We start from the raw sequence: 144179 nt of genomic DNA, 5'->3' as shown, positions 1-144179 counted from the left end.
AAACCACAGCTGGCTGCTCACAGGCAACCTCTGGAAGCCCCATCTCCCACTTCCTCTGAAATAGATAATAGCAGCAATCTTAGTCTAAAATGCTTCTGGCATAAACACATGGAGAGTAATAAAACTGGAATGATAAAGACTTGTGAAGTAGCATTGAGGGTATTACATTATAAACTCCTGTACCACACTAGGATCAGCCAAGGACTCCCACTCTTAAGATTCCAGCCAAAAAAGGGAAGAGAAGAAAAGGGGGAGATTGAAGGAAGACAGGTATCCTATATGGTAGAAGGGTCAGCAGAACTTTCAGTGCCCAAAACTAAACAGAGGTTTAAGACCAAGAATGCCTAATTGAATATTTTGAATTGTTTTCAACAGGACACACACTCTCATATCTCTCTGTGAAGCCCAAATTTTCAATTGAAGTCTAATATACATATGCATATTAACACTTTCAGTGACTTATAATAAGCCAGGAACTGGCTAGAAATTTCTACAAATTAACCCAGTATGTGTGAAGAACTAGACAGGAAACTTTCTTGATCCATTTAATCCTTATAGCAAGTTAACTCTGACTCCAGCTGAGGAAACTGAGGCCCAGAAAAGTAAGGTGAGTAGCACAAGATCCCTGTTTCAGTCACCGTTCTCACTGCTGTAACAAAGAAACCTGACAACAACTTAAAAGGAGATTCATTTGCTCACAGTTCTGGAGAATTCAGGGGTTCAGTCCATATTGAGCTAGGTGAAGTCTGGCTTCAACAGGAAAGAGCACAAGGGCTCTGCTTTCACATCGTGGAAGCTAGAAGCAAAAGAGAGAGGTCATGAAGGGGGTTCATGGACATATTTATGAAGGCCACACCTGTGATGATGAAAGTTTCCTATATCTGTGCTGTTCAATAGGTGATTACAAGCTGCATGGGCTACTGGAGCACTTGAAATGGGGGTGTGGGCCACCCAGGAAGCAAATCTTAAGTTTGTGTTTAATTGATATTAAATTGAATTTATTTTCATTTAGATACCTCCATGTGGCTCATGGCCACTGTACTGGATAATACAAGTCTAAACCCTGGAGCGCACCCCCTGAAGAAGAGCCAGATGCCACAGCTGCAAAAATATAAATCACTGCCACAGCCTAACCATCCCCTATTGTTGTATTAGTCTCCTATTGTTGCTGCAACCAATAACTACAACCTTAGTGGTTTAAAGAAACCCAGTTATTATCTTCCAATTCTAGGTTCAGAAACCCAACACAAATTTTGCTAGGTTAAAACCACAGTGTTATGGCAATGTCCCTCCTGGAGGCTCTAGGGGAGAGTGATTCCTGCATCCTTGACTTAGAGTCCTTCTTCCATCTTCAAAGCCAGAGCCTAGCATCTTCTAATCTCTCTGCTTTTCTCATCTCATCACATTCCCTCATATAAAGACCCCACAGTTATACCAGCCCCACCAAGATAATTCAGGACGAACTTCCCATCCTAAGACTCTTAATCACATCTGTCTGAGAAGTCCTTTTTGTCATATAAGGAAACATATTCAGAAGTCCCAAGGTTTAGGATACGGACACCTTGGAGGGGTAGAAGGTTGTCAATATTCTGTCTACCACACAACTGTATACTAAGACAGCAAGAGATATACTTCTAGATCTGCCTCCAAAGCCTCTCCCTGGCCCCTGACCCCAAAGCATTTACCAGCAAAAGACTGCAGTTGGAGTGTAATTCCAGTTATGTACCCTGCTCAACCCTAGGGATTACCATTTACTATCTGTATTCAAATGAAATTCTGGAATTTTGCAGTGTACAGCCTAAGCAGTTATCTATGGGGGCTCTGGGAGAAAGCCTGTATTTTCAGACAGGCTATCATGAAAGAAGAGAGAAGAATGAGCATATATATTCAATCCCTTCTCCTAATTTGGACAGATTAAACCCAATCCCTTGTGGGATGATTCAATGAGCAAAGCATTGGAAGTGCATTACTCCCAAATACTCTCACCTCCTGGAAAATAGGATCAATTTTCTTCAAGGAAACACAAAAATAGGGGAAGAAGTTTCTCCTAGAGGACTGTCTAGTCCAAGCACCCAGCTTTGACTTGGCAAGAATTAAGATTCCTCCCACACCACACGTGCCCTACACACCAGATTCTCTCAGGACTGACGCAGCTGGAAGACTGATAAGACCAAAGTGTCTCACTGGCTAAGGTCCGCTTGCAACCAGCCCACAAATATGTCCAGGGAGCAGGCTGTGGAGGACAGAGTGGAAACAGCATTCTTCACATCTCCCTCTGCCTTAGTGCAGTTAACTGTACCCACTTCCTTTGAAGAAAGGATTCGGAACTTTCACCACAATTTTCCCCACTACCCAGTACCAGTAACAGAGGGAATCTCTCTGGCTCCACCCCCACATAGCCCTACAAGCTCCATCTTTCTTCCAATGAGGTCTGGGAGTCCTGGGGGGAAGAAGGAAGGCTCAAGTGAGCTCCCAATATGCCCGGTCCTGCCCCAGAAATGACAGGGTGGGACTCTGGCATCTCACTCAGCTTCTCGGATCCTATTGCAGGTCAGCTCACAGTTCTACTCACTCTACATCCTAGGCCCTCTCTTAAAGCTACAGAGCTGTGCTGTCTTCAGTCACCAGAGTCTGACAAGGGTCCATAAGATTCTCCTTTAATCTTTCCCCTACTATGTGTTCATAGCCTTCTTCTGGGGCACCATCTTGGGAAATTAGGAGTATCAGGCCAATAGTGAAATAGAGATAACACCCATGAGACTTGAGAACAACTTTAGTGGGTCGGCATGATGTGTTCTTGAAAACTAAGATACTGAGACTTAAATGATGAGAAAAGGCAGCCGTGCATGGGGGGCTAAGGCAATAGTGTTCTGGACAGAAGGAAAGATTATGCAAAGACGACCCTGGGGCCAGGGCAGACTGCATTTTGTCCAAGAATAAGAAAAGAGACCAGTGTATCTAGAGTTAGTAAGGACAAGAATATAAGGAGATAAAAAATAAGAAAGTAGGGAAATGGACAGATCTAGGGCTTTGTCCACTTGGTAAGACACTTGCATGACTCCTGTTTGGGAGTCGTGGATGAGGTGCCATTTACTCAAATGGAGTAATGGATGGGTAAGGAGCAGGCTTGGAAAAGGTTGTCAGGTGCAATCAAAAGTTCTGTCCAAGGAGATAGTCAAGAATGACTGTCAGAAGGCTTTCTGTTTCTGCCCAAGAAAAAAATCTTTTTGAGCAGAATCACCTCCTGTCTGTGTGACATGCCCCTCATCCCCTTGTCCTTGTCTGCCTGACATCCAGAGATCTGCTGACTGACATTCTGGCTGCAAATTAGAATGAAACTCATGACAAATGAAACTCATGATGAATGCAGTTCTTACTGGCTTCATTAGCCTCACCCCCTCACTAAGCCAGCTAACAAATTATATCAGAATCATTTAAACAACCACAACATCTGCTAAAACTCTATAAATGGCTTCCATTGTACTTGAAAAAAATTATATCTCTTACCCAGGTGTCAAAGGAACACCGGCTGCAATATCAAACCCATTCCAAAATCTCAGTGACCAAACCCAATGGAAGTTTTTTTTTTTCTTTTTTCTCTTGCATATCTGAATCCACATGAGCACTCCTGACCAAGGGGTAACTTAGGTCCAAGTAGTGATACAAGCACTTAGGCTCCTTCCAGATGCTTAGGGATCTATTGTCTCAAGCACGTGGCTTCTAATGGTACCCTACTGAAGCAAGCACAAAGAGTTCAAAGCTTAGGAGGTTACCATTGGCTAGAACTCAATCATGTGGCCACACCTGCTCCACAAGAAAGGCTGGGAAAGGTAGTCGAGTTATGAGTCCAGGAGGCTAAGGAGAGCAACACCTAACAGGCTCTTCCCCTCTAAGCCCTCTTGTTTATGAATCCCCTAGTATGGCCTTGTCTACATCTCCAACCTCATCTCCCATCATTCCTTCACTCAATAAGCCTCAGCCTTCTTTCTGTTTCTTGAACACTCAAACTCAAGCTTTCTAAGTTTGTCTTACCTTAGAACCTTTTTTACCAACTCTTCCTTTGCCCAGGAGCCTCTCTTCTCCTCATCTCTCAGGACCTCACCCAACCCCTATCATTTCTACCCCTCTACCTAACTGTATTTTTCTTTAAACTAATTGGTGCCATCCAAAATTATATTATTTGTTTGCTCATTTATTGTCTTTCTATTCAAATGCAAACACCAAGAATTCGGGGAACTCTGGAGTGGCATTCTCAGCTGTATTCTCTACCAGCACACACAGAAGAGCCTTTACAAAGAAGTGTTGGACAAAAGGATGACTATCCCCAGGAATATATCCCCTATAAAAGGCTCATGTTAGATTTCCAAGGCAGCAGGGAAAAGGAACCAGGGTCGGAGTTTTAAAATCAAGCATCTTGAAGTCAAGTTTCACTCCCAGTGTTTTGGGCTGGTAAGTTAATGCACCTCCCAACTCTCAGCTACCATAGCTATAAAATGCAATCATACTGTTGTTGGTGGTTATAAAGATTAGGGATGGTAACCAGGTGTGGTGGCACATGACTGTAAGCCCAGTACTTGGGAGACTGAGACAGGAAAATTGCAAGTTGGAGGCCAGCCTCAGCAACTTAGCAAGATCCTCAAACCTTAGCAACAACCTACTTCAAAATAAAAAAAAAAAAAATAAGAAAATTTTTTGAGGGCTGCAGTATTTCACATGTTGATGCATGCCTATTATCCCAGTACGTGGGAGACTGAGACAATAGGTTCTAAGACAGCCTCAGCAATACAGTGAGACTCTCACCAACTTATAAAGATCCTGTCTCAAAAGCAAATAAATAAATAAATAAATGGGGGGGGAAGGCTAGGGATGTAGCTTAAAGTTATAATGCCCCTGTATTCAATTCCCAATACCAAAAATAGGGAAGGAAGATTTGGAGTATAGCTTAGACAGAATGCTCTTGGGTTCAATCTTCAGTACCAAAAAGTAATAAGAAAGAAAGAAAGAAAGAAAGAAAGAAAGAAAGAAAGAAAGAAAGAAAGATTATGATTCTAAACTGCTTGAGACTTTCCAGGTTGTCAAATGCTTGGTAGCTGACTGTGATGGCAAGTGTAGACAGCAATAAATAAATGGTTATTTTAAGTAACTTTGGAAGAAAGCCTACTCTACACCAGCCCCTGAACCAGTGATCAGAGTGATGCTCCCCAGTAATCGTGGGGATCACATTGTGGTCATGAGAGAAGGACTGTCATTATTCCCTTACTACAGATGAATAGGGCCACCACCTTGAGCAAATAAAAACATAAGGTGCCCACTTTGATTTGAATTTCAGCCCCCACAAAAAGAATAAATTTTCTATTGAAATACATACAATGCAATATTTGACCTGTGCTTTATGTAGTCATTCACAATACAATAAAGTAACTGTGTTTCACATCAAACTACCTGTTACACAACTAATAAATACCAGCTATGGCATAGTAAATGACTATAATAAGGTATAATCCCAGCCTTGAAGAACAGCTACTGTTACCTTCACTGAGAATGTGACAGGTTAGTGTTTCTGGAGGAAATTTTGCAATGACTGTCAAAGATCTTAAAAATACTCTTATTCTTTCTGGGCATGGTGGAACACACTTGTAATCCTAGTATTTGGGAGGCTGAGACAGGAGGATCACAGGTTCACAGCCAGCCTCAGCTACTTAGTGAGCCCTTCTGAAAATTAGTGAGACCCTGTTTCAAAATAAAGAATTAAAAATTGGGCTGGGAGTAAAGCTCAGAGGTAGAATGTCCCTGGCTTCAATCCCCAGCACCACACACACACACACACACACACACACACACACACACACACTTATTCTTTAACCTAGAAATTCCACTGTGTATGGCTTTGCTGATTTTGAAATTCCTTAACATATATAATTACAAGTAGTAGTATTAATAATAACAGCAGTAGTAGTATCAATACAAATATAAAGAAATCACATGGACTGATGTCCTCATGGTGGTAACTGGCAGCTGTTGTGGACTGAATTGCCCTCCACCCCCACCCCATAACGAGTGCAGAACCCTCAGGGATGGAAGGCCGACTGCTCACACCACACACCAAGTGCTGGGTTAAGGGTAGAAGAAGGGGTTCAATCAATCATTTATCAACCTCCACATGGGAGAAAGAACACGTGGTCTTGTCTTTCTGTGTCTGTCTTGTTTCACTTACCGTAATGTCTTCCGGTTCCATCTATTTGGCTGCAAATGACAGGATTTCATTCTTCTTTATAGCAGAATAATATTATATTGCGCATATAAAACACATTTTCTCTAGTCCTGTCTAACTGGATATAGAGTAGCAGTTGCTAAATGTCAGGAAACAGGAGAGAATCGTAGATAGAGGGCACACTGTACACATTTATGGAAATATCACACCGAACCCCATTTATGTATATAATTAATACATATTCATCAGAAAGTTTAGAAAGATGTTTGAGATGCCGTCCCTGCAATTAAAAACGTCATAGTGCAACACTAAAGTTAGATGACAGACGACATGCCGGGAGTGGTGATTACTCCCAGAGCCGAAGCAGGGACACAGGCCGGAAGCTGTGGCCAGAACTCTCAGCCAACCCTCTCTGTCCCCAGCACGGGGGTCAAAGGTCACCCTGACATTTTGTTCTTGGATAGTCATACAGCCAACTGGGGAGATGGACTCAGGCAGAGAGAATGAAGATCATTCCAGTCTTACAAAATGCAAAAGTTTCCTTTTCCTTTTCCTTTGTTTTTGATGTGGTTCTGGGGATTGAACCAAGAGACATTTTAAATTGCTGAGATTCTCACTAAGTTTCTGAGGTTGGTCCTGAACCTGCAATCCTCCTGTTTGAACCTCCCAAGTACTGGGATTTCAGGTGTGTACTACTATGCCCAGCTAAAAGATTTTTTTTCTGACATAACCACCCCAACCAGGTTAATAACAAAGAGCTAATTTAACAGATTTGTAAAGCTCTTTATAAATTTGATTTGAAAAAGGGTTTGCAAAAGATGCTGGACAGTCAGACGTGGTGGTGCACACCTGTAATCCCAGTACGTGGGAAGCCAAGACAGGAGGATCACAGATTCAAGACCAGCCTCAGCAACTTGGTGAGACTCTGTTTTAACATAAAAGATAAAAATTGGTCTGGGAGTATAGCTCAGAGGTAGAATGTTCCTGGGTTGAATTAGTAACAACAGCAACAAAAAATCCCAGAGAATGTTCAGTATCAAGCAATAATGACAGGATAGCATTCTGCAAACTCACCTAGAGTCTCAGGCTTCAACCCAATAAAACCCCAGGGCTTTAGGTTGCTGTATCTCACAGGCCCTGCCTCCTCCCAGATGCCAGATTGTCTTTTTATAAATGCATCGGTTGTGTGCTTTGCAACCTGCCCCACTTGTTACCTACAAAACTCCTGGGAGATGCAGGAAGAAGCTCAGAAGTTGAGACAAGTCAAAAAAAAGGATAACAATTTCTGAAGCCCAGCAGGGAGATTGTACAATCTCCTTGTACAGATGTGTACAAGGAGATTGTACACCTCAACTGTCATTTCCACCATCATCACTGTCACACTCTCCTTCTGGAAGTTTTATTGACTATCTACTACCTGCCGGACACAGGTAGCACAGAATAAGCAACAGAGATTTCTGCCCTTGTGGGAGAACTTCCACCCTGGTGAGAGAGAGAATAGGGAGAACTCCATCCTGGTGAGAGATAAATTAGGGAAAACTCTTCCTTTGATAATGATGAGTATAAAAGAGATCAGACAGGGTGTGTGTTTGAGGGATCTGGGAGAATTAAGAAGCCAAGAGATGAGAGGAAGTATCCCTGTAAGCCAGAGCCAGGTGATAAGAAAGCGCCATGAGGCTGAAGGTTTGTGAAGAAGATTCTGCAGGCAGAGGGAATAGCACTTGTACAGGATCTGATTGGTTGGCCAACATTTCTAGATATGAAAACACTCCCAACATGAGACTGTGACCTGGAGAAGGACAAAGAGAAAAACCACTGCCCTCCTTCATCCTGCACAGACGCGGCCAAGAGTGAGGAGCAAGGAGCAAGGCGGGCATGGCTGTCATGCGGCACATGCACTTTTGCAGACAGAAACATGCAAGGCTTGACTGTTACCATTTTCTTGTTCACTCATCTCCCCCAGCCCATACCTCAAGACCATGGCCTCCTCCTTCTGTCTCCAGTGCCCAGCACCTGTCTTGTCAGGCAGTGAGTTCTCCATAAACACTTGCTGAGTCTGTACATTTTCATAGTCTAAGGCATTAGTCAACAAACAGGAAAGGTCTTAAAAGACCAGGGTTCAAATGCTGGCTAACGTTGTAACCCATCAAGGCTTCATTATAGAATAAATAAATTCAAAGCAAAAACCTCTATTCTGTGTCGGTCAAAAGACAAATGAGCTGGGTGTGGTGGCACACGCTTCTAATCCACGTGCTTGGGAGGCGGAAGTTTTGTGCAGGTTCGAAGCTAGCCGTGCTGGCTTGAGACCCTGCTTCCAAATAAAAAGTATAAAATAGGTCTATAGGTCTGGGAGTGTAGCCCAGAGGTAGAAGGGTTTCCAGGAACCCCAGTACCACACACACACACACACAAAAAAGAAAAAGACAAATGATTACAGGCTTTTCCAAAACTCTGCACAGACTTCCAGGAAGATAGTGACACAGACCAGTCCTGCTGGCACCTGATCTCCATTGACTCAAAAACAGCATTCTACGAAGCCAGAAAGTACTATCAGTAGAGGGAAAAAAAAATGATAAATACAAGGGACAGGGAAAAAGAAGATTAGAAAACCAACCAGAGAGTAGAAAAGAAATCTGCCCACCTTGAGGCGGCGGGTGCCATAGCAGTGCCATCTTGCCTCACAGCACTGGACACCAGAAAAAAAAAAGAAAAACAAGGACCTGAAGTGAGCAGCTGCAGACCATTGGGGTTGGAAGCCTTCAATTCTTCCAGTGCAAACACCAGCTACAATTACCAGCAGTGGCGGCTGAGTTCACCACTCCCTTCGGGGATCCAGAAGAGAGCTCAACACCAGAAAAGAAACCCACTCACCTTGCAGCCGAGGATGCTGTAGAGCGCCATCTTGCCTCACTGTATCCAACTCCAGGGATTATCAGGAAAACATCCAAGGACCTGAAGGAAGCAGCTGCAGATTATCGGAACTGTAAGTCATCAGTTCCTCCTGCACAAAAACTGGCTACAACTTGCAGCAGCTGCAGGCAGCCGAGCTCACCACGCCCTCCAGAGATCCCGACCGGCATGCACCAAAACTATAAGTGAAGCTGTGGTCCCCGCAGGAAAACTCTCAGCATGACGCCCTCAGGGACTCGCACAGCCGTGATAAACTCCCTGGGTCGGCCAGGCGTGGTGGCGCACGCTTGTAATCCCCTCGCTTGGGAGGCGGAGATAGGAGGATCGCACAGGTTCGAAGCCAGCCACTCTGGCTTAAGAGATCCTGTTTCCACATTGAAAAAAAAAGTACAAAATAGGTCTGGGAGTGTAGGCCAGAGGTAGAAGGGCAGTACCACCACAAAAACAAACAAACAACAACAAAAAATCTCCCTGGGTCTGAGACTTGCGGTTCAACCTGGAGAAGGTGGGAATGGGGTCTGCTATTGGACATAGCAGAAGCTCAGACAGACTCGGGCTCTGATCAGTGAAAAGCATGGGGGGAGACCTATGCTGAACACTAGACCCAACTAGTATGATCTCCAAGATCACCACAGACCACCCAGTCATGATGAATGGGGAGAAGTCAGACCAGACCAGTTCTAGCTGTGGAGAACACAGACTCTTACATTGAGTTTGGTCTCAGAGGCATCTGCCACCAGTGGAGGCAGGGAGAGACCGAGACTCCTAATCTGTGGAAGCATGGAGGGTGACCTGTACTTAACACTAGATCCAGCCCCATTGATACTGACCATCTGCATAGACTGAGAAAGACTCAGACTCCCAGCAGGAAAGCTGCCAGTGGCACTCGGTATCTGCACAGAGAGGGACTGCAGAGGCCCTGTCTGTTTGTAGAGTTGCATTCATTTGTTGTTGAGGTTATTTTGGCTTTTTGTTCTTTTATTGTGTGTGTGAGTATGTATGCCTGTTTTTTTAACCCTCTTCCAAAACCCTCTCCCAAGCTTCTTCCCTTCTACATACCCACTTTCTCCTCTCTATCCCTTTTCTATCTTTTTTCTTCTTTTTCTCTCTCCTTTGCCGTGTATTAAATCTACTTCATATCACTATACCAGAACTCTACGTTGGTTACTAGAACACTACTACATGTTCACTGTCTCTAATCTCTAGTATATACTACCTTACCAAACTCATACTCTCACCCTATTTGACCCTACCTGAGGCTTTACCCTATTCTTCCATTTACAACTTCACTTCCCTCCTCACTTAACCTTTACTGCTGAATACAATACAACTTGCCCTTAGATATGCCAACTGACACCTAGAGACTGAAAGAAATCTATCAAAAGCAACAGATACAAACTTCTGAAATCATGAGAAGGAGGGATACCAAGGAAGCAATGAACTCCCACAACCCCACAATTACAAAAACTGATAACACAGAATTGCAAAGATCTCCAGAAGGTCAAATCAGGAATATAACTTTAGAAATAATACAGGACTTCTGAAAAGAATTTAGAGAGAGTCTGAAAGAAATAAAGAATGCAATCATTGAAATGAAGGCATCAATTCAAACTATAAACAATCGATTAGACCACAGAGAGGACAGAATCTCACTCCTAGAAGATGATCACTCCAAAAATGAATGCATAGTATATAACTTAGAAAAAAACATTTGACAGCATGAATTGAACATTGAAGAAATATGGGACATTTTAAAAGAGCTAACCTAAGAATAATTGGCATAAAGGAGGGAAAAGAAGGTGAAACCAAAGGGATCAACAATCTTTTCAAAAAAGTAATATCAGAAAATTTTTCAAACATAGAGCAAAAGGTCAATATACATATACAGGAAACGTGAGAACCCCCTTTAGATAAGATCAGAGAAAAGGTTCCCCATGCCATACAATAGTCAAATTGACCAATGTAGAAGCCAAGGAGAGAACCTTAAAGGCTACAAAAACAAAATGCCAAGTGACATTCAGAGACAAACCAATTAGAATCATTCCAGACTTCCCAAACCAAGTCATGAAAGTCAGAAGGGCCTGAAGTAGCATATTCCAAATTCTTAAAAAAAAAAAAAAAAAAAAAAACCTGCAGCCCAAAGTTTCCTACCCAGCAATTCTCTCTATATCTATATCTCTCAAATTAGATGGGGAAATAAAAATCTTCCATGATAAACAGAAGCTGAAGGAACTTATGTCTTCAAAACCAGCACTGGAGAAAATACTCAAAGAGATTAACTGCAAAGAAGAAACAAGCAATACACACCAGAACCAGAGAAACAAGAATTTCCATCCAGAAGACAACTAAGCAAAGAAGAACAAGTAGTATTTTAAACAGACGTTAAAATCTCAACATGTTAGAAATTAAAAATCATCTCTCAATAATCACACTAAATGTAAATAGCCTCAACTCCCCCAATAAAAAGACATAATGTGGCAAAATGGGTTAAAAACCAGAATCTATCTATATGTTGCCTTCAAGAAATACACCTTACAAGTAAAGTAGTAACAAACTTAAGGTAAAGGGCTAGAGCAAGGTAATCCATCCCAACAGAGCTCTTTTATCCCATTAAGATGTATAACTACAATGCACCAACAAAAAATTTAAAAAAACTCTGCACTCTGAGTGAAATTAGATGTGCATCTGTCCTCTTTTTACATGTCCCAGAGATATTATCTCTCCCCATATTTATGGGAATGGTTTGTGAAAATTGAAGATGCTAAAAGAAATAGCAAAGTTGAACATAATGAGTGAACACTGTGGAATGCAGCATAACAAAAATAAATGACAAACTCTATATCCATAGAGCAACATGAATAGATTTTGAAGATACTGTGTTAACACGCAAAATAAGCAAGCATACCCAAAATACACGAAAAGATGTACAATCTCACAATAAGAAATAAATACCAGCCAGGTGAGTTACGGCATGTGTGCAATCTCAGTATTTGGGAGGCTAAGACAGGAGGATCAAAGGTTTGAGACCAGCCTTAGAAACTTGGTGAGACCCTCAACAACATAGCAAGACGCTGTTTTGAAATAAAAAATAAAATAGGGCTGGGGTGGGGTGGGAGAAAGAAGAAAGAATGAAAGATTAAGTTTGTACTAAGATGTTATTTTTACTTATCATCAGGTTGTTAAAAGTGTAAAAGTTGACTTCAGTGTGATGGCAGGACTATGGATTAACAGGCAGCTCATACATTGTGGGGGAAACACAAATTCCTCACCTCTTAAGGACAAGGATTTTGGAAGAGTGCACAAAATGATGTTGCAGTTGTCCTTTGACCCTGCCACTCCATATCTAGGAGTCTGCCTTGAAAATGCACCCCCCAAAATACAATATATATCCGTAGTCTGGATTATGATACGTGCATATTAAATGTTTACAGAACAGGTCGGTTATGAATTGCATTTGCTTCTAACACAGACCTAACGTGAATAAAAAATGTCTAGAATTAGGCAGTCCAGGAAATGTGGAGTTGACCCCTGGTAAGTAGAAGAATAGGCATCAATCTTTCTGCTCTACCTACCTCTCCCTATAGCTTCTGTCTTTGCAGTCACTTCACAAAACAAACTAATTGCCAGAATATCTGTCATTTCATCTATATGACAGACCAGATAAAGAGGGGAAAATGTGAAAGGCCAAAGGGAAAGAGGAACAGTTTGTCTTCTCCCTTTTAAGGAAAATTTTCATAAGCACCAAACAACACTCAGATTATATTTTACTTACTATCACTTGGTCACTTGGTCCTGTCTAGTTATAAGGCAGCAGTAAAGGTGGTGAGGAAACAGAACTGCGCAGGAGTTGGCCAGACAGCCGGTAGTCTGCCATAGGATTAGGAAGCTAGGCTTTTGGGGCACCAGCCACATGCCAGGTATTTAACGGACTACACAAATGATAACGTGGTCATATTTCATGGGACACACATATACTAAAAACATCATTTGTCATGTATCTGAAATTCAGATTTAATTTGGCATCCGATATTTTTGCTAACAAGCACAATCTGTCCATCTTAAGCCCTGGAGACACGACCAAGCTGAACGTGGAGCGGGAGGCTGCCTGGCTTAGCGGCACAGTAAGCAAGACCAAGTTTAGGGTCTGGCGGCCAGGGCGCAAGTCTCATTGATTAAATGAACTTAGTCACATGCTTAGTCCCTTTCTATGCAGCAGTTTCTTCAGTTGTAAAAGAATAATTGTCTCTACCCCTTAGGCAGTCTGTTAGCATCAAATGAGTCGTGTGAGCAAAATACCTACGATCGAGTGTGTTTAAATAGGTCCAGAAAACAAATTTTGGAATAAAGTACCCTGTGATTCATCTTGTAGTCCCTCCTGACTGACACCCCAACAGGCTGTGGCCCAGATAACATTAATATTGTGAAGGCTCTATATTTTAGTCATTGCTAATATTAATAACAACAATTACTCATAATAGCAGTAATTATCAGCATCCATCCTACCATACTTTATAATGTATGAAAACAATTTCCCTCATATTATCTCTGCTCTTGATCTCCATTTATCATCTGCAAAATAGCAGAGATCTTCACAACAATGCCTATCCCAGAGGACGATGTGCATATTAAATAAGGTTGTGTGTGTGTTCGATGCCTAGTAGGCAGTAGCTGTTCAACAATCCATGTGTTTTTTTTTCTGTACTCTACTGCATAGCCTTGATTGTATGTGTGTGTGTGTGTGTGTGTGTGTGTGTGTGTGTGTGTGTGTGTGTGAGAAATATTAAAGATTTATCCCTTGAACATTTGCTTTCATATTTAAAGATTATATGTCTATGCTGGACATGTATGTTGCATACTTATCATATACAATGCTCAAACCAATTCTTGCTGGTGCTACTAAGTCACACCCATTAATAGATTTTATGGAAGGTCATTCCAAAGATCTTTTGAGTTGGGATTTCCTTGCACTGGGGTGTGGGTCTGGCTGGATTCCATTCAGCCCAGTCCTCATTTGAGTCCAGTAATGCACTTCTCTTCTAATCACTGAACTGTGACAGGACCCACTCCAGAAATTCCAAGTCAGAAAATAGACACCAAATGAAAACTGTCCTTGTCCTCCTACATATTCCTCCTCCTCCTCTTCCTCCTCCTCCTCCTCCTCTTCCTTCTCCTCCTCTTCTTCTTCTTTCCCTTCTCCATATCCTTCTCCTTCTTCTCCTTCTCCTCCTTCTTCTTCTCCTCCTCCTCCTCTTCTCCTTTTCCTTCTCCTTCCTCTCCTCCTTCTCCTTCTCTTTCTCCTTCTCCTTCTCCTTCTCCTTCTTCTTCGCCTGTCCCAGAACTGGAGGAAGATGAGTAGGAGAAGAAAACTACCCAGAGCACTGAGTGCACTATGCAGATCCTCTGGCCCATCGATGGCTATGAGCCAAGTCCAGTGTGTCAAATTGTTTCCTTTGCAATGGATGGTGGGGAAGCGGAGCAAAAGGGAGAGCAAGGCCAGGGTGGAGGGAAGGGCGAGCCCCAGCAGTCCTACATGCAGAGTCTCAGCATCCTTTTGCCCTATTTCCACTCACACAAGGCTGGCCATCACACAATATACAGAAACAAAAAGTGAACTACTCAGAACAGACATTAGAAGGCACATTGTACTAAATAAGAAAACAGAAGATGGGTCTTCCATGTCTGGGCCTCATGAACAAATGGGTGGGAACTGTGCCTGACTTCTGCCCCGTTCAACCGGTCTTTCAGAGTCCTCTCAACCAAGGACCAAATAAGAACCACCACCTGCCTCTTCTTTCCTCTCAAGGGATGTGAACCTTGACTTTCACCCAGAGGAAGTCACAGTGGGGAGAGACCTTGTGATGCATCAAGACTTAGATGACCTGGGTTTAAGTTTCAGCTCTGCCCTGAATGAGCTCAGGATCTGTGGGAAGTACTTCCTTTCCTTGGGGCCTCGGTTTCCTCATCTGTTCAATGGGGGTAAGAGCAGCCCTTGTTGAGTTGTTCTGTGAATTAAATGAGCAGGTGCAGGATAACTTGTCATTTGTGGTGGGTCATCTTTTTTTTTTTTTTTTTTTTTTTTACCAGAGTGACAAAATGTACATGCTCAGGATTTTTAGTCTGAAAATAATGAACCACAGAAGCAGAGTCAAGGAAGACTCCATTTTTGGTGATTCCAACTGGGATCTCCTATTTTCAAGGACAGCAGTATTCCTAGAAGTGCCTGGTGGCCAGAACTGGCCATTGCAGCGAGTGCCAGTTCTGAGTCAGGGTCCCTGTGATCAACTCAACAGAATGGCTCTGTGGTCCAACTTTGGCTGAGTTCTGAGCACCTCGCTCCCTTTATACTCCTAAGGATGTCCCAAGCCTCATTTTCCAGCCTTCCTTAGAGATTTTGGCTTCTCCCTGTATTCTTTCATGAATTTCTTTTTTGTTTAGACCAGTCAACATTTACTTCTGTGGCCTCATTTTCCAGCCTTCCTTAGAGATTTTGGCTTCTCCCTGTATTCTTTCATGAATTTCTCTTTTGTTTAGATCAGTCAACATTTACTTCTGTGGCATACCTCTTGGAGGCCTGCCTGGCCCAGCAGCCAAAGGGGCTTTTCTCAGATTCTGGGCAACAGCATATATCCTGTGTGTGATAATTCCCCCGTGTTCCCATTCCCATCAGTTTGCATGAGGGCTGGTGTAACAAAGCTCCACAAATTCAGGGATTTATTTATTTATTTATTTATTTATGGTGGTACTGGGGTTCCTGGAAACCCTTCTATCTTCGGGCTACAGTCCCAGACCTATATTTTTATACTTTTTATTTTGGAAATAAAGTCTCTTAAGCCAGCGCGACTGGCTTTGAACCTGCGCCATCCTCCTGTCTCTGCCTCCCAAGCACGGGGATTACAAGCAGGTGCCACCACCCCCGGCTTAATTCAGGGGTTTAAAATTAACACATCTCCTGTACCGACTAAAATAAATAACACCCAGCACAGGTGTGTGATGACACACACCTGTAATCCTGGTACTTGGGAGGCTGAGACAAAAGGACGGCAGGCTCAAGGCCAGCCTCAGCCACTTAGTGAGACCCCTTTTAAAAATAATAATAAAACTGGGCTAGGAGTATAGTTCAGAGGTAGACTTGCCCTTGAGTTCATTTTTTAATGCCACAAAAGATAAAGTTAAAACAGTTTTTTAAAAACACTAATTTATTATCTCACAGTTATATAGTTCAGAAGTCTAGCCCAACATGACTGAATTATCTGTTCAGCTTCTCACTAGGCCAAAGTCAAGGTGTGGCCAGAGCTGTTTTCCCTTTGGGCAACTCTGAGGCAGAACACACTCCAGCTTGTGGGAATCGTTGACTGAGTTCAGTTCATTGTAGCCATAGGACTGGGGTCTCCATTTCCCTGACTTGTGGACCCTTTTCAATTTTTTGTTTGTTTGTTTTTGGTACTTGGGTTGAACCCAGGGACATTCTACCTCTGATCTATACCCCCAGCCCTATTTTTTTATTCCTTAATTTGAAACAGAGTCTCACTGAGTTGCAAAGGACCTCACTAAGTAGCTGAGCGTGTCCACCAACCACGATCCTCCTGTCTCAGCCTTCCAAATGCTGGAATTACAGGCATGCTTCACCACTCCCGGCTGTCCCCTTCCATTTTTAAGAAACCAACAGAGCACTGGGTCCTTCTCATACTTCAGATCTCCCTGATTTGAAGTAAGGACTTAAGTAATTACTCAGGCCGGGCCAGGGAATTCAGGATAATCCCCCTATCTTAGAGCCAACTGATACCAATCTAAATTGCATCTGCAAAATCCGTGGAGCCCTGGAAGGAACATTCATAGCCCTGGGGATTAGGGCTGGAAACCTGTGGGAACTGGGGACCTGCCCACCACCCCCTTGTTCCTAAAGGCACCCCAGGATGCTTCAGTGCTCTCCCCTTGCTAAGACTGTGATCCTGCTGATTTGAATTGAGATCTGATCCATGCGGCTGTGCCTGAGAAAGCAGAGAAGTCAAATGGATTCAGGATCCTCGGCTCAGAATAGCATTCTGACGATAGGAGCCAAACCAGGCAGGGAAGCTCAGAAGGCACTGAGAGGAATGGAGAAGATGGGCAGGAACAGAGGGAAGGGAGGAGAGGGGAGCAAGCTGCCTTTTCCCCGCTGTCCACCCCAGGCATCCAGGCATCTGGTGGCAGTAAGCAAAGTGAGAAACCAAAGGGGAGGAAAGGAGAATCACATTTATTGGATGGAGGAGAGACATTATTTTGATTTGATCACATTGAATGTAAGAAGCTCAAAGAACTCTGGGGTGAGGATGTAACCCGGTGCTCAGCAAGGAGGCAGAGGAGACTTGAGAAAATGCAAGCAGCGAAAGCTAGGGCAGAGGAGGAGGAAGCAAGAAAGGGACCGCACACCAGGGAGGAAGCAAGAGAGGGACCCGCACAGCAGGGAGGAAGGAGAAGCAGACTCTCTTGGCGGTGGGAGACCGCGTCCCACACCACGCATGACTTCAGGCTCCATCTGCTGCAGGATCATGCCCGCCAGCTTATGCCTCCCAAAGCATGAGATCGATCCTCCCTGTGAGGCCGCAGCCCAGCCCAGTCTGCTCTCCTGATTTTGCAAAGATAAAAGCTGCTCTGTGAGTTATGGAACTCCAGATGGCACCCTGGGCTTCCTGCCCTCCTGCCTTATGCTTTCTGGACTCAAGGAGGTGGCTGCCACCCAACTTATCCTCTTCCATTCCTGTCTACCATCTCCAATCACACCCAGCACAGCCTCTTCCTTCTCTCCCTCTCATGCCTTTCTTGGGCCCTTTTCCTGGAATACACTGGAAAAATCATGGGCTCTGGAAGCTGATAGACCTAGGCTAGTTTCTTAACCAGCTGTGTGGCTTCATGCAGGTTATTTGGCTTCTGGAAAGCTCAGATTATTCACATATAAAATGGAATTGGTGATACCTGTCTCAGACCTCTTGTGAGTAAAATGCTTACCACCATGCCTGGCACAAAGCAAACGGTCAAACAACATTGGTCACCATCTTCCAGCTGGGTACACAGGCCTATGGATCTCTTTTCAGAGGCAAACAAGTCTAGCCAAAGTCTCCAGGGCCAGAGCTTTTTATAAGTCAAAGGGCTGCCATCTGACCTTGCCGCTTATTGACATAATCTTGGGTGCATTAACTCCATGGCCTGTCTGAGCCCTGTTTTCCTTTATCTACCCAATAGGGATACACTTATCTGAAATGTTTGGGACCAGAAGTGTTTCAAATTTCAGAACTTTTCTTTTCAGAACTTTAACAGACATATAATGAGATATCTTGAGGGAAGAGACCTGCAAGATCATTGATGTTTTATATTTATTTTATACATATAGCCCAAAGGTAATTCTTTACAATATTTTTCCTGTGCCAACATCCTGACTGTGACCCATCAGGGGTGGAATTCTCCACTTGTGGCATCAGGTGCTCACAAAGTTTTGGGCTTTGGAGCATTTTGGATTTTGCACTTTCTGATCAGAGCAGCTTGCTCTGCAGTAAGGGCGCCATGGTCAAGTATCGCCCTGCACTTCTCCAGCTGCCCCGCATCTCCTGCCTGCTTGGACCTCCGAAGCTGATTCATGTCAACTGTGCCGACAGATACCCTGCCCTCAGGCTCTGGTGGAAGCTTAGATAGCAGGGCTTATTTGAGGGAGGGGAAGACCTGGGTCCCAGGCAGTTATTTCCCAGGCTCCCCTGCTACCACGAGGCCCCTGGCTAGCTGTTTCCCTTGGGAACAGCGAGGGTCTGGGAGGCCGACTGGACACAGAACTCTCCTAGAGTCCAGCGGCTGCTCCCTCGTTATTCACACTTCCTTACTATCCCAAGGCACTACAGGTTCCCTGCAGCTGCCCTTCTCCCAGCACACATCTTCCCAAATTGTCCTCTTATTAAAACCTTCTCGAATTATCCCATTTCATGCCAAGAGCTTGACAAAAGCTGGTAAGGAATGAGGGAAAGGATGCATGCCAAGATATGTTTAGAAATGTTTCTGGCATTGAAGACACACTAAGTATTACCTCTTCTATTATTTCATAGACTTGTCATAAAAATGGCCTGAGATTATTTGAGTAAAGCACTGAGCACCTCTTTGGACACAGGCTGAGACTTCAGTGCACTCCACAGTCAGAAGCATGCTGGCTCCTCCTGTTCTGACCAGGGATGGGGACGCCTTTGCCCCAGCCAACAGCTAGGTGAGGTCAAGCAAAGGACACAGAGCAAGCTCACTTGACAGCATTTTAGCCACACTTTGCTCACCACCTGCCCAGAAGAGCCCTGAATTCTACCCATGACCCAGGTGAGAGGCCCCATATCAGGGAAACTGTAATTATCCGCTTTCTCTGTTACTGCTAGACAACTTCACTTGAAAAGAGAAGGAAAAAGCCCATTTGGACCCCATGTCCAAGCCATCTTCTCTGACTTTGTTTTTATTAACAACAAAGCTAATAATAAGGTGAATACCTATATCAGTTTCTCAATAGATGAAGAGTCTGGAGCAGAGTGAGATTCTGCATGAATCTATCAATCCCAAACTATAAGTTGATCTTGTATCTTTTTTTTATTGTTATTTTACTCTAAGGTAACCTGCAAACAAAGGAGAAGCAGCATTTGTTTCTTGGCTCCATGAGGAAACACACCATGACCTCCTTCTTCGTAGAGCCTGTCCAGTCTGGGCCTCCCCATGCAGCACGCTCCAGAGTTCTCATCTTGAGGGAGGCCCCATGATGCTGTAGTTTCAAACCTGACCTTCCACAATATGGTCATCATTGCGGATATTTGTTATCCTATCATGCTGCCTAACTTCTTCGAATGACCTTCCTGTGTCTGAAGAGATACTATCTTAGGAAGTGTGTGCAAGGTGGAGGTTACTATGGAAACAGGGCATTCACTTCCCCCACCACTGGGGTCCCTGCATGTGATCCAGTCTCCTTCTATCAGACAAGTGCAGGCCTGACTTGGAGCCAGATGCAGACCCCACATGAAGTCCACTCTGGAAAGGGCAATGGCACATCTCTTCAGTGTTCAGAGGCAGCCATGACAAATGTATCATTAATGTTATATCTTCAGTATCACCCTGTCACATTTTGGGACAATGACCATGGGGCTCCCAGTGAGGTTTCTACCTAACCAGTTCTGCAACAGAATTTTGTTCCTGCCCATGTAGTTTCAAAGTCTGACCCTCCGAAAGGTTCCGCATTGGCTATTTGGCCTTAGATAATTTCCATTTTTTACTTGAAAGGACTAGAATTTGCTTTAAATGCTTGAAGCTGAGAACTCTGACAAATACAGCCATAGAAATGGCATCCCCCAATCAGGCATGGTGGCGCACGCTTGTAATTCCAGCGCTTGGGAGGCTGAGACAGGAGGATTGTGCAGGTTTTAAACCAGCCTCAGCTACTTAGTGAGGCTCTCAGCAACTTAGTGAGACCCTATTTCCAAATAAAATAGAAAATAGGTCTGGGAGTGTAGCCTGAATGTAGAAAGCCCCTGGGTTCCATCCCCAGCATCACACACACACAAAAAAAATGACATCCCCCTTGGGCTGTGAATGATGGGAAAGCAAAATCCAGGTTTGTGTGTTTAATTATCACTAACAGGTTCCTTGTCTTGTATTCCATATTATACACAGAAACTGTAGCAATCAAGAATTCTTCAGTTTCGAGTCACAGAAATTCAAATTGAACAAATTAAGCCCCTAAAAAGGGAATAACTCTCAGCACCATAAAGTCTCATGTCGGTGTTTTCTATAGAGACTGCTGGGCACACAGACCCAGTGATGCCACAGTGCACAGCGTGCTTGCTTTCTTAGTCTTTCTTCTCTCTCTCTCTCTCTCTCTCTCTCTCTCTCTCTCTCTCTCTCTCTCCCCTCCCTCCCTCCCTCCCTTTCTCTCTTCATTATTTTGTTACTTGGTAATAAAATAAAATTTGCCACCAGTAGTATCTCTAGGTTTACATCATTTTCATGGCAACTCAAAAATGAAATAGAGAGAAAAAGAGAGGGAGGAAGAAATAGAGGGAAAGAAAAAAGATGATGATTACCACAAATCTCTCTTCCCCAACATTCATACTAGACCAGACAAATATCACTAAATAGCCCTGTTTTCATTTTGGAATAAACCCTGAGCCAATCTTCCATATGGAAAAAGAGAAGTCTAAGTAGTAAGGGGGAGTGAAGAGAGTGCCCCTGTAGTGCGCAAGTTAAGTGTGGCCAAGTGGTACCCCACTAGATTCTCACTGCACTGCGAAAGGCAATAAATCAAAGGAAATGACAGCATTAATAAAAACATCAGGTGTCTACTACAGAGCGATGATTACTACAGAATATATATTCAATAAATATGATTAGTATAGAAACTGGGAGTCCTTCTTTGGATATTAATACCTCTTCTCTCTCTCCCCAACCCCACCTAACACACACACACACACACACACACACACACACACACACACACACGTTTTGTATAGTCCCTGGGGCCCTAACAGAGAAAAATGGCCATGAGTATTAATCCCAGCATTGCATTACTGGGGGTTGGGGGGAAAGAAGAAATAAAGTCTCCTGTTACATCAAGAGGAAAAGAGAAACCATTAACAGAGGCGTAAGCTTCCTAGTTGTGAAGACCCTGATTGGCAGGCAGTGAAAACCTCATCATTCTCAAATAGACCCTAGGTTTCAGGAAGCCTCCAGTAAAAAACCTATTAAGTTGACATGATCAGAGTTGAGATGGAGCAGGCTGTGCTCACCCTCATCCCGACATGAAACTGAACCACCATAATGAGCCAAGTATCCTATTCCAAAAAAAAAAAAAATCAGCCAGACATTCCTGCCATTTCAGCTTTATTGAATTACTATGTAGTGCAGCCTTGAAAACAGAGATCATGGGGAGGCAGGAAATGCACTTATTTCATTAACCCATCAAGCCTTCACTCCAGGCCTCACTTAAGAATAGCCTGACAACATCACCCTGCAAATACATGGTGCTTTGTTTTCCAGCAGCAGTAGACCTAGCAATTGACTATCGTTTAATGCCTGCTTCTCCTGCTCAAGCTGGGCAGCTCAGTTGCTGACCATCTTTGTGTCCTGCTGTTGGTCCTTTCTGGGTCTTGAAGGCAGTAACTGGCCCGGCTTGCTTTCTCACTTCCATTCCAGTCAACCAACAACAAAGGGGAAGAAGAAATTAATCCCCAACTTGGCAACAAACATTTGGACTACACGCAAGGAACCCAAATGACCCTGGATGCAAAGCCTGGTGCTCTGTGGAGGGACTGCACATGGGAAAATGCTGAATTGATGGCAGCAGTAATGAAGACAGAAACGATTTGGTCATAGCAAGCAACTTTGCATGCTTGGATGACAGGACAGAATTGGGACCAGAAGCTCCAGCGTTGGATGGCCTGGGTTCAAACTTAGACCATACACACACCAGCTGGACAACTCAAGCCTGTGATTTTTCTTCTTCCAGCCTCCATTTCATTAACAATATTAATTTATATCTAAAAGTTCTATTAGGAGGTGGCTTCAAGAAAAAAAATAAATACAGAGGCAATCTATAGAGTATCACCCAGCTTTGTTATTACTGTGCCACCCTGACCAAAGGAGAAGAAGGGACATAAATGGCTCAGAAAGAGGCAATATTTGAGAGACTAAAAGAACTCCTTTGTTTTCCTATTTTCTCCCCTAACTTGAGAGACCTGTGTTGTTCTTCATTCTTTCTTGCCATTAACACTTGTAGGAATGATGTGACCACAGCTGTCTTAGTCATAGCTGCCTCTTGCCCACCAGGTGATACTGGCACATATTCCAAGCCTTAGAGGACACAACCCTTAAGACTGTCAAATGGATGTATTGTGCTATCACTGATGCTTAAACAGTGTCAAAACTAATGTTGGACCTGTTAGTAGTTTTTGAGGAAGGCCAGATGCATTCCAGTTGGCCATAGCCCACCATTGTCTAGCTGAGCCTATAACCCCTTCTTCCTGCTTTGGGTGCAGGGATCCCCCCGTCTTGCTGCCTCCCAAGAGAAGCATTTGTCCATAAGTCTCTAACATGTTATGGTTTGTGCAATTCTGGATTTGTCCATCTCCTTCTTTGATCTCAGCACCCTCCACCTTTGGCCGTCAGGTTTTATACCCTGTTTTTTTTTTTTTTCCAACCAACACTTAATGGATCTCTCTTGAAACATTAATAGCTGGCAAAGGCTCATTTGATTCTTCCTAGGTTTCATATGATTCTTCCTAGGACAATGGAATTGACTTTAATTGAGAAGGAGACTCTAACTGCTCTAACCACCCAGAACCTCTAAACCAGGGCCCAGGGCACATACCTTGTATGTCACCATCAGGGCCCTTCCCACGTGCTCATATTGAAGGTTTGGAACAGTGAACCAAGAGAGGAGGCGGAAGAAAACAAAGGAAAGCCTAATCCCTGGAACACAGTAGTTGACCCGTAAATATTAAAAAGACAAATAAAAGAAAGCCCAGAGCCTGGAAAAGCACAAGACAGAAGAGCCAAGTGCATAGGACACAGTAGGTGTTCCATAAATCATCTTAAATGCATTAACAAACGATAGAATTAATGAACCAGTGAACAAATAAATGAAGAGCTGGCCCATACTTTTTCCATTCACTCACAAGGAAGAAAATAAATGAAATCTATTTTTAGCAGAGCACTTCGGAGAAGTAGCCAACTACAGCTGGAACTCCCTGGCTAATCCCTTTTACCGGAACTGCCAAAGAACAGAATAACCAATTTGCTTTTCACTAACTATATCCTCCTTACCTGCCTTCTTTCTAGAATGTAATCTAGAAAGGGGAAGGAGAATACAATTTCATAATGATATTGAAGGGGGCACAGGCTTAGAAGTCAGTCATATCTAGGTTTCTGCCACTGGCTATTTCTGTCAATGGACAAAAGAACCACAAGTTTTGCTTCTACCCATGAAATACCCTTGCCTACTGGAAAAAAAAAAAAACCGAACAAAATATATTAAACCACTGTTTCCAGATATCTAAATAATAGGCAACATAGGACCATGATTTCCCAGGAGAAAGGGATAAAGCAAAACAAAACAAGGGAAACCCACAATTGACCCAACTTAACCTAGGAGCAGTTTCTGGACTAAACCACCAGCAGGATGACTCCAAACAGAGCAGGCAACAGGAATCACAGATGCCAGGGCAGCTAAGTTTGAAAGCACATGGTATAAAAGAAAGGGTTTTGGAAATCTGCATGGGGTGTTTTGAGTCTTTAGGTAAACACTAACCAGCACATGCATGAAGCTAGACAAAGAAAAATAACAGAAAAAATCTCCAGGAAGCTCCAAGCCAAAGAATTCTGAGCTGACCTAAAACTAGAGTCAGAGTCCCACAAGACAGAGTAAAGAGACATTTCTGAATGCACAGGGGGTTTAGTAACACCTAAGATTGTTTACACCTTAAGAGGAAGGCTAAATCCAAGCTTGAGTAAAGAGGTTAAATTAGCCATTTAAAAATATCAAAATTGAGTATCAAAAGAATCAAACCAAACTTCAAGTAACTTAACTACCTAGCAATACAAAGCCTAACAATTTAAAGAGATATGACCAAATACAAGGACTAATATAAAAAACACAGTTTCCCACATCCAACTGAAAAATTAGTAGATATGACAAGAAAATCTGGTTCATAAAAGAAGAAAAATCAACCACTAGTAATATATATATATATATATATATATATATATATATTTTTTTTTTTTTTTTTTTTTTTTTTTTTGCAGGTCTAGAGATAAAACCCAGGGGCATTCGGCCTCTGAGCCACACCCCCTGCCCTATTTTTTATTCTTTATTTTGAAACAGGGTCTCACTAAGTTGTGGAGGGCCTCACTAAGTAGCTGAGGCTGTCCACGAACAGCGATCCTCTGGTCTAGCCTTCTGAATGCTGAGATTACATACATGTGCCACCACACCTGGCTATATATACATTTTAAAGATGAATAAATTATCAGCTAAGATTCCAAAAAATCTAATATACATATATTCCATACATACATAGTGTATATATATTTTTTTCAAGAATTTAAATGAAAATATTTCTAAAATGAAAATATTTATTTGTATATATGCCAAATGGAACTTTTAGGGATAAAAATATAATACCTAAAATAAACTTCACTGAATGGAATTAAAAACATTAACACCACCAAAGAAAAAATTAGTGAAAAATTACAAATGACCCACAGAGGGTAAAATAAATAAATAAATAAATAACACATGAATAGAGACTCAATGAGCTGTGGAACAAAATCATCTGGCATGACATTATACAGAAAAAATGGAATTTATAATGACAATTTTGATAAAAATCTATGAACTGACAGTTGCACAAAGGCCAATGAAGACAAGAAGGAATGAACACAGTGAAAACCATACCAAGAGAAATCACAACCAAATTGCTAAAATAAATAAAAGATACACAGTCCTTCACAGAACAAGAGGCCTGTTAAACAGAGAACAAAAGACAAAAATTAACCCTGACTTCTCATCAGAAACCATGCAAACCAGTAGCAAGCAGTGTTATATACCTGTAACCCCAACTACTGAGGAGGCTGAGGTAGGAGGTCACAAGTTTGGGTTCAGTCTGAGCAACTTGGTGAAACCCTATCTCAAAAATAAAGAATAAGAATGGCTGTAAAAGTAGCTCAGTAGTAGAGTACCCCTGGGTTTAATAGAGAGGAAAGAAAAAGGAGAAGGAAGAAAGGAAGGAAGGGAGGGAGGGAGGAAGGAAGGAAGGAAGGAAGGAAGGAAGGAAGGAAGGAAGGAAGGAAGGAAACCATGCAAATTGGAAAAAGGTCTTGGGAGCAGATAAAACTCTAATCTAAAATTTGATAACCAGATGGCAACCAAGGGGAGCAGCATAACTCAGTCGTGCTAATACTCTTATCATCGTGAAAGCAGAATCTTGACAAGGAGAAAAAAACAGCAAAAAAAAAAAAATGAAAAAAGTAACAAAAAATTAAAAGGTGACAAAAACAAAGCCAAAAGATACAGCAGAAAAGAGCAAAGTACCCCAACTGCCTTTCCTGGGGAACGGCTATAGCCACAGGGGCCAAGCTGGTGCCATCTTGCCTAACAGCACCAAGACTGCTGGCACTGCAGCCTCCAAAGACCTCCAGCAAAAAAGCCAATAACTTGATGCAGAGTAGATGGCTGCAGCAGAATTGTAATCAGTTGGTACCTTGCTGCATGCTCCACAGAGATCTTATTGCCCAATGGCTGGCTAGAACTTATAGCAGCAGCACCTTGTTCTCCAGAGATCCAGAGTGGTGCTCAAAAACACCAAAAGTGAACTAGCCTGCCCCACAAGAGACTTCCCAGTGTGGCCGCAAAGACTCATGCAGCAAGCTAAAGACTCCCAATGTCTGAGACTTTGTGGTTCAGTCTGGTGAAGGTGGGGATAGAGTCTGTTGTCAGACTCAGCAGAGGCATTAATTAGAAAACCCTCAGGGCCAAACGGGCAAAGAGACCTACAGTCCACAGAGCACAATGCCCTAGTAGGCCTCTAGAAATCACCACAGACCACCCAATCATGATGAGCAGGTAGAAGTTAAAACCCAGCCCTATCTGTAGAGAATGCAGACCCCTACAAATACACTAGGTCTGGTCCCAGCAGTACCCACCACCTATGTAAGTGGGGAGAGATGTATGCTCAGAGTCTGTGGAAAGCATGGAGACCTGTGCTTATGCTGGATCCGGGCCCAGTGATACTGGCCCCGAGTAGACAGAGAGAGACTCAGGGACAGGCCCTGTGGAGAGTTCAGAGACCCTGCCTTGCAGCATAAGAGGCATCAGTGGCACTTGGCACCTACAAAGACAGAGCGAGACCTCAGGCCAGGGTCCCAAACATTGAAGGAAACCGAAAAGTAGGGCTACAAACTGACATTATTGCTAAAGGTTAAAGAGCAAATGAGAGCAACTGAAACATGCTCAAGAATCTAATATAGAAATTGAACCTCCTTAAATGGCTGAAAAAATATATGCAGACCCAGGAGGACTGCAAGGCCAAGTCTTCTCTGTACTCATATTTGTAAGATTGTTTGGTATTTTTATTGTTGTTGTTTGGTTTTTTTTGGTGTGTGTGTGTGTGTGTGTGTGTGTGTGTGTGTGTGTATGTGTGTGTGCTCGTTTTTTTGCTCTCTCTCTCTCATCCCCTTTTCAAGCTTGTTTTCTATTTCATATCTACTCACTTCTGTCCATTCTTTTTTTTCTTTTCTTTGTCTTGTATTAAATCTACTTCATATCACTATACCTAAATAATCTACACTGCTCACTAGAATCCTCCTATATACTCACTATCTCTAATCTCTACTATGTAGTATCTTACTACACTCAAACCCTCATTCTACTTGATCCTATCAGCTACTTTACTCTATTCTTGCATTTACTTTTTCAGCACCTTCCTCCTCACTCAACCTTCACCACTGACTACAAAACAATTTGCCCTTGTATATACCAGCCGACACCAACAGAGTGAGGGAAAGCTATCAGAATCAACAAAGATACAAACTTAAGAAACCTGAAATCATGAGAAGGAAGAATAGCAAGGAAGTAATGAGCTACTACCACCCCATAATAACAGAATGTGCCAACACAGAATTGCAGAGATCACCAGAAGGACAAATCAGAACTTTAACAGTAAAAATGATACAGAATTTAAAAGAATTTAGAGAGAGACTGAAAAAAATAAAGGAATAAATAAAGAATCTGACACCCTGAACAGGAATCAGAAAGAAGTTCTGAAGGAAATGAGGAATGCAATCATTAAAGTGAAAGCATCAATACAAACTATAAACAGTAGAATAGGCCACATGGAAAGTAGAATCTCAATGTTAGAAGATAACCACTCCAAAAATGAACAAATAATATATAATTTAGAAAAAAAAAGGAAATCTTAAAAAAGGAGGAAATCTTAAAGGCAACAGAAGCAAAAAACCAAGTGACATTCAGAGGCAAGTCAATTAGAATCACTCCAGTATTCCCAAACTAAGTCATCAAAGCCAGGATGGCCTGGAGTAACATCTTCCAAACTCTGAAATAAAATAACTTGCAGCCAAAATTTCCTACCCGTCAAAAATATCTCTCAAAATTGACAGGAAAATACAAATCTTCTACAATAAATAGAACCTGAAAGAATTTTTGTTTTCCAAACCAGCACTAGAGAAAATATTCTAAGAGATTAATTATAAAGGAAAAATAATTACTAAATGCCAGAACCAGAGAAATAATTTCTGTCAACTAAGCAAAGAAGAACAAACACTACCTCAAACAGAAGTTAAAACTCAAAATGTTAGAAATTAAAAATCATCTCACAATAATTACACAATATAAATGGCCTCAACTCCCAATAAAAAGTCTAAGGTGGCAAAATGGACTAAAAGCCAGAATCCATCTATATGACACCTTCAAGAAACACCTTACAAGTAAAGATATTCACAAACTAAAGGTAAAGGGCTGGAGGAAGGTAATCCTTGTCAGTGGAACTCAAAGACAAGCAGGAGTAGCATCTATGATATCAGACAAATTAGACTCCAAGCCTAAGCTAATAAGAATAGACAAAGCAGATCATTTCCTACTGGTAAAAGGAACAATGTCATTTCTCACAGACATAGAAAAATCAGTCCTTAACTTCATTTGGAACAACAACAAAAAACCCAGAGTAGACATAGAAGTTCTCAGCAACAAGAACCATGCAGGAGGCATCATATTACCTGATTTCAAACTATACTACAAAGCCATAATTTTTAAAAAGCATGGTATTGGCACAAAAACAGACACATAACCAGGCGTGGTGGCACACGCTTGTCATCCCAGCATTCGGGAGGCTGAGACCTGAGGATCGCGGTTTGCGGACAGCCTCAGCTACTTAGTGAGGCCCTCTGCAACTCAGTGAGACCCGGTTTCAAAATAAAGAATAAAAAATAGGGCAGGAGGGCAGGAGGTATAGCTCGGAGGTCAAATGCCCCTGGGTTCCACACCCAGACCCGCAAAAAAAAAAAAAAAAAAAAAAAAAACAGACACATAGAGAAGTGGAGCAGAATAGAAGACTCAAAAGCAAATCTTCACACCAACAGACAATTGATTTTTGACAAAGGGGCAAAAACATACACTGGAAAAAAGAGAGCCTGTTCAACAAATGTGGTAGCAAAACTGGTTAACCGTATGAAGAAAAATGAAAATAAACTCCACTTTCATACTCTGTACAAGAGTCAATTCAAGATGGATCAAAGACTTAGAAATCAGACCAGAGATCTTGCAGCTCCTTGAAGAGGACATAGGTCCAACACTTCAACACATAGGCACAGGCAAAAACTTTCTCATCAAGACCCCAAAGGCACAAGAAACTAAAAGGTGAATCAATACAGGGGATTGCATTAAACTGAAGAGCGAACTGCAGAGGAAACTATCAAGAACCTCAGTCAAGAGCCAACAGAATCAGAGAAGATTTTTGCCACCTACTCCTCTGATAGAAGACTAATATCTAGAATATACAAAGAACTCAAGAAACTCAGCACTAAGAAAACAAATAACCTAACAGGACGTGGTGGCGCATGCTTGTAATCCCAGCATTTGGGAGGTTGAGACAGGAGGATTGTGGTTCTAGGACAGCCTCCGCAACTTAATGAGGCCCTTTGCAACTCAGTGAGACCCTGTTTCAAAAATAAAAAATAAAAAATAGGGCTGAGGGTGTCACTCAGAGGTAAAATGTTCCATCCCCAGTACCACGAAAATAAATAACCCAATTTTAAAAATGGGCTAGTGAACTAAATAGACACTTCACAAAAGAAGAAATTCAAATGGCCAATAAATGCATGAAAAAATGCTCAACATCATTTGCAGTCAGAGAGATGCAAACCAAAATTACCCTGAAATTTCATCTAACTCCAATTAGAATGACAATCATTCAAAACACAAAGAACAACAAATGCTGGCGAGGATGTGAAGAAGTGAGAACTCTAATACATTGTTGGTAAGATTGCAAATTAGTGCAACCACTTTAGAAAACAGTACAGAGGATCCTCAGAAGAACGGAAATGAACCTATCATATGACCCAGCAATACCATTTCTGATTATCTACCCAAAAAAATGGAACCTAAACTACCAAACTAATGCATGCATATCTGTGTCCATAGCTGCACAATTTGCAATTGCCAAACTATGAAACCAACCCAAGATGTCCATCAACAGATGAATGGATTACAAAGCTATGAGATATGTACACCAAGAAATTTTTTTCTGTCATAAGGAACAAAATTACTTCATTTACAATGAAATGAATGGAACTGGAGAACATTGTGTTAAGGGAGATTAGTCAGTCAAAAAAAATGTAAAAAATAAGATGCTCTCCCTAGTGAGTGGGAGTTAGAGTGATAAAGGGTCGTAGAAGGAAGTCTAGATGAAAAAGAAGAAACTATAGATGAGCAAATAAGGTGGCCTAATTAAAGGTGATGGGAGAGGGTAAGAGGGAAAATTCCCTAATGCCCATGATGTACATGCACAAATTTATCAAAGTCAATCACTAAGCCAAATATGAGGAGGGAGTGGGGAGGGAATGGGGTGATAAGTGAGAAAGGGCTAATTGAGTGATGTGTGTGTGTATACTTCTATCATCTTGTACCCATTAAGATATATGACTACAATGCTCCAATGAAAAATAAATAAACAAAATTTGATAACCAGAAAAACATCTTTCAACATAAAGGTGAAACGAAAATTTTTTTAAAAAAGGACAAAACTTCACCTGAAGAAGAAAAACGATACTAGAGTAATTCTGAATGTAAAAAAGTGAAAACATAGCAAATGTGAAATTATGAGTGAGCATAATAAAGTCTGCAAATAAAGACTTTTCAAGAGGCATGATACACACATAAAACAGAATAGTCCAGGTTGACCATGAGCAAGTTTTCTAGATCACACCAAGGGTTTCTTCTCCCACTCTTCTTTGTCTTATGTAGTTATCCTTTAAGAGGACCCTGAGAGCAGTGTTTGAACATCACTGTTCCAATCCCTTTGTAGATGAGGAAAATGGAGGCCAGATTGGGAAAAAACAATGGCACACACTTGTAATCACAGTACTTGGGAGCTGAGACAAGACTATCACAGGTTCACAGCCAGCCTCGGCAACTGGTGAGACCTTCTGAAACTTAGTGAGACCTTGTTTCTAAATAAAGAATAAAATAGGGCTGGGAATGTAGCTCAGAGGTAGAATGCCCCTGAGTTAAATCCCCAGTAACAAACACACACACATACACACACACACACACACACACACACACACACACACACACACACACATATTCCAGGCAACAGAACTGAGATCCCAATTCCCAGTGCAATATGAGCAACTGCTGGACCAGACTCCCCATACTTCTTGTGGCTTGAAAAGATGATTCTTGATCATGTATTTCACATTGGGCCAGACAAGCAGGTGATCCAGCGCAGGTAGAGGGTAGAGGCTGAGTGTCCATGCTAAGGCAGACACAGCAGTGGTCACATTTAAGGAATGAGTGTGAGGCTAAAATCAAAGGTGAAGCAAGAGTACAAGGTGCAAGAGAAGACAGAAATGGTTTGATGTGTGAGGGGAAGGAAGGAACAGGCCATGAAGCCCAGGACCTTGCCTGTGAGCAACGTGGTTGTCATGGAATGTGGCAGCAGGATCCTGAAGAGATCACTCAGGATGGAAAGCCCTCGAATAGGATAGGATTCAAAACACCTATGTTGGACTGCACGGGAGCCCTGAAGGAAGACTTACCTCTTCCAATCTGTCCCCTCCATTTGGAATCCTCCTCCTCCTTCAACAAGAAGCTTCAACTTAGCCTCATGAACATTAAGATCCCACCATTCTGAATTCTAAACTTGGAGCGTGTGGCTATGGGAGGCAATTTTTCCCTAGCCCTCTGTGTCTCTTTCCTTCGGCATCATGCAACCCAGCTCTCCGTGTTTATGAGCAGCCGGGCCAGACAGGGCCTACTTCCAGGGACCATCTGCACTCACAGAGACTGAACCCACCACCAGGGCCTCTCTGGAGCCAAGGCAAGGCTAGTTCTGAGGTCTGCATCTGGCTTTTGTCTGGGCTCTAAAGGCTGAGGGCGGACACTTCTGGAATGCCCTAGGTTCTGCTGAATCAGATGATTTTCAGCTTCAGTGATTCACAGATTCCAATTTGCAGAACTTTTCGGACTGGCTAGTCTAAGAAGTTCCTTTTTTTCATCTGCCTCTGAAGAAAACTGTCCCTCGGCCTCAGTTTTAAGAGCAGTGAGGCATTCCTCAAGAGGTCTGATGGGCATGAGGCTTGTATTATCACCCTGCTCTAGGCTGGCTAGGAAGACACAGTGCTGTCCTGCTTTTTGCAGGATGGAAGATGCCGATGAGGTGCCTGGCCCCAGGCAAGTCCATGTGGCCACTCTGCCATCCTGTCTCCACACAGCTCCAAGCTGTGAGCTCTCAGCCCTCCGGGAGCAGGGGCAGCTGAGGCCCCCCAGCATAGAAAAGAGCACATGGAGCCCTGCTGAAATGAGGGGTACCCAACCTTGAACAGTGTGCCTCTTGTCCCTGAAGGCCTCCAGTCCCTACTGAATCCCAAGTGAATACAGGCACTCAGGAGAAAAATGTCATCCACCCCACTCCACTCTATAGTGGTTAAGAAACCTGAATTACGCCACTAATTCTAAATATTGAGATAGGATCTTCTAGAACCTGATATCAATGGGGAGCTGGGATGACTGCTCTCTTCTATTTCTTTGGAGAATGTAGTGCTTCAGGCAGATATCTTCCTTCCTAATGATACCTGTCCAGATCCTGCAGGAAAATATTGTTTTCATGAACAGGGGTGGTGACAGGCTGGGGCTTATGATCAAGGAGACAGTTATAGAAAGATCATCACAGATGCCCAACAGAGCAATTAACAGCTTGAGCTCTGTGGACCAGGCCCATGTTCAATCCAGCTCCATATTTAACACTTGGGTGACTTGAGCAAGCCACTGCACTTTTCCATAACTGTTTCTTCATATGTAAAAATGGAGATAAGAGAATTCAAGCTGCATAAAGAGATGCTATATGAGAAGGGGGCTGCTCCATAGCACTTGGCTAATATTAAGAGTAATTATTTTCTTTCTCATTGGGAGTTCCCCATGGAAAGCAAAAATAAAATATGGCAGAAACATAGGTCAGTATTCCTCTGGTTCTATCTTATTATCTACTCACTTTTTAAGTACTATAGATGCAAAGACTATCCATGAAGTTAAGGTCAGGTGACTGAGTTCTGGCCAATGGACTGTGGGCACAGATGATGAAGCTGTATATTTCTGCACAACAAATCCAGGCCTGATCTTTAAAGAACTGTTCTTTCTGAGACTCTCAGCTGCACAGCCTGAAATGTAGAACCATGAGATGGCAGAGCTGTAGGTTGGAAGAAGCCTAGCTCCCCAAGTTCTTGCTTGTGGGCAATATGAAGAAAGCTTCCCAACCTGGATGAACTTAGTTAAAGGTAAGAGATAGTGTTTCTTACATTGGCCCACTGACATTCTAGGGCTTGTTACTATAGCACAACAGAACCTATCTAGACTAACTCATAAATAAAAACTAGTGCAAAAAGTAGAGAGCTATTTCTGATACTGAGCCACTGTCACTTTGGGGCCTATTTGTTACTTCAGCATAATAGAACCTATCCAGACTAATTCACAAAACAAAAACTAGCATAGAGAGTGAACCAAGGAACCAGCTGGTCAAGATATAATGAATTTTCCCAGCCAGGTAGACATAAGCAATATAAATGTTTCATCCGGAGTAAAAATAATTGTCACAGTTTTAAAATAAAATTAATTGCTAATTTCTCATACAATTTCCTAATGGAACCAGACAGTTGTGCTAGTATGGTACAGGTCTAGTAACATGAAAACATTCATCTTCACATAGCATCACTGCTGTTTCACATCCACACTCCAAGCTTTGCATGAGTCTGTGGATTAAAAACATCCTTTCTACAAATTTCAATAAATTGGCAATGATGTTTTTTTGCAGTGGAAACATATTCTCATTTGAAATTGCACATCGTGGCATGTGTCTCGTCTGGGGACCACCTGTTGAAGGAAACAGCCATTTCTAATTAAGGTCACACAAAGTCATAAACAATCACAGCCTGTCCATGTTAGTCAATGTCTAACAAAATACCATACTCCATGGACCATGTTTGTCCTATGCCAATGGACTAGAAATTAACCCTGCAAAGCTCTGTTTTGAAGATGCCAGGGCCTTTGAATACACTATTCCCTTTGCCTGGAATTCTTGCTTGCTCTTTCTGTGGCTAGTTTTTAAATTTTCAGATCCATGACCTGTAGAGCCACCTTCTTTGATTACTCTTTCCTGGAGATACCCCCTCCCTTCACTATCTGGATCCTATCCACTTCCTTCATAGCACTTATTACAATGTAGAATTGGTTTTATTTATTTACTTGTTTGCTGTACACTTTTTCCAGAAAGATCTGAAATCTGCCACTACCTTTAGAATTCCAGATATATGAGCTAATAAAGCCCCTGCAAAGTTCAAGCCAGTTTCAGATGAATTTTCTGATTTTATAGCTGATTTTACAGCTCAAATCTTGCAAATATATCTCCTCTGTAGAGTATTACTACTGCTGAGATTATCTGGCTAAATTAAAAGTCTGTGTGCCAGGTACTGTTAGGTACTTTATCTCATATATAATCGCCACAGTAACTTTAAATGTTAGAGATTATTTAATGCTGTTTTATAGTTGAGAAAAATGAGGCAAAAAGGATGTAATTAAGATTGGTTATTTTTTTTCTGCTCTGCATCCCCTTCTTTGGCAGATCTGTACTCCCACACTGTGATTCTAAAGAAGCCATCGTTCAAGTATACAGCAAGAGTGGACACATGACCCAGACTGGCCAATCAGAGCATTTCTCCAAGAGGACTCCACGACTGAACCCGAAGGAGCCCATTTAAACCCAAGCATGACCCAAACAAAGCCAATCAAAGTTCCTCCTTGTTACATAACTGACAGGACAGCAAGAACTCCTGATTCTGGGATGACATTCTAAGAGGACCTCATAACCCTGCTATTGCCAGGAGCTATCTTACTTTTCTGTGAAGACATTCTGCCTAAGAAAGAAGCTCACGTGCAATGAGATGAGTGACTAAGAGGCCAACAACCTCCCTTGCACCCCTGAATCCAGCTGTGCCAGAGACATACTCCTTGGAGTTCTCAGATCCATGAAGCAAAAACTCGTATTCTTACTTGATATCATCTGAGTGGGCTTTTGCCCATCTTGGATAAAGGCGAAGTGAGCATCATGTAGAAATTCTATAAATGTTAACTCAGTTTTCCTCCTTAAAATGACCACTGTCCATTAACCTCACCAACAGCTGACGATCAGTCAACTGTTGTCACCACGGTCACACCTATTTTCTCATTAGCCTTTGTAAGTCACAGTTGGTCTAGCGCTAAGCTATGCCAGAGAGGGGACGCAGAAGTACATCCTTCCAAAGAAAATGGGTAATTTATTTCACTCTCAAATAAACCTTATTAAAGTGTATTTGAGAGTGAACATTTATTTTACTCTCCAGCTTCCACTTGACAGTCTCTCCCTCTGCCAGTAACTGCCTACTTGTTATGATTGAATCCAGGGAATGCAGCAAGAATTAAGAGACTACAGGACATGTATATTGCTTTAAATATCTTATTTAAAAAGTCAATTAATATTGCCTTGTTTTCTTAAAAGAACTATTGTTTCCCATTCATATTTTATTATACTTAGGGTAACTTCAGAGAAATTCTCTCATTCTTTCTTAAAACCCCTGTTAGAGATAAGTAGGGCATCAATTAATAAAGCCATTAGACAGTTAAGAAAACTGAGGCCCAGCTGGGTGTGGTGGCGCATGCTTGTAATCCCAGTACTTGGGAGGCTGAGACAAGAGTGTCCAGGTTCATGGCCATCCTCAGCTACTTAGTGAGGCCATCCGACACTTAGTGAGACCCTGCTTCGAAATAAAGAATAAAAAATCAGGCTGAGGTTATAGCTCAGAGGTAGAATGCCCCTGGGTTCAATTCCCACCACCACAAAAAAAGAAAAAGAAAAAAGAAAACTGAGGTTCAAAAAATTATAGCAACCTGACTCAGTAACAATCATCAAGCCCAGATTGGAATTAGAGTTTTTTTGTACCACAGCCCAGCTTAAGCTCTTAAGAGGCACCAACACATTCTAATCTGGCAGGCCACAATTATAAGCATCTATTCTTCAATGCTTTATGAAACCCAACTCATTTATCCAGTTAAGCCCCGTTATATTAGAATATAGGATGCCTATTTAAATGTAAATTCAGGTAATAATTTTTTAATATAAACATGCTCTAAGCCAGGTGTGGTGGCACATGCCTGTAATCCCGTACTTGGGAGGCTGAGGAGGATCACAGATATAAAACCAACCTCAGCAATTTAGTGAGACTGTCAGCAATCTAGAGGAGACCCTTTCAAAATAAAAAATAATATAGGGCTGGGGATGTAGCGCAGAGGTAGAAAACCCCAGGGTATAATCCTCATTAATAAAAAAGGAAAAAAACGTGATCCAAATATTGCATCAGACATACCTATACTAAAAATTATTCATTATTTATCTAGAGTTCAAATTTAACTGGGCATCCTGGAGTTTTGTTTGCTAAATGTGACAGTGTTACATTTGAGATCCTTCCAATACATCAGAAAAAGGGTGCAAGTTGTGATTTCTTTGGAAAGTCAGACTTTTTTTACATGGACCTCATAACACTACTATTAGGTGCAGAGCACAACTCTCTTGATGTTTGGTACTACGGTAGGGTTTGATGTCATTTGATATGACACCCAGTATTCAGGAACTCCTCAGTCTTAGCTTGTTATTCATCCTTCTGGTCCTAGAACTTTCCAGGGGGTCTGTTCAAATAAGTAATGATGGAAAAGTAGGACTCAGGGTGCTATTTTATTATAATAACATTGGCCTTCCCCACCAACAAGTAATGGTCCATTGCAGCCTTTTGTACTTTGAAACAGGGTCTCACTAAGTTGTGGAGGCTGTCCTTAAATCTGCAACCCTCCTGTCTCAGCAAGTACAAGTACTGAAATTACAGGCATGCACCACCATGCCCAACAGGGCTGGCTGATCTAGGCCCTGACCCATCAGAGAGGCAATTCGTCTGTCCTTGGGACAGAGGAGAATGCCTATGAATGGGATTGGCAGAGGAAGCTGACATATGGCTGATTAGCTTTGATGATCTCTCTAGCCCCAACTGAAGGAGCCTGGTCATTGGTCTCTTAGGAACTACATCTGAGAATGTATAAATTTGGAAGATATGGGGCAAGTCAAGGGGGATCACAGAACCTGGGAGGAAAAATGTAACAAATGTGACCTGATGCATGCGATCTTCCTTCAGTACAGAGAAGGGGTACAGGTTGTCATTTCTTTGGAACGTCAGACTTGCAAAGATCATGTTACGGGGCAGTGGGTTTCCCTCAGTTCTTATCAAAAGAAAGATTTCAGCCGGGCGTGGTGGCGCACGCTTCTAATACCAGCATTCGGGAGGCTGAGACCTGGAGGATCGTGGTTCACGGACAGCCTCAGCTACTTAGTGAGGCCCTCTGCAACTCAGTGAGACCCGGTTTCAAAATAAAGAATAAAAAATAGGGCAGGGGTTGTAGCTCGGAAGTCGAATGCCCCTGGGTTCCATCCCCAGATCCGCAAAAAAAAAAAAAAAAAAAAAAAAAAAAGAAAGAAAGAAAGATTTCGTTGGAGGGGGATGCAGATAGGGTAGGCATGAAAGGCTCTATTGGGTAGGTTCCACGGGAGGGTCACAGAGCTGGCTAGTTGGGTTTCACACTATGGCTTGGTGTGACTGCACACAAATATGTCATGGGGAAAATCTAAAGTTGTAATGTGATAGGCTGGAAGTCTCTGGCCACAGCTGGTTGAGACAATCAATGTCCCATTTCTCCCCTGCCCTGCTCATAGCTAGCCAGTTATCTAACATTACCACGATACTATTAGGTATACAGCAGGACTTCCTAATGTTCGGTACTAGGGTAGGGTTTGATGTCATTTCGTACTAAAAGAGAAGCACATATTTCTCCTGAATCCCACTTCTCCAAGGTGTTGTTTCAGGAGTTTGGAAGCTCCAATCCCTCTTCTGAGAACTTAATAGACTCCCCTTTGGTAGTTAGACCAGCTTAGGTGATTTTTTGTTATTTATACCCATTCTGACATTTACCCCACTAAGAAAAACAACAAAATGTAATGGTTTGGAAATAGAAGCCCTCCCCACCCCAGGCCCTCACAAAGATGATGGAGAAGGTAGCAGTGTTGGAAACCCAGCTGGATTGTAATCTTAGCAGTGGATAAAACCATTGTAGTGACTTATCTGGGTAGAGTCCCAGGCCAGCAGGTGGGGTGTGGCTGGAGGTGGATCCCTAAGGTGTGTCCTTGGGGATTATATGTTCCTCCTCCTAATAGCTCGCATGCTCTTGCGTTGTCTCTCTCTCTCTCTCTCTCTCTCTCTCTCTCTCTCTCTCTCTCTCTCTCTCACACACACACACACACACACACACACACACACACACACACTTCCTTCCAGCTTCCATGATGTGAGGACCACAGCCCATGTGCTCGCCCCCTTTCCCTGCTTCCTGCCACCATGCTGAGATCTGCAGTCCCCGGCCTCATTTGGTCTAAAGCATGAGCCAATAGATCTTCCTCTAGTTACATGACCAAGTCTTTTAGAGTATGGCTGTGAGAATGCTAATACACCAAATAAAGAAGCAAAATCCCAGTTCAGTATATTGCAATTTATTTAATTTAAAAATAATAAAAACAGAAACAAAACACAAAACAAAAATCAGTTTCCAATGAAAATACAAATACTTTGGGTGGTTACCCAGCATTTCTTTTTATCCCCCCACCCTTGTAGGCTATTCTCAAAGTAATCCAATGAGTGAAAACCAATTTTGACTGAAGCCATAAAGCATGTTGCACCAATTAAATTACACCAATATATTATTATAATACCTTTGAAATGCCTTTCAGACCAATAAATAAAAAAGACAAATTCAAATTAAAAAGTCAACTTTTTATTACCAAAAAATAGAAATTAAATAAAAGTCACAACATGAATTAAAAAAAAATGTGCAGTCAAGTTTTTCTCTTTTTTTCTTTTTTCTTTTCTTTTTTTTTTCCCCCCTCTCTTAGGAATGATACCATGCCAGTAAATCCCTATAGAACATTTCCAGTTTGGCAATAAGCAGTCAGTCAGTCATTCACATTTGTACTCAAGACAGCAGGCCTGGGGCAAAAACGCCTGAATTTCACCCTGAAAGTGCTCCCCGTCATCCGAAGCAGCAGCATATGGTAACAGGATGGAAATTCAGAGGACCCTTAGCATTTTTATGTTGCCTGGGGTCTTGAAGCACTTCCTGAAAACTGATCTTGCCTTGAAATTTACCTGTTAAAAAAAAAGAAGTATAATTCTACCCCTTTGGCAGATGTGTAAACTAAAACGCCGAAAAGCCCACAGAAGCAAGGCAAAGACCAGGAGAGCTGACGTGGACTCTCCTGCTTCGCCCACCGGGTCACTGAATCATCTCACCATCATCCCACGGAAATGAATGAAGCATAACTTCTTTGGCTGGGCACTGGCTAACAGGGATGATAGGACTTAAGTAGGAAGCAGGAGGGAAGCTGTTTTGAAGGCTTCCGCTGCTCTTCCAGGTTTTTCCTTGAAAGGACAGACAACATCAGATCTTGAAGTAGAGGGTATCAGCAAAATGTCAGAACTGAGCAAGGCCTGAGAGACCAAGGCATCCACCCTCCAGAACTCACCGAGGAGAAATAAAACCCAGACTCTGTTGGTGCCTACAACCACCAGCGGCCCTCAGCAGACCAGGACTCAACTCGTAGTCCCCACCTCTGACATAGAACCTTCTTTGCCACAACCCACTGAGTTCACTGGCCCAAAAGGGAGCATGCTGGAGTTTGGGAAGAGAAAGACGGCAGTAGAATGGTCCTCCTTAATAGTGTCATTTTCACCTAAAGATTACAATATGGAAAATACTAAGCAGATGGAATCACTTGGCAAAATGGGAAAACACATCAACAAGGAGGTGGGTATTACATCTAAGTTATACCGGCAGCTAGTGACCAAGGAGGCTGGCCGCATGGCCTATGGCCAGCAGTGTGGCAGTTTCAGCTGGTCTGAAAAGGCTGCAGACAAGGATACAAAAGAGAGGGAGCTCAGAGGTTGCAGGTTACCCCCCCATGCATCCCCACACCCCCACACGCAATTTGCTATCTACAGACTTTTCTCCCTTTTAACGTCTATTGGGGACGTTGAAAGGGAAGGAAGGAGGTGGGATTGAGTGAAAGGAAACTGAAAAGTTTCCCATAACACACTGCTCAGCTCAGGCTGGAGCTGGTGGCAAGGGGACAGACGGGACCCTCTCCTTAAGGAAGGGGCAGTGTCCTCCTAACTGATGTTCTTACTGCTGCAAGGTGACTTTGGTTTTTCCAAAAATATTCCCAATACCAGACCTCCTGGATCTCCAAATGGCCGTGAAGTTGGCCCCCATGAAATAAGGATATGGACTTGCCTGAGCCAGTAGAATCTTAAGTCAAACCAAAGAGACCATTCATTTCAAACTCAGTAGCCCCAAGACATCCCAGAATGGGAGTGATGTTTTGTCATCTATAATCTGGATGTTTAGGAATTATATAACTAGTTTCAACATTTTTTTTAAGAGTACACCTTTTTTCTGTTCCCTCCAGACCTCTTGGATGACTTCTAAGGAAATGTTCCTCTCTTCTTTGCTGCCTCCCAACCCACCCTGCTCTTTCAACACCCTGTTCATTGAAGTGGATGGAACTTCCTTCCTCTCCAAGCTCAGAGGTCCATGTCAAAGTTCAAAACCATGATACAGCTTACTTAGATTTGGGGAACAAAGTACTTTCTGTCTCACTTTCCTGCCCTCACCACACCTACGTGCTAATTCCAAAGAAGTAAACTCATTTGGCTCTAAGGATCCCATCCTTGGTAAATGGGGAAACTGTTCACTAGTAATGGACAGAGCCAGTGGTTGAGCCCGGTCACCATCCTTTGGACATACAGACAGTGTCACATCCCATTGAAAGTATTCATACAGGGGAGATGCCAAGAGGCAGCATTCCAGTTAACATGGAGACATTAAAAAAGAGTAACAAGCTGCCCCTTGCTGGCATGCATCAGCTTCTGTTCAACCATGCAGAGAGCAGAGGGTCTTGTGCTCTAGTGTATGGGAGGATTTTGGCCTCTGACACTGCTGTCTTTCTCCCTGTCCATCCTCAGGGGTTGAGCTGATAAGCAAGGCAGGTGATAAGGAAGAGAAGGTGGACGGACAGCAAGGAGCAGGAAAAACCATCACGAGCTGACTGTGGGTCCTTAATAGAGTTCAGATTATTCTCTCTCTGACCAAGTCCCTGTTTTCCATTCAAGGGAGAGTAGCAAATTAACAAATTCCACACTAGTGGCATGAAAGTGTTAACGGAGATCCCATAGCATTAAGCTAATTCCCAGGGTGTGGCCAAGACAAGGATGACAATAACAGGGCGTGAGTGCTACTGCCTCCCTTCCCATTGCCACGGCAGCCATTACTATTCAATCACAGCACTCTCTGATGTGCCTAGGCTCCTCAAACCAGCATCCCTAGTAGACATTATCAATCGATTACCAATTCAAGCTCAGAGTTGCTGAAATCTTCTTGCCAGCCCATGCAATCAGACCAAGCTTGCTAACGTGAGAAAGAAAAGGAGCAAGCTCTTTGGACTCACCCAAAACAGAGGGTTCCAGTCTCTCCTGCCCCTCCTCCAAGAAGCATTTGAATGGCTTCTAGGGAAATGCCTCCCCCCTTATTCTCTCCCCCTAACCAAGTGCTGGCCAACACCATCTTTCCTGGACAGCTGGTCCTTTAGGACGTGCCATATGCAAATGCCAGTTAAGACCCAAATTCTGACTGGCAGTTGGTGAAACTGGCAGAGCCAGATGGCACCAATCCTTTTCCAATCTTCTGTCATGGCCGGCATGGAGGTAGCCAGCCAATTAGCACAAGTCTTGCTCCCCTTCCTCCCTCGTACCCACCCGCCCCATGCCCTGTGCCCTGGAGGGCTAGTTGAGCTTGCTGCAAATTTCCAGAGCTTTCTTATAGACCTGAGTCACATCATCCATGTCCGCCAAGAGGGAGAAGCTGCTGTCTGCCAGCCGGTTCCGGTACCGCTTCAGGTACTGGGGCCGGGGCCGGTTGTGGAGCCCCTCAAAGTCCTGGATCTGGAGGAAGTTTTCGGCGGAGACGCAGCTGCGGATGCGCTGGCGAGCCGGGCGGTTTTCCTGCACATCCAGCAGGTCGAAAGAGTCGCTGGACAGGACGCTATCATCACTGATAACGCTGGAGGGACGGCTGTAGCTCCGGGAGAGGCCCTCGGCGGGGACTCCAGGCTCTGACATGGATTCCAGTGTGGGCATTTCGGGAGTGACGAGGGCCGGGTCCATGGCAGCTGCGGAATACTTGCTGCTGTGTTTCAGTATGCCCTTCCTGCGGCAGGACAGGCTGAGGGAGGTCACCCTGGTGGGGTCCGGAGGGCTGGGGGAGGAGAGGCCGCTACCCATCACCTCGTTACTATCCAGCAGCTCCGAAGACTCGCTGCGCTCTGGTGAGGAGTAGTAACCGGATTCTCTCTGCTGTGTTTTTTTTAAGATGCCTTTCTTGGGCATCGTGGCTGATTGCTTGGGGCTTAGTTTTGTTGGCATGTCTGCCTCAGGGGAGTTCGGGAGGGGCACGCCAGTTAGACACAAATCCTGCTCCATCTTAAAAGCTGATGGCAAGGCAGGGCCTACGACACCTTCGATGAAGCTATGAGAACGGTGCTCACTGTTACTCCGCTTCTTCAGGATGCCCTTGGGCCTCTTGGAACTCAGCTTGGAGGGGCTTTCAGGCACCGAGTCCTGGCTAGACTGGACAAAGTCATTTTCTTTCTTGGACTTCTTCAGCGACCGCTGTCGCTCCAGCAAGACCTCGGAGGCCCCGGGTTTGTTCAGGCCCTTCATCTTGGCTTCAGCCTCTGTCTGCAACCCAGTGGACCGGTGGTGCCAGTCAATGATTCGTGCCAAGAACGGGGACTCAGAGTCATGAAGGGCATCACAGTCACACACGCTGCTCTTGTAGCCCCAGTTCACCCACCAGTGGTTAGCGATGTCCTCCACGGTGGCCCGGCGATCGGGGTTCACCATCAGCATCCACCGGATGAGTCCTCGAGCATCTAGGGACCCACAGACAAAAGAAGTCAGGCATTGCACAGGGGCTTCTGACTCTGCAACAGGGGTGACTCTCCAGGAATGGCTACAGAGATGCTCATTTTAGGAAAAACCCATTTAGAGATCTGGTGCAGCTACCCTAGGGAGCAGGGAGCCAAAGCCTTTCAGACTGCCCATCAAAAGCATAATGAAGACTCAGAACCACAGCCCATTTTATCCTAACCTGTTTCTGAGTGGAGAAATATCGTGGAGATACTGACTTTCCCTATCATCTCAGATCTCCCTAAAGTGCAGAAGGCCAGGTAATCAGGGAAGAATTCAGACCCGACCCCAAGCAGGGGTCCCCAGTCTTTCGGTGAATACAAGCTTACTAAAAGGAAAAGCGGGGGGTCGATCATAATGGCTTTCTGAATGCCTCTAAAGATAGGCTCCTATATACACATGGTGTTTGCCGTCACTGGAAAAAGGTGCTGGAGGCAGAGAACAGAGAGGAGCTCACCTGTGCCAGGTGTGGCATTTACCTGACACACCTGGGCAGTGACAGCAGCCATCTCCCAAACTGGCCTCACCCTGAGGTCTTGGCCAGGTTCCGAGAGCCACACCCAGTGAGCTCACCTCCTTTCCCTGGCTGACATAAGTGGTGTCTATCCACCAAGTTGTCAGAGCAGAGAGCTGATCTGTATCTGCCACTCGGGTGTTCATAGCCTGTCTGAAAAAAAATCCCCCTTACAAATTTCTGCTGCCAGAGAATTAAGAAAAAGGCCCAGAGGGATATTAAAGAGGCTATGGAATCAAGTGATTCTCATAGCTAAGAAGCAGACCTTTAATGATCAAACTGCACCTCCCTTCATTTGGGGTTGAATTATATCCTGCCACCTCCCCTGAGCCACTTAAGAAGGCTAATGAGTAGCTCGCAAGGACCTGGCAATGGGGAACAGGGTAATTGCACCCCTGAAAAGCAACAGGATGATCATTCAGTCACTCAGTAGGCATTTCCTGAACCCCTACAATGTGCTGGGAATTTCGTTGGCACCAGTTAGCTAGCGAAGCAAATAAGACCACCAGAGAAGTCACCCTGAAATTTCCTGAAAGGAACGGACTGGCTTTAATAAAAACAAAACCGTGTATCTATAGATACATACATGCATATCTATGTATACAACAGTTGGTCCTCATTATTCACGGATTCCATATCTGAAAATTCACCTACTCACCAAAACGTATTTGCAGTCCCCAAATCAATACTCCCAGCTCGGTAGCAGTCATGTTTGTACACGCACAGAGCAGGAAATATTTTGAGTCACCCCTATGCACACATGTGCCGGCCGTCTCGTTTTAGCTCTCATACTGTAAACAATGGTCCCTTTCTCAGTCTACTAAGTGCCATGTTTTCATATTTTTATTCTTTCTGTTGTGATTCCACTATTTAAAATGGCACCAAACTCAGTGCTCACGTATTTTCTAGTGTTCTGAAGTCCAAGAAGGTTGTAATGTAGCCGGACGTGGTGGTGCATGCCTGTCATGCCGATACTAGGGAGGCTAAGACAAGAGGATTGCAGGTCCGAGGCCAGCCTCAGCAACTTAGTGAGAACCGTTTCAAAATAAAACATAAAATAGGGCTGGGGGCATAGCTCAGAGGTAGAACACCCCTGGGTTCAATCCCCAGTACTACACACACACACACACACACACACACACACACACACAAAGAAGGTTGTAATGTAATGTATTCTATAGAAAAAAATTCCCTCAGGCATGGACTGTAGTATTGTTGGTCACTGAGTTTGATGTTGATGAAACAATAATATATGTTAAAAAAGATGACTTTAAACATAAATATATAAAAATAAAGTTAAGTATTTATAGGTAAGCAAAAATATTTAGACCAGAGGTTCACAGGAACCTAACCCTGCATTTCTCCTAGAAGTAGCAGTTAGGTATTCAACTAATTCAGTGTTTGCAGCAACTTTATAATGCATGTACTATGAGTGTTGAGAATCAACTGTGTGCATGTATATAATAAATTGCCCGAGTCAGCTATATTCCAAGATGTCTACCTGAACACCTCTCACCTCTCACTGTACACAAAGAACACTCTCCCATAAAGAGATGGGGCGTATGCTCCTGGTTGCTTTAACCAACAGAATATGCTAGAAGTGATAGTACCCAGCTTCCAAGCATAGTCATTAAGAGCATCTGGCGGCTTCTGCTTCCTCCTTCTTAAAGCCCTGAGCTGCTGTGTAAGGAATCCAGGTCTGTTCTGGAAATCAAGGCTGTAGGGAGACACCCTGAAGAGAAAGAGCCAGTGTAGACCAGCACTTAAGTGCCCGGCACTCTCCCCAGGAGCAGCCCCAGCTGCCAACTCCAACGCAGGAGAAAGCCGCAGCAGAGCCAGGGAGCGCTTTCAGCCCAGAGAACAGAGGGCTACGGATACATGGTGGCTTTTTAAACCACTGAGTTTGTTTTGGAAAGACAGGATGGTCGTTATGTAGCCCATGAGCCAGACCCCAGGCTGGGGGCACCACTGTGACAGAGCAGCCATCAACTCTCATGGCATTCATGGTCTAGGGAGAGTAGTTTATATATCTACATGGCCTAGAAGGCACTTCATATAATGCTTTTCCAAAACTGTAATTCTTAGTAGAGAATTTGAATCCAAAGAGGCTAGCACAACAAGCAAACAGGACTCCCAGGCTGCTGTGTGGGCCATCTCTTCTAACAATTTCAATCGGACAGATCTGGATAAAGCAGACTAACAAACCGGTTTTACCAAGGATGACTCTTCCAGAAAGATAAAGGAGGAAAAAAGCAGGAGACTCCTTGCAGACGAATAAAGCAGAGTGTGTGAGTGATCGGGGCAGGTGAGCGACCATGCCCGCCAGCCCCTGACCCTCACAGGGCACGCACCTGAGGGCTGGGTGGGCTCCCGGTACTCTCCACTGCTGATCTGCCGGATGAGGTTCTTGTGATCGAAACCATCAAAGGGCATCGTTCCATAAACGAGGGTGTAAAGCAACACGCCCAGGGCCCAGCTGTCCACCTGAAGCAGAGAGACAGGACATATAGGAGCTGAGAAGCGGCTTCCTGGGACACCTTCCAGACCATTAGCATCGCTGCCTGTGAGCAGCCACCCCCAACGCCCCCAGGAACTGAATTCATCACCTGGCAGACAGGTTCCCACCACAGCCTGAAAACTGACCGCAGTGCAGCTGGGGCCTGCGGCAGGCCCAGCCTATCTCAGAACTTTGTTAAGTAGGTTAACTTCTTTGATTCTTGCTGTACTACTGAGAAGCAGGTAAAGATGGGTTATTCTCAGCCCCATTTGACAGATGAGAATGTGGTGGCATACAGGAGCTAAAGGGTTTCTCCGACAGCACCCTCCAGGTGACAGAGATATAAGGCTCTTCCTTCCTGAGGCAGGAATCAATTCTAATGGTTCAGGGGTTGCCAATGTAAATCTTACAAGAGCCAGGCAGACAACAAACATGAACAAAGCAAGAAAGAATCAGGGGTACAACGTGGAATCTTGGGGACAAAGATAACCTGTAGGGAGCATTTACCCACTGTTATGGTCTGTATCTGGAATGTTCCCCCAAAATCCTGTGTTGAAGTGTGGTCTCCAATGTAGTGAGGCTCAGAGGCGGGGCATGGCTAAAGGAGGTGGCTGATGGGGACACAGCCTTGGAGACTACATCTAGCCATATCCCTGCTGTGAGCCAGGCGGCCGTTCTCTCCCACCATGACGTTTCTGTCCTGGAGCCAGCCAACTATGGACTGAACCTCTGAAACTGTGAGCCGAATAAACTTTTCCTAAGCTGTTCTTGTCAGATATTTTGGTCACAGCAATGAAAAGCTGACACACATATTGAGCAGAAAACCTCTCCTTGGCTGGCAGCTGTCGTGTAGAAATGCGGGCTCAACCCTGCTGGAGTCTTCAGTTTTTAAAGAGAAGTCAGAAAGCAGACTCTTCTGTGAAGTCACCCAATAATTAAATGTCTGTTCAATTTTTTTATAAAGATAAATGTAGCCAAATAAAGCATGTTTCCAGGCTAGGTCACAGACTGCCAGCTTGTAACCTCAGATACTGATGATCAAAGACCAAAGAAACATTTGTTACCTACCATGAATTTAGTGTTGAGTTTCTGCAGTTTTGTAAATTGTATTCTATGTTCCTCCCTTATATTCTTATTTTAAAAAGTCTGTCTCTTCAGGGCAACTAGCAAAGGCTTTTAGCATCACCCTCTAAGACTCCCCCCAAACACTCTCAGACAGATAAATATTTGTAAGAAAACATTTCCACACACTGAGCAGCTGCTATTTAAAGGAGACTGAATGGATGAACCTCTCTGTAAAGAAAATTGTCTTCTTCAAAGAGAATAATCCATCACTAGCAACTCGCCCACTTCCAAAATAACAATTCCATATGTACATATAGTAGCCCTGAAAGCTTTAGGCAGATAGGGGAATACATTTCTCATGAAAGAGGGCAATGCAACTAAGATGTATTTCTTTGGTTACATATGCATGCTAACAAAAATGTGTGTAAAAAATATTAACTTGAAGTGCCAGAAGTTTCCTTCTTTGTTCATTTGCTTTATTTGTTTTGTTACAATAGGGAAAAACTGAACATACAAATCTAGGAACATTATGATGGTACATCTTCACACAGACATTATACTGTCACTACAAATCATGTTTTTAATAAGAATAAATTGGGAAGATATCATGATATAATCTTAAGTTAGTAAAAGGCAGTGTGTGTGTGTGTGTGTGTGTGTGTGTGTGTGTGTGTGTGATAGTATGGCATCTTGCCCTTTAACTTGGTCTCAACTATTTTTAGATGATCCCAATTATTCTGAGATTCCAACTATTTTTGAAATGCAGAGATCTACATTGGAAAAGTCTAAGAGTCACAAAAATGTTAACTGGCTTTCTCTCGATGAGGGACTGTAAGTAACTATTTTCTACCTAGATTTTTCCATATTCCTTCCCAGGTATAATCCTATGAGGACACAAAGTTTTCTTTGCTTCTTTTTTTGGATTTTCTCAGAATTTTCCAGATCCAGTTCTCTCTTTCCCTCACTCTTCTCTCCCCAAGCAGCCCTGCTCACCTCTGGCCCTCGGTAAGGCCTCCCATTGACAATTTCAGGAGAAGCGTAGAGTGGGCTCCCACAAAACGTCTGCAAAAACTTGTCCTTCTGGTACAGGTTGGAAAGCCCAAAGTCAGCAATCTATAAAGAAAAGCAAGACCCAAGAGGACCTGTTAGCCTTGACTTGTTAGTGTCAGCAGTGAACCAGTTCGAAGTACATAGAGTGGATAGAGACACCCAGGTCATCATCTTCAGTCCCAAGCCTTCATCCCAGGACCACTCAGCACATCTGGGCCAGGGGGTTCCCACAACAGTCCAAATCACCCACCTCCAGTTCTGCCGCATCTGCAGGCTGCACGCTCTGCATCTTTAAGTTACGGTACATGGACTCTCCATTTCAACTCTAATATAGACTTGCCCCGAGAAATAACTCCCACAACATCACCAACCTGATATGTCTAATGAACATTAAAGTAGGCAGTAGCCCCCCCCCTCATCTGTGGAGGATACGGTTCTAGTGGGTCCTGAAACTTCAGATAGCACCAAACCCTGTACATTCCTATGCTTTTCTATATATACATCTATGGTCATGTTTGTTTACAAACAGGCACAAAGAGATTAACAATAACATCTCAGATTAAAATGGGACGATTTTGATAATATACTGCAATATAATTTGCCAGCATCACTTTTACTGCATTTGGGGGCCATGAATAAGTAAAATAAGAGTCCCTTGAACACAAAACACCGCAGCACTGCAATGGGCAATGTGATACATGAGGTGGCTACTAAGTGAGTGATGGGTGAGTAGCATATACAGGGTGGACACGCTGAGCACAGGGATGAGCCACTTCCCCAGCAGGATGGAAATGGATGGTACCAGATTCCATCAAACTACTCCGAACAGTGCTCAACTTGAAATACATTAAGTTTGTTTCTAGAATTTCCCATGTAATATTTTTGGACCATGAGTCTCTGTCTGTACCTAAAACTATAATACGTGAAACCTCAATAAGGGGGGACTATTAGATAGCTCTTAATCTAAAAAGTGTCCCTCTGTGTCCTACCCCCAGATCACACCCCTCCATAGTGGAATGTGTATCACAGTGTGGAAAATCCTGACCTGGGCAATTCACACCCTTGCCTCTACATCCACCCACACTCTGTTTAGAACCGAGATGAAAAGCACACAAGAGCACTGGGTTTTGAGTCTTCATCTTTGCCACCAGCCATTTGTGTGACAGTGAACAGGTCATTCAGCAACTCAAAGCCTCTGTTTATCCATCAGAAAACTGGAAGCCCTTGGGAACCTACCTATTTCACTACAGTCTATGAACAGAGCTCTGTGGGCATCTGCCATTTTCCAAGCTGATTTCCATTCAAGGTTTATAAATAGGCTGAGTGATTCGGATGACCAGAGAGCAGCCCAGCCTGAACACCACTGAGGCTATGTGCTGAAAGAAGCCCCTAGAATAAGCCCATTTTGTAAAAAAAAAAAAAAAAAAAAAAAAAGTCATCTTTGAATGAAAGGAATGTCACTAAACGCAGCCGGTGTACAACCGCCCCCAGAAAACGCATTCTCAAGCTCAGATTGCACTTAATTGCCCTGAATTCCGCTCTCTTATCAAGGCCCCTTACTCGCTTGCAGGAAGTTGGTTGAAAGCTTTATGAAGTGTGTCCCGTCAATCAGAAGCAGGATGGAATGGCTGCAGCCCTGAGGATCCCAAGAAGTCCCCAGGCTTCAGCCTTCTCCTGCCTAAGAGAAGCTAGGAGAGCCTATCCCGCAGCCTCTGCAGCATCTGGGGCACCTAGGAGCTCCCACACACCTATGTGTGTGAGAGCCACCCGCTGTGCAAAGGCACACTCTCACACTGGGAGTTTTTACCCAGTCTGGGCATCCTCGCTTGCTGTGTAGCCATTCTGGAGAAGCGTGTTTATGTCGTGGCCAGCTCCCATCCACACAGACCGATGCTTATCAGCCTCTTCCTGTAAAACTGTCATTACTGCTGACGCAAGATTAATAGAAATCTAGATTAGCCCATATTCTTGGCACTTGAATGGAAAAGCAATATTAAACACACACACACACACACACACACACACACATACACACACACACAGAGTCTCAAATCCTAGACCATTCAAACTTGGGCTCCAGCTATAAGATTATAGTCCTATGGCACTACACCAACTTTTGATGAGAGGGAAATGACCACAGGGTATAGAATCTCTTGGGAGCCTCAGTTTTCACACCTGGAAAAATGGCCATGGAACAATGTCTACCCCTACAGTGACATGGCGACATAAAATTCACACAGCGCTTACAGCAGTAACGGGCACAGGGACTAATGAAGTGTGTCCCGTCAATCAGAAGCAGGATGGAATGGCTGCAGCTCTGAGGATCCCAAGAAGTCCCCAGGCTTCAGCCTTCTCCTTTACACAGTAAAGGGACTAATAAATATTGGCCTCCCATCTTTAAATCCAGGTAGACTGAATATATTCCATGATAACTTGTAGGATGTGAACTTTGAGAACACACTCCAGGAATAGACACATTTTTAGGTGCCGGCCACAGAATTACATAACTTTGAATCACAAAGTGAAAAACACAACCCATTTTGGTTCTCCTTGTCCTTTGAATTGCGTGAAGGAGAAGGTTTCGGCTGGGCCACGGTGGGTCTTAAGCATCTCCATGCTCATCAGAGAGAGAATACTGTGGGGTCACAGCCCGTGCCAGGAACCAGCCTCACGCCCAAACGGAAGGATGCTATTCGATTCCCATCATACTTATTTTTCAGCTTATCTTCTATTCAGGGCAAGTGATACTGGCTTTCCATTCAAGGTAATTATCTAGGGTTAATCATGTTGGTGCTTACTTGAGATCTTTCTCAAGTAAGTACCACTTTAGCAAGTGGCTTACACTGTGTAAAAAGAACGAGTTGAATAGCAGAGAGGTTGCCAAGAAAAGGCAAAAGCCATTCAGAGTGAAGAAAAAATGAAATTCGGGAAACATTAAACACAATAAAAGAGAAATAATCTCATCCTAGATGGGCTTTCACACCAAAGAGCCAAAGAGATGTTATCCCTACCTTTTGCTCTGGAAATGAAGCAACTCGAGGATGGGGATCTGAGAAACTTTGCTGAAGGTCACAAGTAAAAGCAACAGGCACAAAAATACATGGGTCTTCCCCAGCTGTTCAGTTTCTCTGTAACAGGATACCAGTCGTGTGTCAAGGTGCTTCCCAGCCAGGAGGCCACCAGGCTGTGCTGTTAGGGTAGGTAACACTTTGCTGACACACTGGTAACCTTGGAAATGGTACTTAGCTGGTCCTCTGCTCGTGCCAATTGTTTCCCTGGCCCTTATGGGTCCAGAACCTCCCTCCATCCCTGCACTGACTATCCAGCTCAGCCCTGATTCTGAACAGGAATCCAAGAAGCCAAGTTTTGAAGTTTTTGTTATCATCAATCTTTCTGGGGGGGAGAAGGGTCCCTTGCTAAAGAGGTCAGAGTTTAAATGATAATTAGAAAGCAGTTATTCACCTTTCAAAAGGATTAACCTCACACTGAAACGGATGAACCCCGAAGAGGATGCGCTAAGTGATGTAAGCCAGACGTAAAAAGACATGGATTGTCTGACTCCATTTACAGGAGGTCCCTAGAGTAGACAAATTCGTGAAGACAGAAGATGGCAGAATCGTGGCTGCCAGGGCTGGGGTGGGAGGAACAAAGGGTTGATGCTTAATGGGTGTGGAGATCATGCAGGGAAGATGGAAATGTTACAGAGCTGGGTGGTGAGATAGCTGCTCAACAGCGAAGCGGCTGAGCGCCTTGTGCTGGGCGTCTACCTGCACTAAGTTTTATGCTACGCCACATATATTTTAGCATCATTTAAAAAAAAATAGGATTGACCTCAGGTCACTGCGAATAACCAGCTTCCCTGGGGAAAACACATCATCAGCTTGTTGAAATTAATGGTGAAAAGGAAGCTGGTTGTGGTGGTGGTGGTGGTGGTGGTGGTGGTAATAAGAGCAGCGGCGTTGCAATGAGCCTGGCAGATCTATGAGCACTACGTGGATGAACACACAGTTCTCACGGCTACCCTAGGCACAGGGTTCCATCGTGATCCCCACTGTGCAGATGAGGAAACTGAGGCACGTGGTCCAGTTGCTAGCATGAGGTGACAGTGCCGTGCCGCTGTGGCTCTACATCAAGGGAATGATTGCTCTCAGGTGGCTGACAAGGAAATTGGCTCTCTTGGTAGCTCTGGGGAAGATGGAAATTCCGCCCTGGAAGGCACACTCGTCACTCCTTTCCCTGGGACTTAATTGCTATGGCTTTACTGGTTTCGAAGTGACAGCCGCGCCCCTGAGCTCTCAGGAAGTGAAGGTCAGGGCATGCAGAATGAGCATTAATGACGTTAATGAGAATGAGTCGGGGTCAGTTCTGGCTTTCATCCTCAGATCTACACTCGCACCACCTCTCTCCAGGGACAAGAAATGACCAAGCGGAGCATTCTGGGAGGTTTTTAAGGGAGGGCGCGGCCACAAGGCCACTCTGGGGACTCTAGGGATGGCAGTGAGCAGCTGGAGTAGCTCGCTTTGTACACGGCCCCAGCATGCCAACACCGTGGCTCTCGCCCCTGCAACAGGCAGCCTGGCTACTGTTTGCAAGCCTTTTACAGACAACAGCAGACTAAAGGACCAAAAGGTGCCCTCGTGTGATACTCACTGGGGCCAAGGGCAAATTTGGGTGGTAACAGAGGGTGGAATTTAGAGCCAAGTAGCCGGAGGGTTGTAGCTAGATCATTACCTATTGGCTGTAGGAGCCTCCTCACCTGCAAAGTGTTGGTAATCAGACCTACCCTAGTGGGGCACTGAGGCCCAAACAAAATAAGGTACGGCTTCTAACAAGGGCTCAAAACATGTTCACGTTCCTTTTCTAGTCTCCACACCCTGTTCTTGTGCTTGCTGATACGTTCCCTTGAAAGGCTGTCATTGCCTTCCTTCCTGTCAAACTCCTACCCATCCTTGAAAACCCAGTTCTATCACCATTTCCTTGTTGAAGGCTTTTTGGTCCTTCCAGCTGGACAGACCCACTAGTTCCTGTGCAGCGTTTCCCCTCCATGTGACACAGTGTCCCATGGATCTGCCAAGAGGGTGAGGCTCAGAGAAGGCTGCCTGGAAGAAGAGGCATTCCAGCAGAGCAGGCAAAGAGGAGTATAAGGGGTATTCCAGACAGAGGGCACCACATGTGCCAAGGTCAGGCAGCCAGGGAGCTCGGTGGATTCAAGTTCATGCCCCACGCAAGGGGCCTTCCGTGAACACCTGCACTAAAGCACTACCTCCACACTGCACCCTCACTCAGAGTGGATTTTCTTCATGAATTACAACACGTATTTTTTTTTATTGCTTATATACCCAACTGGGAATGCAAGTCCCCTAGGGGGAGTCCCTTACCATCTTCATTTACCACTGAATCCTCCTGGCTCACTACTACTGCTGGTTTAACAAAAGATAGATTCTGAGTTCCCAGAGTGCAGAGATGTGGCCCCCTGATTCACTATTAAATCCCGGACACCCAGGACAGGTCCAAATACAAAGTAGAGACTTCCTAAATATTTTGCAATCGAAAAAATATTGCCTGTAGTAGATGTTCCATTGCTAAGCAAATAAATGCAGGCATGCATGGACCTGGGAGAAACACACACACACACACACACACACACACACACACACGAATGAGCAAATGAATTGATTACTGTACAGATGCAAAGTTCTCTCATATCATCAAAGCCCAGAGGCCCATGATCCCAAGCCTCGCCTCGTTAAGCCTCAGAGGCTTCTAGCTCATCTCCTCCCCGGCCGCACAGAGCTGCCTTTCTTCTCCGCAGCAGCCATGTTTCCATTGTCACTGGGGCAGTGAGCGGGCCATCTCCCCTCTGCCCCTCTACCCCAAGCCCTGGAAGCTCACCAGATTCCCAGCCCGCTCTGAGGCCAGCTGACCCTGGTGCCTGGCCCTCCTCTCCCTGTGAGGCGTTTTTACAGGAGCCTTCTATGGGAATTGCCAGCATTCCATTCTCCCAGAGAGTGGGATGCGAATCTGGCCCGTTTTTATTAATTGCAAATTAATGCGACGCTGGGTGCTATTTTAGTCCCGGCCTTCCACCGAGTGCGGAATGCGACCCAAAGCGGCACATTGCTCTCATTCTTTCTGCCGACCGACTGTGTGGATATTTTTAGAAACCACACCCTCTCGCAGTGGCCAGATAAATAATTTCCAATGCCAGATGTCCGCTATGCTGATCAACATCAGGCAGGGAAGGAGGGAGGAGCAGGCTGGGGGGCTCACACAACTGCAGCAACATGAGACACGGTTAAGCTAACAGAGGCTGCCCGGGCCAAAATCCCTCACCCTCTCAGAGGCAGAAGGTGGACCCACACTTAGAGAGGCACCTGCAGGCAGGGCCCACGTCACCTCAGCTGGCAGCTCACCTGGGCCTCTGGTGCCCAGGCCCAGGCAGGGGATAGCCCGGGTGCTCATGAGCACAGAGGCCACCTTGCTGCCATGTGTCTGGCGGCTTTTGTCATCGACAGCCCTTTCTAAATATGCTCTGGCAAAGTGCTGAGTCAGGAAGAGCTGAGCGCGCACACAGCCAGCAGACCAAAGGAGGCCAGCTGAAGCCTTGGAAGTGGGTGCATGGTGAGAAGAGAATTTGCCTGGAAGCCACACACGTGAGGTCTAATCCCAGTCACCATTCCTTCACTCCGCAGTCAGACAGCTCTGAAGGACCTACTGTGTGCCGAGCGCTATTCCAGGCTCCAGGGAAACTCAGACACCCATGACCTACTGGTTAGCTGTGTGAGCGCAGTCAGTTCACTCTGAGTCAGATCATCGAGACAAGGGGCTGGAAATTGAGCCTGGCAGTACTTTCAAGCTCTAGGATTCTCAGATCTCAAATAGCATTCCTTGAATGAGCAGAGAAAAGAAGATAAATTATTTTTAACCATTTAAATGACTTTGGAAGTGGGCGTGTGTGTGTGTGTGTGTGTGTGTGTGTGTGTGCGCGCGTGTGTGTGTATGTGTGTGTTCCATCTATTTTGGAAAATGCAGGAGTAGAAATAACTTAAAAAAAAAAAAAAGACAAGTAAAGAGATAGGTCCAAACCTGAACTGTAGCGTGTCCTGTGCTATTTGCCTACATAGGGCAGAAGAGCCCAGGCTGAAGGAGCTGCCAAGCCCGACCCCATGCCATACTGCTGATACAAAGGAGTCATTCCTCCAGGCTCCTGCCCCATTGTCCCCTGCACAATCGCTTTCAGAATTCTGACTATTCTTCTCCTCTGCTGGGGAATTCTATGACTCTGCAGGAAGCTATGCGCCTTATCACTTCTGGGACTACATCATGGGACCAAGAGGTCACACTGTACCACAGAACCCAATCCCCAGGCACAGCTCACATTCCAGGCCTTGTAAAGACTACATTTAGTTCTGAGGGCTCTGGGGGCAGGTGGCAGGAAGAAACTAAGAAAGTCAGCAAGGTCAATGACACAAGCCCTTTGAAGGCCAGCACCCAATCTACCAGCCAGGGCCTGACCTCTCCTCCCCAGAACCTGGCACCTTGGACCAGCTGGCTGCTAGGCCAGTGCCCGCTCCAGAGGATGGCCACTTTAGGTGGGTCCTGGTCTAGTAAGAGTTAAGCACTAATTGCTTTCAATTATAGTATCATCTAAAATCTTCATGTTTGTTATCGATGCCCCGGGACTAGGCACAGAGCACTGTGCACAGTAATAACTCAGAAAATATTCATTTAAAAAAAATGAGCTAGACCTGTTGGTGCACACCTGTAAATACCAGTACTTGGGAGGCTGAGACAGGAGGATTGCAGGTTCAAGGCCAGCCTCAGCTACTTAGCAAGACACTCAACAATTTAGTGAGATCCTGTTTCAAAATAAGGAAGTGTAGCTTGGAGCTAGAATGCCCGAGTTTGATCCTCAGTACCAGAAAAATAAAAAGAAGAACAAACAGTGATCCCCAGAGATAGGAACTAGCATCCCTACTTGACGGATAAGGAAACAAAGGCGTAAATCAGCGAGCGATTTACCAAAACCATGCAATTAGTAAGGGGCAGGGTTGCAATGCAAATCCAGCCTATCTAACCCCAAAGCCACGACTCTGAACCTGGACTCAATTGTACACAGTGCTTGGCAGTTTGTAAAACTGAACCCAGAGACCTCTGGGGTCTCATTTAGACCACAAAGCAAGCACTGTTGCTCCATTTTACAGCTGAGGAAACAGGGTTACGTGACTTTGCCCAGTATCACAGCTAGTGGGCCGTACAGGCCAGAATTTTCTAACTCTATATCCAGTGATCCTTCTCGAATAATCCAACCATGCTGTCTAAAATGGAAAGGCCCTGAGATTTCACTTCCTGTTCCTAGCAAGAACCACTTTGGCCAAGTGTTTCCTTCTCCCTCTACGGACTCCACAGAGATATGTGACTAAGTTCAGCTACCCCAAGAGAGCGAAAGGTCACTGCTATATGGCGTCCAGAGGCGTCTCAAAGGACAGTGGTGACTACTGGTCACCTCCATGATCTACAAGCAGAATCCAGACACCAAAGCAACTCCATCCTTCCAAGCAAGGAAATGGTCTCAGGGTGCACCCCTCTACTGATAGCAACGACAACCAGGAAGGTGCAAAGCTGTTCCCATGCTTTGTCTGGGGACCAGGAATAAGACACTCACGTCATAAGTGGCCAAATAGAGGGCTCCCACCGGAGCCGGGAGTGCTGAGGCCATTTCATACTGAAACCCATGCGGCGAGCCCTGTTTATTTTGAAACCGTATTTGCTTATGTTGTGGACGTGATCAAAAGGACATTCAGAGTGCTCCCCAGGAGGCACTTGAACCCCATGGGCCAGAAGAGCTTTCTCCAGCTCCAACAGCAGTCAGCAATGACACTCTCCACAAAAGTAAATGCCATCGCTCACTCCTTCCCAACAGCCAACACCACCATCATTTTGGCCGGGCAGTCTCCCAGTGCCTGGCAGGTTTCAGGGATGAGGGGCTCGGAGGGAGAAGTAGAAGGCTGAGGGTCAGGAGTGACAGAGGTGGTCTTGGGGAAAGAGGTCCCATTACAATAATTTGGCCCGGCTGAAGTTAGCTACTTAACTTTCCTGCACCTCCATTTTCCTGCCTGAAATGATGTAAATAACACAAGCTATCTCATCTGGCCATTGTGAAGACTGGATTCAAGGGAATATCAGACAAACCAGATACAAAATGCATGTGAAGTACGTTAGTCAGTGCAAGTTCTTTCATGGAGATGATTTTACACTATGCACCCTTCTGAGGAGAGAAACTGTAGCTCGGCCATCTCTTTTGATGCCACCAGGAAGAACCATACTTGGCACATAGTAGGAGCTCAATTCATACATAAGGTATATAATTATTTGAACTGATCTGAGAGCTCGTGCAAAGAGACTCTCCCAGAAGCTGGCCGAGGCAAGGCAAGGCGGTAGCTGCCTGCCTCCAGACACAGCTGGGAGCTCGGGAGGCGCCCACCTGCTGTCCGGCCCAGGCCTTGCAGATCAATCAGCCTGGCAAGAGCTTTACCTTAATATTGCAGTTGTCATCCAGCAGTATATTTTCCAGCTTCAAGTCCCGGTGGACCACACCGTTCTGAAATGAGAAGACAGACTGAACTGAATAGAAGTGGCTGGGATGAGGGAGAGAAAGAGGAAGGAGGAGGAGGAGCAACGGGAAGTGCCTGGCGGATGAAGGACCGGCAAGCACGGTGGTCCCCACCTTCACCCTTCAGAAGGGCTCTCGACTTGCTGTCACGCCGAGACCAGAGACAGGAGCACATTAGTCACTAGCTGTGTGGTTAAGGGAAAAATGACTGGAATCCATTCTCCCCCGAGCCTGTAAACCAGCAGGGGGATTCTTTGTCAGAATGTAATTCTACTGTGTGAAAACAATATAATCCCAGGCAGCACAAACCACGTCTGTCTGAGATGGGGTTCCCAGGGAAGGAGCTGATTCCTCAGCTGGTGACTCGAGTGTGGTGCTCGGAGGCCTTGCCTGCCTGTCTGTCTGCTTGTCTGAATGCCCCCCCGCCCCCCCCCCCTGTGCTGGAAAGGAGCCTGGTCCAATATACTTTAACCCATGAACCAGATCCACATCTGTCCTGAGGATAAGGGGGTACTTCCTCCACAGCAGGGAATGAGGGAAGATCCTAAAAGTCCCTCTGCCTCAGCAGGACTCGGGCCAAGTCAACAGTTAGAGGTAGAAACAGACCCATGAGACAGAGGCCACTAGCCTGATCACAGCAGATGACTACGGGACGGACCAACAGATTCTGCAGTCAGGCAAACTCTAGCAAGGCTGGAGGCTGAACCTCAGGGACCAGCACCCACTCAGCTGAAAGGTGAGCAGGAGCCACTCACCAACAGCTGCCGTCCTGTCTGTAGGGGCTGGGTGGGCCTGCTGTGTGCATAAACAGCAGGGAGCAGGCTCCAACATCATTCCATCATCTGGCATAAAGGACATCTGCAACCCAAGCTGCTCTTTTGAGCAAACTGACTGGCATGTTTATCGTTGGTTCTTTATTGTTTATTTTCCTTTCCATCTGACAGTTCCTAATATCTTGAAAAGCACCGACTGGGGAGAAATGACAGCATGCATTTCTAGAACTCTTTTGCTAATGCAAGCCTTCCGGGAGGTATGTTGAAAACACAAAAACAAGTCTCCTGGAGGAGAGGTACGGAATACAAGGTACCCAATTTTGTCTGATTTTTAAACAATTAGTTTGGTCTACAATTGTTAGATTCCGGGATTTCCTGGTAAAGATGTAAGAAAGGCCCATTCATACAGAATCCAAGTGTTCACACGTTTATTTGTATGTGTGTGTGTCAGAGTGGAGGCTTGGGGTACTGGGAACTCACCCCAGGGGCATTCTACCTCTAAGCTACACCCCTAGCCTTTTTTATTTTTTATTTTTGAAGCAGAGTCTCACCATGTTGCTTAGGCTGGCTTTGAACCTGTGCTCCTCCGACTTCAGTCTCCCAAGCATTGGGATTATAGGCATGCGCCATCCCACCTGGATGTCACATTTTTCCCCCCACCATACTGAGGATTAAACCCAAGGGCATTCTACCTCCGAGCTACACTCCCAGCCTTATTTTATTTTTTATTTTGAAACAGGGTCTCAATAAGTTGCAAAGGGCCTCACTAAGTAGCTGAGGCTGACCGAGAACCTGTGTTCCTCCTGTCTCCGCCTCCCAAGTACTGGGATTGCGAGTGTGCACCACCACACCTGGCAGTTCACATATTTTGAATAATGAAAGTTTGGGCTGTGGGGCTTTCCAATGACACCTGAGGATAAAAATGCAAAAATTGTAGAACCTAAATCCCTAGTGCCTCTCGGAGGAGCAAAGAGAAGTCAAATACTGTTCCTGGGGGTTAAGAGTCCGAGACCTGAGTGATGGCGATTGTCTTTTTTTCAGTTTATAAATTCTCCAATAACATTACAATGAAGCCAGGTGGGATACTACAAGCCAGTATTCCAGTATTTGAGAGGCTGAGATGGCAGGAGCACAGGTTTGAGGTCAGCTTCAGCAATTTAGTGAGGCCCTCAGCAACTTATGCCCTGTTTCAAGATAAAAAATAAAATGGGGCTGGGGATTTAGCTTAGAGCTAGAATACTACTGGGTTCAATACCAGAAACACAAACAAAAACAAAACATTACAATGAGCAGACATCATATTTTATTTATTTTGCCCTGGAGGTTGAACCCAGGGGCTTTACACCCCCAGCCTTTTTTATTTTTTAGTTTGAAGCAAGGTCTTGCTAAGTGGCTGAGGCTAGCCTCGAACCTGCAATCCTCCTACTACGTCAGTGTCCCAAGTACTGGAATTATAGGTGTGTACCACCATGCCCGGCTCAGATATCACTTTTTAAAAACTGATGTGTGTGTGTGTGTGTGTGTGTGTGTGTAGGAATTGAACCCAGGGGCATTCTACCTCTGAGCTACACCTCCAGCCTGATTTTTTATTTTTTATTTTGAAACAGGGTCTCACTAAATTGCAGAGGGCCTCACTAAGTAGCTGAGGCTGACCTCGAACCCAGATCCTCCTGTCTCAGCCTCCCAAGTACTGGGATTACAAGTGTGCGCTACCACACCCAGCTTTTTAAATTGATTTTTATTGATACATGATAATGAGATTCATTTAGACACATAACATTACTTGCTGTCTCCTCTCTCAGATTTCCCCGGAGAGGTGCTCTTGGGCTATCACTCTTGTAACATGCAAAGAAGTGCCCAGTGCCATAGAACCTTGCACGGCCAGAGCCGCCAGCCAGGCTGGGCCATACCTTGTGGCAGTAGTGCACTGCGGAGACGATCTGCCGGAAGAAGTGCCTGGTCTCCCTCTCGCTGAGGCGCCTCCGCTCGCTGATGTAATCGTACAGCTCTCCTTGACTGGCATACTCCATGATGATCACAATCTTATCTTTGTTCTCAAACACTGTTGGGGAGGGGGGAGAAAGGGATAAACAAACGCCTTGTTTATCCAGCAAGCTCACTTAGGATGGCAGAGAGTGTGACGGGGTGATGATGGAGATGTCGCTGAGTGGGGCGTAAACAGCCACCAAGGAGTCAGGACACTAATCAACGCTTTCAACATCACGGGGTTCGGGCAGGTTTCCCAGCCAGGTGCGCAAGGGCCACATCTCTCGCTGATGGACGTGACCTTTTAACGCTGAAGCAGACGTGGCCACTCCTTTCACCAAGATCACCACCTCTCATTAGAAAAGCTCTCCTGCAGCCAGGATGGTGGTAAGAAACCAACACAACTACCACTTGTTAAGCGTTAGACGTAGAGCTTCTCTACCGCCAAATGATGCCCAGCCTTGGCCTCTCTTCACTCAAAACCATCCAGACTTCCCATTTCACTCAGAATAAGCCCAAAGTTTCTCAATATGTCTATGGAGTCCTCAATGATCCCACAGGTCCTTCTCAGCGCTATTTCACATCCTTTCTGTGTACTTACTTATTTAGACCCCTCACACCCACCGGTAAATGAGGGTTGGCCTATTTCACTCACTGATGTATACCCCACGTCCAGAACCCTGCATACTGTTGGAGCTCAAATGGTATTTTCTAAATGAGTGAACTCAAACTTCATAAACACACTTTGAACAAAGTAAATAACCATGTAGTACGCACCAGACTCGAATACAGTTTTGAATACCCGATGTGTGCTGACTTGTTTAAACCTTAGAACATGACAGGCTGTCAGAAAAGTATCTGTAACTTTACTATTTAAAACTGAAGAAGCTGAGGCCTATGAGGGTCATGAAACTTGCACACCCTGCCATTAGAAATTTGACTCCAAAGCCCAAGCTCAGAACCTCTAGACGAGGCGGCCTCTGGAAGCGCTGGAGGAATCAGCTCAGCCCTGGTTCTAGCAGAGCTGGGGAGCCACAGAGCCACAGAGCAGCATTTCATGGAGACCTCAGCATCCCCTGGAGCTGGGGTCCCTGCCTCCAGCCCCTGTCCCTTCCCTCCCAGAACCTCGACCCACCACCCAGACCAGATTCCATAATACTTGTCAATGCTTCTCTCCCCGACTCTGATGCTCTCTAGCAGGGATGCTCAAACTCAGCACTCTGGGCAGACATCCCGAGACCAATGCAGGGTGCGGAAGAGAGAAGGCCAGAAGGACCAGCCCTGGGTCCCTGGCACCTCCTCCTCCACAGCCATTCCCCAGCCCCTTTCATACTTTCGGCTTTCACTGAAGATGTCCTCTGAGCAGTAACAAATAAGTAACAATTGTTTTGAAATCTATCACTCCCAAGAGATAGGGTATAAAAACCTTTGTAAGGTACCCAAGACCTCCCTGAGGGACCTCTGCCTACCTGCTCCCACTTCGTCAGCTCCTACTATTCCTGCGGGCCCCCTAGGCCCACAGTGCAGAGTCGCTTGCTCTTTTGCACACCTACAAACACACACATGCCTGCTTCCCACACCTCTCCGTCTTGACCCTCTGCCTTTATCCCTCTGCCTTTATCCCACCTGTCCTGCCGGGGAAACCTCACTCGCCACTTGAGACTGCTCTCAAAGGTGCCTTCCACGTGGCCTGCCTGCTGCCCTTTTAAACTGTGCCGATTTGCTCGCTGGGCTCCGTATCCACTTCCTCTGCCTGGAGCGGAAGCCTAGACTGAGACAGCTCAAAGCTGCAGCGTGGGAATCACACTTCTAAGTGAGATTCGTGGCTCTGCCTCTTCCTGGCTGGGTTGTGGGGCTCTGGGCAAGTTGCTTACCCCTCTCCGTGCTTCATGGTCATCAACTATAGAATGTGAATAAAATTAATAAGTACTTCTTAGAATTATGGGGAGGGTTTACTGATACCATGAATGTTAAATGCTTAAAACAAAGCCTATGCTTATGCACACACTCAGTAACATTCGTGTTACTGTTGGTATCAGTATTACTGGATCCCCAGGGCCTGGCACCAAGGCTCACACATACACACACACACACACACACACACACACACACACACACACACTCACTCACTCACTCACTCACTCACTCACTCACTCACTGAGCAAATGCCTTGAACGGGAACCTGCCCCAGGCCCGGGTCCCCTGTCCTCCCACACCTTGTCACTGGCCGCTAGAAGTCAGGCCCCTCCAGGTCCTTTTTTTGGCTCCTCCAAGTCCAGCCAGCCTTCTCTGATAAAATGAAAGGGGAAGGATTTGGGCAGGCAGAGGAGGAGGGAAGCGCCAGATAAAGTTGGCTGCTCCGGCGTCTGCTGGCCTCGCTCTACCCTGCAGCCCTGGCTCCTGCCCGGATTTCAGCCTGGTGTGCACTTTTCATTAACAATAAACTGTGGAAACTGAAAGAGCCGCCTCGGGATATGTGGCTCAGGCTCCAAAAATGTCAGGGTGATGTGCCCCAGGGAAGGCAGCGGCAGAGTTCCTCATTATGAAAGGATGGGGAGGTAGAAAGAGGAGAAGAGAAAGAGGAGAAGCACGCTAACCCCAAAGCACCCAGTGCATCCTCAACAGAGCCCCACGTGCAGACCCTCTGGTGATGGCATCAGGTAAGAGTCAATCATATCAGTGACTGGACTCCTTCCTCCCTTTCATCAAGAACACATAAGCAGGATTCAGTTCAAGATGGCTCAGTATAACAATTTTACTCGATAACCTCCATCAATAAGCCCTGCAGGTCCAGCCTCTGCAATACAACCCGGGTCCACACACGGGCCTCGGCCCCAGTCCCCGCCATGGGCTTCCAGCCCTCTCTCGCCCTGCTAACTGCATCTGGAAGGAACTGAGCATCCACGTGCATGCTCCCTGTTGCCTGGACGCTGGCCCTGTAAGATATCCTGGGGTGTGTGGGGGGGAGCTTCTTCTGTCAAACACAGGTTAAAAGGTTTGGAAAATGCTAATACTCAATTGCCCTCCCACAGCCTAGCTTCCTTAACTGGAGCTCTGCAGGTAGACCAGGCCACCTCTTGCCAATTGTACTATTGATTGGCAATAGTATATCAATAGTATTCCTATGACATCCAGAGAAACCAATCAGGACCCAGTGTGGGACGCAGTGGGTGAATGAAATGGTCTCTAAGTGATAAAACTGGCCCTTCGCTGTCATGGCTGGGCAAGCCAGTCAGAAAGCTCTGACCCCGGGATGCCATCTCTCACCCCCTCCTTCGCAGGAAGCAGCCCAAGTCTCATGGCCAAAGCCGCGCTTGTAACCTTGCATGAGCGACATGCCAGCGAGAGCTCTAGACTTGGAGCATAATCGAGGAGGCAGGCATGGTAGAGATGACACTTCTCGCACACTTTCTTAATGACGGCAATGTGTGCTGTGGCCCTACTATGTGCAGATACCATGCTAATAAGCATTTTACGTGGATTATATCTTACATCTTATGAGTGTGGTCCTTTGAGTCTACTCATTTTATAGATGGCAACACCTGGGTGCAGCAAGGTCAGAATAGCTGCCAAGGCTACAGAGAATGCAGGCAGAACTGGGAATGGGCCCCAGCAGTCTGGCTACAAATTCCCAGAGCTCTGTCTCCATATTACTATTCATATGCATTCATTCATTTCTCTGATCCCACTCTCCCCATCAGGCAAATGAGGCTGATCATTTCCAAGCACGGCTGCAGGGAGACTCAGAGAGCCCATCCACCGCACACGCCTCACCAGCGTGCCATAAATGGAAGTCATTCTCATAATTACTTCACCTGCCTCTTGGGCAGCTCTGGCAAAACAAAACCCTAAGACTTTCCCCTCCGCACTGGCATGGTTCTTCAAACGCGCAGTGGCTGCCACAAGAATCACAGGATTTTTGAGCAGGAAGGAACCTAGCAATCAATCTATTATTTTTCCCAAATAGCGTGGGACTTATAAGAGCAAGGCCTTGGGAATTCGCACTGAAAAATGACCAGCTTCCACGCCCAAGGCCCAAGGCTCCTTGCCCATGGCTAAGGTCAGCACCAGCGAGGTGGTAGCAGCCTTCCTGGTCATTCTCCTGGCAGAACTGGCTGCTTCCCTTGGGCACTTGTACAACTGGTTATTTATAAGCCCAGAAATCTTGTCTGTGTTTATGTTATTAGTCACTAAGCAAAAGCTTATTTTCCACCAGTTGGGAAGGGTTTCCTTTCTTAAAAAAAAAAAAATGAAAGCCTGTGTCTCTTGGCCAGACAGTTTTACCCAGAAGCCTGGTGGCTCCAGAATGGTAAGGAAAACTGTGGCCCTTGACATGCCAAGTCTACCAGGAAATCTGAGGCCCTGAATAGAAACTAAGCTCAGCTTGAGCCAGGCTGCAGCTCTCGGTCAGGGCCATGGGTGCACAGCCTGGCTCTGGGTAAAGCAACAAGTTTTGCAAAGCACCTATTGTGTGGGTGGTATCAAAGACAATACAGGTTAAGAGAGGAAGGGAAGGCCAGCCAGGTAGAAGGGCCAGTGTGATGGAGAGAGCAAGCAAGAGGACTGCAGGCCACTGGCAGGTGCCAGGGAGCCAGAGAAGAGAAAGAAGGCTAGGAATGAAACACTGGGCCTGGAATGTCCGCAAGAGCTCCAGGGGAGTCAGATCGGTGGCCAGACATCACCAGGAACAACCAGAGATATGGATATGAGGGCCAGGGAAGCATCCGGGACCCTGGACCTATGGAATGGCTCACTTCTTCCCAGAAGTTTCCCCAGACAATGAATTCTCCTTCCCTAAAAACAACCGTTAACTTTCATTCAACAGTTACTGCATGCCGTGGACTAAGACATTCAGTCCTCACAACAATCCTGTCAGACAGGTCCAAGTTGGGTCCCCCTTAATGAAATGCTTGGGACCAGAAGTGTTTCATATTGGGGGGGGAGGGCAGAATTTAGAATATATGCATATACATAATGAGATATCTTGGGAATAGAACCCAAATCTAAAATGAAATTCATTTATGTTTCATAAATACTTTATACACTACACATCGCCTAAAGACTGTAATTTTTATACAAAACTTAATAACTTTGTGTATAAAACAAAGTTTTAGGATGTAGAAATTTTCACTTGTTGAGTCATGTTGGTGCTCAAAAAGTTGGATTTTGGAGCATTTTGGATTTCAGGTTTTTGGATTAGGAATGCTCAACTTATATCAATATATCTCTAACTTTAAAACTAGGGAAGCAGCTTGCCAAAAAATGGCATTCCCAGCCCCCACCAGCGAGTGCCACTACGGCCTTCTTCTGTCACTAACCATTTCCCCAGGGGTATAAATAAGCCAACAACACAAATATGCTGACTATAAGCCAATATTGGAGGTGAAATTTCCCAGTTTTGAGGTTTATAAAGAATAAAACCTGCCATATATATGATTTTGTGTATGGCCTCAACAGCCCAACCTAACATTCCTGAGAATAATCCCCGTCGTTCCATGAAGTTGAAGACTGTCTGCTCTCACGGCTATAGAGTACTCCCTTGTGTGGCGGTACCATGGTTTAATTATCCATAGTTTCTATTGATACCCATCGGGGCTGTTTCCAGTTAAGGGTCAATATGATCCATGGTGCTGTAAGCACTCTCGAGCCTATCTTTTGCTGTACTTCCAACTGGGGAGACACTCAAATAGGACCCTGAACCCAAGTTTGTGTGCCTCGAAAGGAGAGGTTTTTGCCATGACTCTCCCCCCATCCACTTCGTCTACTAACACCACATTCAGTAAAGATGCCCTTTCACTAGGTTGAGCCCAGCTCACAGCCTTTTCTGCAAAGGCTTTCATCAGCCCATCTGAAGCCTGCATCTGAGCATTTTGCTGTGTGTTTTCTGGTTAGAAACAACTAGAACTTAGAAAATAATCCAAGAGCTAATTTGAATGGCTCTGATTTAGAACCTGGATGATCAGAGAAAACGATGGGCCTACAAAGATTCCTAGAGAAAGCAAGCTTGGAACTGAAGCCCTCCGCCAAATGACTCAGATTTTGCTCTAATGAGATAATTTACCACTGCTTCAGCATATCCTAAAATATCCAAACCCTCTCCTTTTTCTTGTATAGAAGGGCCTTCCTTCTTCCCAGACACCAACTTGAATTACTTTTCTTGTTTTCTGTTTATTTTCCATTTCAAGGGAGAGTGGGGATTGGTTGCTATGGCAACAGCTACTTCTCCAAATTAATCCTGAATTTCATCAGATGTTCGCTTTGACAGTCCAGTTCTGCCTTCTGATTGTCTGGCTTTCACAACCACACTAATTACCCGGCTCCTAACGATTCCCGCCTGCTGCCCTGGAGGTTAATAACACAACTTGTATAACTGGAGAAAATGTGTGTTATAAAAACAACGCTCTGGCCTGGGAGAAATGCTGATGAGTGAGGAGATCTTGGGATTTTTAACCATCCACTCACCATTTTAGAGCCAAGTACACGAAGCCATGTAGCAGGAAAGTGGGCTTGGGAGGAGAGAGGGTAGGGACCCTCCAGGTGGGTACGTGTGATGGGAGGAGGTAAACTAGTGTTCACAGACAATAGGGTGGCCCACTGCAAAAGCTGTGGAGAAAAGAAAGTCCAGATCCTTTAGGGTCCCTGATTCAGTCCACAGCACTGTCCAAAGCGTGAATATCATTCTCAGAATGCCACGGCGTGAATGTCAACTTATCAGATGAGACCACTGTCAGAAGTCATGGAGGTTAGCAGTAAAAATTCATCTCATCCAAACCCCGCTCCATATCCACATCCCTGTGTGGGGCATGGTCATTGTAGAGGTCCTTCTTTGGTATTCCATGAGCCTTCCTAAATGTTTGCTGTTGACTGCCTAAGCAAATTAGGTGAGCCGTCTTAGTTCACTTCAAAAGATATTAGGTGCAATATAGGTTTATTTTTTTAAAAAAAAAATAGTTTCAAGTACAAGTGGTATTATTTAAGGCACTAGAAAATATTGAATTCCAGGAAACCCAGGAGGGTGAGGCAGGACAGCCAGGGAGTAGCATTAGTTTCTAGTTGTTTTATTTCTAATCTCCGGCCTCTAGAAAAATGACTTGGGTGTAATCAAACGAAAACAATGAAAATAATACACTTGAAGGTCAAATAGCTAACTTAATAGGAAACTCATTAGAAACGTGGCTGGACAGCCTCACAGCTGAAGGAAGAGCTGGTTCATATGATTAAAAGTGAAGAAAACTCTCCAAGGCTGGATTAGTAACTGGGACAAGCCCTTAATTTGGATCCAATCTGCGGGCACTTCACGTGAAACTTGTAAATCTGGTAGCAAGAGGAGTGTGTTAAAAATGCTCGGCAACCACATAAAAATAAAAATAAATTTAAAAGATGCTCAGCATTCACCATGGGCTCAAAAGAGTAAACAAGCAGAATACACCACTTTGAAGGCTGCAACCAAATGGCTCATTCTAGCCAAGCACAAAGGTATCACCTGCTGCTCCTTGGTGACTGCTGCCAGATACCTGTCCTTCTCTGGAATTTGCTGATGACAAATGATCAGACCAGGACAAATTTCTAGAGCACAGCTTATAACTTCTTGGTTGCAGGATGAATTATGTATTTCCCAGCCCAGTCTATTAACTTCGAATCCTTAAGGGTGAGGCATCAGCATCGCTTAAAAACCCCTCCCGAGATTCCAAAGTGCATCTAGCATCTAGAGTCAGGAGTTGAATCAAAGATCTAGAATCAGGTGATAGCTCCTAGGCTTTCAAAACCCTCAGAATACGTCCTACTACCTCCCCATAGAAGTTTCCACTCCAGTCTGAAATAACAGGCTACTGACTCCTAAATATCTCATCAGGATTAATAGATACCATTTATTAAAAGTGTACCCAGCACTGTCCTTAGCAATTTTATTCATTAGTTCATTTAATCTTACAACTTATTTACAGGATCACTAGGTAGTGACCCGTTTGTTTGTTTGTTTGTTTGCTTATTTGTTTTTGGTGGTAGTAGGGATTGAATCCAGGGGTATTCTAACCCTGAGCTACACCCCCAGCCCTTTTAATTTTTTTTTTTAATTCTGAAACAGGGTCTAAGTTGCCAAGGGTCTCACTACATTGCTGAGGCTGGTCTTGAACCTGCAATTCTCCTGTCTCAGCCTCCCAAGTACTGGGATTACAGGCATGCGTCACCACACTCAGCTTGGTCCATTTTATAGAGAAACTGAGCTTCAGGGAAGTTAGTCAAATCTAAGCCTATGTGGATGATACATTTCATACTTGCACTACTAGGACAATGCTTGGAACATAAGAGCTCAATAAATTTTTATAAAACAAGTGATTGGAGAATGAAAAAATGACTAAAGAAATGAATGAATGAATGAATGAGTGAATGGGAGCCCCGGGCAGTGTTACTGACCACTGATCTTGTTAGATCAGCTCCACCTTTGAAAGAGTCTAAGTCAGGACCTGCTTGCACATATTCCTGCCTGTGAACCCTGGATCAGCACACTGGTATTTCCAAAGAACTGATATAAGCAATGCAGCCCTGCTTGGGTCTCCGACCTCCTAAGCAGGGGTGTCTAAATCAGTGGTCCTCATACTTGAGGGTGTATCAGAACCTTCTGGTGGCCTTTTCTTAACACAGAAGCTGGGTGACCCCCGAGTTCTGATTCAGGAGCTCAGGGAGGGCCCCGGCTGCTGCCATTGTTGCTAGTCTGGAGCACCACACATTGAAAGCACCACACACTGAAAGTCGCTGCTCTGATGCATCATGAGGCAGGTCGCTGAAGTCTCACCATTCTCAAGGGCTTCTTTCCCACGGGTAGTTGATGGGCAGACATACCTTCTGACCCCTAGCATCTGCTGGTTTCTGGGAGAATTTCTTATACACACAATCCTGCCCCTGGCCACAAGTTACAGGGGTAGGAGGGTCGGGGCATGGCCTGCACACTATTGGCTTCTGGATTTCTCCACAGATCCTCTTCTTTTGATTTTGCTTGTGTTCTAGATTTTTAGAAAAGAAATTTTCAGTAGGAGGTTAAGAGTGGTGTCCCCTTCTTGGTATCCCCTTCCTGAGACCAAAGTCTCAGGAATCACAGGTAGCTGGTAAAAGCATATTTTAGAACAATGGAAGAGATTAGAAAGCTCAGAAGTATTTTAAAAGCAATTTCTAGAACAGCTTCTCACCAATGGTAAACTCATTCCAAGGGTCTTCTGGTACTAATTCGGAGATTATTTGAGAACACAGGCTCGTACAGCTTCTCCTGGGCGGCAGGTTTAAGGCTCACAGGCCAAGGGTGTGGGACTGACATGGTTATTTGTTATCTATATCACTTTTTTTCAAGTTGCAGAAACTTCCAACAAAGAGAACGATCATAGCTGATAAACACCAAATCATCTTCCTAGTGTGTCCCAGAAACCCAGGATCATCCTCCCTGAAGACATGCAGAGGCCGTGAGAGTGTTGGCCAGTTCTAGCGTATCACCATGCAAGAAGCTATGGAGATGTCCTCTTGCATGGCCAGGAAGAAAAGTCCCAGAAACCAAAACCAAGGATATAAAAGTAAAGCACAGGCTGTGTGCCCCCCACAACCCCCCTTTTGCTTTTCCAAGCCGGACTGTAAGCAGATGGGGCTCACAGATTCCCTAATGTGCTGGGCAGCAGAGATATTCAGCAAAGATGCTCGCCCTCCTAGGCTTTCAAAGGGGAAATGGAGAGGGTGAGACAAGGGTGCCTTTGATGTTGAAACTCTTTCCTGAAATCAGAACCTCAGGCGATAACTGTTTTTATGTCTTCCATCCTAGGAAACCAAGTTGAAAGCTCTGGGGCACTTCCTTTTCAGCTGTTCCCCCCCCCCATATTGTCAATTACCTTCCTGCTGAGAGAATGGAATTCCTTTGAGGGGAAGCAGGGTTCTCTCCAGAGATGCTGCCTGAGATTGCTTTCTTCTCTCTTGATTAGGTTACTCTGTGGCGCACACCAGAGTGTGTATGTCTGTCTGTCCTCTCTTATTTACTTAGCATTAGAAGCCTGTTATGGTTTGTGTCTACCCAGAGTTGACAAATTTGAGGGTTAATCACGTTCACCCTTGGGTCAACAGGACAGTTCACCCCAGGGTCTGATTTGAGAGAGACACAATTTTGAGATCTGGGGAATGGCTGATTCAGTAGTCATGGTTTTATGAGCCTGAAAGTACTGTGAATGATAAACAAATAACTTACATTTGCAAGGTGTCCTGCAGTTTAGAAAACATTGGACCTGTGAATTTACTGGATGTGGGCCATAAGCTTCTTCCTGAGATCTGTCAGAAGTGTTTTCTAAAATATGTACAAAGCTGGAATTTAAGGCTCCAGATATATAAGACAGCAACCTCAGTGAAGGCCAGGATTCCCTGTATCCCTGTGTCTAGGATAATACTTTTCTCTCATGAGGGACACTGCAGAGCACCAAAGGGTCCAGTTAGTACTAGGAGCACCAGTTTCAGAGAATCACTCCCTGGGTTCAACAGTCTGACCCACCACATGTTAATTGGTATAACTTTGGAAAAGAAATTTTGCCTCTAATCCAAATTTTTCATAAGACAGGGTGTTAATAGTTGATATTTCATAAAGATAAAATAATGCATGCACATCTCCTAGCACAGAGTAACAAAATAACTCCTATCATTAGTATTAAAGTGTAAATAAAGAATGCTACTTCCTCCTCAAAACTTTCCAGGAGTTTCCCATCATTCCGCATGCAGAATCTACACTCCTTTCTTCTGTCCATGTGGTCAAGATCTGGCCCTGTCCGACCTCTCTCTGGATCCTCCTGTTAAACCCATCCCTCGGCCTCACATGTCCTGTGGGTTTCTAGCAGCACAAGCACCTTTCCTCCTCTGAGCACCTACACAATGTTCCCTTTGCCTGGCAGCCTCAGCTCTTCTAAGGGTTTAGACGCCTCTTCACTGGGCACACAGCTCAAATGATCAGTCAGAAGGGCCTTCCCTGACCACCTCCCCTGCTCACTTATCTGCCTTTCCTCTTTGAATGTTATCTCAAAGATGGGAGCCTGTTTCCCCTTGTATTCCCAGTGCCTAGAAGAGGGCCCAGCACAGAGGTTCTTTTAAATGAATGAATGACTTTTTTCTCTGGAACTAGTATTCCAAAATCCCCAATTAGTGTAGTCCAAGATGGCGTGTCTCCTCATGAGAACCCAATGTTCCTAAACCATATAGGGTGTTAAGTAGTCTCTGCTTTTTCATACTGCTACTGTTGCTGCTGCTGCCCTGTGTGTGTGTGTGTGTGTGTGTGTGTGTGTGTGTGTGTGTGTGTGACCCTCTGCATTGATTTCGCACCAAGCAAACTTAGGCATTTCTGCACTCAGCCCAGCCTCTGGTTTGCCTGCCACACATCAGCTTCTAGAGAGAAGGTCCCTCCCACTTTGTGAGTAGCAGGGAGTGCAGCAATTAGACCCCTCCACTCCACGGCCACCCGCACCCCTGCCACACCCAGGCTGCACCCGGGCAGCAGAGTGGAGGGGAAAGGGCAACAGAGGTGGCCGCAGGGCCGGCAGCGCAAGCACAGGGGCAGAAATGCAGAACTGCAGCACAGCCAGAGGAAAACAGAGGGAGTCAGGACACTAGGGCCACCAGCTGGCTGCACCAGAGTGGTGGGTGAAGTCCATCCCTTCATGTTGAAGCCCTGACCCCAGGACCTCAAAATGTGGTCTTCACAGAGATACTTCAGTTAATATAAGGTCATCGCCGTGAGCCCTAACCCTGTATGACTGGTGTCCTTATGAGAACAGGATATGTGGACACAGACACATACAGAGGGGAGAAGATGAGGAAATAAAGGAAGAAGACAGATATATAGGAGCTGAGGAGAGAAGCCTGGCACAGCTGCCTCCCTCAAGTCCCTTGGCAGAGACCCACCCTGTTACCACTTGCATCTCACAGCCTCCAGAAAGGTGATAAAATAAATGTGTGTTGTTTGAGCCACCCAGTCTAGGTACTGTGTTATGGGAGATGGAGCAAACTAATTTACCCAGCAAACCATTAACCTTCCAGAGCCTCAGTTTCCACAACTCCAAAATGGGAATGGCTGGGCCTGTCCACCTCACCAGTTCACTGCCATCACCCAGTGAGACTGAGTGTGGGAGACGTTTGCCAAAGGCAACGAGTTCTACGGAATTTCTTACTTCCTCCCACAGTTGGCCTTGGGTCCCCGGCAGTCATGCAGTTAAGGCCAGGAGCCCAGGGGTCATGAGTTACCAGTTGGAGGGGTAAGAGCTGGAACGCAGCCTTGGCAACCTCCCACTCCTAATCCCAGGGGAGGGAGGGGTGCTGCCCTCCTCCACAGCTATTTAGTGGATGTGGGAGAAACAGAACTTGTGTAGGAGAAAGGAAAGGGAATAGAACAAAAACCAGAGAACTCTAAGAAATTAATAGAAAAAAAAAAAGACCATATTTAAGTACCCAGAGCTTTCTGGATTAAAAGCAACACCTTCTATTTGTATGGTACTTGCAGGTTACAGACACTTGAAGGCAAGAGCTTCTCTTTAACCTACTTGAGGTCAGGAACCCCTCTGGGAGTCTGATAAAAGTTATGCTCCTTCTTCCGGAAAAAAAAAAAAAAATCAACCCATGCATATAATACATAAAACTCCCTGCAGTAATGAGAATGTTCTAGATCTCTGCTAAAATGGTACAACTGGTATGGCAGCCACCGGCCACACGTGGCTGCTGAACACTTGAAGTGCAATGACTATAGGGGCTCATGGTAACTATCTTTTTTGAGCTTATCAGAGTGTGTGTGTGTCAGGAGAAAGGAAGGATGGTCATTGCCATATTCTAGGTGTGGTTACTGAGGCTCACCAGCTTGCCAAAGTCTCACATCCAGGCTATGGTGGACGATGTGAAACTGAAAGCCAAGACTGAGAGCCAGGTGCAAGCTCTTCCTTGATTCCCTCAAACCTGCTCAAGGGTTTTACAAACACAGGCCCAAGATCCCTCCTGAGGCTTTGATAAAAATTTCTACTCACCAAAAGATCGTTAATTCATGCAGAAACCCATCTTTAAAGTTGTAAAGTAAGGGCTTCTCTTCTTGAAGCCTCCAGCAAGGGCTGGACTGAGGCCAACTTGACCTTGGTAAAGAATGTTCTTCCCCTAGGGTTCCTCATTGACCTGCCCTTTGGCAGAGAAATGGTTTTCTGTTCTCCATTCATCTTGTCTGGTTCCCAAAGAGGACATGATGCTGGTCTAGAAGTCGGATTTCTCCATGCCAGATTTCAGTCACCACAGACTACTTCCTAAATAAAGACCTTAGAGACTTCATGCTGGAAAAAGATACTCTCTACCTTCCTGATAAAGAGGTTCCTATGCTAAACCAAGAAATCCCAAAACTCAAGTGCCCACACAGCATAGGACCCACACTGGTCCCCATGGTACCAGTCATCCTTCATTCTGGCCTTCAGGTTTCTATAGTAACCAGGCCACATGGAACATAAACTCCCAGAACTTAACACAGCTCACTCTAGTCCTGTATATAGTATCTCAACTCAATTCTAACTACTAGAAATTCCTTCTCATTCACCAGGCCCCCTTGGGTTGGTTGTATCAGCACGGAACTCTACTTCTGCCTATTCTGCCCCAAAATATCTCCTTGAGGACCCAAGGCATATATCTCCATGAAAACTTCTAACTCCCAGGCCTCCTTGGTTCCAGAGTATTTGGCTTATAAGTCTACAAAAGTCACTTTTCATACTGCCTTCTCTTGCTTCTTGGATATGAAATCCATATCACATTCATCTTTAAATTTGCAAACTCATTAATGGAAGGCTTAACAATAGGTAGACACTCAACAGGTCAATGGCTGTCAAATGTGTTAAAGTGCAGATGGCCTGGCTGCCTCCCAGAGTTGCCCACTCAGCAGGTCCCAGATAAAGCCCGAGAATGTGCATTTCTATTCATCTCAAGTGGTGCTGATGCAAAGGCACTCTGAGAATCACTGCAAGAGATGCTCGTAAAATGGATACAGAATTGACGAATGAAAACTTTCCTTAAAAAAAACCCTATCCCCCAGGCACTGAGAAAAAATGAGCGATGCAAAGATCAAGATGAAGGATATTATCAACATTTACTTCTAGATAAGAATAATAGAAGCAGCAGGGGAAAAATAATAGCAAAAAAAATAATAATAATAAGATCAGGGAACCAAATGATGAAGGCAAGCTAAAAATTTCAGAATCACCATCTGGTTTGCTTTTAGCTCTACCTGATAACTTCTTATGATCAGACCAGAAATTAAAAATATGTTCTTTTTCTGATTCAACCACATATTAGAAATCTTCTGGGGAAAACATTTTGACTCAATAAGCCCAAGACTGGGATTTTTCATAAGAAAATAATCAGAAATGAATGTGTAAGTGATACACAAAGAGGGATAATAAAGCACTGTTTATAATAACCAGAAATTTGGAACAACTTAAATGTTTGGCAAAAGGAGTTAGATTCAATAAATTATGGTATGTCCATAAATGGAATACTATAAAGCATTTTAAAATGTCTTTACAGGGCATATTTATTGACACAGGAAGAGCTACATGATGCAACAAATGAACAAAAAGTAAGCTAAAAAGATAGTATAAACAGTACAATCTACCTTTGGATAAAAGCCACACATAGATCTACAGAAATACATTAAAAATATAGTTACAGATAGAGTTATTTATCAAACTGGGAATTAGAGCAGAATTTTTTTTTTAATTTTAACATTTGTATTTCAATCATTTCTAGCATAAACAACACTGCTTGTGTAATTTTGCTACAGGATATTAAAAAAAAATTGGAAGCTGTGGGAGATTTATACTTTCCATTTCTTCCCATGAAGGACCAAAGAGCTGAATTGAAGCATAAGCATTTTTATAAGCTTTTCTCCACCCTGCTCTTTTATAAACATCAACTACAATTTGGCCTCCGTTTGCAAAGCATCTGTGTTTCCAACCCTCTTTCCTGGTGCTTCCTGGACCCGCTCTGGGTGTACTGCTGACTCAAAGAGCCTAGCCTGGAATAACTCTTCATGCCACCAGAAAAGCAACCAGCTTTAGGAAATGGCATTGACAACAATATCCACTGTTAGTGGTCACTCAGCACACTGCCATTTTGCAGAAACCACAGCTCTCTTGCATACCACTTTCAATAAGGTGGGTTGCTTAGCAACAGCCAAGGAACAGGGAAGATGGAAATAGGTGCCTGCTAGATATGTTTTATGACCAAAATGAGCTGCCGTATGTGTGTCTGGTTGCATTCAAGGTAGGCAAATAAGAGATAACACTCGACCATTTTTGCATCATGAGGAAAAATACTTGACTCCTGGCCAGCGTGTAACTACCTGACCTTCTTGGCAGGCCCCCGTGGGATGAGAAATGGTAACTGAAACAAGAATGGAAACAAAAGGAGCCACTGACCTTCATAAATACTGATGATATGAGGGTGGTTGAGGGATGACATGATCTCAATCTCTCGTCTGATGTGAACCATGTCTTGTTCATCCTTAATTTTGTCCTTACGAATGGATTTTATAGCAACCTATAAAGTCAGGAAATGAAATGTTACTCAGAGAACTAAACTGATGCAAATCAGCCATTGGGGGAGTTTGGAAAATAAATACAGATGTTACTTGTTGGCAGAACTGACAATCACCAAAACAAAGCTTCGAAATACCCCCTGTCGTGTCTTTCATTTAGAGCAAAAACACCCTTCTCCCAGCAACAGAAAACATCAGGTTTTAAAGGCCTAGAGGTTTTTCATAAAGCAGAGGCTGCTTAACGTGGTCACACTCATTTAGTCTAGGCAACATGATGCTTTGAAAAGAGAAAAACGGTGAGACCGGTTTACAGGGTATTGATGATTAAACACAGTTAGATGAAAGTCAGACCACTACTAGCTCCACCATGCAGCTGCTGCAATACGCCGACAATCCAGAGGCCAGTTCTGTTCCAGCCTTGGTGTAAGACTCCAGCCTGTGCCGTGTTCATGCAGTTGCTCAGCCCCAGCCATCTTCCATAGCGTGTGTTGTGACAAACAGGCTCTCCGGAGACAAACCAAGATTAAAACAAAGGGAGTGACAGCTCGTCTCCCTGCCCAGCCCCAGCCCATTCCAAAAGCTCTGTGCCAATGTAGTCTGCAAATCCAGCTAGAGAGCATCGCGAGGGCCAACGCGCAGGGCAATTACTCAAAAGAAACAAGTAGATAAAAAGACGCTCAAGGACAATAGGAAACTAATAAGAAAAAATGCATCCTCCAGCGGATTCATCTTTACTTGTATACAAGCTGGTTGGTAATTTTAACCCATCATGGTTCCAAGGGGGGCAAGAACTACACAGAATTGCATCTTACACAAGAAAGTCCCCCCAAACCAAAGTGCTGTCCTCTCCCAAAACCTACTTATTTCCCTCTCAAACAGGTATTCTGGAGACCTCAACTCTCACCTGTACCACCCTTCCCCAGGTAAAAGGCTAATCCATCCCTCTGCATTCCAAAAGCAGGGAGTTAACTAGAGGGGGAAAGAAAGTGAGCTGCCCACTCTCCACCTAGACTACCACAGGAGCAGCCACACTGGGCCAGGAGATGGGATTCACATTCGAGAGCATCTGGGACTTCTGGCACCCAGCGGCTCCCCACCAAGCACTAGAAATAGAAGCCTCTCTAAACTCCAGTCTTTCCATCTGTGACTCCTCTAGAATTGGCCAGCTGTTGTTATTGCTCTTATTTGTTGACTTCCCCCAAAAAAGGTAAAGTCCAGCCAGGGCTCCCAGACTTCTTCGGTGCAATAGGTCCCTTTCCCGCTTATAACTCCACCAGGATCCTCGTCTCATCTTGACTCTAGACTAGCAGGGATCTTATTCACCACTTTCTTTAACTCTGGTCCTTACTCATGCTTGGCATATGGTAGACCTGAAATGACATTTAGCTAGACAGGTGGAGAGAAAGGGAAGGAGAGAGGAGAGAAGGAGGGAGGAAAGGGGTTGATGTTATTAGGTGAGGGAGCCAAACAAATGGTAGTGAAATTGGGGCCAAAAAAAAAGGGACCATCCATAGTTAAATAATACCACCAAGACAGGCACATGAGTAAGATGATTTAGGATTTCTCTCCTATCCTGTCTGCTTCAGCGATGGAGGAATGGAGAAAGTGCTTATGAAACACAGGATGCCCTATGGGGACACAGGGGAGGCAATACCTTCCCTTAGACCAGGGCTGGACCCAGTGGCTGGCTAAGGCAGGCTGCATAGACATGAATGAGCCTTCCGGCTTAAAGGGTCCTCTTCACCCTGGTGCCAGGCTCAGAGCTACCCGCAGCCTCACCACAGCCCGGTTCTATGCAGCAAGAAAAGAGCTTCCTCTGCTGACGTCAAAGGCGAAGCTATGAGTGGAAGGCTTTATTTTGTCTGAGTGAGGCCCGCATCCTGGGGGCCTGTTCTTGGAGGAAGCAGACAGTGAACACACACAGCCCGTGGAGGATGTGGGTGGCTGTTGGACCGACTCCTACATTCCTCCATAAACTAAAGATGATGGGCCAAGGGTAGAAACCACCCCTTTGATTATGCAGCAAGCTGAACTTGGCCTCCAGGAGGCCCTATTGTCAAATTACAATAGGAATAAATTCTTTTCACCATCCAGGGTCAGCAGAGGGTGGTGACATTCTAGTAAGTGAGAAAATTAGCCCACTATTGAACCCCCACCCCACCTGCCACAGTCCAGCAACAGGGAAATGCTTCCAGCCGGGTCAACAGAGGAAAGTGCCCCCATCCTACCCACACCCCACTCAGCACTGCGAAAGCTAAAAGAGATCCGTAAATGTTGGCAGCCGCGGTGCCTGTTTCTCTGCAAAAGCCTCCCTCTTCCTCCAGTGAATCTTCCACTGAAAATGTCAGAGGGGGCACATCCTGCTCTCCTGACTAGAAAGGATGGTGGGAAATCAGGAGGCGCAAATGCTAAAACCATTTAGACCCTTGCATCTGCCAAGACTGAAGGGAAGACACTCCCAAGAGCAGTAGATGATCCACCCAAGGTCAGGCAGACAGTTAATGGCAAACCAAGAAAACAACAGTAATAATCATAACAGCCAGCATCCATTAGGCGCCTAGTGTGTATACTGTGTGCTAAGTGCTTTCCACACCATGGATCTCTGCAACTTCTCATCATTCAAGCTTCAGCCCCATGCCACCCCCTTTGGGTGCCCTGTGCCCTCTAGATGACTCTGCCACCTCCCTCTCTCCACGCCCTTCCCATTGTATCTTCTTCTGGGCATTACACACCAACTAAAATGATCTCTCTTCTTTACTCATTAGCTGCCTGACAGGCTTGTTTTTGTAGGACCCAGAGCTCTAACAATGATTTGGACATTTTTAAAGAATTGCTGAGGAAGAAGGCAATCTACAAAGGGAGCTCCTATGTGACTGCCTGCTTTAGAAAGCTGGAGGATTCACCGAGCCAGCACACAGACAGGAAGGGTACTATTTAGGAGCATGGGCATGGCTTGGAGTCCTGGCTAAAACCAGTCCCTAGCAGTGTGACTCTGGCCAGGTTATGTAGCCTCTTTATGAATCTGTTTCCTCATTCATCAAGTAGAGAAATAAGAGTACCTGCCTCACAGATTCCTGTGAGAAATGCACTCCAGGTGCTTAAGAACATGCCCAGGGTAACTTCAATAAATGCCAGCCACTTTTAACAGTGCCCCTTCCTTTCTCCCTTTCCTCCTCACAGCACATCTGAATTCCTCCTAGTTTTTCAAGGGGCAGCAAGTAGAGGTCTTGGGCATGGGGACCACATTTGTTCCCCATGTACATAAAGGAAAAGTTTCCATCCCCGGTCTTTAAATGGTACCCTCTTCTGAACAGCAGTATGCTCGGAATATCTGGGCTACCCTCGTCATCATGGCTCCTGAATCCAAGACCAGATGGGAAGGTGAACAACTTGAACCAAAAAAAAAAAAAAAAACAGGATCATCTCCCCCATCTCCTCCTTTCTGTTGCCCATCCACCTAAATGGAAATAAAATGTCTCTGCTCAGGATCAGATCCAGGGGCAGGGGTACATGCTGTAATCCCAATAGTTGGGAGGCTGAGACAAAAGGATTGCAGGTTTGAGGACAGCCTCAGCAACTTAGCGAGACTCTCAACAACCTAGCAAGGCTCTGTTTCAAAAAATCATAAAAAGGTGCTGGGAGTGCAGCTCAGATAGAATGCCCCTCAGTGCAGTGCCCCTCAACGACCAGTGTGGAATGGTCATTCCCTTGTTCTGAGTGCCTACTGGGTGCCGGACATGCCCCACATAAAGGAAGCCAGCAGACTCTGGCCCAGCCCTGGGGGTGAGAGATGGGAAGAAATGTGGGCAATAAGCAAGCTAACAGCAATAATTACAGAATTCCCCTCGCAGCCAAGAGCTACCAAAGAAATGTGCAGACAGGCCTGGCGTTAGGAGGAAGCCTCTCTCCAATTTTCCTTACCTCCCATCCACAAAGAGAAATGGAGGTAAAGCAAAGCCTCAGTGGGAAGAGATTACCAAATGTCTGAAAAGGACCCACCCTGCCCCCCCTCCACGAAAACTCCACCTCATTCCCACAGTCAGATTACAAGGCTGGGACGGGGAGTCAGGTGTTTAAACCTTACACAGCACAGCCACCTCCATAAATGCTCCCAAGTCTAGACAGCTCTGTGTGCCTTATAAAATGGTCTGCTTTTAAATAAGGCCACCCTATAGTTTAATGTTGAAACCTTACGCGCAAGTTTGGCTTGCTGAATTTTGCCCTGTGCTGCCTGCCCGTTTCAGAGGCACTCTGGGCCAGCCAATTCCCATCTCCTGTTAACCATAAGAGGCCCAGCCTCCTCTCTGGGGTTGGCAGTTTTTCTTCTTTTGAATAATCACCAAAGCCACCTGCTCTGCAGCCTGCAGGGTTTCCTCCTCCTCAGCGCCTGCTGTGAATGCTGGGAGCTTAGAGATGGGAGGGAGACAGAGGAGCAGAATGCTAAAGGGAACGCTTGGGAGATTCCTGGCTGGGGGCTCCAGGCAGACCTAATCCCGATAGACTCCTTTCCTAAAAATCTGAGGGCATACTTACTCCCTCTATGACTGTCCCTGCATTGGTAAGGTGATAAATGCAGGTTGAATTAAAATCCTGCCATCCCCCAAGAGACTGTGAAAGGCCCTGTGTAGAGCAGGCCCTGCTCTGAGCAATGGCAAGAATCCAGGCAGGTTGTACACACCTGTGGTGCTAATAACCAAGAGAAACACTGCCCTCCCAGCCCTCTCTCCTGGACTCACTGATGTGGCCGGATTCTGAAACAGCACCTCTTAAACGGGAGTCACCTGTTAAAATGCAGACCGTGAGTCTGTGGGTCTGCGGTGGGCCCAGGATTCTGCACTTCTGGGGAGCAACCATGTGTGCCAGTGATGCTGGTCCAGGAACCACACGGTGAGGAGCCAGAAAGCTCCCTGCTTTCTTTGGTCCTAACAGAACAACGTTTTTAAATCCACAACAGTATCCTGAATAAGAACCATAACTGGCATTTAGTATGTGTTCTACAAGCCAGTGGACCTTATTCCACTTACTCCTAAGTGCGACCTCATTTTACAGATGAGCAGACTGAGGCACAGGGGAAAATAAAGACAGCCCTGAGCCAAACAGCTTGCAAGACACCAAGCTAGAAGGTGGGGCTGGGCAGCTGAGCCCAGAGGCTGCTGACTCTCGAGGCTGTGGACACAGTGGATGCACAGCAAATGTGGCAGGTGATGGAACTTCTGCAAGGATCCTAAGGTCTCCAAAGCCCCTCCATTAGAGCCCAGTGACATGGTCCCCTTCCAGAAAGCAGGACTGGGGGGTAAGCGGAGGGAAAACGCAGCCTCCCTGCCATTCACAAGGTCTGACTTCACCGCGTCACATTCCACAGGTGGTGCAGAGGCAGCAGGGAGCCTTCCTTACCAAGGGGCCCAGAGGCCGCTTGCAGGGGGAGCAGGCACAGCCAGTACAGCTGAGGCCAGTGTCCAGAGCTCCTGCTCTCATCTGGGAGCCGAGCTGAGCTTGGGGCCAGGCACTACTCCACGGGAACCACACTGGCCCAAGGCTCCTGGATCCCCAAATGGCTTTTACTGAGAAAGCGTCTGCTCATCGCCACAGCAATGCCACCCAGAAGGCCCTGTTGCAACCGAAGACCCTAATTAAGTCAATGACCCTTGGCTCTTTGTGCAGGAGCCTGGCCAACGCAGGACAGCACGCCAGCCAGCTGCCCGGATGCAGCAGGCCCGCGGAGCCCAAGCCAGATTCGCCTGGGGCCGGGCTCCTCTCTTCCTCTCTGGCCTGTTGATTCATGTCATTACATGGATGTTTTTTCAGACCAGAGTGAGTTGCGAGCCAAGAGTTGCTTGAACAGGCTCCTCGGAGAGGCGCCCGATGCCGGGAAGCAGCTTCTCCTTCGCAGTATCACCCTGCCACCGGCCACCACTAGTAAGGTTCTGAAAAATAGCATCCTCTATAACTCAGTTCTCAATCCTCTACCTCCCAAAACTCCCGTAAAGGAAATGATGATTCTTCTCATGATGCGAATTTTTCTCCTGCCATGAAGAATGTGTTCTATTTCCAGATTTAAACAGCAAAGTCAATTTGTATTTGAGTGGGCGAGTCTGGCTTAGGAGCCCAAGCCGGGACCATTTTATCTACAGGGATGGCCATGGCTCCCTCCCCAGTGCTCATCCCTGCCCACCCTCCCCACCCCCTCAAGCAGAGCCCTACAAATATCCTTGTTGCAGGGGTGATGTCACAAGGAAAACAGATTGATGGCAAAGAATCCGGGACAGATTTACGCTCCCTGTATGGCACTGGGGTATGTAAACTCAGGCTAGGGGCCACGGCTGTCTGGGCAAGAACCAGAGGAGGTGGGCAGAGAAGCCAGTGGAAAGTTAGCACCTGGCAGAGCCAGCAGCGAGCCAGCTGAGAAGGGCAAACAGATTCCCTGAGCCAGTGAGCCAAAGGGTGGGCAAAGAATCGCCTGCATCAGACCCCTGGCTGGGGAGAGAAGAGGAAAATGGTGTTAAAACGCACTCTGTGGAGGTGGTGGGGCTGGGAAAGAGCCCGTATCCATGTGATCCTGCTTTGCAAAGTCCGTGTACCTTGCTGGGTCCGACTGTCCTGCAATTTCCTACTGTCCTGCAATTTAAATAAAATGCAGTCACATTACACACTAAATGACTTGACGGATGAGCAGACTGCGGAGACATTGCCACCTATATAGGGGCAATTAAAAACAAACCACTAGGCCGGGCGGGGTGGCGCACGCTTGTAATCCCAGCATTCGGGAGGCTGAGACTGGAGGATCACAGTTTGTGGCCAGCCTCAGCTACTTAGGCTCTTTGCAATTCACTGAGACCCTGTTTCAAAATAAAGAATAAAAAAAAAAAAAAAAATAGGGCTGGAGGTGTTGCTCAAAGGTAGAATGCCCCTGAGTTCCATCCCCAGTACCAAAAAAAAAAAAAAAAACCAACTTCCTTGAGAAGGCTCAGTGACCTGGATTAATTTGCCCTTGGCAAATAGAAAATCTGCTCCCAGCAAATATTTCCTTCATCCTAGCCAAGGCTTCCTGCAGACAACAAAAGGCACAGAAGACGCCCCGAGGAGGGGAGACTTCAGAATCAGCACAGCCGTACCTGGGGCTGAAAACACCAGAGATGCTAACACGGGCAGAATCCGATTCATCAACTCAAAATGCAAGGCTGCTGAGCTAGGACTGGAGTTGCCAAGTTGCTGTTTATTTTTAGCCTTGCACATTTCCGAAAGCCAAATGCAACACCAGATCAGAATTCTGAAATGTAACTGCTTTTCTTCCAGGTCACAATTGTCCTGAAGAGGGAGGAAAGGGATGAGCTGGACACCGAGGTTACTTCTAAGTTGGATGGCCTCCACCGGTAACCTGCCATCACTCTGGTGCTGCTGTTTTCGGTGCACGTGGCTAATCCCAGGCCATGCAACATGTATTTATGGAGCTCCAAACTCAGCAGAGCCCTGACCAGAACTGCTCAGAATCCCAGCATCAGCACCCAGTTTTGTCAGCACTCCCAGCTACTTGGTCCAGGGGTCCTCTCTATGGAGAGGTAATCAAGCTGAGGGCTCAGTTTCCCCATCTGCAAATGAGGACCTCAACAGTTCTGATCCCAGGAGTCTGATGTGGGGATCATACCAGATCCTGAATGGAGAAGACCAACAGGTCAAGGGCAGAAGTTACAATCAGCGCAGCAGCAGCATTAACAGGCATTACGGCTGCAAGGTTCTTAGAAAGTTCTATGCCTGCCTCCTCATTGGACACATGAGAAAACCAAGTCCCAAGGAGGTTATAATACAGGACCAAGTTCACAAAGTTAACAGCAATTCTGGAACTGCAAGATAGTCCAGAGCCCCACTCCAGGAGGGACCAAAAATCCATGCAAGGAGCCTTGACCAAATACCAAGCCTCAGTTAGGATGAATCTGCCACAAAAAGGCTTATTAACATTTATATGTGAGGCAGGCTTGGCGGCAATAAAGTCCCCAGAACTGCTGCATTATTAATAAACCGAGCCGGAGCGTGACAGAGACTCCAAAGCGTGCCGGCAAATTATGACTTGTTTCGCAGCAGGACACAGAATTCCACCTCCATCCCCAGCCAGAGGCCGCCCGCACAGGGCTCTGCCGCAACGCTCTTTCCAGTCCAATTCTATCCAAACCTTGCTCCAATTCCTGAAGCCTGACTTGATATCACATATGAATGAACATACTTAAGAGGGTTTTTATCCCATCATTCTGTAGTGTATTGCAAATACTTCTTTTAAATATTAACTTCAGGCTGTGACTGAATTGCTGACCTTGGGAACAATGAATGAGGGGCACAAAAGACCTGAGAAACCAAAATAGGTTTCCAAACGGAGAGGAAACGAGGTCGGTCGGGAGCTCGGCCTGGCCAGGTAGGCAGAAGGAAGAAAACAAAGTTTTTCATTTCTTAAGGTGATGAAATACAACAGGAAAAACAGGGACATGGCTTTACATTTTATTTTCTATTTCCACCGTGAACAATGGTGTAAGCAAACGAAGGGGATTTGTCAGAAGTTATTTTTATCCTGACAGAATTCCTTCTATTTGGAAATACTGATGGAAGGCAATTAGGGTAGACAGGGCGTGGGAGGAGCAAGGGCAGCGGCAGGCAATGTGTCTGTCCCCCGTCCTCTGGGGCCATTCATCATCTCCCCACAAGCAGCAGCGCCTCCCTGCCTCAGAGGGAAGGGTTCTCACTGTCATTATTCAGAGATAAAGGGCTGGTCCCCTGCTCCAGGGCCCCATTGAAAAATCTGTCAGGATGCCTGTCAGCTCATTAATAGGGCTCAGCAAACCTACCTGGGAGGCTTGCTGCAGGAGCACCTCGGCTACAGTCTGGGCAGCCCCAGGCAATCACAGCCTAATTCCCAAAGAGTGTGCTCAGTCCCAGGTGGGCATTTACTGCTGCCCCATCAGGTGAGTGAGCCTGATTTAGTTCTCAGCTCCCACCCTGAAGGAGTCTGGGGCTGGGGATTGTGGGCATCACAAACCCCTGGGTGGGGAAATGTGTTCACGCCTCTTGACATTTTTCCTTGCTGCTTTCTCGGCCAGGATCCTCCCACGCTCCATCATCCCCAACTAAGTTCTTCAGCTGACCACATCCATGCCCTGGGACCTGACCCATCCCCTGTGACAAGCCCCAGGAAGCACATCTGGGTCCCCTTGCATCACCTTGCTCTCCATTATTCGTAAACTTTATTTGCATCAAGACCTCTATTTTACTCCCTACAGCATCTCTAGGATGAGCTAGTACCTTAAAGTATAGTATATACAAAAGAGTTGTTGCTGAACCATATCCCAAATATTAAAAAGGATTGGTAAAACAATATAAAGTCATAGTAGAGCATCTTAGTCCATCCAACAATGTTAACTCCGGCCACCTGCTAATCTCTCACACATTGACTCTCTCCTTGTCCCCCAAATCACTGAACCTGAACTTCCTCTCCTCCAAATGAGATAACAGTGCCCACTCTGGCAAGATCATGGTATGAGTCAAAATAACTGGAGTAGCTAACAGGAGTCATAATTACCTGTTATCAAGCCCTCTCTATGCGCCAGGCTCTGGGTACCATTCTCTTAAACCTCTCAACCTCTCGTTAAATTCTTGCAAAAACAATATTATTCCTGCTTTCTCAATAAATATAAACCAAGTCTGAGGGAGATTAAGTAACATGCCCTACCGCACACAGCTAAAAAACAGGAGAGCTCTGTCTCCCTAAACCCAAGGGCCAGACTCCCAAACCCTGTGCCACACTGACAATGTGATCAGCACAGCTCCTGTCATGCAGGAGGTATTTGATAAAAATGAGCTGAATAGTCTGTGGACACAAAGGCCCACCAAGGCCACACTGCCTTGCTCCCCTCCCCGAAGTCTTTTTCTCCAGCATATAGGCCAGTGTTCCTCACTCCTCTTTGCAGGGCCCGCCAGGGCAGCTGGGCAAAGGTAAAATCAGACAGGAGCATCAGAGAGATTTTTGTCCAGCTCTGTATAATGAGACCTAGACCTGCCCTTCAAGCTGTTTCCAGTCCAGCTGAAGAGGGTAGTGGGCACAGGGACTCCTCCCTGCCAAGTACTCCTTTGCCCTCCTACTGGGAAGAACATTCTGTCTTTAATGAGGAGACTAGCCCTACCCCCACTGGATGCAGCTTAAAAAGACCAACCGTCAAGACACTCTGTCCTCCTCATGCTGGTGGGTAGGCATGTGCCATGACAGGTGGCCAAGGAGATGTTCCTTGTAGAACTCAGAGGCCACCCCCAGCAAGTGTGCTTTGTGAGAACTTGGGCCAATGGATGTGTCTGTGCGGGGGTGGGCTTCCTCAGAATCCTCTCCTTTCCCCACTTGCATCTCTTAATTGAGAATCACCTCAAACCACTTTGCTTAGCGTTACCAATCTTCCCATCCCAACAAGGACCAAGGCAGCATCCCCACTTTCTCCTGCTATGTGTCATAGACTCAGTCATCTCTGCCATAAAATGGGCCTGTGACTATTTCACTAGTTGAAAGGCCATCTTTAGGACCCATTCAGATGTAATTTTCACAACTTCCTCTCACACCAGGGTAGTGCCATGTTCGATTACCGTAGGTTTTTGGCTTTTGGGGAGAGGGGTCAGTGAGGATCACTTTAACCTACTTGGCACAAAGGTACGTGAGCTCTAGCCATGTTGTCTGTCAAATAACATTCACACTTACCAGTCACTCTCCGTGTTACTTAAATTATACTCAATGCACAACCTAATAAAAATAACACTCAGTACCCAACTTAACCTGTCCCTCATGGCCCGTGTCCCAGAGGAAACACACAAGTACAAGACAGAAGCCATCAACTGCCTTGGTCCCCTTTGTGTCCTCAATAACTAGGAAAGAGTCGGGCACTTCCGATCAGTATTTACTGAGATGAATTGAATCAAGCATAAGGAATATGATTAAGTGTTGATTTTTATAAAATGAATCCTCTCTCACACCTCCACCCACTACTAACAGCCTGGCCCAGTAATGAAGTGAATCTGCCCAGATTCCACTATGACCTTGCTTCTGCACTTATGGATAAGACCACAAACTCATGTACAAGTGACCCCCTTCTATGTACATAGGATGCTGTTCTACTTTTACTCCCCACCATCCTGTGAGATGCTATTTAGTCTACGGGAGAGTCCCAAAAAAGAAACTCCCCAGCTTCCCACAGGTCATAAAACCAACGCCCAAGTTTCAACCCAGGTACTTATAGTCTGCAGCCAATGCTGCTTTCACCAGCTCACACATGGTTCTATATTTGTCAATCTATGGGTTGGCCTAGCAAGAAAGAAACCCTCTAAGCCCGAGCGCCATGATTCTTCCTTTCTCTGGAGTTTAAGCCCTGCAGGAAAACTAGCTCAGATATGGGATTGTTCCAATGTTGTGGCAGAGCTGGTCGGGAAACTAATCAGAACAACTGGAGTATGTGCGGCTAAATAAGGACACTCCTTCCTGGATCGAGCTTGACTTGATGGCAGTACTTCATAAGAACCATTCTCTTGCAACAAAACTGTCAAATCCAGCAGCCACGGGCCAGAAACATCCCAGCGGAACCCCGCCAAGCTGCTTTCTGATGTACCATACACACAAATACCAATATTCCCCAGATGTTCTCCATGTAAAACATTTGGTTTGAGACATAGTTCTTCTTTCCCAAAAACTCTTACATTTGTTTAATGGACTCATACAGTTCAGCTAAAACATCCTGGAGCAGACATCTGAAGCCAGCCCGTCTCTAATGTGAATATCCCATCTGCAGAAAAGACGAAGAAGTAAATAAGACAGTCCTCCCCATGATTTATGCTCCATGCATCCTTAAGCAGGTCATAAAACGTAAGCTATGTACAGATAATAATGCAAGTTGCTTTCAAGTGTGTCTTTTAGTCCATCATAGTATTAATCCAAGACTGATGTTCCAACAGAGACTGGGTCTGGCATGATAAAGAGAGAGCAAAATTCTCCTTTTAACTCCTTCAGAAAAAAAGCTAAAAAAAATGTCACTTGAGCAACCTAGATAATTGAGATGAAAATAGAAAGTTTTTTTTTCTAGTTTCAATTGCCCAAACAGAGAAATAGCATCTTGATTTCAAAACCACATATCCCTTAACCCACAATCTAAAACACAAGTAACAGGTAACAAAATAGGAAATGCACTTGACTGTGAGGAGACCCAGCTCAGTCACATGCTAAATGGGTAGCCCTGGCCATTCCTGTTCCTCAACCACCCAACCCCCTCCCAGCCAAGTCAGCTGCCTCCAATATGGCGGCCTCTACAGTCATAGAACACCTCATCCTTCCACAAGGCCAGAAATTGAGGCACACTGTAATTTCCCTTTTGTAACCATAAAAGTCAATTTTAGACTTATGTCTACTCTCATCACTTCCAAGAGAAAGCAAAGTGCAATGAGATAACATATAGAAAATGTCCAATATGGTACCCAACATGAGTACTGTATATGCTCCCAAGCGCTAGCTGTTACCATTTTCATTACTGCCGCTCACAAACAGACCTTCTGCAGAGATGTGTGTAAGAACACTGCCATGAAGCCTTCAAACTCTGAGGCTGGGAGGCCGGTGTCAGAGGGCAAAGTGAGGAGGCCAGGAGAAAGGAAACAGCTGCCGCCTCTTTTGAGAGGCCATTTCAGGTCACCCCACTAAAAGAAGTCCCTCCAAATGGACTTCTGGTGCCCCGGAGAATTGATTTTGCAGGACGGAATGATTTCCCTGAAATAAACAGACAGACAAAGGTCACTACAACTGGGGCCCACAAAGAAAACAAGCTGCCTGCCGATTTACCGGCAGCTTATGAAGCAAGGGAGTGAAAGGTCCCAGCCCAGGCCCGGTGGGATGGCCTTGGACAAGCAGTCCTCTACAGAGCAAGCATGCTGGGGACAGGATGGGAAATCTCACCTTCCGGGGAGCAAGGCCCAGCCTGGCCAGGCCCAGATGGGGCCGTGATCAGCATGTCGCAGCCCGTGGCTCTCAACTCCAACAGTCCCTTACAATGATCTGGTGGTCTGTTTTAAAATACTTATGTCCTGGCCCCTTCCCCAGGCAGCCTGTTAGTCATCCTCTGGCAGAGCCCAGATACCAGTGTGTTTGCAAAAGGCCCCCAGGTTATTCTGTTGCTCAAATAGGATTGGAGCCCAGTGATGTAGCCAGAGGAGACCACGCTGGGCCAGAGAGGCCCGAGATTAACTCCAGGACTACCTTGCTTGCCTGATACTCTTGCTGACCATCCATGTCTTCAACTGTAAAGTGGAAATGGCCTCACAAGATACTACATGTAAGCTGCCTCATGAGATGCTTCCTGCAGAAGACGGGTGATAACTAGTCTGTCAACCTTAACCCCACTCTCCTTCACTCTATTCAAGTTTCACCCACATGGGTCAGGAGTTCTTGGCAGCTCCCAAATCTAAGAAGTTGCCAGCTTATGTGGTGAAAAAAGGAGAAGGAACACAGCCCTCTTGAACTCAAAAGTGCTGAGGAAATAGGTATTGGGCCCCTACACACACACACACACACACACACACACACACACATACATACACACAGAATCTCTACTGGAGGAAACAGCAAAACTATGTAAATATTGAACCATAAGGAGCAAAATGAGAAAAGCTTTAGTCTTTTAAGATTTGCTTGGCTTTTCCTGTCTAAAAGAAAATCCACTTTCTTTGGAGATCTTTGCCTATGCCTCCATCTCATCCACCAGCCAGGCTTAAGTCTTATGCCCAGTGTAGCCCACAGGGCTGGCCTATCAGTGGCCCAAGAGAAAGTCCACTGGCACATGAGGGAATCACACTCCTTTAGAACAAAGATGGGTGGGCATCTCTAGATCAACAGAGCTCATAATGTCCACATGTGTTAATCCCCTAATCCCCTACTTCATAAATACACCTGAATCTGACTCCAAGCAACAGGCAGAAAAGGGACTCTTGGCTTTCGGGAGGCAGCTAATCAAAGTGCAGTGGCTGTGAGCAGCAGCAGCACCACCGCACTTCAGGGTTTAAGTCCCACTTACAACTCATGTAAACACAGACAACTGATTTTGCTTCCTGTGCCTTTGGCTTATTCACCTGACAGATGGAGATGGCAATGGTGTGGTGGACCATTAGGTAATACACGCAACATAACACATACCATTCTAGACACTGGAAATAACTAGCGCAGCCCCCGCCCTCATACGTCCTCGTCCTCATGAGGACAAATTTAGGTCAGTGATTTAACATGCTTAGACGATGACTTGGCACACAATGATTGCTATGTATTCACTGCCATTATTATTATCCCATCATAGAGTAACAAGGAAAGAGACTCAAGATTCCAGTCCAATGTACGAAGGGGTCTTCAGGTCTTCTGTTTATGATAAGAATAAATGTGGACTGAAGAAAGTGGTATAGTGTGTCCCTGGATAAATGCTGCAAGCAGTTCCCACTGTCCAGAGCACTGGACCTCCCCATCACTCACATGAGCTGCTTGCATAAAATGCAGGAGATACCAGGCATCCTAAGTTCCACCCCAGCCCTGCTGCATCAGACTCTCCCCGTTGGGTACCAAAGATGGTACATTTTAATTCACTTGTTCCCTCCAAAGTTGAGAACCATCAAATTGGATAAGCTCCTCAGAGCTAGAGGAACCATCTCTGGCTGCTCATCCCTGTATCCCTGGAGCCTTGCAAAACCACGACACACAGTACATACTCAACACATCAGTTTCAGATGAATCCAATGGATGGCAACTTGAGAAGTATTCATTTCATTATTTTGAAGGCCAAGACTGTGTCGGGCACACAAAAAGCAATTCTGAATCAGACGGAAAACTCCATCCATTTGTTCATTCTAAAAATCATTAGGTATACACGCAACATAACACATACCATTCTAGACACTGGAAATACCTAGCGCCATCCCCGCCCTCATTAAACTCAACAGCAACGGCAGCACTAGCTGTGCCCAACAGAACTATCTGTGATGACAGAAATTATCTGTTCTGCGAGGTCCAACAGCAGCCACTAGCCTCACAGGGATACTGGGCACTTAAAATGTGGCTGGTGCAACCAAAGAAGTGAATTTCTCATTTTATGTAATTATACTTAATTTTAATAACCGTGCATGGTCCTGTTAAGACATGCAGGTCTAAGCAGAGAGATATGAGAACTGGCAATTAGAACCCAAGACAGTATGTGCCATGAGCTGGAGTACACAGCGCACCATGTGTTATCAAGTGACTCTCACCCAATTACCAGATGCCCTAAACATTCTCTGGCTCTGGGAATTGAAAGAACAAGGTCAGGTACGAGGCATTGTTCTTGGGCTGGAATTTTTATAGTCCATGATCAATTGGAAGTGGCATGCAGCTCGGCCAAGCCCCAGGGACCACAGCTCCAGATCTGGCCCCAGCTGCCGGAGAGCTCTCTTTCTCCTCCGTCACTTGCTGATGGTCATTTTGTCCTTGGATAGAATGTCCCACTGGGCCTGAGACACTGCACAGACTTTTATGAGATTTCTTTGCTTCAAGCATAAGTATAAATACAAGCCTCCTAAAGTCCACCAGAAAATTGGTGGCTAATCCAAACATTTCATAAAATTAGAGCTCATTGTGGGGCTGAAAGGAATTCAGACTGTGCGGCCACCAGAGAAATGCTAGATATTTGCTATCATTTTTTTCCTTCATGAGCTGTTTCAAGAAGCAAGTGCTTTTTTTCTGCTTGGAGCAAAGGGGAGGGGGAGGAGTTTTGTTTCTATTTTGTTTTCTCTGTGGTTGGCAAATAGCACCACCCGACAAAAAAAGCAAGGAATCCTGCCCGAGTCCCTACTCCTCCTGCTATCAGGAACCAAAACCTCCTCAATCTCACTCTGTCTTGCTTTAGAAAAACCGCGCCGTTTCTGGAAAATGAGACTCTGGATCCTATTAAACAGTCTCTCATGTCTGCGTTCATCAGGTTGCTACCATTCTGAGAGGCCGTGGAGTCAAGGTGACAACCAGGGAATCCCGAAGTCAGACAGCCCAGCACTGCATCACCACTCTGTGAATCCCCCGTCTAGGCCTCTGCTTCCTTGTTTGCAAAATGACCCTAAGAATCACAAAGACTCAACAGCGAGAATGCTGGTAGTCAAGGGCTAGTGTAGCTCAGTGGAAGAGTGCTTACCTAGCATGACAAGGTCCTGGGTTCCATCCCAGCACCACAAAATGAACCAAGGGAGTCTGTGCAGAGCCTGGCACAACTGTGTCACGCAATATAAGTATTTTCTGCTCTCTGGATTGTTAAGGGAAGGATCCTCCTTCTCCTCTGGAACACCCTACACATCCGAGAAGGCGGCTGCCACTCAGGAAGTGAGATTTGCATTTAACTCCTCTCCAGGATTCCTGCTACCAGCGACTTGCACACCCATTTACTGGCTCATTAGTTCCCTCCCTGGGCACCGGCACTTGATTCTGCCTGGGAAACAGACCTCCATTAACTAAGATGCAGCCTGGGCGCAGCACTTCCCATGTGAACTTGTCAAGCGCTGGGCTCTGAGAGTTCCAGATAAACTATTAGCTTCTTCCCACCCACCCACAGCCTGGGCTAGCAGAAGAAAGAGTAAGCTTTCACATCTGCCGAGAGGCGCACAAGGTAATTATGTTGCCTCCAGGACCACTGGGAGCTTCTCTAAGTTTGCTGGCATCTATGTTAATTGATACCGAGGATGCCAAGGTTACATAATAGATGTTTGATGCAAAGTGATGAAACTCTGATTTTCCTTGTTGCTGTTTAGTTTTGGGTTTTTTTTGTGGGGGGGGGGGTGTCCTAGGGACTTCATGGGGCAGGGTGGGGGGGCTATAGATCTATCCCCAAGCTATATCCCCAGCCCTTTTGGATTTTATTTTGAAATGGGGTCTAAAGCTGGGCGTAGTGGCACACACTTGTAATCCCAGGATTTGGGAGGCTGAGACAGGAGAACTGCGGTTTGCAAACAGCCTCAGCTAATACTTCTTGAGGCCCTTTGCTACTCAATGAGACCCTGTTTCAAAATAAAGAGTAAAAAATAGGGCTGGGGATGTAGCTCGGAGGTAGAATGCCCCTGGGTTCCTTTCCAAGTATCAAAAAATTAAAAAAAAAAAAAAAAGGTCTAGATAAGTTGCCGAAAGCTAGCTTCAAACCTGTGCTCCTCCTGTCTCAACCTCCCTAGTACTAGGCTTACAGGCATGTGCCACCACACCAAGCAAATTCTAAGAGATGAGAGATTAGGTGAGAGAGACAGAGACAGAGATAACAAAATAAAAATAATTAAAAAAAAAAACAGTAGGGAATCAGTCTCCTTAAATGGACCAGCAAGGACAGATTAGTGTGGATTGCAGATCTAGATACGGTGAGGATCAGATGCACATTCTAGAATCAAGAGTTGGGCGAACTCCCTTGGGATGATGACCTGACCTTATCTTACTTGCCTGGCACCCGGCAGGAGCTCAACAAAGATGTAAATGAAGATCTTCCAACCCACTAGTGGGAGAGGCAGAAGGAGCTCCTGCTGCAAGGAAAAACTGCAGACATTTCTGCTTCTGGGAAAGCAGTCTAGGGTCGTAGTCTAGACACGGCCTGCGTTCTCACCACCATCCCCAAGTTTTAATGTGGCCCTGGCCTCAGTCCCTCTGTGGCAAAGCGGGGACAGTGCCAGCACCTGTCTCTCAGGGTCACTCTGAGAGCTTGCACGACGATGCAGGCATTAGCACGGGGCCTGGCAAATTATCAAGTGCTGGGTAAAGGCCAACTCCATTTGCTCATCATTAAGAATAAGGCAGTGAGCAGGGCATGGTGGTACATGCCTGGAATCCCAGGACTTGGGAGGCTGAGACAGGGGGATCACAGGTTTGAAGCAAGCCTCAGCAACTTAGGGAAGCTCACAGCAACTTGGCGAGATCCTGTTTCCAAATAAAAACCAAAATAGTGCTAGGGTTGTAGCTCAGAGTAGAATGCCTCTGGGTTCAATGCCCAGCAGCACACACACACACACACACACACACACACACACACACACACACACACAATACTGTTAAACATATTTGCCAAGTCTCCCCTTCCAGTGAGACCCCTTCCCCTGGGATCTCACCTTAGTGTCTTCCTTGTCCCTGGAGTCTCGTCTGTCATCAGGGATCAAGAAGCCAAGCTCTCCCTGGGTGCTGAGTGCCCCTCCAACCACTCTACAGTCATGGAGAAAATAAATAGTTTCTTACAGGGAGACTCAAATGTATAAACCAGAGCAGAGGCAGCCATAAGCCTCTGGCCTCAGTGGGACCGAACATAAAGCCCCCCTAATCTCTATGTATTAAGGGGAGATCTCTCTGTACAACCCAGGAGAACATCAGCATGCCCTCTCTGGACCCCAAGTAACCACCTCTCATACTCACTGAGCACTGGCTCCATGAGGCACCATCATCAGCACGTGGGCTGCCATGAGTCCTTACGTCAACCTAGGAGGGGAAGTACTACGTCTACCGGGCCTCTTACAGATGAGATAAACAGAGGTGCTTTGAGGTGAACATTTCTGTCTCACACAGTGTCTAGGTGAAAACCACCTCCTAGCTATGCTTAAGAAAGCCTGGTCTGCACCCATCAGACAGAAGCAGACGGCGGAGAAGGTGAGGACTGCCGCCAGTATAGGTGGGGGTTCTGTGGACTGAATGGCTGCTCACACTTAAAAAGCAGCTCTGGGAACCAAGAGACACCCCACCCCCCAAGCAGGGAATCCTTCTGCCAAAAACCAAGGAACAGGAAATGAAGTCTACATTTCACCAGATCCATTCAGTGAATGCCGGCAGAGACTTTTAAGCACGTATTTTGTCTCTGCCTTAATTTACAGGTGAAGCAAAGGAGTTCGACACAAGGGCACCTACTACATGCTGTGCACCAGGCACAGGCTGCTGGAAATGGCCAAGCCTATGCTCCCTTCAAAGGATAAACTTACCCACCATTCACTGAGCACCACACACAATTCCCAGAAACCCTCGCACACCTGGCTGATCCTCACGGCCACTCCCGTTTCACAAGTGAAAAAACTGAGTCACAGCAGGTGCATAGTGGGCCCCCAAACCTGGGCAGTCCAGCTCCATTCAGACTGGATCATCCACTCCCCTGCAAGCATCCTCAGAAGGCTGTGCCATGAGCATCCTTTGGCAGTTGGAACTGGACCCGATTCCTAGGCCAAGGACAGCACCCAGCAAGGATGCACTGGAACCTGCTACATCAAATGCCCCAACCACAAGATGACAGGTGCTTGACACAGACCGGGAGGAATGGGCTGCATTAGGGGTACAAAATCTGAAAAGAAAGCAGCTACCTTTATTGTTTATTTTAATTTTATTAGGGGTGTGTGTGTGTGTGTGTGTGTGTGTGTGTCTAGTATTGGGGATTGAACCCAGGGGCATTCTACCACCCAGTTACACCTCAAACCCTCTTTGTCTTTTGGTTTGCAAACAGGATCTTGCTAAGTTCCTGAATCCTCTTGTCTCGGTCTCCCAAGTACTAGGATTACAGGCATGTGCCACCATGCCCAGCTAGCAGCTACCTTTTTAAACTGGTGAGCTGTGCTCTGGTCCTGACATAAAAGTGGAGCCCCTGAGTGGCACTGCCACCCCGCCCTCCGGCAGGCAGAGAAGGGACCAACCCTCCCACCTTCGACTCCTCTTCGCACCTTCCCCCTTAAAGTCTCAGTGTCGTTAATGAAAGTAAACGAAGTGGAATTCTTTTCTCGAGTCTAAAAGGCAAACTATGATGGTGTTTTTTCCAGACATATATTAACTCTGCACTCCAGCCCATTTACAATTCTTAAAGTACTTGATTTACAACCCGGGGAGAAACGTTCTGGAGCTCATGCAGATGTCATTTGCATCGAGAGCCTGCACACTGCAGAGCTGATCTCCAGGGCTTCTGGGATGGGAGGTGGGCCTTCCAGAGGAAGGCAGGCAAGTGTGGGAGCAGCCCGCCGTGGAGGCGGCACAGCTCCCGAGGCGCTGGGGAGCAGCCACCAAGGGTGGGAAGCAGGCGGAGGATGGACCTAGCCTCTTTCTCCTCTCCAGCCAGGACGTCATGTCATGGAGAAGCATCTGGCCGTGCTGGGCTCTCCACTCTGTGCACACAGTGTGAGCGTAGGGGTGACCCAGAAGAGGAGGATGGGAAGGAGACTGGGCCTTCCCTACAGCCTCCCGCCTTCTTGGGATTTCCCCCATATGTTCTTCCTGCAGTTGTCCGTCCTTCCTTCCTTCCTTCCTTCCTTCCTTCCTTCCTTCCTTCCTTCCTTTCTTTCTTACAGAGCACCCTTAGCATCGACTAGAAGCCAGGCTGCACTGACTAGTCAGACAGACCAAACTTGCTTCCTTCCTAAAAGGGGAGAAATAAGGAGTATACACACATATCATCCAACCCACACTGTCCACAGGCTGAAAGGAAACTGACAGAACTGGGGCAGAGGGATGGGAAAATGGGGATCCGATGACTCAGGCAGGAGCCTTGAAGGGCAGGGCAAATCCAGACTCTGGTCCCCACATCACCCATGAGAAGAATTTATCAGGGAGACGGGAGAACCAAGATGAAGTCATTGGGTTCTCCCTGTCAAGACTTCTCTCTGAAATAATATTATGAGCTCTCGTGTTCAAGAGCTCCTGTATACCAGGCTCTGCAACAGAAGCTTCCAAACCAATTTCTGATAGCGATTCCAACTGGGGAGATACTGGAAGTGCATTTCCTAGATGAGAAAACAGAAGCTCAGAGAAAATATGCAAAGTGCTCACAACCATGTACCTGCTGAGTAAGAAGGGGGAGTGGGGGCCTGTGGACCCAGGCCCCTGTTTGTTCTACAGACATGCTTCTCCATCTCCACTTCATTTACATACCCCAATTACCCCACAGTATATTCACAAGGCCCCCAACTAAATTCTAGGCCTCTCCATTGTCATATTCTCCTCTGGAGTATCTCGCATTCCTGAGCACAGTGCTAAGCACTCGTGAGTACCCTGGTCAACTGCCAGGATGGACACAGAGAAGGTGGACCAAGCACCCGTGTGTGTTACTTCCTTCTTAGGGTGAAGTTTCCCTCTCTGCCCTTAGTAACCAGTGGCCGCTAAAGAGAAGAGTAGAAGAAAGCTTCTCCCCAGGATGCCAAATAGGTATGCGTGGGCCAAACACGCACTAAGCACCCGGCTGAGGAGCAAGTAAATGACACCCATGGCAGAGGATATCATGGAACCACTGGTCTAGAGGGCTGCTTCAGGACAGGACGTGGCCTTCTCAGATACAGCCACCTACAGAAGGTCTTTTCCTGGTTCAGAGAAAAGTAGCTGTCTTTTAGACTAGTGATGTGCTGGCTACATTTCTCTTATGCCTACCATGTAGCAGACACCAGGCAATAGGCTTAGCTACATCACACTGAATCCTCTTAACAACCCATAAAATAAGAACTAGTATGAGCCACAGATGAGAAAAGCAGAGGTTAGTAACCAGCCTGAGGTCACCCAGCTGTCCAGGGGTGAGATGACATGTGCACACAAGAGGTCTGTTCCCGGCTTCTGGAACAAGCAGGACATGGCTGTCCACTCCTTGCACAAAACACGCAAGATGAGAGTCCTGCGCAACCACAGGCATCCTAGAGGTCTGATAGATATGGCCTTCCGCTCTCATTCCTGCTCCCTTCCCTAAGCCCCACTTAAAAAAAAAAAAAAAATAGTAGCTTGGCCAGGCGTGGTGGTGCACACTTGTAATCCCAGTACTTGGGAGGCTGAGACAGGAGGATCCAGCTTTGCGGCCAGCCTCAGCCACTTAGTGAGACACTCCGCAACTTAGTGAGACCCTGTTTCAAATAAAGAATAAAAAATTGGGCTGAGGGTGTAGCTCAGAGGTAAAATGCCCCCAGGTTCAATCCCAGTACCACAAAAAAAAGGTAGCTTTGTTGAGATATAAGCCACATTTCAGCCGTGCGTGGTGGCGCACACCTGTAATCCCCGCGCTTGGGAGGCGGAGATAGGAGGATCGCGCAGGTTCAAAGTCAGCCATGCTGGCTTAAGAGACCCTGTTTGCAAATTAAAAAGTATAAAATAGGTCTGGGAGTGTAGCCTGGAGGTAGAAGGGTTTCCAGGAACCCCAGTACCACCAAAAAAAAAAAAGCCATATTTCATATAATTCACCCATCTGAAGTGTACGATTCAGGAGTTATTGGTATAGTCGTAGTTTTGCAAACACCTTACAATTTTCAAATAACTTTTATCACCCCCCCATATGCATTAGCAGCTACTCTCCACTTAATACTAACTTATCCCTCAGTTCTGACAACCACTCATCTACTTCCTGTCTCAATGAATGTGCCCATTTGGGATATTTCATAGAAAATAGAGTCATAATAGTCTTCTATAACTGGCTTCTTTCATTTAGCGTTGTTTCCAAGGTTCATCCATGTATTAAGTACTTCACTTCTTTTATTGCTAAGTAACATTCCACGAATATTCCCAACTAAAGTTATGCAATAGATCGTAAATGATATTCTCTAAGTAAAATGGACATACCACATTTTATGTATCCATTCATTGGTTGATAAGACTTTGGGCCGCTTCCACTTCAAGGCTTTCAAATAATGAATAACACTGCTCTAAACATTTGTACGCAAGTCCCTACGTGAACATATGTTTGTATTCTCCTGGGTAGACCCAGAGGTACAATTGCCCAGCCCTGGTTTCCACATGCAGTCAGAAGTTTATCGAAGAGTCTCGTCATGAAGCCAACATCTGGCTGCTCTTGGGCCGTTTCCAGGGAATTTTATCAATTCAGCCAGACTCTACTCACGGGTGGGTCATCTGGCCAGCCCCTCCTATGCTGGGGCCTGGGATTTTCTCATTCCTGTACTCACCAGTGTCGTCTGGGCCAGGCTGATGATAAATGCATTCTGCTTTAAAGCAGATACTTCACAAATCATAACTTACAGATGCTCCAGGACTTTCATGTGGGGAAGACAAATGAGACTTCTGCTGTCTGACTCCGGAGCCACTGAGGACAGGAAGCCACGGCCAGGAACCCGACAAGCCCTGGATATATGTATCTCCCTAACAAATGCACGAGGCAAGTGTAACATAAAAGGAATTTGTGCAGGGAAGGGCCTGCTTATCTTTGTAGACTCTGCTGTGTAGCTTGCCATTCATTTCTAGCCTTGTCTTCTCTTACCAACAAATCCAAACGTTCCTTGAGGTCAGAGATGATAACCAACAGCCCATACCCAGCAAGAGCCCCTTGCTCAGTCTGTTCACCCGGCTTCATCCCATGCACCCTGCTTGAGGACCTGGTTGGCACCAGGCGAGGTGTTGATGGCAGGCAGGCGGAGATGTGGAAAGAGTTTGAGGTGGTTAGGCCAGGCACAACAACAGACAAGATACCTTCACTCATCTTTTTATCTCCTGCTGCTTCCTAGGAGGAAGCCTAGAGCACAAGACGTCCTGGCGGGGTGTGGGTGCATTTCTGTCTACAGGCAGGAAAATGAACCCACTCCTCTGCCCCCAGGACCCCCTGGGGATGATGGGGTCAGAGGCCATCTGGGACACAAAGAATGAATGCAATGTGCCCAGGTGGAGAGCTCCCTGGCAGGATTCATTAAGACTTACTAGGGGTCCAATAAGCTGACAGCTCACCAGCATCAGACTGTCTCTCTCCCCCAATTTGCTTCTGATTCTTATCTTCTCACACCTCACCTCTTATGAAAACCTCCCTGCTCTGAGCCAGCTCTGCATACCAACAGGCAGGCAGCCCTGCTGGGATCAGAACCCAGCTCTGTCCACCCCCAGAGGGGTTAAGGTCCAGGGCTCTGTGTTTACACACTGAGTCCAAACTCTGGCTCTGTTCATGCATGGGAACTTGGGCAAGCTAGCTAACTTCTCCGTGACTCAGTTTCTACCACTGGAAAATGGGATAACAGGATTGATACAAAGATTCGGTAAGTTCATATGTACCTGGCAGGTCATGAGTACTGCAGAAGCACTCGCTGCTCTTTCTGTTATCAGTTATTGCCGTTGCCTCATCCTGCCTCACCAACCTTGCCTCTTACTGAACCCTACCACAAACCCTGCGTGCCACACCATCTGGACTGGACTGCTCACCTTTCCCCAAACACACGGGAGTGAATCTGCCCCCCCTGCCTTAAATGCCGCACACTTCAGTCTTCTGAAGCCCTAATCCAGTGTCCTCTTCAAGGGCGGGAGCCCTCCCCTTCACTGGTGGAGAATGCTTTCTCTCTACTCACCCAGTCATGGCCCATTCTCTCTATTCCCTTCCCAGACAGCAACAGAAACCCACCCTAGAATCACCACATGGCTGCTCTTCTGGAACCCTTTGGCAAGCACCTGGATGGATCGGGTCCTCTGTGGACGAGTCACCCCCAGGCTAGTGACAGCTGGACTCTCTCTTCCACCGGACAGAAGTTCCTTGGGTCGTACTCAGGCTCTGTCTCCACCATCTACGAGGTGAGAGGCGCGTGGCAGATGGGGACAAATCTTTGGCAAGCTGAACAGAATTAGCTTAATATTTGTAGGTATTTTTTTTCTGCACTACTAGATTAGAAGCTCTTTAGGAGTGACATCTGGGTCTTGCTCTAGTAACAAGTTAGTAAATGAGTGATGGAAAAATTCCAAAGAGGCTTCTTCAACCCAGTTCAGTCGCCTACCAGCGGTGAGACCTTGGGAGAGTCACTTAACACTTGAGAGTTTATCACCCCACATAAAGATAAGTATCTGAATAACAAATTCACCAAGGTCCCTAATGCTCTGAAACTAGGTTTGGGTCTTAGCTGCAACGTGACACCTCAGCCACCACACAGATGGGGGCCACACACCGGTATGCTCCTCCGCTCTATAGTTTTTCCATTATGCGCAATGTGAAGTTTTGGGCCAGTGCTTATAACACTTGCTTTTGTTTGATTTTCCGTTCTGGTACTCCAAACTCGTGCTGTGGCAGCTGGAGGTACCATGGCAAGACTGGGGGTACTCTCTGCCCGTGGGCCCAGCCCCTCCCAGGACTTCACCGCCGCCTCTCTGCACACCATCCCCCGCCACACACCAGCTAACCCCACGCGGGGAAACGTGAACTCGGCCTTCGACACAAGCGATCACAAGACTCCGCTCCCCAAAAGTTGTATGGGTTTGGGTTTGGGGTTTGGGGGCCTGAAGGCCTAAGGAGTGCATGCCTCGTGATGAAGGAGGCTTTTCCCGAACACAGCCCTGTCCAAAACCCAAACACGATAAAGGTTGTGCAATAAACAAGGCCCAAATTCAAGCCCTTAGAAATGTGTTCAGATCCTGGCTGAATCTGGCTGATTGCCTCGTCTTCCAATGTGCCCTCCTCCCTAATTAATCTAGCACGTTAACTGGTGTACGCTGAGAAGCTCATTACCCCCCCTCCCCCTCTCTATAGGATAGGAAGCTAATGGCCCAGCGCAGCCTGCCTCTCTGATGATCTTCAGATCTGCATGAAAACTTGAGATGAGAAAAAAAAATCTACTGGAAAAGGGAACTAAAATGACTCATCCCCCTCCCTTTTTGAGGCTTTACATAGATTATTTTATTCAACTCTCCTAAATCCAAGAAAGTGATCCTGTTAGTGGCCCACTCTATAGATGAGGAAGCTAGGTTTCAAGGTTCCCTTACTTCACGTCGCGGAGCCAGTAAAGGATCAGTCAGGGTTGGAAAGCGATCAAGCGCTCTCAGCCCTTCTTGCCCATGGCAAGCCAACCTCGAGACCTTGTCTCATGGATGTGCTGTAGCGGTGGCCACCGGACCACATTCGGGGAGGAGAAGATGCCTGGACCACGTAGAAGGCTGGACCAACTGCTCCAAGCTCCTGACCCTGCAACTCTCTTCAGAGCCGAGTTTCACAAGACATGGAAGGGCACACCGTGTTACGGCACGATTCTTTCAGAAGGCCCTTCCGGATGTGCGATTCCAAGCCACAACACTCTCCTGTTTGTGTTTTGTTTTTCAACTCTCTCCCCTCAGAGTAGGGCCCCTTCTTTCCACAGGGATGCTGAGGTAGCATGCATTCCATGCACCTGCCTCCCACTGCAAGGGGAAGCCACTGCTCCTCCTGAGAGATGCTGAGAAAGGAGCAGATATGACCGCAACTAAAACAGCCCATCAGAAGCGCGCTCAGAGGCGGAGGGGGCAGGATGAAGGCCCGGCTCTCTCGAGCCTCAACCCAACCTTCCAAGCAAGTTGCAGATGTTCCTTGCATCCCTGGAACCAGAAGAAAACTGCACGCTCATTACTTCACATGAAAATGCCTTGTGTCTCTTGATAGATTCTGAGTCACCAAGCACTGAATGAACAAGAACAACTTACTGACCAATTTTTTGTGTGTTTTGTGTTATTTTCTGTTCAGCCAAGCACAGGAAATTTTCTACCTGACAATTCCTATTTCTCACTAAAGTTCTTTTTGGTTTTACTTTGTTTCTTTTTTTATTTTTATTTTTTGCTTGTTTGTTTTTATTTCTGTGTGTGTGTGGTATTGGGGATTGAACCCAGGAGCATTTGACCTTTGAGCTACTACACCTCCATATTCTATTTCACTTTTTACTTTGATGAGTATCTGGCTTAGTTGTTGAAGGCTGGTCCCAAACCTGCAATCCTCCTGTCTCAGCCTCCCAAGAACTAGAATTACAGGCGTGAGCCACCACACCCAGCTCTCACTAAAGTTCTTGTACCATCTGTGAGCAGTGTGCTTAGCAGGGGGAGGACTCAAAGCCAAGGAGCACTTCCCTCTCCAAACCTCAGTGTTCCCTTCTGTTACATTCTAGGTATTCACCAGAGGACCCAACCTTGGCCATCAAGTAGAAAACAATCCCATGGATAAGTAAAGCTGTGTGGAGACTGCCAGTCTCTGGGCCTGGATCGGCTGCCTGATTCAAAGTCTTTACATAATTTTCTAGTAAAACAGGAGATTTAACTGATAGGAATAGCACAATGGGAAAGTGAGCCAGGGTGAGACAATAACCACCTACTCTTCTTACAAATGGGAAAGGAGCCTCTGCGTTCTCAGGGTGCCCCCTAGTGTCCACGAGATTAAATCCTGCCGGAATGTTCACAGTTCTGCAGATAAAGACACCCACCAAAAGAGGAAAAAAGCAAGCTCCTGTCTACTGATGTGAATCCTTTCACTTTAACTTAGTCTGCAGATCAGACAGCTGGAAGAACGCGTCACAGGAAGCCCCAGCGAAGCTCAGGAAGGCGTCTGCCATTAGACAAGTTTCCTTCTTTCAAACAGTTCAGGGGACCCTAGCACTTAGGTGTTGGGGTCCCTTTGCAGATCCCAGACACACCCGTCCCTCTCAACCCCTCACGTTCTTGCATCCTCAACCTGCACCTCGAACCGCAGCTGTTTTTCATTACCCTGCTTCCAACTTCCCAGTGAGATTCTGCAGCAGCTATTAAGACAACACTAGCAAGGAGCTAAGCTGAGCTTTTGCTTGGGGAATACCACCTCAGAAGAAAAGCATGAATGAACTGCGTGTCCCTCGGCCTCTTCCACATATCCAAAAGCCCATCCGTCAAAGGACATCCCTGCAAACCTCTCCTCTTTCGAATTTCCACCCGACAAAAATAACACCTGCTCAGAGTGATTTTTCAACTCACATGCCGTAGATTTCATTTATTACGGAGGCAGGTTAAAAAAAAAAAAAATGTGCAATGTCCCGAATTTACCATTCATCAGTAACAGACTTTTTTTTTCTTTTTAGCTGTAAGATAAAGTTATTATCAGTCCACACAGTGAATCTGAGAAATGAGGAGTTATTCGGGTTCATCCAGAGATTTTGAAACTTTGAGGGGCTGGACGTTGCTGATTGGTACCTGTTTTCCCCACAGAACCATCCCTGCAATGCAGAAGAAAAATGTCAACACCGACGCTTCATCTGACACTTCCTTTTCTTTTTTCATGGCCATCGGTGAGGTTTATAAGCAACCCTGGGCCCTGAAACGCCCCTCCAAAAGTACACACAAGGAGTCTCATAATTAGTTTCTGACTTTGGCCCTAAATCGATTAAAGTTACATCTGATCTGCTTTAAGTCAAAGAACCATGTTAATTTTCTGCCACACACCACACAAAATCTTTCTGCATCAGTCAGTCACTTTGAACCCAACTCTGTAGCCACAAGCAGTGTGAATTTCAAGGGCCTGTTGTGCAGAAAAGAAAATGACAACAAACCAAGGCTGGGACAGCGCGGAGTGCCCCGGAGGCACTGGGCGCACTCTTTGGGGCTATGCAAACCATGCTGGCACCCTGGCAGGGCTTCAGCTGTCGACAGGGCAGCTGGCCAGACTCCTTAAGCAATTTAGTAGCCCTGCAGCCAGGGCCAGAAAGACAGTGGAGCTCGGTGCAACCCAGCGCAGTGTCTGAATGGCGATCCCTGCCCTGGACATTTCAGCCTTCCCAGAAGTCACGGTGCAACTGTCACAATCTTCAGGCAGGCTGCCGAAGCCTTTATTTTTGTTCCCTAGTCCTCTCTTCAAAACAAGCACAAGTTTGCCCTTCCTTGCAGCATCAGGGTGATGGGGATTCTGAGTGGAAGGATACAGGGAGAGGGGTCTAAGGGGAGAGATGGGGAGGGGGAACGACTACAGACTCTCGAGGGACCAGCTCTGGGCTGAGGATGTGGGTCTTCTCGCAGTTATACAAAAAGGCATCCAGGGACGTCATCTGAATGTGGGGAGACCCCACAGTCCCAAAGCCACAAAGTCTTTGCAAATCCCAAACACGACTTTGCTGCTGGGATAAAAGGGGGAACCCCAAAATATGTGCAGACAGGATGTAACAAGTGTTTCGGGAGAGAGACACGCCTGAGTCACGGGGCGCTGGGGGGCGAATGGGGAATCTTGGGAGGGAATCACAAGGAAGCCCTGTCTGTCTGGAGAACCTGCGTGTACACGACCCCCGGCCCGCACGCCCGCGGTCCCCCACCCCGGGGACATCCCACTCACCACTCGGCCGGAAAACCTCTCGGTGGCCCTCTTGACTTTGCCATAGGTGCCCTTGCCCAGGGTCTCCTGCAGCTCGTAGCGGTGCTTCAAGTTGTGTTTGTGATGATGCCGCTTCACCCCGTGCGGCTTCCTAGGCTCCGGGGCCGCGGGGGCTGCAGTGGCGCCGGCCAGCACCTCGGGCGGAGAGCCGGGCACCCCGGGCCCCGAGTCCCGGCCGGGCAGGGCGGCGGGCGCTGCGGCCCCTTCCATGTCCACGGGCGGGGCGCGCCGGCCGGAGCGGGCAGGAGCCGGCACCGCGCCCGAGTGGGGGTCCCCGCCGAGGGCAGCCGGGCTCAGGGGCGCAGCATGGGCGAGGCGGCCTGCTCACTGGCGGCGGCGGGGTCTGCACATCTGGCGCCCGGCGCACGCTCGCGCACCGCCCCCGGCCGCGGGGAGCTGCGGCGGTCGGCGGGCGAGGTGGCGGCGGTGGTGCCGGAGCAGGGCGGGCGGAGGCTGGCTCCACCGCAGGAGGGGGCGTGTTAAGTGGGGCGCCGCGCCCCCGGCCCCTCCCCCGGAGCGCGCTCCTGGGCGGGGCGCCCCGCTTCCCCACCTCCCCGCCGCGGGCCGCGCTGGGGCTGGTGTGCGGCGCCCTCGCCCTTTGTGCGGGCGGCTGCGATCGCTGGCTTTGTCCTCCCCGCCCCGCCGGGGAGGCAGGCGCCCCCTCCCGGGTCCCCGCCGCCGCTGCTCGGCCTCCGTCCCTGCTCGCGCCCGGGCGGTGGCTGCGAGCCAAGCCCCGGGGCCGGGAAGGCCAGAGCGCACCGAGCCCGGGGCCACCCCGGCCAGATCCAGCGGGTGGGAGGGGGGTGGGGGGGCGCCCCTTCATTTTGTTTTCGGTGTCGCCGGAGCTGGGGGAGGGGCTCGCGGTGTTGGGTTACAGGCGGTGAGTCACGGCCCCCAACTCCGCGGCCGGGCGCGCCCTTCCCTCTGGCCGAGGCTGGCACCCCTACCTCGAAGACCCCACCTCCGCCGCCTGGCGAAGGCCTGCGCCCCGCTGGGGCCACGGTGCGCCCTGAAAAAACCCCAGAAAGGCGCTTGGGCCCCGGTCGCCGCGCCCTCTCCAGAGAAAGGCGGAGTCAGAACCTAGTGAGGGAGGCTGAACCCGGGCCGCTCCGGACGCTGGCCTCCCGGTACCGTCTGGACAAGGGCCCGGAAGGGTACAGCCTCCTGGGATGGGAAGAGTTGGGGACTTAAGAGAGATGGGGCGCCCAAGGTGCAGGCACTGAGCTGGGTCTGCAGGGACGCTCGCCCTGCCCTAAGGCCAACACCGGAGGTGGTGGACAAACCGGACCTGGGATGGATCCAGGTGGAGTTGCTAAACAACCCCTCTTCCGAGCAAAAGATGACCTGCAGGCCTCTCTGGAGTATTGGGATTGGGGTGATGGAGACCAGGACAGTACCCCACCAGGGGAGGGTCAGGCAGGAGGGCCTCCAACTGCAACCAGGCCAGACTGCCCCCACACTCCCAGTTCTAAGAGGAGGCACGGAAAAAATCAGAAAGAAGGCAAGAGAAAAAGAGGCATTGGAGAACTTCTTTCATTCAGGTGGTGCTAGGCCAGACTGGGATGGGAGTGCCTAGTGTGTTCGCAGATGGCCCCGCGGTTACTCGCTTCTGCACCACTCAATTCGCCCCAGAGTCCTGTGGTTCATCCCTTCATCCTCATTCCTGCTGTCTTCACTCCCATCCATTAGCACCTTACTGGATTGGCCAACAGCCTGCTCACCTAGGAGCCCCCTCCCCAGAGACCCCCTCCTGCTGTCTGAGGAATAGCCTAAGACATTGTGGTCTTCAACTCCTCCATATACACTGGGGCTCTTGATAGTCATACATGTCCAAACCCTTCTCCACTGATGCTTGACATAAACCCCTCTGCCAGCCCGGCATGGTGGTACATGCCTGTAATCCCAGTACTTGAGAGGCTGAGGCAGGAGGATCCCAGGTTCTAGGACAGCCTCCGCCACATAGACTCTTAGCAACCTAGCAAGACCCTGTGTCAAAATAAAACAAAAATACAAAAGGGCTTGGAGGTAGAATTCCCCTGGTTCGATCCCCAGTCTCGATGATGATTAGCAATTTGGTTTTCTCAAAGAAACATGTGGTGTCTATAGTGGTCATAAAAACTGTTCCCCTCATGATGTACATTCACAAACATACCAAAGTCATTCGCTGGGCGTGGTGGCGCATGCTTGTAATCCCAGCATTCTGGAGGCTGAGACCGGAGGATCCAGGTTCACGGCCAGCCTCAGGTACTTAGGCCCTCTGCAACTCAGTGAGAGACCCTATTTCAAAATAAAGAAAAAAAAATTGGGCAGAGAGTGTAGCTCGGATGTCGAATGCCTCTGGGTTCCATCCCCAGACCCGCAAAAAAAAAAAAAAGAAAAAGAAAAAAAAGTCAATCATTAAACCAAACATGAGGAGGAGGAGAGGGGAGGGAATGGGGTGGGAATTGGGGAAGGGCTAAATGAGTGATGTGTGCATGTATGCCTCTACCTACCACCTTGTATCCCATTAAGTTGTATAACTACAATGCACCAATTTAAAAAATTTTTGAAAAAACTTTTCACCAAGTACTTTCTGGTTCTTTCCCTCCCCTGAGAAATTGTAGGAATCTACCGCCCCACACCCCAGAGGTTAGATGTGGCTATGTGACTTGCTTAGTAGGTCAGTGGGGCCAGGGCAGAAGTGATATGGTTCTTCCCCATGGAGACTTTAAGAGCTAGTGAGGAAGTCACCAGGTCCTCTTTCCTATTTTGATAGTCATGGCAGTACAGAGATAGAGCCAGCCTGGGTCTCTATGTAAAGAATAATCCCAGGCAAACTTCATTGCAAAAGTAGTGTGAGTGAATACTAAGCTTCCGTTGTCTTAAACCAGTGAGTTCATGGGTGTTTGTTACAGCAGCATAACCTAGCTGGTCCTGGCTGATGTCACTCCCAAGTGCATAGGACTAATCTATATCTGTTCAAAAAATATCACCTACCACATGCAACTGCATGGGACTTAATACATATCTATTGAATGACAGCACCTACCATATGCTGGCACTGTTTTATGACAGCCCTCCTCTGTAAGGTAACTGCTATAATTCCTATTTTCATTTGAGAAAAGTGTATCAGAAAGGGTTAGTACTTTGCTTGAGATTACTCAGCTTCTAAATAGAAGCACCAGGTTTTAAATCACACCTGTCCAGTTTCAGAGCTCTTACTCACCTCCTTCTAGATGTGCCGGGCTACCTCTCCTTAAATGGGAAGAGTGAAATGCAGCCAGTACAGGGCCTGGCACACAGTCTTGCCCAAGCACTGGGAGTTCCTCTCCAGGCTGAATTCCTATAGCATTGATAATTTGAACCCCTCTTGAGCACAATTATAGCATGTATTGCATGGTAGCATTTGTTGCAGAGAGAGAGAGAGCATTTCCTCCAACCAGACCCTGGGCTCTTGTGTGAAAGTTTGAGATTCAGAGCCAGACTGACCAAGTTCAAACCCCTGTTCTATCCCTGAACTTTGACCATCTTGGAGGATTCTTTCCCCTTGCTCCATCTCAGTTCTTTCACTTCTAAAATGATGATGATGATAAAACTTTTGGCATTGGCAGTGGTAACAGTATCTTCCAGAGGATTGGTATAATCCATAAGGGATGTACTGTACATTCAATAGTTATTGATATTGTACTTATTTTTCTTCTTCCACGACTCCTATTCTGGGCAATTATAAGCAATTTATTCATAATGTTTGGTTAGATTCTGATTTCTGGTTTGGGGCTGGATACAGGACAGATGTTGTAGCATCTGTACTTAGAATCATAACATCTACATCTTATATTTCACATACCATTGATTGCTTGTCCTTTATTACATTTGCTATTTGCTACTTTCAAAGTAACTGAAAAGGAAGAATGTATGTTTGCCTTCTTGAAAAGTATTTGTTCAGCTAACATCGTAAAGCAAGTTATCATGTGTCTAATATACAAAACACCTCTAATCATCATAAAACAACAAGGTGGCTGTTGTTAAGATCTCCATTTCACTGTTAAAAACTGAGTCTCATGGCCAGGAACACTGGTACATACCTATAATCCCATTAACTTAGGAGAATGAGACAGAAGGATCACAGGTTTGAGCCTCAGCAACTTAGGCTTTCAGCAATTTAGTGAGACCCTGCTTCAAAATAAAAAAATAAAATAAGGCTGGGGTGTGTCACTCAGAAGCACAACTCCCGTGGGTTCAATCCCCACTACCATGAAAAAAAAAGGAGGAAGGGAGGAAGGAAAGGAAGGAAGAAAAGAAGGGAGGGAGAAAGGAAGGAAGAACACTGAGTCTCAGAAAGGGTAAGTTATATATGATCAAAAAGTAACTGTAACTGTGCATCTCTAAGGCTTTCTCTCAACCACTATTCTAAGCTGCCTGCCCTCACAGCTCCTGTGAATTAATGTCTGTGCTCTGGTTGATACTGTTCATCCATTTTGCTAGGTAAGGTTTGGAAAGGTAGCTAAGACTGTGACGTTTTTAATTCATATAGATTGTCTGGTGGGCAACTCACATCAAACCACCCAAGAGCATGTGTATTCATTACTATGGAAGAGGGTGGCTAACAGACCACCAGAAATTCCTGATCCTTCATCACAGAAGAGCCAACAGACAGCTGCCTGGCCAGGATATGTTTCCCAGCCTTCCTTGCGGCCAAGTGTCCCTGTATCTGGTTCTCTGTAATGGAACATGAGCTTACGTAGGTTTGTTGCTTGCAGGCCAGGGTGTGTAAAAATTGGCTGTGCCTTTTTCAACTTCCTAGCTGAAAACAGAGGACTCCAACCCCACAGGAAGGATGGTGAAGCCAAAGATACAAGAAATCTGAGTCCCTACATCACCTTAAGGAATAACACCACTCTGACCAGGACGTTGGACTAGTACATGCATGGGAAATAAACTTTTGTTGCATAAGTCCCTGACACTAAAGGATGTAAATGTTACAGCAGCTAGTGCTGCCCTAATACATACAGTTTATACTAATTCTGCATTTGCACTCAACATGCAAAGTGGAAGACTATAACAACCGTGTGAATAATTAGAACTAAAAATAGTGTTTTCATATTCTCTGTTTAAAGAGAAAGGATATTTTGGAGGAAGAGCGAGTTTTTCCTTGAAGTTATCCAGTGTTGCATGTACCAGAGATCAAACCAAAGGAGTATTCAGGAGTCTTATTGAAACAGTAAGAAGTAAATTTACTCACTTAGAAATGTTATTTTCCTACTCCATGCCAGGCATTGGGGTTTGAAGGTGTGCTGGGGCAATACAAGTGTGGTCTCATCTTCCCAAGACTGCTCTCTACCAGGAAGTACAATTACAACACTCACCTCACCTTCAGCCACCAAACGAGGGAGAAACCGGGCTATTTGAATATGGACTGTGAAATTAAAAACTAAATTTTACTCCCAAATCTCAAGCAGGAGTTATGCTTCTTAAACCCTGCTAAGGGGTTAGAGAGACAGTGAGAATGGTGACTGTTGTCGTAGACTGTAGACCAGCTGAGTTCAAATCCTGCCTCTGTCAGTTTCTACATGTGTGGTCTTGCACAACTTTCTGTTTGCTCCATGTTTTTCTCATCTTTAAGACATTAATAATATCTACCATTGTTTTTTATGAGAACCCCAAGAGTCTGGCGCTTAAGTTTCCCCCTAGAGGTCCATCCATGTGTTAAAGGCTTTGTGCCCAGTGTGGTACTGTTGTGCGTGGTAGAATCTTTAAGAGGTGGAGCCTCATGGGACTTCTTCTGGTCACTGGGGGTGTGCTCTTGAAGGGATTGTGGGACCTCAGTCTCTTCTTCTTTCCTTCACATCCTGGCCACAGAGTGAATAGCTTTCAGTTCTCCCACAGGCTTCTTACCATGATCTGCGGCCTTGCCACTGGCCCAAAAGCAATAGGACCCATCAGTCATGGACCCAAACTCCCAAAACTGTGAGCCAAAATCAATCATTTCCCATCATGAGCTGATTATCTCATATATTTGTTACAGCAATGAAAGGCTGACTAATAAATACAAGGACTGAGTTAGTGCCAGGCAAGCATGAAGAACCTTAAGAGCTGGACAGTAGCACCCAAGAATGTCGGCTGTTAACATTTTTTACTGTCTTCCCACTGAAATTATATATTTTTTTTGTTTTTTTGTGGTTTGTTTGTTTGTTGGTTGGTGGTACTGGGGTTCCTGGAAACCTTTCTACCTCCGGGATACACTCCCAGACCTATTTTTGTATTTTTATTTGGAAACCAGGTCCCTTAAACCAGCGAGGCTGGCTTCAAACCTGTGCAATCCTCCTGGCTCCTCCTCCCAAGCACGGGAATTATGAACGTGCGCCACCACGCCGGGCCTCTGAAATTATATTTTGTGTATAAAAGGATATAAGAAGCCAGGCATGGTGGCACAGGACTGTAATCCCAGTACTTGGGAGGCTGAGACAGGAAGATTGCAGATTTGAGGATAGCCTCCGTAAGTAGTGAGATTCTCCCAAACCCAGCGAGACCTTGTTTCAAAATAAAAATAAAATAGTGCTGGTGGTATAGCTCAGAGGTAGACTGCCCTTGGGTTCAATCCCCAGTACAAAAAAAAAAAAAAAAAAAAAAAAGATATAACAAAATGTCTTCTCAAGGGGGTTAAAAAGAGACATCAGGAAACAGAAGTACAAATGGGACATCTCTAATCCAGAAATCCAAAATCTAAAGGACTCCAAAAACTGAAACTTTGTGAGCATCAGCATGGTGCCCCACACCACAAAACTTTGTTTCATGCATGAAATTACTTAAAATAATACATAAAATCACCTTCCAGCTATGTGTATAAGATGTATGTGAAAAATTAGACTTGGCTCCCATCCCTGAGACAGCTCCTTACATAAAAATACAAACATTCCCAATCCTGAAACACTTCCATTTCCAAGCATTTTAGAGAATGGATGATCGACCCGCATAAATAATATCAGTGGGTATTACAAGGATTCCATCAAAATAACCCGGGCTGGGGGTTGCCCTCAGTTCCCTTCTCCATTTGGTAAGTTAGAAGAGGAACCTCGTTGGGAAGAGCCCAACATGGGGACAACGTGGTATGGTATCCACCGTAGCATGGGGACAAAGGATGGGACAGCAGGTGACTTCCCAGGCCTGCCAGGGCTGACACAGCCCATTCTTTGGGAGGATTTCAGCTTCTTTTCCTCCCTTCTTTGTGCACCTGTGAAGGGAATGATTGGCATTCTATCTACTGAGTCTTCTTTGTCCTAAACTTCATACTGAAAAATAAGATTGCAGGGGTTCACTGGAAGATTCTATCATTTAAAAAAGCAACTGGAATGTGACACATTTCCATCCACAGGAAAGGCAGGATGCCAGAATCAGAAAGCAACACCATGCCACCCTGGGAAGAGTGGCCTCCAGAAAACTGAGAGTAAATATGTCATGCACAGGGTTGCATGGGGGAGAAAAACTCCCACGGGCTGCAATTGAGGGGCTTGGAGAGTCATGGGAGGTTCTGGGCCAGGTAGAAAAAAAAAACATAAAAATCTCCTGTTTGTATTTTGCTCACAAACCAGCCTAATGCATCCAACAATATTCACAAAGGGCTTCCCTGGCCCATCCATCATGACTCTAGGTATTAGGAATAAAGAAGTGAACCAAATAGTCCCTGTCATCACTGGAGCCGCAGACAGTCAGTGGGCTGTGGACAAGTAAATGCAGTACCTGTCAAATAATGGCAAGGGCCAGCAGGAAAAAATTGCATAGGGTAGGGAAGTGGAGGGAATGGTGGAGGCAGGAGAAGGAAGGCTTTCTGATCAGGTGCCACTGGAGCACAGGCCAGAGAGAGCCAGAAAATGTACGTTCTGAATAGCTGAGGAATGATCTGATATCTGGGGAAGAGCCTTCCAGGCGGAGGGACTAGTCGGCTGTTCCCAAGGCAGGAATATCCCTGGAATGTTCAAGAAGCAGTAAAAAAGCTGCCCTGGATGGAGTGAGACCAAAGAGTGATAGGAGATGAGTCTGCAGAATTAACCCAGGACAGACTCCTGTAGGGCTTTGTTTAAGGCTGCTAGAACTTGGGACTTTCTCCCGAGTCCTGCAGAAAGCCATCGGCCAGTTCTGATTAGCTCAGTGATGTGATTGGATTTGGGTTTAAAAAGTCTCCCTCTAGCCCCTGTATTGAAAACAGACTTGGGGAGGGAGGGGTGGCGGGGGCTATGACAAAGGCTAAGGAGAAGCATCTGTACCATCAAGACATCAGCAGCTCCCAGTGCCATCTCTCCTCCATGTGATCACCACAGTTTATACATAAAACACACATCTGACCCTGTGTCTCCCTCCTCCAGGACTCTGTTGGCCTCCCATGGCCTTCAGGACAAAACCCAAACTCCTTGGCCACAGGGCAGTGTGGCAGGGTGAGAGCATCGGCGTTAGCAACAGAAACACCAGAATTAGAATCCTGGCCACAGTATTCACCAGCTGTGTGGCTTTGCCAAGTCACTCAACCTCTCTGACCTTGACTTGCTCTCTCTCTTCCTTATTATGGGTGTCGTGACTGGCGTGAGAGCTCTGTAAGAGCAGGGGATTTTTCTGTCTCGGTCCCTGCCGTATAACTTTGAACGGTACTATAGCAGTGCCTAGCACATAACAAGCATTCAACAAATATGTGTGGAGTCATCGAGTAAGCTAACCTAGGAGCCAGCATCGGGCATGATGACTGGCACAGAGGGCCCGGCAGTGCTTCTGACTTGCCGAGCCGTGCCCCTTCTCTTCCTCTCCCTGGTCTGACCCTTGCGGGACTCTTCTGAGTTGTATCCACGTCACCTCCTCTCTCTAGGCCCCCAGCATCCCAGCACCACACCACATCATTTGGTCCCTCTCGGACTCTGCATACACGGAGCCAAATGCGGGGACACCTCCTTCCCTGTCCCCTAAATGACAGACTCCTATTCATCTCAGAGACCTAGTGGAAGACGTCACCTCTCCTCTGAAGGCTCGGTTCTCTGTCCCCAGAGCATTCAGTCCCTGGGTCTATTATAGCGCTTACCTCATGGTATTACAATTATTCTATTGTGAGCTCAGCTTCCCCCCACCCAGTTGCTCAGGAGCTCTGGAGTGGCCAGGTCTAGAACAGCACTGTCCAATAAAAATATAATGTGAGCCACATATACATGATTAACTTTTCTAAGTAGACACATTCAAAACAAGTGCAGAGAAATAAGAGAAATTAAGTTTCATAATATATTAAATTTAATCAGATAGGCCCCAAACCGTATGCCACCTTAATATGTATCTCATATAAATTAGTCATCGATGAGTTTACATACTCGTGTATGTATATATGTATGCACGCACACACATGCGCATGTTAAATCTTCCAAATCCATTGTATATTTTACATTAATCTCAAATCAGAGCTAAATTTTTAATGGTTAAACTGAAATGTAGTCCTAGCCAAACAATAAAGTTGTATTTAACAGGGAGCTATTTTACACCGCTTCAGGTTCTTAGAGCCTCACTAAGTTGTGGAAGCTGGCCAGTGTTCCTCCTGTCTCAGCCTCCCAAGTACTGGGATTACAAGCATATATCACCATGCCACATTTCAAGTGCTCAATAGCCACATGTAGCCAGTGGCTACTAGACCCAGAAGTACAGATCCAGTTCTTACTCTTCTTTATAATAGAAGTATAGATCGGGCTTGTAAAGGGTGCCTTACAAACATTGGATGGATGGAGGGATGGATGGATGGATGGATGGATGGATGGATGGATGGATGGTTTTATTTTACTTCCTCCCTGGTTTACATTCTATTTCCTATCCTGGAAATGCAGAGCCCAGGAAAGAGAGTGAAAATGAATTTAGAGAAAAGGAAACCTAGTAATAATCTGTTATTATTAGATTCATTCTATCAGGCCTATAACAACCATATAAGCAATTACAATTTCCCAAGTAATTTTGTCCCCAACAAACAAACAGAGATCAAGAAAAAAGCAGGCTTGGGACCTGGATTCTCTACATAATTGCCTGTATTTACCTGCGCTGTTTTTATTTGTATTTTCTAACCCTGGGAGCAAAGGATCCTCAGCCAAGACCCAGGGCGGCTCCGTGTCTGGAGCTGCATCCGTTCTGTTTACTGTCACCAGGGACTAAGGCTCTAAAAGCAGGCACGAGAGGAGGACATTCCAGATAGGTCACCAGCGTGTCGGTGACGGCAGAAGCTCTGGGCCCACCTGCTCAGGAACAGTCATGCAGGCCTGCGATGGCCCTAGCCTGGCAGCTGGACCTGAATGGAGCCGGGCTGCCCGGCGGCCAGCTGGCTGAGGATGTGTTAGCTGCCTTCCTGGCAGACGAGGCGCGTGCCCCAGATTCCTCTCAAGGGCCTGCTTTCCCAGCTCCCTTTCCCCGCCTCATCCTTCAAAACCCTTCATTGCCCAGGCACATTTCTAATCCGTCCTTTCCTTCATGGTGGTATACGTCTACTTGCTCACTCATTCAGTCAAAATTTATTAATTAGGCATCTGTGATACGTAGTCATAGTGCCAGGGTTGTGGACCAAAGGTAATCTAAGATGGTCCTCTGCCTTTAAAGGATGTCTAATAACTCCCATTGGTACTCTGTTTTTACAAAACACTAGCCACGAGTAGTCTTTTAATCCTCATAATGACATTTTCCTTGGGATTAGATACTTCTGTTTGCCCCTTCTTCCACACGATGTGCTAAGAGATTAAGAGGCTAATCTGAGATCTCACGGCTGACAAATGAGGAAGGAGCTAGGGCTGGAACTCAGGTATTTTCGCCACACCACGGCCGGTGTCCAAGTTACATCACATCAGCGAGTCACAAGAAAATTAGCTCCCTAAAAGATAAAGGCCACTGGATTTTTTTAGCCAGGCATGATAGTGCATGCTTGTAGTCCCAGTACGTGGGAGGGTGAGACAAGAGGATCGTGGTTCAAGGACAGCCTCAGCTACTTAGTGACATTCTTTGCAACTCAGGGAGACCCTATTTCAAAAACATAATTTAAAAATAGGGCTGGAAGTATAGCTTGAAAGTAGAATGCTCCTGGGTTTCATCCCCAGTACCACAAAAAAAAAAAAATAATAATAATATTTTTTTTGCGGTACTGGGGATCAACCCTTCTACCTCTAGGCTACACTCCCAGACCTATTTTATATGTTTTTATTTGGAAACAGGGTCTCTTAAGCCAGCAAGCCTGGCTTCGAACCTGTGCAATCCTCCTGTCTCCGCCTCCCAAGCTCAGGGATCACAAGCGTGCACCATCACGCCTGGCTTAATAATAATAATTTTTTTAAGGCTAGGTCTGTAGCTCAGATGTAGAATATCCCCGAGTTCAATCCCTAGTACTGCACATAATCACACGCGCGCACACACACACACGTTAGACATAAAAAAAAACTCCTTGTCAATCTTAAAAGGCTAAATGTATTGTGTGCGCTGTTTATTAGATATTATTGCGTGCATTTATTAGATCAGTGCCGAGTTCTCCTTCTGAGAAATATTCATCTTCCCACAGCACCACCAAGTGGCTGAGTTTCTAAAAACTTCTCCAAGGAACGGAGAAGAAATTAGAAATCAAGTTCACTTTCAGTGTGAACCCAGGCACAAAAGAAATCTAACGACCAGGACTAAAAAAGAGAAGCTGACACAAGTGAGGGAAGGAGGAGCGGAGTCCAGGGGACACCAGGAGGCAGGGACACCACCAGGCAGGCAGCAGAAGTTCCTTAACAGAGAAGCTATTTGGCAGAAATGCAGACTCGTGGGTCTGAAGTGGCCACCCTTCCCTTTTTATAGAAGAAGACACTGAGACTCAGGGACCACCATGCTCTTACAGCCTGATAGAAGGGTGGTGACTGGCTCTGCGGGGGCTCATTTAATTCATATATGTCTAAGACAGAGGTATTACTGCTCCTCAAATCTATAGGCATAGACAGAGCACCTGCTTTTGTGCTTTATACCGCCAGGAATGGTTGTTGGGTTTAGTTTTTGTTTTGTTTTGTTTTTCTTTTTGTGTGGTACTGGAGGTTGAACCCACAGGTGTTCTACCTCCAAGCTACACCTCAGCTTGATTTTATTTTATTTTTTTCATTTGGAAATAGAGTCTTGCCAAGTTGCTGAAAACCTCACTAAGTTGCTGAGGCTGACCTCGAACCTGTGATCCTCTTGTCTCAGGCTCCCAAGGACTGGCTAGGTGTTTCCATTTTTAAATGGCTGAAGAAAAAGAAATCAAATAAAAGTAACGTCTCGTGATGCCTGGGAATGATAGGAAATGCAGACCTGAGTGACATAAAGAAAGATTTATCAGAACACAGCCATGCCTATCTATTTGTGTACATTTCTGAGCTTCAAGGGCAAAACTGTGAAGCTTCAACAGAGATTGTATGTGTGGCTGCCAAAGCCCTAAATGTTTACTGCCTGGCCCTTTAAAAAAAAAAAATTACCAAGTCCTGAGATAGAGGCTCAAAGAACTTGAGGAAGCAGAGAACAGTGACAGGAGGGGAAGAGAACTGCGTGTGAAGTAAGGGGGCCACTTCTGCCTGTCACTAACTGTGACCTGTAAGACCAGGGATGACTGTGGGGCTCCCTGCCAGGCGCCAGGCGTGTTGGATGGATGGGTTGAGAAGATGGACAGAGGTAAACACTGTCAACAATAACAGCCCAAACGTGTTGTGTGCTTTGTTATAGACATGAGTAGAGCCAGGTTAGAGTCACCATCTCCCAACACCTCCCGCTATATCGCACAGTCTCTCTGCGCCTCTCTTTTCCCATCTATAATACGGGGACGATGGCACCTCCACTGGACTGACATCATCAAAATGAAAATTTTTAAAAGAAGCATGTTTGTGAAAGCCTCTGTTAAAATCCTTTGTATTCATCCAGTTTCAGGGTCTCAATTTTCTTTTTAAAATGAAATGGAATTCAGCTGAGTGTGGTGGTACACACTTGTAATCCCAGTGCTTAGGGGGCTGAGACAGGATCCCAGGTTTGAGATTAGTTTCAGCAACTTAGTGAGGCCCTCAGTAATTCTCAAAATTTTAAATAAAAATTAAATAGGGCTAGGGGCATAGCTCAGAGGCAGAATGCCCCTGGGTTCAATCCCTAGTACAAAAAAGAAAGGAAGGAAGGGAGGGAGGGAGGGAGGGACAAAGAAGGAAAGAAGGAAATTCAACCAGATTAAAATATCACTAGCCAAACCAGGCATGGTGGCATGCATTTCTCTGTAATCTCAATACTTGGGAACCTGAAAGATAGCAGGTTCAAGGCCAGCCTCAGCAACTTATCAAGGCTTTTAGCAACCTAGTAAGACCCTATTTCAAAGTTTAAAAAAAAAATTTAAGCTAAGGGTATAGCTCAGAGATTGAATGTCTCTGGGTTCAATCCCCAATACCAAATACACACACACACACACACACACACACACACACACACACACACACAATGCCATGAACCAGGTAAAAGAAACTCAGCCTGGCTTCTGCCAGGCCTCCTGCTTTTGAACAGACACCTCAATGTCCTTTTAAGGGGACAGCTGATTGGACTCTCAGAGCCTTGTTATGCTGGAGGGGCAATTAGGAAAATGAGCATGTCCCTCCAGCCTGGCTGCTGGGCCCCCACACCTGGCTTCCTATCTGGCCAGCCGGCCCTCTCTGCAGAGGGGGCACCAGCCACTCCTAGCAGGCAGAACGAAGGCAACAGGGTAGTCCTTGCACCGACAAAGAGGGACCATCAGCAGAGCCCAGGTAGCCTGTGCAGAGAGGCAGTGGTCTGCCACTGAGGCAGGGGCTGTGAGCAGGCCGCCAGCACGCACCCCGCCACAGCTCAGGGATGGCAATGACAGAGGGTTTGGGTACCAACACCTGCTTCACCTAAATGTCCGAGCAGCTCTTGCCAAAGCGCTCGGGACATTGGCCCACTTACACCTGATTGTGTAGCATCTGGCTCCATTTGTGTCTAGAAGCTCAGACAAAGCTGCAGGAAATAAAACACAGAGACCGTCCAGTGCCGGAGCCTGCATCGTACTTAGAAGGCCAGTTCCAGTGTCAGGTCTGAGCCAAATCTCAGCTCTGCCTTTCTACCTGTGTGACCTTGGGCAAATGGCTTTGGTTCTCTGGGCCTCAGTTTCTGTATCTACAAAGTGGGTGTAGCACTTATCAAACACAGTTTGGGAAGGATTTTGTTAAAGTATACCTGATGTCTGACAAATAATAAGGGCTCTATTAAAGGGGATGTTCACATATGTACACACAAATATATGTAAATATATATATGGGGTAGGATATATATGTGTGTATATATATTGGGGATAGGATGTGTGTGTGTGTGTTTGTGTGTGTGTGTGTGTGTGTGTGTGTGTGTATTGGGGACAGGAACAGCAATTTTCCCCTAGGCATCTTGATAGCAGATCAAGACTACAAAGACTCACTTATTAAATGTGAAGGAAGGAGGGAGGGAGGGAGGGAGGGAGGGAGGGAGGGAGGGACAAAAGAGCAGCACTCATCATTCAATCTTCCTGACAACACCCAGGAGGACTATACTATTGCATTATTAGCTCTGATTCACAGGGCAGCAGCTCAAGGCCCAAGAACCTATAGCATCTACAGAAATTTGGTGTTCAAGCTTAAATTTTGACTTCTTTTGAGGGCCTCCGTTTGCTCATCAATTAAACAGGTACCATCATTAAACCTATCTTACAGGGTTATCAAGAGCATTCAGTGAGATGCAGGTGGTGAGAGCATCGCTTTTGTGGCTAGTAGGTACAAAAGCTCCTCTCTCCAGGTAGGAGTGTACCTTAATAAGACACAGATGGATTTCCTGTTTTGCTTTAGCCAAAGGGATGGACAGAGGTTCAGGCAGAGTCAGATGAGCTCAAGAAGTGTGGCTGCAGGGGGGAGGAGACTCACCCCGTGGCCTATGGCAGCGTTGGCCACTTGAGGGTGGATTTGTCAGGGAAGAAAAGATATCTCTGAAGGAGGGTCCGGGAAGTTCTCAGAAAGAGGGGGAAACTGAGTCCAGTCCAGCAGTCTCCTTTACGCACATGATGGAAAAGAATTTCAACATGTGTCAGTAGAGGTAGAGGGATTTAAGAAAGCAAGGGGTATACATTCTGAGGAAAATTCCTGCCATATTACTCTGGGGAGGGGGGTCCTGTCTGTCCTTTAAAACAAGTGTGGTGCAGGCTGGGTAAGGGAAGGGACATGAGGATGACATCAGTCTCAGATCATGAGACTGTTTATGGATGTCCCTAATGATGGTCTCCATTGTCTGATCAATAGATAACACAACTTGGGTAAATCCCCTATTAAACAGGTTCCTTAAGATACCATATCTCTCCTGTTAAACTCTCCACTGGGGTGGTTAATTAACAGTACAAGAGGTAATTATAGTTTTTGGTTGGCTTTTAGATTTACAAATTCCCCAGGAAATTGGGAGTGGAGGGCCTGGAAGAGAGGCTGGCTTAGGGTGTGCTGGGCCCGGAAAGTATGCGGAACTTCTGAATTAAAATTGCATTTCCTTTTCCTTCCTTTCTGCCTCCTCCTACCTAGTTCTTTTTTTTTTTTTTCCCTCTATCCTACCTGTGATACCCGCCTTTTCAGTGAATCCTGCAGACAAGAAAACTACAGAGACCACAAAAGACTCCACAAAACCTGTCCTCTTGACCATAGCAGAAGTGCCTGGCTAATCCCCTCTTCCCAACACCCTGTCACAGCTGCAGGGTCCCCAGCTACAGTGAGCTGTTTTCTCTCCACTGGCTCAGTGCTGGTAGAAATCCCCTGGAGGAAGCCTTCTCCAATGACATGCACGCATGCATAAAATTAGGATTATGCAACTTTAGAAAAATCATCCAATATGAAATTATCTGAACTGCAAAGCACCCCTTCCCAGTAGCAGACGCACATATATTGTCCCTCCGTATCCTTGAGGGATTGGTTTCAGGACCCCTCACAGATGGATCTGCCCAAGTCCCTTGAGCAGATGACCAAATATCTTGTATAAAAGGGCATAATACTTCCATTTTATCTATGCACATCCTCCCATATCCTTTGTGTGTGTTGGGGATTGAGCCTCTGAACTACACCCCCAGCCCTGTTATATTTTTTATTTGGAAACAGGGCCTCACTAAATTGCTAACAGCCTCACTAAGATGCTGAGGCTGGCCATGAGCCTGTGATCCTCTGGTCTCAGCCTTCCAAGTATTGGAGCCACCAAGCGCAACTCTACCACACACTTTTTAAATTTTTTAATGTGGATCATATTGCAAATGGCATACATTCACACAGTGCTTGGGGCCCTCCCGCTTTCCTTCCCCCTCAACAGTGAGAGTCCAGGTTGACCATGCTACAGTCACCCTTATGCACATATTCGAATGTAGCTCCTCCATTAATCAACCTCAGCCTTCTCCCTCTCCTACCTTTCCTTAAAATGATCTCTAGATTATTTATTAAAACCTAATACAATGTAATTCCTATGTAAATAATGATCACATGTTGCATTGCTTCAAGAGCAACAACAAATACCTGTGCATGTTCTAAAATTTCTTCTATCCAAGGTTGGTTGAATCCACAGATATGCAAGCCAGAGTTAAGTAGGGCCAACAGTATTCTTTTGAGATAAAAGGGCTTATCAGTGCCTTAAAGTTCAGGGAGGCCTCTGAATCATCAGCAGGAATGGAGGGTTCTCTCTTGCCTTGGGCATAGATCTTATCTAGTCCTTAAGAGGAACTCTTATCAGAACATGATCCACAGCCTCAGGCCAAAAATCTTCAAGTGTCACTTAGGAAAATAGGTGAGGGGGTGGGCTCTGCAGGGTCGCCAGCACTGCAGTGAGGAATTTCTCTTTTTTGAGGGTGCTGAGCTCCTTCTCTTGCTTGAATTGTCTGCAGCAAATAGCCTAATTTGTTGGTCCTAAATGGGTCCATTAGTTCTCGTTCCTGCACGCTCTCTCTCTCTCCACCCCCCATCCTTCCTGCGTGTGTAAATTAGGCTACCTTAAAATGTTGAGGCTGATAAGATACACACTCCTTAAAGGAGGCAGACAGCCCACCTATGTTGATATTTGTCCCAGAACTGAGACTTCAAGTTAAAAGTTACATACCTGGAGAGAAATTAGGTAACAAAAGAGATTCTAGATAAAAAAAAAAAAGGAGAAACCCCAATGGAGTGATGGGGAGGTGGTTGGGGGAGGAAGGTGGATTGAGACTAGTGAAGGTAACAGTTTTAATAATGCCATGTATATATATAAAATTATCAGTGGCATTACAGTGAAGGGGAGGAGGGGGATTCAGAGGGGAACACAGTGCTGTGCACATGTATGTCCTGATCACTCATGTACAATCACAACGAGCTGATAAAAGTGTTCATATACATACATACATACATACATACATACATAGAGTGTGTGTGTTGGGGGACACTGGGGACTGTTATACCTCCAAGCTACACCCCTAGCCTATTTTATTTATTTATTTTTATTTTATTTTATTTTATTTTTTTGGTGGTACTGGGGTTCCTGGAAGCCCTTCTACCTCCAGGCTACACTCCCAAACCTATTTTATTTTTTGGAGACAGGGTCTCTTAAGCCAGCGCGGCTGGCTTTGAACCTGTGCGATCCTCCTCTCTCTGCCTCCCAAGCGCAGGGATTACAAGCGTGCGCTACCGCGCTCGGCTTTTATTTCTTTTATTTTGAAACAAGTCTCGCTAAGTTGACAAAAGTCTCACTACTTGCTGAGGCTAACCTTGAGCTTGCAAGCCTTCTGTCTCAGCCTCCCAGGTACTAAGATTACAAGCAGGTGCCACTAAGCCTGGCTAAAAGCATATATATATATATATATATATATATATATATATATATATATATATATATTATATATAATATATATATAATATATATTATATATATATAATTTATATATACATATATATAATTTAATTTTTTTTGTGGTACTGGGGTTTCTGGAAACCCTTCTACCTCCAGGCTACAATCCCAGACCTATTTTTATACTTTTTTATTTGGAAACAGGGTCTTTTAAGCCAACACGGCTGGCTTCAAACCTGCGCAATCCTCCTGTCTCCACCTTCCAAGCCCAGGGATTACAAGCATGCACCCTCACGCCCAGATACATATATATATGTGTGTGTGTGTATGTGTGTGTGTGTATACATATATGTATATATATTTGTGTATATATACATATATATATTTTATAATGTATATATAATATATGTATAATATACAATAATATATAATATATAGTATTATAATATATAATGTGTGTATATATATATAATATTTTTAAAGTCACATTGCACAGGCTCTCCCCACACTGCAGCAGCTAGCTGCTCCAACCACCGTATCCATTTGCTCCCCCTCACCTGCCACCTTGAAGTTCCCCCTCCTTTGTACCACTAAATCATCCCTGCCCTTTCTAATTTCTATTGGAATTATCTACTTATCTGCTTGTTCTTCCCCTGGACTATGAGCTCTCTGAAGAAAGTGTCCAGGTCTCTTTTTCATTGTGCATTACTGCTGCTATAACTGTTTTGATGCCATTGGTGTGAAGTTAATATCAAACTGAGCTGAGAGCTAAATCCCAAAGGCAAGCCGGGCGTGGTAGCGCACACTTGTAATCCCCGAGCTTGGGAGCGGAGACAGGAGGATCGTGCAGGTTCGAAGCCAGCCTCATGTGCTGGCTTCAGAGACCCTGTTTCCAAATAAAAATATAAAATAAATAGATCTGGGAGTGTAGCCCGGAGGTAGAAGGGCTTCCAGGAACCCCAGTACCATGAAAAAATAAATAAATAAATCCCAAAGGCATAATTACAAGTTTTAAAAGGCAGACACTAGAGTCAGGGGTGGTGGAGTGCACCTATAGTCCCAGGACTTGGGAGGCTGAGACAAAAGAATTGCAGGTTTGAGGCCACCCTCATCAATTTAGTGATAGTCTGTTTCAAAATAAAAATAAAATTGAGTTGGGTGGTACTCACTTGTAGTCCCAGTACTTGGGAGGCTGAGACAAATGGATGGCAGGTTCAAGGACAGCCTCAGCAAATAGTGGGACTCTCATCAACCTAGCAAGACACTATTTCAAAATAAAAATAAAGTAGGGCTGGGGGTGAAGCTTGGAAGTAGAATGCCCCTGGGTTCAAGCCCCAGCATCACAAAAGAAAGAAAGAAAGAAAGAAAGAAAGAAAGAAAGAAAGAAAGAGGGAAGGGAGGGAGGGAGGGAGAGGGAGAGGGAGGGAGGGAGAGGGAGAGGGAGAGGGAGGGAGAGGGAGAGGGAGAGGGAGAGGGAGAGGGAGAGGGAGAGAGAGAGAGAGAGAGAGAGAGAGAGAGAGAGAGAGAGAGAGAGAATGGACACTGGCTGTTTTTTCATTCATTTGTTTGTTTGTACTGGGGACTGAACCCAGAGGCATTCTACCCCTGAGCTACACCTCAGCCCTTTTTTTACATTTTTGTTTTGAAACAGGGTCTCAGAAGGTCACTCCTAGTCTTGAGTTGCTGAGGCTGGCTGGAACCTGCAGCCTCCAGTCTCTACCTCCCAAGTGCTGGGATTACAGGTTTGCATCAACACACCTGGCTGACCCTGGCCCTTGAATACATCAGAATGCACACATCCAACATGAACAGTATTGGTTTCTAAGGGGTGATCTTGATGGGCCCTTTTGGAGTGCTGGTTCCTTCTTTTCAGCAGCCTAGAGAAAGTGCAAGGTCCTCCCACAATGGGACTATTTACACAGATTGCCTTCAGCTAGGAGCAGCTGAACCACCAGTAAAAGTGCCTTAAAATGTGAAGACAAGCTGTTATCTCCAGAAGCCTGGAGGTGAGTTGGCTCAGCTTGACCCAGCAGCTCAACAAACACTCCAAGGACACAAGCTTGATCTGTTCTTCTTCTCCACTATTCTTAGCTTTCCTTAATCCCTGGGGCTACTACCTCATGGTCACAGATAGCTGCCATAGTTTCAGATACCACCTCATAATATTGGTTTCCAAGGAAGAAGAAGGGGGCCAGGATGAGGGCCTGCCAGAGAAAAAGGGGACTCCCTGTGTGTGTTCCTTTCTCCTGTCATGAGACCTGGACATCCTCCCAGCATCCTCCACCAACCAGAACTTGGCCATTTCGCTACCCTTAGCTGCAAAGCATGCTGGGTACCTGGCACATTCCGGATCCACAGTGGGAGGCCTAGAAGGAGAAAAAAGAAGGAGGAGGGAGCCAAAAAAAAGTCTTAGAAATGTGATTACTGTAATTCAACATTCAGCTAGAGTCTGATTAGGGAATTAGGCAGTGAAGCCCATAAATAATAAATAATGATATGTGGGACCCTGGCCATGTATCAGATTTGTAGGAAAGTACTCAGGCACACGTGGCCTTGAGTAACCTCCACATCAATGAGGTAGCCACTACTGTTAGCCCTGTTTTATCTCTGGGGATGAACTGAGACCCCAAGTGGTTTTATAACTCACCCCAGGTCACACAAATAATAAATGGTGAGGTCCTGACTCCAGAGCTGAGCCTCTTCACCCCAGCCTCATGCTAAAAACACTTCACAGGGTTTTTCTATCGTGAAGCAGTGACACGGTCCTTCCCGGTTTCCTATGAACCAGGTCATTGGGTCCTCAGGTCACTGGACCTGGTAAGAAATGTACCAAGTGCTTCCCCTTCTCCTTTCTCTGCAATAGCAGAACTCCTGATTTCTAACTGGGTACACAGCCATCCAGCAAAAAGGCAGATCCCCCACGTGCAGCCCAGTGGGCCAAGAAACTGAGTTCTGTACAACACAAGAGACGGGGACAACTTTTGAGTCATGCCCATAAGCAGAATGATATGCCCTCTCTCTGAGTCTGTGTCCAACATCGGGCTGCCTGAGAGGCAAAGCTGGTGGAGGCCCATAATGCACTGCAAGGAGGACGTACGGTCCCAGGTATGGTGGACAGCAAGCTGCAGGCCAACATCCGTCCTGTCCAGGTTACTGGTGTTAGAGTTTTACTCTTTTTTTTTTTTTCAGTACTAGGAATTAAATCTAGGGGAATTCTACCTCTGAGCTATATCCTTAATCCTATTTTATTTTTAATTTTTGAAACAGGCTCTCGCTAAGTTGCTGGGAGCCTCACTAAGTTGCTAAGGCTGGCTGGGAACTTGGCATCCTCCTGTCTCAGCCTCCCAAGTACTATAATCAGATGACAGGTTTGCATCACCACACCTGGCTACTTCTCACAACTGGATTGTTATGTGAAAAATAAACTTCTTATTGTAACCACTACATTTGCTGTTTCCCTAAACCAGGGAACCTCTGTGCTAAGATACCCCATGGATACATTTGGGTGTAACTCCCCAGTGCTCTTGACCTCTCATCTCACCCATAAGTATGAGCTCCTCTAATTAAGTTTGTGCTCCATGACCTTGACCTGATAGTCACAGGAGTGGGTAATCAACCCAAAATGATTCAATCTGGCAGCTCACCAGTCCTTAGGGCTACAGCTGCATGAGCCCAGCAGAAAGAGTCCTAGATGGGTCAGATAGGAGAAACAAGTACTCAATACACAGTCCCATGAGCTAAATGAATGGCTGTTGCTTTGGTCAAGCCTCTGAGTCTTAGGGTCATTTGTTACGTAGCAAAGGCTAACTGAGACAACCAGCAAACCTGGTTTGCATAAGGATGGCACTGAGCGCCACAGTGTGCTGACTCTCTTTCCACTGAAGCCCAAGACCCCAGTCCTGCCTCTGCCTTTTGGCTCTCACTCCAGAGACCAAGCATACAGTCAGCAAGATAAGAAAGAGCCACGAGTGGCTCCAAACATTATGAAAATAAGCCAAATAGGCAAACAGGTCTCATTCCAGTTGCCCGGGAGTCTTCACACACCAGCTTTCAAACCTGAGATAAATCCTGCTCTACCAGGAAGTGACTATTGTGTATCCCAGAATTAGAGCATTTCAGAGGAATGCTCAATGATGAAAACAAAGTCCAGGAAAGTGTCTTATGTAACCCCGGGGAATGAAGCCAGTCCCTTTGGAAGTGGCATGGGTCTTGGAGAGGACACTTGTCTCTTGTTTTGTTTAGTAACTAAGGTCTTAGCATTTGGGGAAGGGGTGATAATCTGGCTCTTTTCTTACCAAGGTCCTGGCTCCTCTCTCTGCCTGGAGCTTTTAGTTTTCACCTCATGGGCTGTCTCAATAAACTGGAGGTGGCTTCTGTTTTGTTTTTGTGTGGTACTGGGGTTTACACCCAGAGACATTCGACCTCCAAGCTATATCTACAGCCCTTTTTAGTCTTGAAAAACAGGGTCTCGCTAGGTTGCTCAAGTCTTGCTTAGGTTGCTGAGGCAGTCCTGAAACCCGTGATCCTCCTGTCTCAGACTCCCAGGAACTAGGATTAGAGGTGCACACCAGTTGGAAGTTGGCTTCATGTAAACATTTTCTTTCTTTTTAAGGATAGAAAATATTTTGTTTTAGGTATATATCACATTTTGTTTATCCACTCATCCAACAGTGAGCACTTGGGTTTCTCCACCTTTTGGCTATTCTAAGTAATAGTGCTATGAACATAGTGTGCAAACATCTCAGGTTCCTGCTCTCATTTTTATGGTACATATATAACAAAAGTTAAACTTCTGGATCATACAGTAACTCTATGTTGAAGTTTTTTTTTTTTTTCTGGATCATACGGTAACTCTATGTTGAAGTTTTTTTTTTTTTTTTTTTTTTTTTCTACAGTGGCTGCTTTTACATTCCCACCAACAGTTCAAACGGGTTCTAATTTCTCCATGTCTTTGTCAATGCTTGTTTTTTTTTTTTTTTTTTTTTTTTTGGTGTGTGTATGTATGTCTCTGTTTTTGTTTTTGTCTTTTTAATAGCCATCCTAGTGAATGTGAAGTAATATCTCATTATGGTTTTGATTTTCATATCTGGACTGCTTAATGATGCTAGGTATGATAGTGAGCTTCTTGTTGCTGTGACCAAAATACAAGAGCAACTTAGAGAAAGAAAGATTAATTTGGCTCACAGCATCAGAGGTTTCAGTCATTGGTCAGCAGCCTCCATTACTTTGGACCTGAGATGAGACAGGACACCACGGAAGAAGATCGTCATGAAATAAAGCTGCTCAGCTCACGACAACCAGAAAGCAGAGAGAAAGGGAGAGAGAAAGAACATGCATGGAAAGAGCCAAGGTCAAAGTGTAGTCCGCAAGGGCAGGCCTCCAGTGACCTACTTCCTCCAACCATGCCCCACCTGCCCAGAGTCTCCACCACCTCCCCGCAGTCCATTCAAGTTATTAAGCCATCAACTGGATTAATCCACCGATGAGGGTAGAGCCTCATGATCTAGTTACCTCCCCAGAACCCCACCTCTAAACTGCTACATTAGGGACCAAGCTCTCTGTGCTGGCATTGGGAAATGGTTTGGGTACTAATTTCAAAATATACTGGAAAATTGCTCTGGTACTAATTCTAATGCCAAAACGTAAAAAAGTAGTCAGGGCCTGGTTGCTGCCGGGCACTCAGGCAGCTTGTTACAATGCAGCGTTCCCTCACCCAAAGTAATTAGCAAGAACACAGAAGAGTTGGGAACCAGGGCCTTCATATTTTAAAGACAGGTTTACATAACTTCTAGCAGATAGGCTAAAATTCCCCAAGAATGTGGGAGAAGGGTACAGGCTTCTGTCAAGTGGTGGGGGCAGATACCATGAGATCCCTGACTTTGTTAATCACTCCAGCCTTAACAAAGACCTGGACCTACACTTGCATTAAGGCAGGAAGAAGGCTTTTGGTCAAGCAAGAAATTCCCATCATCATAATCCCCATAATCATAAAAAGGGGCCTGCACAGAGTTAGTGGGCGGGCTCACACCTAGTCAGGTCAGAAGATTATTGGTTGGGCAAGATGAAGGATAATGTATCTTTATAAAAACTATTCGGTATTAAAGAACCTCAGTGACTTATTTTCAAGCCACTCCACTGCATTTATTTCTTTAATGCAGTGCTTTATTCTGCCCCCTTTTTTTCTGCCTTTGTAATAATAAAAATTGCTTGAGCTTGCAGCAGTTCTGGCTATTTCTTTCTACAAATAGCTAAGAACAAGAACCCACGGCTACATCTCACACGGTTACAGTTTCAGCACCCATTGGGGGCCCCATTACAGTTTGGGTGTGGAACGGTTAACACTTTCAACAAAGGAGACTCAGAGGAACATTCTAGACCCAAACCATCTTTCCAGGTGCTGATTGGCCATTGTGTATCTTCTTTGGAAAAATGTCTATTTGAGTCCCCTGGTTTTGTTTTTCATGATCACAGACGGCTTTCACACTGGCCATAGATGCATAATTCAAGAAGCAATTCCATTTTATGGGTAAAAAAAAAAAATAGACTCTTTGTAGCTTGCCCCAGGGTATACCTCAGGTAGAGAAGAAACTGAAGGCAGCCTGGCTGACCCCACAAAGCTACACTGCAGTTCAGGCAGCTAGGGCCAGTGGGAAGGGGGCCAGGAGGGAAACTGAGTGCACGCTCGGTCCCCCTCCCCTGTGAGCTGGTCTTGGTATCTCAAGCACTCTTCCCTTTGGTGCCTTTGGCTTCATATCCTCTTCCCTTTTCTCCTCCCCTCCCCCTTTCTCTCCTTTCTGGGTCTGGGCTAAGTAAACACCTCCTTCCTGCCTGCCAAGATCTGGTAAATTCTTAGCACCTTAGGTGAGAGTCACTGCCTCCCCAAAAGAATTTTTATTTCCAAGGCTGAACCTCATCCTGGGGGCCTAAGGGAAAGGAAGAGAAGGCGGGGGTGGAATTTAACCTGGGATGAGTCAACCAAAGAAGAAGGGAACAAACAGACTCCAGACCCTTCCCCACCACCCAGTGATTAGCTTAAAAAAAAGAAAGAAAGAAAGAAAAACACCAGGAAGTATTACCCAACTATTCACAAGTTCCTCAAAGATGAGTCATCGAGAGAGCCACCTACCCTGTGTCAGGCACTGTTTTTGACAGTCGTCACTCATTGAAATCGCCCAACTACCACTGACCCCATTACAAGATGAAGAAACAGCCTCAGAGACATAGTCGGTGGTTAAGGGCCCCGCCAGCACTCACACGCTCAAACTCACGGGTTCTGGTTCCAAAGCCCGTGCTTGGCTGCTACCCCACCGTGCCTCCAATTTCCTCCTAGAAGAAATTTCCAGACATGATAGATAGATGATGGTCAGAAGGGAGAGCCAGGCAGGCTTTCTCTTCATCTCTGACTTCTCCTTGCTAGGGAGTAGCTGGCTTCAACACCACCATCGTCCCCTCGGGCTCATTACTCTTCCAGGGGGGAAAAAAGAATGTGTTGTTTTCTTGTCCCTGCCTAGTCTCTGTCCTTTCTCTGGCCAGGGAGGCTGACCCGGAAGGCTGCAGGACAGGCTCCCTTGACCTCTGGCTTCCTGTTGGATGCAGCCAGTGGGAATATCCAGCAAGGAGCAGAGGGTGAGAAGTATCCCATCGCTGCAGTTTCTGGGTCCTTTCCCCGCCTCAGAGCCTGCCCTCAGCTTCTCTGCGACCACAGCTGTCCAAATGTAATCATCCCTCTGCTTTCCTGGCCTCTCTAGGGAAGGCGAGTTCTTGGGCTGTGGCTGGTCTCAGGGTACCACCTTTGCTCCTTGACTTCTTAACTCTGTGGCGCCTCCTAGTGTTGACTCCTGTATTGGCCTCTGCCCCCCACCCCGGGGCTCTCCACAGACCCTGTAGACAAGCACGTACCAGGTACCTGGAGGACTGGAGCCAAAATGCTTATGGTGGTTCCCTCCAGGCAACAGAGTTGCAGGAGATTGTTATGTTCCTTGAGAACATCTATATTTTCTGTGATATATATAAATTTAAAATTTTTCTTAATCTTTTTTTTTTCAAGAAATGCCTATCCCTCCATTAGAAGGCAGGGCCAATGGCCAAGGAGGGTATTTTTAGGGGTCAGGAAGTGCTTCTTCTCTTCCCCTCTGAAATCAGTCAGGGGACAGGGCCTTGTGTAGAAACCTTCCCCACCAGCCTCCTTGGCCGTCTCAGCACCTGAGCTCCACCTCTACTCTGCCAGGGCCCCCCTGAGGCCTCAAGCATAGGAAGGGCCTCTAAGAGACCTCCGCCAGGCATGGTGGGGTGGCACACACCTGTCATCCCAGTACTTAGGAGGCTGAGAGCACAGGAGGGTCGCAGGTTCGCCTCAGCAACTTAACAAGGCCCTCAGCAACTTAGCAAGAACCTGTTCCAAAATAAAATAGGGCTGGGGGTGTAGCTCAGAGGTAGAATGCCTCTGGGTTCAATCCCCAGTATATGAGAGGTGAGAGGGAGGGAGGGAGGGAGGGAGGGAGGGAGGAGAGAGAGAGAGAGAGAGAGAGAGAGAGAGAGAGAGAGAGAGAGAGAGAGAGAGAGGCAGGCAGAGGCAGACTACACCACCCCAGGAATGACCAGAAGGGCTGTTCAGCCCTCTGCATGAGCCCTTGTTCCCCAGACCTCTACTGTCAGGTATGGTATACCCACCACCTCTCCTCCTCATATTGGCTGGGGCTTAGGGGCTGGACTTCCCAACTGCCTAACTGTTCAGAAGTCAAGCCAAGATCATCCCTCTCCCAGCAGAGCCTAGACTCACAGCACCACCAGATGTCTCACCAGAGAAGTTTGCCTCCCATGAGCCAGGTCTTCACTCCTTACCCCAAATGATATGCTCAGCTTCATTCTCCCAGGACCTGCTTTGAGACCCAGAGATACTCAGGCAGGGCCAGGGATGGGGGGGGGGGGGAGTACTCCCTGAGATATTGCATTTTCAATAGAGAAATACTTAGAATAGCAACCCTGAAGAGGGTTTCAGGCGAGGTTGGAACATTCTTTTGAGAGACAGAGGCATCAGACTATAAGCAACTTTCCACTGCAATCCAAAGTAGGGTGAGCCAGGTCACTGCCCGTGACTGCTCCTTCAGCCCGGCTCATCTAGCAAGGATCTACACCACCAGTGGGAGGAACCAATTACTGACGTGTGAAATTGGGTCTAACTTTTCCACACCCTCCCCAGCTCTGAGGAGACCCTTAAATAACTGCAGTCAACAGCCTCTATGGGGTATTAAACAGTCTCCAGGCTCAAAGTTAGAAGTCTTGTCTTCTTCTCCTTAGCAGTATGAAGAAGCTGGATTAGATAGCTCGATGAATGAAAGTCCCCTCCAACCCCAGTGTGATATGACCCCTTCCTCCTTTGTCTCACCCCACCCCAACATCTGCCCCAAAGAAGATGTATCAAGACAAAGGCAGAGGGTTTAGCTCAACTCAGTCCAGAGGTGTTTGGGAACTGGCGTGATCCTGCAGCTCACATGTGGCCAGCTTTCTCGGGACTGAAAGGCCATCTCTCCCCAGGTCACCCAGAGGCTCATCTCTGAATAGCAGGCCTGCCCCTTGCCCCGCTAGTTGAGTCCCTTGGCCAGCATCCAGGATTAACCAAGGCTCCTAGCTGGCTCTCTGGTTTCAAAACAAAACAAAACTTTGAAAGAGAACTGCATTCAGTGGAAAATCCCCCAATAACAAGGCCCCTGGGAGCGCTTGGGGAGCACCATCTGTCAAGCATCAGTTCACACAACCTGTGACCAAAACAGCCTTTTAATGTCAAAACCAATCATGATAATGGCACCTCGTGTATTTAGACGGGGCCACTGACCTTTCCGAGGACCTCATCTGGGCCCAATTTGGCCTCCTGCAACTTTCTAAAGCAGGCGGAGCAAGGGACTTTCAAAGAATGTTGTTCTGTTTTAGAGAGGACTCTGAAGCCCAGAAAAATAAGAGGGGTGGGAAAAGAGACCTTGAGAGCAGGACCTAAGCCTGACTTATCAAAGTTCAGTGGGTTTACCCTGCACTGGGGCATCCCAAATGCCAGGTGCAGGTGGGGCCCTTGCTGGCCACAGCACAACCAGTTGGGTTTTAGACATCTTGAATAAACCCCCCAACAAGTGCCTGCCAAGCATGGTGGCACACACCTGTAATTCCAGTACTAGGGAGGCTAAGACAGAAGGATCACAGTTTGAGCACAGCATCAGCAACTTGGCAAAACTCTCAGCAACTTATCAAGTTTCTATTTCATATAGATAAAATAACCCAGAGGTAGAATGCCCCTTGGGTTCAATCCCAGTACAAAAAAAAAAAAATCCAAACAAATTTTTTTACTGATGCATAGACAAATTTGGGGGCCCCCTCTCACATCTGCTATGCTGTGTCTACAGAATCTGGAAATTTTGAAAATTCAAGCTAGAAAGGCCACCGGAATCTTTGCGGTCTGCTGAGCACAAATCACACTGTGCAGCCTCCAGCAAGCCCAGTGCAGGATGGACTGAAAATAGCAGCAGCTGGAATAAAGAGCAGTTTCTTCCTTCCTCACTACTCCACAGCATCAGGAACATAGGATTCATCTCGGTTTTGGGGTTCTTTATAGTGTGTGACCATTTGAGCTCCCAAGGAAGCCAACTCTGAGGTAGAGGTCTGTGTGCAGGTAGTTTGTTAAAGACTGCTCTCAAGGTGAGCACCTGTGCTGGACTGAGCAGAGGGATGAGCTGGACTGTGATATGTCACCACTAAGCCCCAGCCAGCCCATGAAGAGCCCTGAAGCTAGGGTGACTATTATGGATTGTCAAAGATCAGGCAAGAGAATAGACTTTGTGCACACACAGAGACTGGTTCTTGGATACTATGAGTCACTGTGGGTGGGGGTACAAAGACGCTCAAGATTCTCTCAGCTGAGAGCTGACAGCTGCAAAAGCAGGTCCTTAAGCTCTGACAGGTGACGTGGTAGAGTTGTGGGGCCAGTGTGGATTGAGTCGTGAGTGGTCCTCCAGCATGCATATGTGGAAGTCCTGACCCCAGTGTCTCCTCAGCACAGGACCTAATTTGGAAAAAGGGTCACTGTTGATGTAATTGAGTTGAGATGAGGTCATAGAAGAAAGATGGGCCCTTGATCCAATATGCCTGGGTCACTGTGAACCAGGAAGATTTGGACAGACTCATACAGAGGGAAGAGATTGCAAAGACACCAGAAAAAGAGGGGAGAGAGCCTGGAACAGCTCCTTCCCTCATAGCCCTCATATTACGGTTTGGATTTAGCTCATCCTAAAGACCTCATGAAGACAAAACAGCCATGTTGGAGGTGGGGCTTGAATGCTGAGGAGAGGTCCCTGTGGACATGGCCTGAGAGATTGCAATGGTCTCCTCTCTTTCTCTCTCTCTCTCTCTCTCTCTCTCTCTCTCTCTCTCCTCTCCTCTCCTCTCCTCCTCTCCCCCTCCCTCCCTCCCTCTCTCCCTCCCTCTCCTCCTCCTCCTCCTCAAGCTATGCCCTGATCTCTGTACACTTTACCTGACCTACCAAGGACTGAACCCCTGAAATCTCCAGAACTGTGAGCAAATAAACCTCCTTCGTGTAAGTTGTCTTTGTTGGTTTTTTGGAGTCAGAACAGTAAGAATGGTTACTCCTCAGCATGATGCTGTCCACACATTGGTCTCAGTCTCCAGAACTGTGGAGCAGAAACTATGTGTTGTTGAACCCCCCTTTCACTTTGAGATACTTTGTTATAGCAGCCCCAGAAACTAATACAGAGGGACTGGCTTCACACACATGGTCCAGTATGGCTTACAACTAAATGTGCATTGCAGCTGATAGGGAGGAGACAGAAGGGGAAAGCAGGCCTCTCCCTCCAGAGGATCCAGAAGTCTCCCATCGTCTCCTGTTTGCATCATAATGTGGACACCTGGCCACATTTGCTGTAGGGTGAGGGAGCAGTGTGGTTTTTATTCTGGACACCCATGTGTCCAGGGGAAACTTCTAGTGTTCAATGCTAGGATCAGAAATAAAGTTAAATTACCATGAAGAACCTGGCATAAAATACACACTTTTCTTAGAGCCCCTTGTCAGGAGGTCTCCAGGAAAGGAAAGCACATGGACTGAGGGAGAACCAGGCAGATTTCCTAGAAGAGGTGACAGGGAAGATGGCCCCTGAGGGCCAGGAAAGATGTTCCCAAAGTGAGTCTGGAAGAGGAGGGAATAGCAGGAGAAAGAAAGAGCATTCTCAGTGTGTTATGTGCAAGAGGGTGTAGGTCCATCATCTCATCCCATCCGCAGAACAAGGCTGTAAAGCAGCTCCTTTTTTTATTTTTTTATTTTAATTATTTCCTTATTTTACACTGAATACTGAACTCAGGGGCATTCTACTTCCAAGCTACACTCCCAGCCCTTTTTATTTTGTGTTTTGAAACAAGTTCTCGCGAGGTTCCTGAGACTCTCACTACATTGCTGAGGCAGACCTCTAACCTGGAATCCTCCTGTCTCAGCCTCTCAAGTATGGGATTACAGTCATGCACACAGCACCCAGCTAAGCACTAATTACTATCTCCATGTCAGGGGAGGAACCTGAGAGGCCAAACGAAGATAGTAACTTGGACAAGTTATTTGACAAACGTCACACAACTAATAAGAGACAGAGAATTGGCATAAACGAGGTCGTCAAACTGCAAGCAAAGGCTCTATTTCTAACCCAGATGTAACATGAGCCTCCCCAACCCTTGAGATCCATGTAGGATTGCTTTGAACAGGCTCAGACCCAGCCAAAGCATGCCAATGCTATCCACATGCACACGTCCAGGGGCTTCTCAATCATAATCTCCCAGCTCCACCTCAGGGGTCTTAGTACATGATGAGCCATTTTGCCCCACCCTGGTGTCAACTTGGATTTAACACCTTCACCCATTTCCTAGCTATATAAGGGGAAAGTTAGCTACAAGGGTCAGGGGGATGGCATCCCATCATGCCATGCCCAACCATCTCCTCACTCCCCAGCCCAAGCAGAGCTTTACGACAGGTCTAGGGAGGGGTGCAGAACTGACACCATGAGCATCAGCCTATTAGGATGGCCCTGTGGTCAGAAACAGGCTTCTCATCTCCCCTCCAAGACATCTTGTCGGCAGAAGAACTGAAACAGGCACAGTCCTGATGGATAATGTCCTGCTGTACCAGGTATCTTGTGTTGGGGAAAAGGGTGCAAAAGAACAAACTGGAATTTTAGTGCCAGTTGGAGGAAATTTGGGGAAATCTGGCTGTTGGTGTCTTGGATAGGATAGAGGTGGAGAACCAACAGACAGAGGGCCCAGACGGGCCTGAGAAACACATTCAACTAGGTCCCAGGGGGCACCCTGTGCACATCAGAGCACACTTGTCTCCAAGAGAGCTTGGAAAGGGAACATGGTGCTCCTCTGTTCCCCTGCACCTTCAGATGATGGTGTGGTTGAGTCGTTCATTCCTTTGCTGGGCAGTTGTGGTGGCGCATGCCTGGGATCCCAGCACTTGGAAGACTGAGAAAGGAGGATTGCAGGTTCAAGACCACCCTCAGCAACTTAGTGAGATGCTATTTCAAAACAGAACAAAAAAATTTAAAAAAAAAAAAGGGGGGATGGAGGCTGGGCGTGGTGGCGCACCCTTGTAATCCCAGCAATTGGGAGGCTGAGACAGGAGGATCGCATAGGTTCAAAGCCAGCCTCGGCAACTTAATGAGACCCTGTTTCCAAATAAAGTATTAAATAGGTCTGGGAGTATAGCCTGGAGGTAGAAAAGCCCCTGGGTTCCATCCTCAGTACCACAAAAAAAAAGGGGGGGGATGGGTGCTGAGCATGATAACTCATGCCTGTAATCTCAGTATTGGGGAGGCTGAGACAGAAGGATTGCGGGTTTGAGAATAGCCTCAGTAATGTAGCAAGGCTCAGCAACCTAGCAAGACACTGTTTCTAATTTAAAAAAATAAATAAGCTGGGTATGAAGGTGCACACTTGTAATCCCAGCATTTGGGAGGCTGAGACAGGAGGATCACTGTTCGCAGACAGCCTCACCTACTTAGGCCCTTCGCAACATCAGTGAGACCTTGTTTCAAAATAAAGAATAAAAATAGGGCTGGGGGTGTATCTTGAAGGTAGAATGCCCCTGGGTTCCATCTCCAGTACCGCAAACTAAAATAAATCAAATAAAATAAAATAAATAAAATAAAATAAAATGGCTGGTGGTGTATCTCAGAGGTGAATACCCTTGGGTTCAGTCCCTAATACCCCCACCAAAAAAAGCAAAAAAGTAAATGTCCTATATGCAGTGCTGTCTGGTATTTGCGAGTGGTGCTCTGGAGTCAGACCAAGCCTCTTATGACTCATGTGTCTCGGGCAAATGGTTTAATCTGAGCCTTGGTTTCTTTATTATGCTTCCCTTCAAGGGTTACTGTGAGGATGAAATGAAATCAAGTACTTGCTGAGTGTGGACTCACACCACCTGGGCCCCGTCTCCAGGAACCCTGACCCACGCTGGGCCAATTCAGAATTTTTGTCTTTCTGAACTTTGTGACATTTAGAAATTCTGCTTCTTCAGTTTTGGTGCTTGAACCAAGATGGCTGGTAACAACTGAGGCAGCCATTACATATCCTGTGCCCAGAGAAGCAAAGCAGGTGAGGTCCAGGGGATGAGGAAGGAAGACCACCAGCAGAAGGGAAAGCAGAGATGTGAGGGAGAGGCAAGGAAGTAGACTTGGGTACCCACAGCTTGGGGCAGGGCAGGGGACACTTCACATGCTGGGGGATGACTGCGTGCTCAAAGGTGGGGACACCTGGGCAACTTTAAGTACAACGTTAAGTAATGTCATTGTATCTCTCCCAAGGCCTGTGAGGAAGACACTTCCCTCCCATTTTACTGTTAAGGACAATGAGCCTTAGGAGAATGAAGGAAGGAAGGCGGGGGCAAGACAAGAGAGGAGAGAGAAAAAGACAGTGAGGGGGAACACCCACTTGGATTTTACAAAGGAGCCCAGGATTCTCCCACTGCATTTTCGTCTTTGCTGAGCCTGATCTCAGACACCTGCTCATGGGGGCAGGGAGGGGAGTCTCTCCTCGGCTCGCTGGTTCCTCTCCTGTCTCTTCTGGCAGCATCTTAGTTGGTTTTTTTCTGCAGACCAAGACGTGCAGCCTAGAGAGGTTGAGCGTCTATCTTGATAACTTCACCTGCCCGTCTACATCAGAGTCAGGAGTCCAGCCCTGATCAGCCTGCCTCCCTGAAGAATGAACTCGGGTCCAGGAGTCGGAGGACCTCAGTTGAAGGCAGAATTCTGCCATTCTCCATCCAGCCCTGTGACTTCATCCTGTCACTGACACTGCGCATCCTGCTTACCTGTCCTGTTATATGGGCAGGTAATGCCCGGGCACACATACAGACCTTACAAGGTTATCTGATGAAATCCCGTATGTGAATGGGAGCTTTTTTTAACTGCAAAGGATTACGCAAATAGTAGCCATAAATACTTCATATGGCTTCATTTGTCTCTGTCCATCTTACAAGATTTTGAGGTTGAAAATTCCATAAATAGGGACCATGTCCACTTGGACCCTCCTAAAGCGCCTGGAAGTTGGCCAGCCCATGGGGAATGTTAAGTACTCGGAAACTGAGGAATAGCAAGGGCGTTTACTTTTCTGAAGATGTTGTATAGAGAGTAAAAACGCTAGGGATTACCCCCTTTCATAACACCCATTCCCAGTTATTCTCTGAAAACACTATTGTATGGCACTTGGGGTGATTAACAAAAAAGAAATAATTTACAAGTGACTATATTGTTTCTTAAAGTAGCTGATAAAAATACAGCTGAAGAGGGTGTGTTTTTCCACACAATGAAAAACCAAGAAATACAGAGCTGTTTTTACTCAGACTTTTCCAAAACAAATCACTTTTTGTGATGGAAAAATGTTGCCTTAAGGAGAGAAATTTTCAGAAAGAAAAAAAAAAATAGGAGCGAGTGAAAGGAAACAGATCACCAACCAGACAGAAGTCCTCGCTCACGAGAACCAGAGGCTGGTTCTGCCAGCCCGCGTCAGCGGCTGCCTGTGTCCCTCGGCTGTCCCTGGTCTCACGGTCTCAGGAGCACTGGAACCCACTGGGTCACATCCAGCTGTGCCTGATGTTGAGTGAGTAGTCCAAAATGTCACCTTAAGTTTTCATTTCTTCATCAGTAAAACAGAAGGGAAACACATTCTTCACCAACTTGGGGAAGGACTCAATGACATGATGTACTTAAAGTTCCCATGATACTGTAAACTTTGAATATGCAGCCATCCCTCTGCAGCTCGGAGGAGATTGGTTCCAAGTCAAAGACACACACACACAACCTGAGGATGCTCCAGTCCTTTATATAAGATGGGGCTGTATTTGCATATCATCTACATCCACCCTTCTGTGTACTTTAAATAATCTCCAAATGACTTATGCTACCTAATACAATATAAATGCCATGTAAATCATTGTTATGGTCTATTCTTTAGGGAATAGTGACAAGACCAAGAAAAAGTACGCATGTGTAGTGCAGATGCTATTCAAACATTGCCAAGCTGGTGTTGGTTGAATCCGAGGACGCCTGAATATGAAGGACCACCCGAACTGTCAATTCTCTGGTCCTACTCAATACCTGGAATCCAGTTGGACATATAACCCTAAAGACACCTCCCAGGTCTTGAAACCACCCTCTCCTCATGATGCCTATTGGAAAATTCTAGTCCACATACGTGGAGATTTTAGACATCCAACAGAAGGATTGGGTTTAGAAAAGTAATATTTGGTTTTCTCATGTTATCTATTGTTGAAAACAACATTCTCAAGCACTAAAGACAGATGGGAAGAAGATCCACCAAGTGTGCCTTACTGGGAACTATCGCTTGTGAGTTAGCAAGAGGAGAAGGGGAAGCCACATGTGGACCCAGAAAGAGGGGAAAAGTGGACTTCGGCTTTATCTCTCATTTTTACATTTTTATTGGCATAAAAATATTCGAAACCAATGAGATACAATGTTAACGGCCCTTTAAGATGGCTGGTGCATAGATACCTTTCTGCATTTTGTTTTCAATACCAAAATCATTTCTAGCTAAATGAATTATTATCATAGCAGTAATGCATTTTTTAGTGGAAAGCACAACACCAGCATCCTGACCACTCTAATAATTGATGTCATTTATTTTCTGTTTCTTTTCCATGTCTTTATACATGGGCATAGCTGCTTCACAGAGCAGAAAGTGCAATTTATGTCTACTTACAGACAGGCAAGGATGCCATACTGAGCCCCAGGGCATGTGTTTCTGGGAAGCTTGCCTGGCCTACATCTGGGGGCAAATCTGACACACATTATCCCAAGTGTAGTCAGCTTCAGGGGTATTAGTTGTTGTTTTTACCAGTCTGATCCTGAAGCTTGCAAGCTCTTCGTGATAACATATTTCTGCTTTAGCTCTTCACCTACCTCTTCCTCAGTTATTAGTTCATTGATTGGTTCTACAGATATTTATTGAGCACCTCTATGAACCTGGCCAAGGAAACTGTATTAGTCAGACCAAGTGGCTTCCCTCTTCTACCTAGTCCCCCTGTATCAGTCAGCTTTCCACTACTATGACACAAAACCTAAGATGGTGCACTTAAAAAGAGGAAAGGTTTCTTTGTTTTGGCTCACAGTTTCAGATGCTTCAGTCCATGGTCACTTGGCCCTGTTGCTTTGGGCCTGTGGTGGCTTAGTACATCAGCAGAAGCATGTGACAGAGGAGATCTGTTCACTTTATGGTGCCTTGGGAACAAAGAGAGAAAGAGGAAGGGGCCAGGGTTCCAACAGCCTGTTCCTGAGCACACCCTCAGTCCCTAACTTCCTTTCACTAGGCCCCACAACATCTCCTGAGGCCCCACAACCTCTTAGTGGCACCACAGCTTGGACCAAGCCTACAAAACATGGGCTTTGGGGAGACATTCAAGATGTAAACACTCCTCTTATCCACACTTTTGCAGTTTCAATTTCCTGTGGTCAACTGCGGTCTGGAAATATTATGAGGAAAATTCCAGATGTAAGCAATGCATGAGTTTCAAATTGCATCTTATTCTCAGTGATGTGGTGAAATCTCACACTGTCCTGTCCTGCCCAGGATGCAAATCATCCTTTTCTCCAGTGGATCCATGGTGTATATACTACCTGCCCGCCCGTTTGTCACTTATTAGCCACCTGAATTGTCAGATCTAGCATCCCAGGATCACAGTGCTTGTGTATAGGGTTTAGTAATCGTCATGGTTTCAGGCATCCACTAGGGGTCTTGGAATGTATCCTGGGTGGATGTGGGGTTGCCTGTAGTTCATGGACAGATACTAGGAAAATGCAGGGAAGCAGCCCACAAAAGTTATACAAAATGATACACTGAGATCATGGAGAGAGACAGGCAGAGGCTGCTGGGCACAGAGGAGGAAGGGAGGAGAGAGAACTCTCCACAAGAGGTGACAGCTGGAAGAAGTCTTGAAAGAAGGTGAGAGATTGCTAACATTCATTGGAAACTTGGAAGAGTATCATTGTGTTTATCAGTGCAGACATTTCAGCTCCTCTTATTTTTTTTAAACTGGGACTTGAACCCAGAGGCATTCTATATGTGAATTTCACCCCTATCCCTATTTTTTTTTTAAATAGGGTCTTCCTAAATTGCTGAGGCTATCCTCAAACCTCCTCCTGTGTGGCACCTGGCAGGCTTATGTTTAAAAATCAGAAGATCTGGTAATACTGAGAAAAGAGTCACAGAGGGCAAGAATATCACCTGGCAGAGTAGAAAGCCAAAGGCCTGAGCAGAGGAGAGGGTGAGGTGACATGGTCCTATAGCCGACCTCGCCAGGCTCCATGTACACCTCATGGCCAAGGGACCACAAACCCCTTTGGGGCTCCTCAGCTTTGGAGGGAAAGGAGGGTTGGCTCCTCTAGGCAGGGGTTTTGTGCTCCATCCAAGCTCCATCGAGGCCAAGGCAGATTTCAGACCACATTTTCAAAGTCCAAAGCTCCTGTCTCCAGGCCTTGAGCAGGAGAAGCTCGCCCAATGGCAAAGAGCCGGATACCATGGGAGGCCGGCTGGGGAGGCAGCACAGGTGCTAGTTAACTGGGTTTCTTTAAACCATGGGGCCCATTTCCTTCTCTTGGCCTCACACTCATGTTCCTGGCTAAGTGAGGAGATAAAAGAGGTTTGTTAAGACTTTGTTAGGCCTAGCATGAGCTGGAGAGGGGAAGGCTGAACAGAGAAATCAAGAAACATTTCGACTCAGCCAGGGGTAAGGGACAGGAGGAGCAAAGGTTTGCAGTCAGCCTCAGCAACTGAGCAAGATTCTCAATAGCCTAGCGAGACCCTGTTTTAAAATAAAAATAAAGGGCTGGGGGTATGGCTCAGAGGTAGAACGCCCCTGGATTCAAACCCTAGTAACACAAGCACGCACACACATGCGCAGGTGCCCTGACTCCTACTGAGGAAAAAGCCTCCTACGTAATGCCCAGACCATCCGTACCCTCAACCCTGATCTCTTGTGCGTGTGCTGGTCAGTGGTAACTCCCTACCAGGCATTGTGCCCACTTTGACCGGCGAGCCCTTCCAGCAGCCCTGGGAGGGAGGCTTTCTAACCCATACTTTAGGGAAGAGAAGCTGAAGCTCAAGAGGGCACGTGACTCATGCTGGGCCCGGGTCGTCTGACTCAGAGACCTGTGATCTTTCCATGGGATCTCACCACGGTCAACTGCCTCCAACTTCTGGGAACCTAGTCTAAGAAAATCATTTCTAATTTGGGAAAAGCTTTAATATGTTCAAAACTGTTTGCCCAGGACTCTGTATATTAATATAAAAATGGATGAAACCTAATATGTAATATGCCTGGCCCAGTCTGTGACTTTCAAAAAAAATCTTTCAGATGAACAAAAAGAAAAAAGTTAAAGAAATTTGGGGCTATCCATCTTGAGGGAATATTAGATGCCCCCACAAAGTGTACCTAAGGGCTTATTATGTTATTGGAAAAATCAGTTGCATTATATGAATAATGTATTCATATAATACAGGATGCACAGTTGTGTTATATGAATAATGATTATATGATTCCAATTATTATTTTTTTTTAATTTTTTTTTATTGGTGCACTGTATTCATACATCATAGTAGGATACATACTTTTGTAGACATACATGCACACTTTTCCCAGTCAGCCCCCACCCAATCCCCACCCCATTCTCTCCCTATCCCTCCCTCCCATGCTTGGCTTAGTAGTTGACATCTAGTATTATGGCAATTTATCTAAAATTAAAAATGATAATCTCACATAACAGTTTCATTTGTCTGATACCAAGCTTTTGATGACTTAAAGATAATGTTTCAATATTTCTTTTTGCTTTCTTTCTTACCAGAGAATATTTTTTTTCTATTTTTTTAGGTGAAACTATCATATATTTATATATTTATTTTTCAGAAAAAAATCTTTCCTAATATGGAATATGGACTCTAGGTACCCAAAACGATCTTGAAAAAGAACAAAGCTAGAAGATATATATTTTCTGATTTCAAACCATATAAAGCTACAATAATTGAAACAGTGTAGTACTATTCTAAAGGCAGATATATAAACCATTGGAGTTAAATAAAAGCCTAGAGCTAAATTCTTCCCTGTATTGTCAAGTTATTTTTGACAAGGTTTCCACGAACATTTGGTGGTGGAA

General features: G+C 45.9%; 1 protein-coding gene across 1 annotated transcript; it reads right to left on the bottom strand.

Moving 5' to 3' along the window:
• Nucleotides 1-42349: 42349 nt before the first annotated feature.
• NUAK1 (NUAK family kinase 1) lies at nucleotides 42350-105864 on the bottom strand (the record flags this gene model as incomplete). Its single annotated transcript, XM_080705306.1, has 7 exons — nucleotides 42350-43497; nucleotides 46400-46532; nucleotides 48604-48723; nucleotides 58196-58261; nucleotides 60957-61108; nucleotides 76476-76596; nucleotides 105616-105864. The coding sequence occupies 7 exons, from the start codon at nucleotides 105862-105864 to the stop codon at nucleotides 42350-42352; spliced, it is 1989 nt and encodes a 662-aa protein (XP_080561432.1).
• Between the last annotated feature and the right edge of the window lie 38315 nt (nucleotides 105865-144179).

Source organism: Muscardinus avellanarius (genome assembly GCF_963383645.1).
Source record: "Muscardinus avellanarius genome assembly, chromosome: 11".
NCBI classification, from domain to species: domain Eukaryota; kingdom Metazoa; phylum Chordata; class Mammalia; order Rodentia; family Gliridae; genus Muscardinus; species Muscardinus avellanarius.
The sequence above is the reverse complement of the archived record's forward strand: the minus strand, read 5'-3'. Positions and strand labels throughout refer to the sequence as shown.